Source organism: Ochotona curzoniae, unplaced genomic scaffold (assembly GCF_017591425.1).
Source record: "Ochotona curzoniae isolate NIBS_2020 unplaced genomic scaffold, NIBS_Ocur_1.0 scaffold_4701, whole genome shotgun sequence".
In the NCBI taxonomy this organism is placed as follows: Eukaryota; Metazoa; Chordata; class Mammalia; order Lagomorpha; family Ochotonidae; genus Ochotona; species Ochotona curzoniae.
In genome coordinates this window covers 20,719,666-20,863,067 of record NW_024467122.1, presented here as the reverse complement: position 1 = coordinate 20,863,067, position 143,402 = coordinate 20,719,666, and the positions used below count along the sequence as shown (strand labels likewise).

At 44.6% G+C, this 143,402-nt stretch overlaps 4 protein-coding genes and 1 pseudogene across 5 annotated transcripts in view; 3 read left to right on the top strand and 2 right to left on the bottom strand.

Annotated features, from left to right (window-relative positions):
* KLHDC1 (kelch domain containing 1) overlaps positions 1–15,468 on the top strand; it is a 40,297-nt gene extending 24,829 nt beyond the window's left edge. The window contains exons 9-13 of the mRNA XM_040969416.1: positions 2,781–2,893; positions 4,240–4,312; positions 8,206–8,290; positions 13,052–13,104; positions 14,818–15,468. Coding sequence (XP_040825350.1) covers positions 2,781–2,893; positions 4,240–4,312; positions 8,206–8,290; positions 13,052–13,104; positions 14,818–14,989 — 496 coding nt within the window. The 3' untranslated portion in view covers positions 14,990–15,468. The remainder of the gene's footprint in view (positions 1–2,780; positions 2,894–4,239; positions 4,313–8,205; positions 8,291–13,051; positions 13,105–14,817) is intronic.
* Positions 15,469–23,694: 8,226 nt separating this feature from the next.
* KLHDC2 (kelch domain containing 2) lies at positions 23,695–36,202 on the top strand. The gene is made up of 13 exons (XM_040969939.1): positions 23,695–24,137; positions 26,479–26,558; positions 27,704–27,821; positions 32,208–32,323; positions 32,572–32,653; positions 32,795–32,878; positions 33,349–33,429; positions 33,506–33,564; positions 33,934–34,043; positions 34,662–34,734; positions 35,510–35,597; positions 35,678–35,730; positions 35,892–36,202. Exons 1-13 carry the CDS (start codon positions 23,985–23,987, stop codon positions 36,013–36,015), a joined length of 1,221 nt encoding a protein of 406 aa, XP_040825873.1. The 5' UTR covers positions 23,695–23,984; the 3' UTR covers positions 36,016–36,202.
* Positions 36,203–36,854: 652 nt separating this feature from the next.
* NEMF (nuclear export mediator factor) lies at positions 36,855–89,068 on the bottom strand. Of its 2 annotated transcripts, XM_040969937.1 has the most exons (33): positions 88,924–89,068; positions 88,269–88,337; positions 88,013–88,115; positions 87,585–87,710; positions 80,103–80,251; positions 79,157–79,224; positions 74,967–75,053; positions 70,598–70,671; positions 68,021–68,091; positions 67,866–67,941; positions 67,457–67,519; positions 65,986–66,063; positions 65,696–65,904; positions 65,314–65,505; positions 63,622–63,685; positions 60,084–60,172; positions 57,853–57,956; positions 57,424–57,486; positions 52,336–52,448; positions 49,515–49,572; positions 48,987–49,045; positions 48,780–48,900; positions 47,204–47,477; positions 44,949–44,991; positions 44,768–44,817; positions 42,308–42,455; positions 39,911–39,988; positions 39,578–39,775; positions 38,733–38,765; positions 37,829–37,929; positions 37,688–37,731; positions 37,528–37,607; positions 36,855–37,327 (listed from the first exon to the last, which is right to left on the bottom strand). In XM_040969937.1, exons 1-33 carry the CDS (start codon positions 88,980–88,982, stop codon positions 37,250–37,252), a joined length of 3,222 nt encoding a protein of 1,073 aa, XP_040825871.1. In that variant the 5' UTR covers positions 88,983–89,068; the 3' UTR covers positions 36,855–37,249. The 2 variants fall into 2 exon arrangements, with proteins under 2 accessions (XP_040825871.1, XP_040825872.1); XM_040969938.1 differs by lacking the exon at positions 57,424–57,486.
* Positions 89,069–121,262: 32,194 nt separating this feature from the next.
* Positions 121,263–125,165, top strand: ARF6 (ADP ribosylation factor 6). Its single transcript, XM_040968779.1, has 2 exons — positions 121,263–121,395; positions 121,539–125,165. Exon 2 carries the CDS (start codon positions 121,933–121,935, stop codon positions 122,458–122,460), a length of 528 nt encoding a protein of 175 aa, XP_040824713.1. The 5' UTR covers positions 121,263–121,395; positions 121,539–121,932; the 3' UTR covers positions 122,461–125,165.
* Positions 125,166–129,935: 4,770 nt separating this feature from the next.
* On the bottom strand, positions 129,936–130,352 carry LOC121149053 (annotated as a pseudogene).
* Between the last annotated feature and the right edge of the window lie 13,050 nt (positions 130,353–143,402).

Here is a 143,402-nt window from a genome sequence, read left to right as displayed (position 1 = left end):
GCTGCCCAGTCTGGTACGGCTCACCTTGCCTTGGCATTCCGTATAGTACACTGGTTTTTGTCGCAACCGACCTGGCCCAACCCACACTCTGTTCTGCTATTCAGATTCGCCAGTGGGTGGTGTAAACTGGTTCAGCCTGAGCTGCCCCCAACCTATAATAAGTGTATGCCTGTGGGTATCTTTCTCTGGCCTGGTCTGAGTTGCTCCCTATCGTGGTTCTTGCACTCACCTGTAGGGACTGTGTCCAGACAGAGGAGTTTACCAAGCTCCTCCATCAGAACCTCTCCCTATGCCAGATCTTGTGCATACTGGTGGGTCCATGGGCCAGCCCTGCTAAGCCCACCTCCTGTCCTGGTAGGAACAGAGAGTGGTCTTTCCTTGCTGGCCTTCAGTCCATTCCAGTTCTTACTCCTGGATGTTTCAGCCCAGCCAAGGCTGGTCCATACCCAGACACTGCTGACACATGGCTCAGTAGGGGCAGAGACCTAGCCTAGTCCATCCTGTATCTACCCAGGTTCTCCAGAGCATAAGGTGGTGCTGGTGTCTAGCCTGGTTAGGAGTGCCCAGCCGCAGTCCACACTTGTGCCAAGGGAGATTGCAGCCATATCCAGACCAGAATGCAACCCACAGTCTGACTCATGCACTCACCAGGGGAACCCCAACCTAGCAAGGGTGTACTTTTTTTTTAGGATTTATTTATTTATTTATTTATTTATTGAAAAGGCAGATTTATTTATTGGAAAGTCTTGGGCAGTCCTTGACTGCATTCCCAGGCCACAAGCAGGGAGCTGGATGGGAAGCAGGGCCGCTGGGATTAAAACCAGCACCCATATGAGATCCCAGTGCTTTCATGGTGAGGACTTTAACTGTTACACTATAGTACCGGGCCCACAAGGGTATACTTTTACAGCTCCCCAACCAGGTCTCTTCCGGGACCTAGATTATGCAAGTGCCAGTGGTTACTCTGACCACGTTGGGTTATAACCCCTCATCTGTCTCAACCTTTGCCTTTGGTGCTGTGGCCTAGTATCCCTGGCTCATGCAGACCAGTCGGTGTAAGAGCCTAGTTCGGCATGTCCTGTGCTCTATCCTGATTTCTATCTTGTGAGTTGAAGTTTGTTCAGCCCTGTCCTGTCTGTCCCCTTCCAGTTGCAGCTCAGCCCACCCTACATCTTATTTTAGGATGCACATTCAGGTGCTACTGCCTTGACCTTCCCAGACTGTTGTGGGTTCCTTTACCCTTAAGTGATGGTAGGTTCCATGGTCACACCTAGCTCATCCCATCGCCATTCCATCTGGTGAGCTAACCAGCAGTACTTGTATTTCCACGGGGTTTGGTCCACACTTCCTCTACAGAATCTACCCCCTGGGCCCGGTGCAATAGGGTAGTGGTTAAGGTCCTCGCCTTAGGGTTCTAATCCTAGCAGCTCCACTTCCCATCCAGCTCCCTGCTTGTGACCTGGGAAAGCAGTCGAGAATGGCACAGAGCATTGGGCCCCTGCACTCGCATGGGAGACCCAGAAGGAAGTTTCTGGTTCCTGGCTCCTGGTTTCAGATTGGTGCAGCACCAGCCTTTGTGGTCACTTGTGGAGTGAATCATCAGACAGAAGATTGTCCTCTCTGTCTCTCCTCCTCTCTGTACATCTGCCTTTCCAAAAAAAAAAAAAAAAGTAATTCTTAAAAAAAAAAAAAAAAAAGAATTTACCCCCAGACCTGGTTTTCTTGTGTGCTGGTTGGTGTTTTTACCCTGCCTTGTGTGACTGTCCCCTGTTCTACCACTCAGTCAGGTACTGGCACCCAGCTCTTCCAGACAGGCCCCCAGCGGTAGCTTTTCTGTGGACTGGTGTGTGGCAGTCTGTGATGCTCTACACTAACAGCCCATCTCAGGATTCCCATGTGGGCTGGTGAATTTGTCTGGCCCAATGGCTCTTAGGGACTCTTTCCTCCAAACCACCGTGTCTCAGTCCTCACCCTTGCCAGAAAGTTCTGTGACTTTGTTGCTGGGAATCACTCAGAATTACTCTCTCATCTACACTCACACTGGCCTTATCCATGGATGTCCCTAGGCAGCAATTATATACCCTAAAAACCCTCAGAGCTTTCCACCAGGCAGCCATCAGGCAGAGCCTGTCACCCCTTGGTGCGCTGGCCACCCAAACCTAGGACTCGGTCACCACCTAGCAGCAGTGACTTTGGCCTGAGTCCCCAGCATTGAGTCAGCCTGGCTGGGACACCCTCCACAGCCACCGCACTGCAGGGGCTCCCTTTGCCCAATCCCATGCTGAACACTGCCCAAACTCTTCCGGTCGCCAGAAGATAGCTAGCATTTTCAAGGAAAGGTTCTACTTCAAAAAATTGTCCAGAGAAAAATAACAGCAAAACTGCAGCAAGACCCTTATCCTTGGGGAAAGTGCCTAGAAATACAAAGTCATTGTAAAACAGCAGTAATATTTGAAATCATAAACACAAGTGTACTGAAAAGCCAGAGAAGGCTGTTGCTTATGCAACAGAAATGAAGTGGCCGTTCCCCGAGGAGGTGTTTTCACTGTCATTCTGTGTTCTGGGACATGTTGGACTCTACGTCCCATGGAAACAAATTGTTTTCATTCATCCAAGAATTTGAGAATGTTTATTAAATGTTCATCAAGGTGGGATTTGTAAATTGAACTTGTGTTCAAAGCAGTGAGGGCAATTTCTTTCCATTATGAGCTCAGAGTATCTCTCACCTGTTGCTTGATTCACGTAGAACCTACATTTTAACTCTCTTCCCCTGACCACAGGATTTCTGCTAATGGAGAAAGCCCAAAACATCGGTCCTGGCACACCTTAACACCCATATCTGATGATAAGCTTTTTCTATTTGGTGGACTAAGCGCAGATAATATTCCATTAAGTAAGTCACTTGATTTTAGTCTGTTGTCATTATCTCACTGCTTTTTCTTAACTCTACCTCATACTTGTGGTGAAGAAGGCCTTCTTTTTTCCTATTGTATTTGTTTGCCTCTGCCCCCTCTAAGATGCTTGTGATAAAAATTATAAGGAGAGACGGACACCTCTGGCCTCGCATGTGCTTTGCTCTCCATGGCCTCCTGTTTCCCAGAGAGGGAGAGAGGAAGGGGGGGTCAGACCTGGGTGAACTGAAGCCACTGTCCATTCTCATATTCTGTGATTCTGGGGCCTCTGGAATTTTTATCTGGACAGTTATCCCATTGACTGGGATTGGAGTGAGGAGAGCGCCCTTCTCTGGAAGATTCTGGCAATGTAAAATGGGAAGGCCCCTGGCTTTCTTTGTTTCAAAATTATGTCAGGGAATATGCTTACCTGGAATTCAAACAAATAAAACCTCTTATCAGTGTGTATCTCAACAACTGTGTGTCTTGTCCTGGCAGTTTTCTTAAGTGACTGAATTGTGGCATCAGAGCTAAACAGATAACCAAGAACTTCCACCCCTTAGATGTGTTAAATGCGTTTTCGTAATGGAGGCACTTTCTATGGTTAGAAAAGCTTCCTTAAGAAGCATTGTGTATCATAGAATCTGGAAACAACTATTTGGATTTCAACAAAGCTTTACCGAGCGTGCGCAGTGCCTTCGCCAGGCTGCTGGCCACAGACAGGCTACGGAGATCCCTGAAGAAGCAGCAGGGTTCTGGGGGTGTCAGTTATTCCTGCAGATGATCATGCTCCCCTGGTTTGTGAGATTTTTTTTTTAAGTTAAAAGAGATTCTCTAAATAACCAAAACTCATATCTGTAAGTTTCATCAAGGATTATTAATGCCGTATCTTCATGAGGTCCAGTTCATTCCTTTTTGCTGGTTGTGATCACATCTGTGGTAACTTAGATGTCCTCACTCTTAGTTTCTTCCCTGAGGATTCAGTTTAAGATTTTACAGGAATACCAAGGAATTGTTTTTAGTTTTTTGACTGTAGTTAGGTTTAGAATGTCCGGTATTTTTTTCCCAGCAATGCTTGCTTACGTATGTGTGGGGAAGTTGATAGACTCTAGGAGTTAATTTAGAATGATTCAACACCAAGAATGAAACAAACTGAAGATTAAGAGTGCGTGTGGGAAAATCATGATAGTGTTTTCATCTGGAAATATGTGGGAGTTGATGCTTTTATAGAGGTTTATGGCAAAATATGCATGCACACAAGAGGTAGTCATTTGATTATAACCTTACCAACTTGGAAAATGCTTCAAATTATATTCCTAATCTCAGTTTCTGAACTGTCATCATGCAGGTGATGGTTGGATTTATAATAGCATAACAAATTGTTGGAAACAGCTTGTGTATTTACCTAAAACAAGACCCAGGTAAGTCTAGAAATTGACAGATAATGAAATAGTTAAGAGTTTTAAAGTATTAAGATACGCCTGTAAATGTATAGTATTTAACCATATTATAAACCATCAAGAAGTATAGCTTTCAAATGAGTTTGATGTCAATTCATCATTTTGATTTAATCTGACTGCTAGATATTATTCAATTTTTTTTTCGTATTTACATATTTGAAAATGTTCTTTTAGGTAAATGCATTATTTTGCTTGATAAATGTGCAAAAGCTAAGATAATTTAAAGTCTTTTATAATGTCTTTTAAAATATTAGGTTTTAATAAGTAGATAAGAATGAAGCTGACTTTAATAGTAATTTATAGTTTTTAAAAGTTACAAGTAATGAAAAAGGCATTAGATGGCATATTTTTATTGTTAACTGATAATATTTATTAATGTAAACTTTTTGAAAAAAAAGTGTTATAGTATTAAATTTGTGAAAACAGCATACTCATTAGATTTTAAAGAAAACTGTTAATACTGTAATTGTTATTTTTTGAAGTTTGACTAGTTAATGAAATTATCTTCATAGGAAATTTAGATTTTGTATATTATTATTATGACTAATAATACATTTTATTCTTTTTATGTCATGTATTTTAGAATTTTTTTTACTATAGATTACCCTAGTATAAAATCAATTTAATGATATATATTTTTGTTATTTATAATAGCAATCATAAATTTATAACAATTATAAATTATAATAACAAGTAATTTATTTGAGAAAGACCTGAAAATATTTATATTTTGTTATATTTACCTCCATGGATATGCAAAGTATTCATAAGAGTTTATCATAATTATATGCATGATTTATATATTTTTGTGTATAAAAATTGATTAAATGTGATATTTTAGCAATTTTTTTTGATATATGTATTTGTTTTTAATTTAAGCAGTTTTGTCTTAAGATCTAGGAGACCAAACTTCTAGTCCTTGCTCAGCTATTATGTAGCACGTTGGCTTTGAAAAGCCACTTAAAGAAATTTAGCATTCATGTCTTTGTGAAATAACCATGCTGGACTAGATAGTCTCTCAGATTCTACCAGGTTTTTTGTTTAGTTGAAATGAATGCATTAATTATAGAAACAAAATGTTTACCTTTTAAATGCTTCTGTTCTTTTTCAACCTGTAATAAGTAACTAGAGCAACACAACTATAATCAATAATATACCAGTTAGAAGTAGAGCTGTGTAAAGAAATTTTATTTGATTCAGCTGATGTGTGATGTCAATAATATGCTTTGTTAGAATGTTTAGGTGATAAGTTTAGAGCAGCTGTGAGAGGACATAAACTCAGACTGTAGAAAAACAGCAGGTTGCAAGCTAGCTGTCACCAAGACCAAGGCAGGGGAGGCTGTCCAGTATTCTTCGGTGACGAAACCAAGGCCAGAGTTTCCCTCAGGCAGATAAGACAGAGGCAGATCTATCTTCAGGTATGAGGTGAGGAGGAGAACAGGTGGGGTACAGTTGAGTGTAAGGAGAGCATAAATGTGTATTTACGTATTCTAATTTTTAATGAAAATTATGATTTGGTTAAGATCAAATGTGTTTAATGCAAAATTTCATGAGTCATTATTTGAAGTGTTAGCTGCACAATTCTCCTGTTAGAACCTGTCAGTATCTTGGGGCAGTCCCTCTTTGCAGTAGGCATGTGAAGATGTTGAACAGCCTCACTGGTTTCTTACCTACACACGAATGGCACCACCTGTTCTTGTGTCCACCAGACATTTCTGCAGACAGCATCAGGTGTCCCCTTGAGAATCATCCCTGACGGAGAACCACTGTTCCGCAGTAGCACTCTTTCCTCCAGGCCACCTCTTTGACACAACCAGGCTTATTTGGGGAAAAACACACACATCACATACCACACACCATACCACACACACACACACCTGTGCAGCCATATCTGATACCCGGTAGTTGGCAGGGATCCTGGTGGATGTGTCTGTCACAAGTTGGTAGATAAAGCCTTAAATACAGTCAGATCCCACTCAGACGGCCAAGGTTACATATCCCCTGCTCCCCAGGGAACTGTGCTGTTCTTTTCCATAAGGGTGTGCAGTGTATTCTACCCAATTTACCCAGTCTCCAGCCCCACCCCCACCACTAGTCTGGGTTCTCGCTGACAATTCAGATCAGTTTAGGTTCTAACATATGATTTGGAGAATTGGGCAGAGTATTTCACCAACACTATGTCTAATAACTCAGTTTTAATCTGAGTCCAAAGTGCATTTGTCATTGAATGTGTGCATGGGTGTCTGAGGAGAGTATTTAATAAATTGTGCATAATCCTAACTATTTGCATTTGTGGAACTTAAATGAACTAACTGTATTAAAAACAAGTTACATGAAATAAAATAAATGATCATGTGTAAATGTTGGGGCTTACTAAGAAAAGTAATCAAAGTGCTCATAGAGTAAAAGCAGTAACTGTGAAATTTCTGATGTATCCTCTGAAAGGGAGGAATTTCCATGTACATCTTTCTCAGAGTTAGAGCCTCTGGAAGTATTGAACATTGTAAAATTTCTCTTGGTAAATAAGGTGTAATTGGAGATAAATATTAGAACTATTAGAACATTTACCAAAGAACAGTGGATGCTCTATGCTACAAAAAGATGTAGATGTAATAATTATTGAATAAATTATGTTTATTATGTTTTGCTGAACTTTCTAGTTTTAGGGTACCTTGTGGGTACTCAAAAGGAGATATTTTTAAGGAGAAGCATAAAATTCGCATACTCAAGTGCCAGTAATGTGCTGGTAAATAGTTGAAAATCTCTCTCCAGGGAGAAATAAAAGCTGCAATGCATAGCTTTTGCCTGTTGGAGGCGTGACTCCCTCCAGCATCACCCATTTTGGGCGACTGAGGTGATCTCGCTGAACATGGAGCTAAAGCAGCCAATGAGCCGGTTCCAGCACACCACTGTGATAGTGTGAGACCTCCCAGTTGTCTTAGTTAGCCAGAAGACTATGAAACAAGAAAAGGAGTATGCAGAGTGGTTGGTCTCAAGCTGCAAGCTAAGAAAGTGTGAAATGGGTATATCCATGAGAAAGAGGACTAAACTGGGATGATATATCCTGGGATGAGGGTAGGCCTGATTTTAGGGCTTATTCTAAGATAATTATTCTCTAAGCCTTAATGAAAGGCAAATAAAAGTTTAGAGATGGATACAAGCTTTTCCCTTAAGAGATGCAAAGCTGAGTAGAGGTCTCATTTGGGAAGAGGTGAGAAATGAGGCTTGATAGGAAAAAGAACAGTTGATTATAGCTATCAAGCTGGGAAAAAATACTTGTTAATGGCATAGGCGGTTATTGAGCTGTAAATTTCCATGGTTAAATATAATATTTGAAAAATATTAGTAAGTAGTTCTATGTGATGGTGAAAGGGCAGTTAGAAACAGAAAAACTGGGGACATGTGGTGGAGTGCATCCAGGGCTGTGATCAGTGTGACAGCAGAAACGTGAAAGGAATGCCCAGCTGGATTTGCTGGGCTGTGGAGAACAGAAAGCAGGAAAAGCAGTGACAGTGGTAACCAGGCCAAAAGTAAGGAAGCTTGCAGAGGTGCTGGCTTCAGGATAAGTTGATCAGTTACTTTTTAATTCATAGGTAATATTATGAGTTAGAAGGCTTAGGAAATAGTTGGGGATAAAAAAGAATTGCTAGAGTCATCTTAATTGGGATGATATGATTTAGTGAACTCTGAAGGAATCTTTAAAATATCACCATTTGAGGATATGATAAAGGTTCAAGTTCAGTCATGCCTCTTTTGAAATGGATTGAATTGTAGAGTATACAGTTTAGAATCAGTTTGTATGTAATGAATCGTTCCTTCATTGACAGTATTTCACTTACAACTCTCAATCATAGGTTATGGCACACAGCCTGTTTGGGAAAAGAAAATGAAATAATGGTATTTGGTGGAAGCAAAGATGATTTACTTTCCTTGGACACAGTAAGAAAATCTAAGTATTTCCTTTGAGAAGCAATGTTCTTCAAATTAATGGCTATTGAACAAGAATGTTAATATTCTAGTTTTATAAAACATGAGAGGGCAGGAAATCTGTGCCATAGAGTGATTGATCTTCAGAGCAGGTGCCTTTTGTGAAACACATGAGGACACTGGGTTTACAAAACAGGATGGATCTTTAATTTCATTAGCCGCGTTGTTAAAAAGAATATCTTTTTAAAGAAATATGTAATTTATTTTATTTTTATTGGAAAGACATTCACAGAGAAGAGAGGCGAAGAGAAAGATCTTCCTTCCACTGTTTCACTCCCCAAGTGGCTGCAATAACCAGTGCTCAGCTGAGCCAAAGCCAGGAGCTAGAAGCTGCTTCTGCGTCTCCCACATGAGTCCAGGGTACCAATGCTTTGGGCAATCCACTGCTGTCTTCCCAGGCCACAAACAGGGAGCTGGATGGGAAGTGGAGCAGCCAGGACACTAACTGGTGCCTGTATGGAGTGCTGAACTGCAAAGTGGAGGATCAGCCAGTTGAGCCATCACATTGGCCCCAAAAAGAGTCTTTAATGGATGACTTCTTATTCTTTTTTTTCCTTTAAACTTCACCATAGTGTGGATATTGTAATTTTATTCAAGTGAGATATTTATATGTGGTATGCAATACATGTGAAGAAATATAATGTGTCTGTTAAGCACGTCAACAGTTATCTATGAAGTTTACAAACTAATTTAAGAACTAGATCACTGATTCTGTTGAAGCTATTTTTTCATTCCTTCTTAATATTATTCACTGTTTTCTCCCTGCAAAGACAAAATCATTTTGTTGAAATCATTAAAGTACAGTTTCAAATTGTTTTACTTGAAAGACAGGATTACAATGAGAGAGCGATGAGAGAAATCTTCCCTCTGCCAGTTCACTCCCAAAATGTACAAAACCAAGAGGAGTTTTCGTCCCGGGCTCCAAAGTAGGAGCTGGAGCCCAAAGACTTGAGCCATGCTTCACTGCTTTCCCAGGCCATATACAGGGAGCTGGATCAGAGTGCAGCAGCTGAACCATAAACCTGCACTTGTGGTACCATAGATCTGGTATCACAGTCGGTTGCTTTACCCGTTACCACACTATGCCGAACCCTTGAAGTGTTTTATTTCCTGCATCTGTTTGAGTTTAAAGCAGTGTAGCTTTAGGGGTAGTTATTAAGTCTGGTGGGTTTTTTTTTTAAGATTTTTTTTATTATTATTATTTTTTATTGGAAAGGCGGATATACAGAGAGGAGAGACAGAGAGGAAGATCTTCCATCTGATAATTCACTCCCCAAGTGAGCGCAACGGCCGATACTATGCCGATCCGAAGCCAGGAGCCTCTTTAGGGTCTCCCACGCGGGTGCAGGGTCCCAAAGCTTTGGGCCGACCTCGACTCTTTTCCCAGGCCACAGGCGGGGAGCTGGAAGGGAAGCGGGGCTGCTGGGGTTAGAACCAGTGCCCATATGGGATCCTGGGCGTGCAAGGCGAGGACCTTAACCACTGCGCCACCACGATGGGCCCAAGTCTGGTGGTTTTGATGCCTGTGTCAGGGTACTGGATTTCAGCATCCAGCTCTGGCTTTTGATTCCATCTTCTTGGTAGTGTAGACTCTGGGATGCAACAGTAATGGCTCAAGTCATTAAGCTTCCGCCACCCACGGGGGACTGCATTGAGTTTCTTCTTCCAGGTGCAACCATGGCAGGGTTTTGGAGATGGACTGTCAGTGGAAACGCTTGCTGTCTCTCTCTCTGAATGTCAGAAAGATCAAAGCAATGCACAGTAGCATTTGATGAATTTTGTTCTTCCACCCTTCGCAATTGTAGAAATTCAGGGTAGGGTGGCTGGACTCCTATTCCATACCCACTGGGACAGGAGTTCAGGGGTTATTATGGTCTACTAGGACATACAAGAGCAGAGAGCAGTGAACTGGCCAGGGCCTTCAATGTTGTGGCATGGTCGGCCCACCTGAGCTCAAATACAGAGTGCAACCCAGAGAATCCTGGCTGCCTGTCAGCTCTAGGTATAGTTTTGTCTTCAGAGCTTCTGTACAGAATGGAGAACTCTGAAATAAGTTTAAAAACACAGCTTTGGGCCTGGCACATAGCCTAGTGGCTAAAGTCCTTGCCTTGCATGCTCCAGGATCCCAAATGGGCACCAGTTTATATCCTGGCTGTTCCACTTCCCTTCCAGCTCCCTGCTTGTGACCTGGGGAAGCAGTCAAGGACAGCCCACGGCCTTGGAACGCTGCACCCATGTGGGAGACCTCAGAGAGCCTCCTGGTGCATAGCTTTGGATCAGCTTAGTTCCAGTCGTTGTGGCCACTTTGGGAGTAAGCCAGTGGATGGAAGATTTTTCTGTATCTCCTTCTCTGTGTATCTGCCTTTCCAGTAAAAGTAAATTAATTAAATATTTTTTTTAAAATGCTACTTGATAGTTTAAGTCATTGAGTTTCTGCTGCTCATGTAGGAGCCCAGGACTGCATTTCCAGCTCTTGGCTCCCTGGTCCTAACTCTTAACTCCCAGTTTCAGCCTTTGCTCCAGGCTTGGCCACTGTAGCTATTGTGGCCATTTGAAGAGAGAGAGTGCAAATGTGAGATTTCTGTTTTCCATCAATCTTTCTGTTCCTCTTCTTTCTAATTGTGCCTCTCAATACATTTTATTGATTTAAAAACAATATAGCAAATAAAGCCTTTGGCTAAGATGCCAACATCTCATGTGGATGTGGATTCAAGTCCCTGCTGCTCTGCTTCTGATCCAGCTCCCTCCTAACAGCCTGGGAAAGCAGCAGAGGACAGCCCAAGTGTTCAAGCCCCAGCTACCTGTATGGGAGGTCCTGGCTTCAGTTTGGCCCAGCTCTGGCCATTGGGCCATTTGGAGAATAAACCAATGAACAGAAGATCTGTATATTTTCCCTCTCTGTAACTCTGACTTCCAAATAAATAAATCTTAAAAAAAAAAAAAGAAGAATATTCAGCTATCCACCTACTGTATTCACTTTTAAATGAGAGACGTATCTGAAAAAGTCTTCCAGATGCTGATTTCTAAATTTTTTCTTTTTTTTTTTTCATTTTTCTAAAAGAGAAAAAGCAATCTTCTGTCTGGCGATTTAATCTTCAAATGCCTTCAATATCCAGGGCTGGCCCAGAGTTAAACCAGAAACCCAGAACTCAGTCCAGCTCTCTTAGGTGGGTTGAAGAGCCCCAGGTGCTTGAACCGTCACCTGTACACCCAGGAAGCTGGATCAGAAGCTGAGTAACTGGAGAAGCAACCAGGCCCTTTGAAATGGGATGCAAATGTCCCAGGTGACAACACAGCTACCTGCCCTCCTCAATGCCCAATGCTGATGCTTAAGAATTCTCACAGAATCCTGGTACCATTTGATAAAACAGAAATCGTAAAGGGAGGACTCTAAAATAACGGTCACTTGGAAGAAAACATCTGTTTACTTAACAAGAAACAATTGAACGTCATGACTCTTACCAGCTTTGCCCCATTATTTTTAGGGAAGACCATGATTTTGGCCTTTAAAATGGCAGTTATGTAGTCTTTAAAAAAAATAAGATGTGCTTATTTTTGTTGGAAAGGCAGATGTACAGAAAGAAGGAGAGACAGAGAAGAAAAGATTTTTCATCCACTGATTCACTCCCCAAATGGCTGCAATATTTAGAGCTGAGCTGATCTGAAGCCAGGAGCCAGGCGCTTGTTCTGGATCTCATGCAAGTGCAGGGTCGGAAAGCCTTGTGCCATCCTCCTCTGCTTCCCCAGGTCCTAAGTAGGGAGCTAGATTGGAAGTAGAGCAACTGTATCCTGGACACTGGTGTCCTATATGAGGCCTGGTTAGAGTCCCAGGTCTCCTGTTTCTGATCCAGTTCCCAGCTAATGTACTTAGGAAAACAAAGAAAAATGGTCCAAATACATGGGCCACCCACCTCAGTGGACTTCCAGGCTTCTGACTTTGGTTTGGTCCAGCTATGGCTATTGTGGCCATTTGGAGAATGAATCAATGGATAAAAACTATTTCTTTGTATCTTTCTCTCTCTAACCCTGCCTTTCAAATAAATTACTTTTTAATAAAAAAAAAAAAAAATAAGAAGGGGCCCGCCGTGATGGTGCAGTGGTTAAGGTCCTTGCCTTGCACGCCCGGGATCCCATATGGGCGCCAGTTCTAATCCTGGCAGCCCCACTTCCCTTCCAGCTCCCGCTTGTGGCCCGGGAAAGCAGTTGAGGACGGCCCAAAGCTTTGGGACCCTGCACCCGCGTGGGAGACCCGAAGAGGCTCCTGGCTTCGGATTGGCTCAGCTCCAGCCGTTGCGGCTGCCTAGGGAGTGAATCATCGGACTGAAGATCTTCCTCTCTGTCTCTCCTCTCTGTATATCAGCCTTTCCAATAAAAATAAAATAAATCTTTAAAAAAAAAATAAGAAGTGGAGCAGCTAGAACACGCTCTGACATCCGTGCATGATGTTGGCACTTAAAGTGGGAGAATTAGTCTGTTGTGCCTTAGAGCCCACCCCTCTGTAGCCTATTTTTTAGGTGAAACTTTGGTCATTGAATATTGGTAACCACATACCTAGGTGTCTACAAGTGCATGTTTGTGTGCACACACAAGTGTGTGTAACAGCTGGAGAGATTGCTGCTTAATAGAATTTATTTTGCATTTATAAAATAAACTATTGTTAATGCTCCATAATTTCTGGTACAAGTTTTGATAAGGTTTTTCTATGTTTAATAGGGTCACTGCAATGATTTATTGATTTTTCAAACACAGCCTTACTCACTGCTCAGGTAAGCACATTCAGTGGTTTTACATTTATAGCTAGGAATATTTGGCAGTTTCATCCTCATTTCGGGGAAGAATTATAGTATTTTTCAGATTGTTTATGGCTTGAGAAAAAATGTTTACATCTTTCTGGAGCACAATTAAATTTGTTGGTATTTAATTATATATCCATATCATTTTTAAAATTACACAATAGTGTCACACTTTTGTTTGTAAAATCACTTTTAGTTCATCTGGTAATGGAAACCATACTGTATGTGCTGAATTCGCAGTATTTTTTTCACATTTTAATTTTATGGAAATTACAAGGTGTCTAAATAATATGTGATATACTATACTTATGTGTGTAATACATGATATGCAAGAATTTTTTAACCCCAAAGCTGTTTCATCGCGTTGACACTATGAATTGCAGTGTCCTGGTTTCTACACTCTGCCCTAGAAGAGCATGCGCATACCCAGGGCTGTGTAAGCTTAGCACTTGTATTTGGGATACTTTGGCTTATTAGGTTTGTCGAGTTTGCCTAGCTTGTTGAGATTGCCATAATGGTTCTTCCTGTTGGATTCCCTCAGAGCCTTTTCTGTGCCATGGGAATTTCACTTACTCAATCCCAGCCTTTATGGCACTCTATTATTACTATTATTTTGCGAAACTGATAATCTCCTTGAATAGGATAGAACTTTCCTCTGTGATGGGTTTCCTGCTCTTAAGGCAGTAAGGTAGTGTGTGGTGCACGCTGAGAAAGAGCCTTTGACTCACTTAGCAAACAGTAACAGCAGAGGCCATCTTGGCCAACCTTCCCTTCATTGCACAGGTCCCACAGGAACTAGTGTGTCACCAGACTGCTGGAGTCAATTGGCAGCAGATGTAGGACTCAGAGCATTTGTTTGTACTGGTACACCTGTGAACATTTCAGCCCTCACTGTTTATTCAGAGTTGTCACAGGGCAGGGAGAAAAAGCCTCTGAGAAGGGTGGAGAAAAGTAGCTGTCTGCTGTGTGAGTGCCTGCCAGAATGATGACTAAAGTTAACACAGGAACATTAAATAAGCTGTTTTTAAAAATTGTTCCAGAGATGTGTCTGTATTAATTAAAGCATTTCCATTGAAATAGATGATTTTTGATAGTTTAGTTTCTTTTGGTTTTAGACCCATTTCAAAGAATCAGAGTGGAGTTGTATTTGGAAGATACCACCTCTTTGTGGAATCAGAGGGAACCACACCCCGTGACCCTCTGGGGCGGGAATGCTCTCCTGCTGGTCTGTGTTGCTGCTCTGTTCCTCTCTCTCATCTGTTCTGGTGGACATTCATTGTGTCCGACATGCAAACCCAGCACAGTCATCTAAGAAAGGCATATGGGACCAGCTTGTCACCTGGTGTAAAACTGGGTGGAAGATGTTTGAAGCAGGGGAGGAAAAAGTGACAATTCAGAGAGAAGGCTGAATGGATGCTGAGCTAACTCAAATGTAAAGAAGGTTGTATATTAGAATGGTCTGTTTTGCAGTTAAACTGGATCTTTCCCACTTAAAGAACATTATGTTTGGTAACTTGTATTTTCTGTTTCCATTGAATTCTGGTCAGATACAGTCTTTAAGCATTATCATGTACCATTAATGAAAACAATGCAAAGCAGAACTATTTCAATGTCCAATTTTTACAATTCTTTTAATTTTTAAATTTTTGTTCAAAAATTAATCATTCTGTTTTGTTTTATCTACAGGTCATGTCTTGACTGCATTGGTAAAAATGCTGTTGTTTTGAAAAGCCAGATATCTTTATTACCTCCTAAACTTCTGCAGCAGGTCCTCAAAAAAATAACATTTTGGACTGCTGTTAATCACCGAGAAGAAGAAAGAGTCCAAAAAGAAGAAACAGAAAATAAACATCAGTGAATCAGCAGTGGTTGAATGATTCAAGTCTTTCTGTGTTTAATATTTTTAAACAATTCAATCACATCCATTTGCTCTCCCCTCAACTGCACAGATCACAGTTTATTGAAAGGTTAAAATTTGAAACTAAAATGCTCTGTCGCCGTGATTGTGTGGCATGGGTTCGCTAGAAGATGTTAATGCAGATTAATTTACATTTATCAACCACTCTCCTTAACTTCTTCAGAAATATTCTTTGTGAAAGAACAGGCATCAATAACAGAATTAACTCAACCTGCGTTGTTTACTGGGTGCATCATTCAAGCCTGAGTCTAAGAGATTGCCCCAAGCACTTGGGCGCCGCACCAGTCCTAGCATAATGGCAGATGTAGATGTGAAAACTCTGCTCACTGACTTTGTGAATGGACGCGTTTTCTCAAGCTGATTCAAAATGACTTAAGCTTTTCACTTAATTCAGTTCTTAAATAACTTCTCATTAAATAATTAATGTGAAACAAACAAAACAAAAAAGAAATTAAAAAAATCCAAAAACCAAAAGAAAACAAAAATAAAATAATTAATGTACCTGTGTAGAAGTTACTGAAGAGGCAGACATAGGTGTGGTAAACCACTGGATGCCTGCCCTGGAAGTGGCTTCTCCAGCAAAGTGTTTTTCAGCCTCTCTGGGACTTGCCCTCCCCTTTGAACTGGGGAAGACATGTCTTCAATTATGTCTCCATCACCCCCGAGTTACCGGTTTGTCCAGTGTTTCCATGTAGGGGAGAGGTTTATGACCAGACAGCCTTTGAAATATGGAGAAGCAGTCTAACCATCAGTTTGGGAGACCTGTTTGCCCACATGCTGTGTCAGAAGGTAGTTTCTGAAGTGATCTTTATGTGAGTAATGTGGCCCTTAGGTTGGCCCTGGCTGTTCTGCAGCGTGGCTGCCCAGAGATGTGGAAGGGTTGACGTGCCCTTGGGTTTTCAGTGTTAACACCGACACAGCAACACAACACTGCACTTCATACTTCTCACAGTGGTACTTTGGCCACAACTAAGGCATTTTTCTTTGTTATTCTAGTCCTGCCCTTCCTTTGGATTAGTGATTGCAGTTAATTACTGAAATTCTCAGTGTATAAAGTTACTCTCCATGCTAGCACCATGAAAATTATCTCAGAGATCTATACTATTAAAAAATATATATTTATATACTGAAATATATATGTTATGAAATCAATAGTAGTTTATAGTATTTCAGCAAATTTTGGAGATATATATTTTATATATGTCCTGGATTTTGGATGTGTAAATCTATATATTGAGGCATTTTATGTTTATATTTTATTTATTGTACAAAGTATACAGATTTACTGCTTTCATAGTTTGTTGGTATGAATTAGTCATTACAGTTGATTGTGCAAAGTATTATATGTTTTCATTTTATCCTTATTTTTAGTCTTAATAATAGCTTTGGAGAAGAAATAGCACAAATAATATACATCTTGGAAGTAATCATTTTACTGTGAATGTCAGTATTAGCATTTCATATTAAGGTCAAACAGTGAAAGTTGATTGGATAACGAGAGATTACATTGAGTGGAATGAAAAGCTCAAAAAAAAAAAAAACCCAGAAGATTTAGGTGAGATTTATTTTTATTAATCTGTTTGAAAGGCAGAGAGATCTCCCATCCACCTGCTCCTTCCCAAGGGCCAACAAGCACTGGAGCTTGGCTGAGGTCAATGCCAGGAGCCCAGAACTCAGGCTCGATCTGCCGTGTGTGTGGCAGGGATCCGTCTCCTTGGGCCATCCTCTGCTGCCTTCCAGGGTGCACCTCAGCCAGAACCGACATCAGAGCTGGGACTGAGGGCAGACACCCAGTGTACAAGGAGGCCCAGCACAGGGCTCTTGACAGTGGGCTTCTCCAGCTTCTCAGAAGAGCGCTTCGGCTGTAGGTGGTTTATTTGCAACATTGAACACCAGATTAGCTGCCTCAAAAGATCTATTCTCATCTGGATATTAAGAAAATGAAATCTTAGGGTCAGCACAGTGGGCTTCAGACTAATCCTCCACCTGCAACACCAGCATCCTAAATGGGCACCAGTTTGAATCCCCGCTGCTCTACATTGATCCAACTCCCCACCTACTGCCTGGGAAAGCAGCAGAAGATGGCTCAACCTGGGGCCCCTGTATTAGGAGGATGTAGGGATTCTGGCAGCTGGCAAAGACAGGTTTGGAGTTCAAAGCCTAAGCAGAACTGATTCCTTGTTTCTCACTAGCTGGTGGTTATTCTCAGCTGTTTTGTTGTTGACTCCTTAGTGTTTAGGAGCCTTAGACAGGGACGGTCTTATGCCTGTGCCTCCAAAACCTCCCTTGCTTGGAGGGAGCTTGGGAAGATGATTCCATGAAGTTTGATGGTTCTTTTTTTTTTTTTTTAAGATTTATTTATTCATTGGAAAGCCAGATATACAGAGAGGAGGAGAGACAGAGAGGAAGATCTTCCGTCCAATGATTCACTCCCCAAGTGAGCACAACGGCCTATGCCATGCTGATCAGAAGCCAGGATCCGGGAACTTCTTCCGGGTATCCCACATGGGTGCAGGGTCTCAAAGCTTTGGGCCATCCTTGACTGCTTTCCCAGGCCACAAGCAGGGAGCTGGATGGGAAGTGGAGCTGCCAGGATTAGAACTGGCACCCATATGGGATCCCGGCACGTTCAAGGCAAGGACTTTAGCTGCTAGGCCACGCCACTGGGCCCTTGATGGTTCTTTACATCTAGCTCACGAAATGGGTATGCCATCTATTTCTCAAGGGAAAAGCATCTCCTGAGACCCTTCAGGTACAAGGAAGGATTATTTTAAGGAACTGCTATTTTTAATATGATATATAAAAGAGGAACACATCAAAATTAGTGTACAGTTTTTCAGTTATTGTTTGCAAAAAACAATATTTTAAGACTTATGTATTTTACAGGCCCAGCGCAGCAGCCTAGCAGTTAGTCCTCGCCCAGCCTGCATCGGGATCCCATATGGGCACCAGTTTTAATCCTAGAAACCCTGCTTCTAATCCAACAACCTGCTTGTGGCCTGGGAAAGCAGTCGAAGATGGCCCAAAGCCTTGGGTTCCTGCACCTGTGTGAGAGACCTGGGAGAGGCACCTGGCTTCGGATATAAACCAGTGCCCATATGGGATCCTGAAGCGTGGAAGGCAGGGATCTGGCCATTGAGTCATCATGCTGGTCTCTAGTGATTTCTTTAAAAAGATGTTTATGAGTGCTAGCACAATGGCCGGCCCCATAGCAGCTCTTTTCAACCTTACATCTTTTCCTTCCAAACAGAATCTGCTAGATCAATAGGAACTTACAGTTGGTTTATTTGGGTGCACACAGCTTTGACCTATGTGCATCTTTTTTTTTTCCCTAGTACATTTTTTCCATTTACTGTTTGGCAGCCCCTGCATTTCACACCACATTTCTCTTGTTTGCATACTTTTTATGGGAAAACTTGGATGTCATTCTTACCTGGCCTTTCTGTAGATAAGGGGACTTTTGCTTTGCCTGTGATTTGCTGATTTGAATACAGTATATCTTGGTGTAGTTTGGGCCCCCTGCTTGGGTCTGCAAGTTTTCTGGATTTGTGATTTGGTTTCTGAATTGGAGTCGGGGAAATGGTCGGGAATCATTACTCCAAATGTGTCTTCTGAGCCTTCCTCTCTTTTCTTGTCCTCCTCCCATTCGCATCCCAACTGCCGATTCAGTTTGTGTAGTTGTGCCATGTTTAGTGGCCCTTTGTGTGCGTTGGAGGGGATATGTTTGTTTAGGGTTCTTTTTTTTTCAAAGACTTATTTTTATTGGAAACTCAGATATACAGAGAGGAGGACGAGACAGAGAAAGATCTTCCGTCCATTGTGTAGCCACAATGGCTGGAGCCGAGCCAATCCAAAGACAGGAGTCAAGAGCTTCTTCCGGATCTCCAACATGGGTGCAGGGTTCTGAGCCTTGCGCTGACCTCAGCTGCTTCTCCAGGCCACAAGCAGGGAGCGGGATGGGAAGTGGGGCTGCCAGGATTAGTGCGTGCAAGGACCTTAGCCACTAGTCTCTCATGCCAAGCCCCAGGTGTTTTTGTTTGCTTTTTGGCTTTGGAAGTTTTGCTGTTGTAAACTCAGCAGTTCTTTACTCAGCTGTGTCCAGACCTCTGACAAACCCATCAAAGGCATTTTTCAGTGTTGTTACAGTGTTTTTGACCTCTCCACTTCTCCTAGCATTTGTTTTTATAGTTTCTAGCTACCTGTCTGTTCTTGAATGGTGTCTATCAGTTTGTTTTTAAATTCCCAACATCCCTGCGCTAGTAGAGTCTGTTTACAGTGCTTGCTCTTTGTTCAAATTGTTTGTCTTATAGCATGCCTTGTAGCTTTTTTTGGAGGGGATTTATTTTTATTTGAAAAGTAGATTTACAGAATGAGGAGACACAGTGAAATGGATCTTCCATTTGCTGGCTTACTCTTCAAATACCCTAAACAGCCAGAGCTGGGCCAATCTAGAGCCAAGAGATTCAGAACTCCCACATGGGTGCAGGGACCCAAAACTGAAGCTGTCCTGTGCTGCTTTCCTAAGCATAGCAGACAGCTGGATCAGAAATAGAGAAGCAGGCCCGACACAGTGGCCTAGTGGCTGATGTCCTTGCCTTGAACACACCAGGATCCCTGTGTGGGCACAGGTTCTAATCCCAGCAGCTCCACTTCCCATCCAGCTCCCTGCCTGCGACCTGGGAAAGCAGTTGAGAATAGCCCAAAGCTTTGGGATCCTGCACCCTTCTGGGAGACCTGGAGGAAGTTCCTGGCTCCTGGCTTTGGATAAATGCAGCTCTGGCTGTTGTAGTCACTTAGGGAGCAAATCGTCACATGGATGATCTTCCTCTCTATCTCTCCTCCTCTCTGTATATCTGACTTTCCAATAAAAATAAATAAATCTTAAAGGAAAAAAAGTAGAGAAGCCAGCACTTGAATTGCTATACATATAGGGTACTGGCACAACAAGTGGAGTATTAGGATACTAAGCCACTGTACCAGTTCTGCCTTGTAACTTTTTGTTGAAATCTGGACTGTGAACTGTGTGACTGGAGCTGTGTAAAAGAAACTGTGGTCCCCAGGTCTTCAGCTGTGTGGTGGAAAGGAGTTGAGGGAGAATTAGTATTCTGAAGTCCTGTGAGTTTTTATTTTGTTTTGTTTTTTGGTAAACTTGGAGTGTGAGTTCGCCATTGCATCTGAGGATCAGGATGGTGTCAGGGAGCTAGAATCGGCCATTTCTGTCTTACCAAGTAAATTAGGCTGTAATGAAATAATTTCTTCTGAGTGCAGGTCTTAGAACAGAATGTGCAGACTTATTTAAAAATGGTTGCTTTTTTCCTCCCCCTCTGTTTGAAGCATGAGGGAATTTTTTCTTGGTATTTTATGTGCAGACCTAGGCATGCTCCCAGAGCTGAAACTCACAGGTAGGGAAGCCCTCCCATGGCCAGAGTTCTTGGAGCTTTGAGGTTGAGACTTGACCACATTGAGCATGCTGCAGTTCATCCATTCCTGTGTAGGTTTCCCTGCCCCGTCCTGGTTTCCGGGGAAGTGTCTGCTGTGACAAGCAGTGATTCTCTCTCTGCATGTTGAGGTCAGGTGTTTTACTCTGTGACCTCTCTTCCCTGATACAAGAAGAGTTGTCAGGACCAGAGTTGCACAGCCAATGAAATTGCTGTCTATGATGCTGGCATCCCATGTGAACAAGTTCAAATGACTTCTCATCTAGTACCCTGCTCTGGCATGGGCGAAGGCCTCAGAGGATGGCCCAGGTTCTTGAGCCCCTATGCCCATGTGGGATCCAGATGGAGCTCCAGGCTCCTGGCTTTGACCTTGGCCAACCTGGGGTTTGGTGGCCATTTAGGAAGTGAACCGTAAAGGGAAGCAATTCTCTATGTGTGTGCGTCACTCTGCTTTTCAAATAAACCATTCAAAAAAAAGAACAGATGCTGATTTGTCATGCTTAGGAGAGGAGTGGGGGAGCAGCTTCCGAGCTCTCACATACTGGTCAGAAACTGGAAGTCTGACAAGTGATTTTGAGCTTGAAATTTTGTGCATGTATTTTGTGATAGAAATTTTTGTAGTATCATCAGTCATTGAATTTCAAGTGAATTATTCCTTCTGTTTTAAATGTTTGTTTATTTCCATCTATTTGAAAGGCACAGAGAGAGAGAGAGAAATTGATTTTTCATTGCACACTTCCAAGATGGCCCCAACAGCCAGGGCTAGACCAGCCCAAGGCCAGGAGCTTCCTCTGGGTCTCCCACCTGGATTGCAGGGGCCAAATACTGGGACCATCTTCCTCTGCTTTTCCAGGTGGATTATCTGTGAGCTGGATCAACAATAGAATAACTAGGACTTAAACCAGCACTTACATGGGATGCTGGTTAACAGACAGTGTCTTTACTTGCTACACCACAACGTTGCTTCCCCTTTATACTCTTAAGGAATACTAAAATCATCCACAAACTTTTGTTTAGGTGGATTTTTACCAGTTGATTTTAAGTATACTTGTATTATAAATTAACACTACTTTTTAAAAAAAATTAAAATTTTTATTGATGTATTGACAAAAATGACAGCAGGTTGTACAGTTACAGCCTTTTTTAATGAAAAATAACTGCATAATCAAAGGAAACTTGTACAGTAACATGTCTTTTTGGAAATCTTGAACATAGGAAACACTTAGATTCTCACATTTATTTCTGTATTCAGTGTATTGTCGAATGTTATCTTGACTTCTATGAAGAAAGCATGGCCTCACACAGATGCAGTCATTTTTTTGAATAACAACATTTCAGTGGAACTGTCCCTACGAAAGTGGTCCCGTAAGATTACGTTGCCTGGTAGTGCAGTAGCTGTCTTAGTTTATGTAAATGTGCTCAGTGAGGCTCATGCAATGACAGAAGTCATTTCTAAGAACATGGGTCCCTTGGGAACACATGACTGTACTTCACAGTCAGAAAAGGGTTGCCTGAGGGAATCTTTCACAAGTGTCTGGACATCCCTAGAGACAGGGACCACACTTCGATTCTTCCTGAAACACTGCGTGCATGATACAGTATAGATGTGTTATGGAGAATGCTTTTTGTTCTCACAGGTAGGAGGAAAGTGTGGTTTGATACATGGTTTGATACATTTGTTGAAGCTTTCAAACCAGAATGGGAGCTCCATTACAGGCCATCTGCTGAGACTGCAAAGATGAACGTGGCGCTTGTGTGTCGCCCGGCAGAGAGGATGGTCTTCCGAGTAACTCCGAGTAACCTCGTGCATAACACTATCTACCTCACGGGTCTCCACCTGGTCACTGAGAAACTACCAACCAAATTCGCTTTGTCTAGATGGAAAACACACGTATTTCTAAGACAAATTAGTTTTTCAGCGTGGAGCAAAGCCCTACTGAAGGTAAGGCTACTACAACCAGCAGCTGGTGACATGAGGGCTGTAAAATTAACTGACACACTCCGGAGAAGTCCCGAGGCAGCGCACAGTGGCTGGGAACCTAAAGGCATACGGGATCGGGGAAGGTGCCCTTAAGGTCTTGCCTACTTGGCTAAGACAGAGAAGGCTTTTAGACCTGCAGGAAGGCAGTTCCGAAGACTCCGGGGTAAACAGAGCCACATGTATTTGCAGAGAATGCGCCAGGGGCTGGCAGTAAGCAAGGCTGGTCAGGCAAGCTGGAGCCAGGGCCTGCCACTTCTCTGGTTCTGCCCGATGGTGAGAATTTTGGGCTCCACTTGAGAGCCTAGAACACCAGGATCGAGGCTTTAAAGTCAAATGACCTAACCCTAAGCTAGCTCTCCGCGAACATGGCAGGGTATAGCAGAAGGGCACCGGTCCTGCAGCGGGACAAGCTTAGGGCGCATCAGCGCGGGAGCACATCAGGGCTTCAAGGAATCCTCTGAAGCCGAGTTCAAGTAGGCTTCTGCTCTGAAAATTTTAGTGACGAAACTGTTGTGATGGCGGTTCACAGAATTCTCCAGCCTGAAATGGAGGAGATCGAGCAGGCTGTGCGCTGCTGCCTCGGAACAGCCCACGGGGCTCCAAGGCCACGTCTGCCCAATGGCACTGCTTAGGAGTTGAGCTTTTTCATGCTAGCAATTCCTAAGTGTCTTGGGTCTAAGAGGAATGTTTCATACAGCATTCGCCTGCGGCAACGCGGGCTTCTTTCTGAAACGGTTTTAAACCATTCTGCAAAGTGCGGGGCCTGCTGGGAGGGGACTCCTGGGAAAGCAGCCATGCCAGGGCTGAGGTCACTGGGAAGAGGCAGGGCGCCCGCCCTCGGGCCGCAGGACAACAGGATAATGGCTCGAAGATGATGAGGTCAGAGATTAACTAGTAATTTCAGCGCCTCTGTCCCTACGAGAAAGTTCCTCTAAGCAAACACTGAAAAATTCTGGAGCGGGATTTTTTTTTGCCAGAATCTGGCTAACTGTCAGCAATCCTGGTCGCTCCCGCCATGCGAAGAGGCACAGGGAGCGTGTGCAGCTCGTCCCGTCGCCCGGTCGGCCCGCGCTCCAGGTCCGGCCTCAGGAGCCGACGCCGGGAGGACACCGACCGCGCTTCCGGGGGGCCTCCGTGCTGCGTCAGCAGAACGGGCTCTACTTCCGGCCGCGGCGTAAACAAGGGCCCCGGGCAGCGGGAGGCGGGGCGCGCGGGCGGCGAGTGGGAGGCGGCCCCGCGGGCGACCTCTGCGCCCTGCTCCGGCTGACTGGGTCGCCGCCGCCCCCCGTCCGTGACCCTGCTGGCCCCTGGCGCGGTTCTGGCGACAGAGACGCCCCTGCGGCCACTGAGGAGGAGAGGCGCGAGCTGAGGCGGCAGGCCCGGCACGGCCGACCCTTTCGGCGCGGCCGCTTTCTCCCTGCATCGCCCCGCTGCGCCGTTTTTCTCCCCCGTTTTCTTTGTCTCTTTGCCCTTCTCGGCTGCGAGCATTCTCGGCGAACACAGCTACAGCCTCAAAATGGCTGATGGCAACGAGGATCCGCGGGCCGACGACCTGCCGGGGCCAGCCTACGAGGGCTACGAGTCCATGGAGCTCGCCTGTCCCGCGGAGCGCAGCGGCCACGTCGCCGTTAGCGACGGGCGCTACATGTTCGTCTGGGGCGGCTACAAGGTCAGTGGGTGGCCGTCGGGGCCCGGGGCGGTCCGGGGCAGGGCGTGGTGGGGCCGTCTGCCCGGGCTGCGGGGCCGTGGGCACGGCCACCTCGGGCGTGCAGGGCCGCTGGCCGCTGCGGGCTGTGGGTGTTGCGGCGGTGCAGGTCGCGGACCGTGTGGCCCTGGGGAGGGTGGAGGGCTGCGAGAGCGCCCGTAGACGCTCCAGCGGCACTTGCTGCGGCGGTTCGCTCCCGTCCGGCCCGGGGCCAGTCACCGGTGCCTGCGTGTGGCGGTGGCCGGCGTGCAGGGAGCCCCCCGGGGGTCGGTGGACTCCTCCTTCCCGCCCGTGTAACCGCCCCAGCTACACCTGTGCAGGGGCCGTTTGCCTTGTGGTTTCACTGAGAAGGGGTTCGAGTTTTTCTCAGAAGGAACCGCCGTTACGAAAGTGAACAGAAAAGTTCCCCCTTAGTAACCTAGAGAGTCCCCAGCAACAAAAACGCGACCGCAGGGGGCCGCCCTCCGACGCCCCAAAGGGGAAGGACTGTCTCCTCCCCGCCAGCCGGCAGCGCCTCCCCAAGTTCCCCCTCTCCACCCCCGGGCCACCGCGTGTAGAGTCTGCCCGTCCCGCTCCACGTTCTAGAATCGTCTCATGTCATTGCAGAAGGATTTTCTTCCCCTTAGGGTCTTAAAAACTGACCTCCCCAATTGCATGCAATCTAGCTCACTACACCTGTGCCTGGCTGAGCGCAGCTGATGTTGTTTGACCTAATGGACCCCCCCGCCCCCCAGGAATTTTTGCCATTTGTAGTTAATGATTGCAGTTGTCTTCCCCGGCCTCCAATCCAGAGGGTAGGGGTGTGGGACCGCGGCCAGGAAGGGGGCTCTAGTACTGCCTTTGGAGAACAGCAAGCCTGTTGGTCCGTCAGTCTGAAGCTGCTTGACTAGGAGTTGTGTTTGTCAAAAATCAGCAACACTGTGCTGGGAGCATGCAACTTAGCTTTGGCGGCCAGGAGTGTCACGGTGGAGGCTTTCTGATGAGGAGTTTGTGAGGGCTTGGATGCAGGGAGGCGCGATGATGGCGGGACCCTGCGGAGGCACAGGAAGCCCTGGAGATGGCGTGCAGGTAGAGCCCCTCACTGCCGGCGCGGCTGCCAGGCTTCCTTGCACGCGGAGTCACCCCCAGCGAGCCCCTGGAGCAGTGCTCAAGTGGAAACACAGGCACAGCTAGGGACTTCACCTCGGAAAACCTTCCTGCCTGTGCCACGGGCTGCCTCACAGATGGGCTGCTGAGGATTAAGCAAGTAATCCTGTTAGCACTCAGTCCCAGCATATGCCAGAGAAATGGCTGCGACTAGGGAATTTAAGATTTCACAGCCTGTCTGCAGGTCCATCCCTGGGCCTGTTAGAAAACGGGGCTAAAAGCGTTGTCTGGAAAGCTGGGACTGTGGGTCAGGCGGTTTCCTCAGGCAACTAGTCAGGACACAGGTTCTCCAGAAGGCACAGCAGGTGCACAGAGCTGCCTCAGATTGCCTGAGAGTTTTTAACGTCTTGTGTTCCTTCAAAACAAATTCTTTTTCAAGATTTGTTTTTATTGAAAAGGTTGATTTACAAAGAGAAGGAGAGACAGAAAGATCTTCTGTTTGTTGGTTTACTCCCCAAGTGGCCGCAGTGGCCAGATGGGATTAAACTGAAGCCAGGAGCCTCTTCTGGGTCTCTGATGTGGGTGCAGGGTCCCAAGGATTTGGGTCATCCTCTCCTGCTTTCCCAGGCCACAAGGAGGAAGCTGGATGGGAAGTGCAGCAGCCAGGACATAAACTAGCACCCACATGATGAGGATTTAGCCACTGAACCATTGTGCTGGGCCCTTATCAAAATTTTCAAAGTACAACTTGCTGTCTGCAGTAACCTTTTGCCTTGAGTGTGTGGAAGGGGTTGGGTGGAATTATGCACTTAATGTAGTCTAAGATATAATTAGCCTTTCCTAATTAGTATGTCAGGGAAGAATTGGTATTTTAAAGAGGTGCGGGGCCCAGCACAGTAGCCTAGCGGCTAAAGTCCTCACCTTGCATGTGCCAGGATCCCATATGGATGTGGGTTCTAATCCCAGAAGCCCCACCTTCCAAAAGACCCAAAGCCTTGGGACCCTAGATCCGCGTGGGAGACCCGGAAGAGGCTCCTGGCTCCTGGTCTCAGGTCAGTTCAGCTCCGGCCATAGCAGCCACTGGGGAGTGAATCAACAGACAGAAGATCTTTCTTTCTTTCTCTCCTCCTCTCAGTATATCAGACTTTTCAATAAAAGTAAAATAAATCTAAAAGGGTGTTACATATTGTTTTTATATATTTTTATATTTTTTACGTAGAGTAATCAAGTCAGAGGATTATATGACTTCTATCTGCCTAGAGAAGAATTATGGATCTACAACATGGAAACTGGAAGATGGTAACTATGGATATTATGAGGGGGATTAAAAAGTCAAAACCAGATTGTATTCATTGTAGTGAATAAAAATATTTTAAGAATACAATTGAGTGTGAGAGTACTTCAAATAATTCTTGGAAAGTGGAAATAAAACCTTGTATTTTTGGTATGAAAATTGAAATTCATGCTGCCTTTTTTGTAAGGCACATTTTCATGAAATTCTGAAATTAATATTTTGCAATTTGTTGTAGGTGCTAAACTTAGCTCCGCAGCTCTTCTTAGTTTAATAATGACTAGATACTTTTGTAAACTGAGAGAAGGATAAGGAAAATTCCACACCTGTCTTAAGAGGATTGTAGTTTGTTTGGATTTTTATCTGAAAAACATTTTTTTAATGATTTTTTTCGTTGGAAAGTTAGATTTATGGAGAGAAGGCAACAGATCTTCCATCTGCTGGTTCATTCCCCAAATAATTGCAATGGCCAGAACTGAGTCAGTCCAAAGCCAGGAACCAGGAGCCAGGAGCTTCTTCCAGGTCTCCTGTGTGGATGCGGGATCCGAAGGACCTGGGCATCCCCCACTTCTTTCCCAGGCCCTAAGCCTTGGGGAACTGGATGGGAAGGACTAAAGCAGTAGTTTTAGAGCTCATTGAAACAAAAATCTTTGAAGGCCAGCACATTGGTTCAACTAGCTAATCCTCATTTTTGTGCTTATTTCTACATTTTTATAAGACCAAAACAACATTTTCTTTATATAACAGGATAATTTGAAAGGCATCAAGAAGGTAAGTGTCTTCCGTTTGACAGGTCACTCCCCACAATGGCCAGGTCTGGACTAAGCTTTCAAATAAAAATAAATCTTTGTAAAAGAGTAAGCCCCGCCAAATTTCAAGTTAAGCAAAGATTAAGTGATACCGATTGGACAGCAAAACACATGGCCTGTTGACTGTACTGTTATAACCAATCTTGGGTGTCATAAATGTTTGGATTAGTATTAATTTGGAGTTTAAGAGCTGATGGAAAGTACTTAGGAGTACCTGATTCACAGGGAGCAAGTACTGCCTCAGATGTGGGTGGGTGCATATGAGAGCTCAGCTGTCAGCTCCTTTTTTTTTTTTTCATTTCTCCCATTTTAGGAAACTGATTTATATTTAATTCCTCCCTCAGGAAAAAAACCAACACTGAGGGTGACGTGCCTCCTTCGATGTCGGGCAGCTGTGCGGTGTGTGTGGACCGGGTGCTCTACTTGTTTGGAGGACACCATTCAAGAGGCAACACAAATAAGGTCAGTGTCTCCGAGGACCACAGGAAGGAGTACCATTTTACTTGTACTCTATTTAACAACCCACTTTTTTTTTTTTTTGTATTATATTTTTGACAATCTTTACATAGTTAATTTGGGTAAAAAGGTTCAAGGCCTAAAGAAAGTGGGTAAGACTATTTTTTCCATATTGTTTCCTTCATGTATCTGAGGCAAAGGGAGATATTGAGGGAGAAGCCACACCCAGTTTCCCACCCACCCCAAGTCACGGATGTGGGGCATGCTCTGAGATACTTACTCAGGTGGTTTTGATAGTTCACCAGTTATGAATCACTGCCAATCTCGCCACTCCAAACACGATGAGGTTGTTGAAGAATCCATTGATTGACATAGTCCATCCTAGCGTCTCCATTTGCCCAATCTTTCGCTGACAACATATAGCTGAAGTGGTTGATTGACTTGTTCTGTCCTCTGTCTTTCTTGGTTAGGGTTCTGAGTCTGCCATTTCGATTGGGGAGATCCCCAAAGAAACTTTGTCTGAGGTGTTCCCAGACCAGATTGTTGTATGTGCTAGCAAGCACAGGGCCTGGCACAGTCCATTGCCCTGATCAGCTGGTGGTTGCAATTGCTGGGTTGGTTCTGTTTTCAGCCCGACTTCCACTGGAACCAATGGGTGTTATATCCAGCCTGGTTCTGCCCAGCATATACTCAGCCCTCTCATAAACCAGTGGGAGCTGCAGCCTAGTCAGAGCGACCCACAATAACCCCCACCAGGCACGCCCCCTACCCTGGTTTGCCAATATGTGTAGCAGACTAGTCCAGCCTGTCCCACATCCCATTTGGCTCTTGTACATGTCAGTGGGTATTAAAGTTTAGTTCCATCTAACCAGCTCAACAATCAAGCCCTCACGGATATTGTTGAGTGCCTCTCTGTCTAGCCACCCCGGTCCCTGTCCTAGTTTTTCATGCCCTCCCGTGAGGGATGAGCCCACTATTTCCCTCATGGGTCTCTTACTCCCGGATTATACACTCTGAGGTGGTTCTGTGGTTTAACCTGACAGAATTAGTCCCCAGTGCCAGCTTCTGCCAGCTGATGCTGTGGCTAAGCCCAAACAACCCTCACCCACTCTAATTTTGTTTGCACCAGTAGGAATAATCAGCCCAGCCTGGCTTTTCCCTGATCTAGTCCATATGAGGTGCACAGGTGTGGTAGCCCTGCTTAGTCTGGTCTGCCCCCATCCCAGCTCATGCTGTCCAGTGGGAGTTGTTGTCCAGCAAGGGAACCACACCTTATTCCCCTGCCGGCTCTGCCCTGTCCCTTCCTGGTTCTCATGTGTGCTGGTTGGGTGCTGTGATCACATCCGGTATGGTAACCTCACCTTGGCATTCCGTATTGTGCACTTTTTGCTGCGACCGAACCTTGCTCGACCCACACTCTGTTCTGGTGCTCAGATTTGCCAGTGGATGATGTGAACTGATTCAGCCTGGTCTGCCCCCGACCCATGCCAAATGTATGCCAGTGGGAAACTTTTCATGGCCTCTTCTGGGCTGTTTCCTATCATGCTTCTTGTGCTTACCTGCAGGGTCTGTGTCCTGCCAGAGGAGTTGCCCAGGCTCCTCCATCAGAACCTCCCCAATGTCAGATTTTGCGCATACTAGTGGACAACCCACTTTTTTTTTTTCCAGCTGTCTCATGTCTATTTTAATTTTAGTATTTAGCAGTTCATAGCGTTGAAGCATGATTTTGCAGTACCTGGCTGTTTTTCAGGTAGTCTAACTCTATAACTTTGACAAATGTCAACAGTTTAGGTGAACAGTTTTAGGAGGGGTGTGCAGAGAAATCTTCAAAACCCTAGTGAGGAGTAACTAATCTTTGTGTCCCACCCAGTGAGTTATAAGTGCATCCTCACTGCCCATTTCCTGTTTCTAAGCTTTCCTTGTTGTTCTCTATCTATTCTAGGGTTTTTTTTTGTTTGTTTATTTGTTAGTTTGTTTTGGGGAGTTTTTGGTGCGATCCTGATGGTCATTACAAGAGAGGGTGGGGACCCAAAGTTGGAACCAGGCAAGAACCAGAGAAAGCTCCTCCCCCTAGTCCCGAAGGAAGTTTACTGTTTTGTTTCTGCGGACCGCTCAGTGCTCCTGATTGTTGTTCCGATGACCTTGGATCCTGCAAGGCAGGGTATGGGCTTCTTCCATCCCATGTGGGAGATCCAAATGGAGGTGGGTGACCTCAGAGTTCTCGGCCTCCAAAAACACTCCAATTCCCCATGGTCTCCTTGGCGGACAACCCACTTTCTAAAGTGTGCTTTGTTAGTCCATTTAGTAAACATTCAGTTGATTATGGCATGAATGTGCAATTTGTGTGTCTACCTGCCAGTCTGTTTTTGCCTAGGTTTTCTGTAACATCAGCTTTGTTGGTAGCCCATGTGCAGTGACTTCCGAGGTTTTTCTGTGTCCTTTTCAGGTGCTTGTTCTCTTAGGACCCCCGAGTGTTAGGAGAACACCAGTTTAAAGAGAGCTTTAGGAAGGGAAGACAAGTCGTAGTCATAGAAGGGTAAAAATGAGCAGAACACTCAGAGCCATAAAGAACAAGGATCACAAATTTTATATAGTGAAATTCCTAGAATATAGTCTCCTAAGACGCTGCTGTTCAGGTTTTGGCCATTTTTCCAAATAGGAAAATAGCATCACTACTTTTTTTTAGGCCAGGAAGAGAGAGCTGGATCAGTCAGCAAAGGTGTGTAAAATTGGTAGACTCCTGGCAGGTAATTTATTTGGCAACTAGGTAAACACTGTATATGCCAAGTACCTCACCTCATTGGAGACAGAGGAATGATACGGTCCATCCCTGCATCCAGGAACTTACACTGTTGAATGGACACATATAACATGTAATGACTGCAGTAGCATCTGATAAAGTTGCAGAGCCTGGCACACAGCACTTACTCAGTAAAAGGTATTGAATCTGAAGTGGCATTCTTGACGTTGTGTCTAGGAAGATGGGAGAATAGACAAGAAAAATGTTTCGCCGGAGCTGTTGCTTGCAATGTACAGTGAAATTGGAAGGGGTAGCCAGTAGGCAGAGATAAAAGCAAATATTTTATAGAAATGCGAAGTTGTTTTGTAGATAGAACACAGGTACAACATAAGGGCAAGAATGTTTAAAATTCTGCTGCTTAAAGTTCTAATGTTGTTCTGAGCTGAACTGAGATTCCTGCAAGAGGGGCTTGGGGTCAGGGGAACTCTGGACCTGCCTCTTCAGTTACAGCAAGCATGGTTCCACTTGGGATTTTCTATATTGCTTTTCTTCTTCTTCTTTTTTTTTTTTTTTAAGATTTATTTACTTTTATTACAAAGTCAGATATACAGAGAGGAAGATCTTCCATCCGATGGTTTACTCCCCAAGTGACCGCAGCGGCCCGTGCTGTGCCGATCCAAAGCCAGGAGCCAGGAACTTCCTCCAGGTCTCCCACACGGGTGCAGGGTCCCAAGGTTTTGGGCTGTCCTCGATTGCTTTCCCAGGCCACAAGCAGGGAGCTGGATGGGAAGCAAGGCTGCTGATATTAGAACCAGCGTCTATATGGGATCCCAGTGCAATCAAGGCGAGGACTTTTAACGGCTAGGCCACCGCACCGGGCCCTATATTGCTTTTTTACGTTGAGATTTTGCATATTATTTGAAGAAAGGATTCTCTGGTATAGGCCATAGTTTAGCCATTTATTTTTCAGACTCAAAAGGGGGAAAAAAAGCTTGAGGAATCCTGGGGAGGAAAAAGCTATGGTTTTAGGGGGATGATCACAGAATAGCTAATAATATATCTAGTAATATATCTAGTATTATATTAGTAATAGCTAGTAATATACCTAGTAGATAAGACTTAAAATGAGCCATTTCAATGTATTTGATGTGGATATAAACCATTTGAAGGACGGACTGATGTTTAAGCTTTTTAAGTATTTATTTTTAGCTCCTAGAATTAAGTACACACTGAAGATGTCTTTGCTAAACTGAATCTAAAAATGAGCCTGCTGGGCCGCATGCGGTAGCCTAACAGCTAGTCTTTGCCTTGCATGCACCAGGGTCTCATATGAGCACCGGTTCTAATCCTGGCAGTCCTGCTTCTCATTCAGCTCCCTGTTGTGGCCTGGGAGAGCAATTGAGGATGGCCCAAAGCCTTGGGACCCTGCGCATGCATAGGAGGCCCTGGGGAAACTCCTGTCTCCTGGCTTCAGATCAGCTCAGCTCAAGCCGTTGGGGCCACTTGGAGAGAATCCAGGCTGCAGCTTGCTGGGAGCCAACCAGTAGCATTGATATAGATAATATGCTTAGTGTTAAGTCACAGAGAGTTAAATACTTTAAAGCTGAATTTTTTTGACATCGCAAATTAACTGAAATCATTGCTTCTGACAGTTCTACATGTTGGATTCGAGGTGTACAGACAGAGTGTTACAGTGGGAACGGATTGATTGCGAAGGAATTCCTCCATCATCAAAGGACAAGCTTGGCGTCTGGGTTTACAAAAACAAGTGAGTTAGCAGCAGTGCAGGTTCAAGGGCTGATGCTGAAAATGGGTGACCATTGCAGGCGTTCTTAGCTTTAATCTAAATGTAGAACATCTTTCATTCAGCATTTGTGAAGATTAAGTGAATGAATACATGCAAGAATTTTATGTAGTACACGATATATAGAAGCATTTGGCATTAATTAAATAAGCATTTTCATATATCCATGTGCCATTTGAACTCTTTGGACACTATATATATTTTTTAAACAGGTTAATATTTTTTGGAGGGTATGGATATTTGCCTGAAGATAAAGTGTTGGGAACTTTTGAATTTGATGAAACATCTTTTTGGGTAAGTGAAGTTTTATGTTTGCATGTAGTTTCCACAGAATGCTGAAACACATTTTATGTTCATTAGTTTTTTTAAATTTTTTTTTCCCTTTTCATAGCAGATGGGTTTGCAAACTAACTTAGAAACTTCCATTTTCTGTAGAATGCAAGTCATCCAAGAGGATGGAATGATCATGTTCACATTTTAGACACTGAAACATTCACCTGGAGTCAGCCTATCACTACGGTGAGTTGTGGGCAAGTAATGTTTATTAAAGCAAGTAGACTTAAAGTGAAGTGGATTGAGGAGATGGTTTAAAATGGACCGTTATTTTCTGGAGACAGATGATCCTGCTCACTTAAGAAATTTAGAGCTCAGAAAAGTTTAAAGAATACAGAAACTTGGGATCTACTGTCAAGTAAATGATAGCAGCTGTTGCTTCTAATGCAACAACCTGGTACTAGATCAATGCTAGCATTCCTAAGATTAAAAACGGGAGCCACGCCATTAGCCAGCACATGAATGACACATTCAAAAACATTTTTAAACATTTCCAGTTTTATTAATCAGCTAAATTGCTGTTGCCAAAGGTCTGTACCTGGGCTTTAATAAAAAAAAAAGAAAAATTTCCATATTTTTACATACCACAGTATAAGAAGACTAGTGTTTCCCACCTTTAAAAGTCTAGTTCTAAAGTGGCGTTTATGATCTTACAGGGTAAAGCGCCTTCCCCTCGTGCAGCCCACGCCTGTGCTACAGTTGGGAACAAAGGCTTTGTGTTTGGTGGCAGATACCGAGTGAGTATATAAACAGCCACGTGGACTTGCTCCTGAGCTTATCAAGATGTTAACTACTTACATTTTCCTTTTCTAGGATGCTAGAATGAATGATCTTCATTATCTTAATCTTGATACATGGGAATGGAATGAATTGTAGGTATCACATTTATAAAGAAACTTTAAAAACTGCAAATTTCTCCCTGTATTCCTTATTATAGTTAATACTGGCTTAAATCTTCTTGAATTTTAAATAGTCATCAACACTAGGTTCTTAAGGAAGGGACTTTTTCATATTTCTAGTGTCTGCAAATATGTGCCTGGCACGCAGCATGTGCTCATTGCTTGCTGAAAGGAAAATGCCCGAAGATGACTGCCTTCAAATAAAGCATGTAGTTGGTATCAGTGAGGAGCCTTTATAAAGTTTGTTTTCATGATACAGTTTTCAAGAAAACTTGAGTGTTTATGTTACAAGCAATAACTGCTTTTAAATGTACTTATTGTGACTTGGCTGTTATTTTTCAGAATTCCACAAGGCATATGCCCAGTTGGCCGATCGTGGCATTCGCTAACACCAGTTTCTTCAGATCATCTTTTTCTCTTTGGTGGATTTACCACTGATAAACAGCCACTGAGTAAGTCCTTTCAGTAGATCCATGAAGAGCTGAAAACCAGCCTATTTCATATGCATGAGAGGGCAGTAGGGTTGGTTGGAAGGTAATTTTGCTGGACCAGGTCAGAGTCCTGCTGAAGGGTTTAAACATGCAGGGGCTTACCTGGTCAGCTGTAGAGGGAGGGCAGAAAATAGGCTTTTTTTCTTTAAAGATTTATTACTTGAGACAGATTTTATGGAGATGGAGAGGGTAAAACCTTCCATTCATTGATTCACCCCTCTAATGGTCCCACTGGCTAGAATTGAGCTGATCCAAAGCTGGGAGCCAGGAGCTCTTTCCAGGTCTCTTGCACGGGTGCAGGGTCTCAAGGACTTGGCCCATCCTCTGCTGCATTTTCCAGGTCATAAGCAGAGAACTCGAGTGGAAGTAGAACAGCCAGGACACAAAGTGGCACCCATACTGGATGACACCAGAACCAGAGGGTGGAAGATTGGCTTATTCTGCCACTGTGCCAGTCCCAGAAATTTTATTTTCTATCTACTCATGATTTTATTTACTACCATTTTTGCCTGTGCGTTTCAGATGACACTTATGTATACAGAATGATTGACTTTATAATTCTTCATTCACTTTAATCAGGTGACGCCTGGACTTACTGCATTAGTAAAAATGAATGGATACAGTTTAAGCATCCATATTCTGAAAAACCAAGGTATGAAGTATTTGAATGTAATTTTCAAATAAGGTCCATATATATGAGATTATTAAGAATTATTTATCTACATTCTTTATAAAATCTAACCATGCCAGTAATACATAATGTTTTTTTTAAAGATCACTTAGTTTTAATTCAACTAAGTACACTGAAGGCCAACTCATCAAGTTGATGTGTCCTTCCAAACACTGAGTCTTAAAAATACATGAAGCAAATGAACACCACAATCTGGCTCTTAACCTGGATGAGCTCCATTCATCTTAGTTTATTATTGTCAACACTAAAAACCTAGAAAGGGGAAAATTTTTAAACCATGAAGTATTGTGTTTGGGAAGGATTTAGAACACTCAAAAATGCTCCCCTACCCCCAGCAGCCTGTAACTCATAGTGTTATGACAACAGAGTTTACTTGGCGTGCACACACACGTCTATCTTTCCATGTAAGGACTATCATCTCCTTGGGGCCTTGAGCTTCTCTTAATTGTCCCAGGTAATTGCCACTGACCCTCATTTTGAAGAGGAAGGAAGAGGAAATACATACCTTGAGTCTCTGTAAAGTTTTTATTGCTAACCAAGAGCTAGAGAGAACTGCTAACCAAGAGCTAGAGAGAACGTTTAATTCAGAGGTAAAATAAATGGGTGGAGTAGACGGTGATGTTTTCTAGCTATTGTTACTTAAAACGGTTGTGATTTCATTAGCTCTACTCTGTAAGGTGAATGATCAAATAGGTGTTTGGGCGAGTGCAAACCCTGGTTTCTGTTTTCAATGCAGGTTATGGCACACAGCTTGTCCCAGCGATGAAGGAGAAGTAATTGTTTTTGGGGGGTGTGCCAACAATCTGCTTGTTCATCACCGAGCTGTAAGTATGGTACACATTATAGCACTGGTGAGACAGATTAAGCACTTGGTTTGTAACGTGTTCTTCAAACCTATTTTTAGGCGCACAGCAATGAAATACTTATATTCTCAGTTCAGCCAAAATCTCTTGTACGGTAAGTAATTTTTTTTTTACTAACCTAACAATTTTAAAAGTCTTAGTTTGTGGCTTGGGCAAGAATGAATCAAAAAAAAAGAGGTGTTACTTTACTGTTTGTAAGAACCTTCAATTGAAGGTTCTTTCAAAGTGTCTTTCTTTCCTCTTGTCTACTTTCAGGTTAAGCTTAGAAGCAGTCATTTGTTTCAAAGAAATGTTAGCCAGCTCATGGAACTGCCTTCCAAAACACTTACTTCACAGTGTGTATCAGAGGTTTGGTAGTAACAACACTTCTGGATCCTAAGGCCTCATGGATTATGCCCATCGTCACCTTGCATGGACAGCAATCCTGTAATGTCACAGAGTGACGCTGTATAATTATATGCATTGTTGTAGTTTGCAGCTTTTTGTTTTAAATGTGCATGTGAATGTACGAGAGAACCTATTTTTGTGTCTGAAGTTGAAAATAAATGAAATGTATTTAACACCAACAACTTTCCTATGTTACAGCAGGAAGTCCTTGTGATTTGTACCTCCAGAAAATGAGTATACCATTTTCTTCTTGGCAGTAACATCTCCGACTATGAAACAATCTTTCTGTAGATATTATCCTATCGAAATGATTAATAGCAAAAATAATGTATGTATAGCAAAATTAGCTCGCTTAATTCCCCCCCCCCCCATTTTAATGTTGGAAAATAAGCTAACTAGTACAAGACACTGGTGGGAGTAATAGCTGTTTTAGTACTTTGGCCTTAATGCTTTGGTATAGGGGCTGGGGCAAGTGGTCATACTGACCATAGGCAGGTGTTTTCCAGTCAATTGGAAGGTAAGTTTTGTAGCTTAAGATGGATGGAAATAACAACACTTTATCTCCTTTGTTAGGTGTGGTCACTGGCAATCCTCAAGTGCACTTCTGATATAGTATATACTTATAACGTTAGTAGCAATTAATAGAGATGGAAAGTAGTAAAAAATTGAAGTTACTAGGGAGAAATAAAGTGAGGATGTATATGAGACTTACACCAATTTCTTCTAGGTATTTCATAAGCTGAGTCATGAAAGTTATTAGTATTTTACATCTGATTAAATGTAATTCTTGACAAGTACAGGTGACTGGAAAAGAAAATTGATTCCAAGTCCTTTAGAGTTCTCAGGAGATAATCCTGAATGTGTAATTAGCCCATGAGTAATACAAGTATCTATTTCAGACATTAGACTACTGAAAAGGCAACAGATCAAATAATGAAGTCACTCCTCTGTTCAGTTTTACAACATGAAATGAATACTTAGTATTAACCTCATTTTCAGAAAATATGTAGTAACTACATAAATATACTTAGCATAACATAAACATGTGAGGAAATACTGTCAGACAGTGCTTCATCTATATAAAATTGGAAAAAAGTCCTTTTGACAAACGTAAGATAATGTTCAGTTCATTTTTAAGTGTGGACATCCTATTACATGGTATTTTCATCTTTAAACTTTGAACAAGTTGTAAAACTGGGTCTTCTCAAATACTTAGTTTATTTCACTTATTTCTTTTTTACATTCAGAAGATTGGGTGCAGACACCTTCACTTTACCAGGGATGTTTCTTGATAAATCAGTGTCCTTTAAAAACAAAACGAAACACAAAACAGCTGAGTATCTTCACACCCAGTATGGTCAGCCATATTTAACAGATACTTATCCTCTGCCATCAGAACAAAGGCACTAACTAGCTCAAATGATCTTGTGCTTAGAGATAACATTTTAGCATTTTCTACTAAAAAAAAGCCAAGTTAGACCAGTTCCCTTAAAGGAAATTTTACCTTTACACTGCGGAATAAATCTTTTTCTCTTGCTGTTGCTTCTTTGGAATGCATGAAATTATTCAGGGCTGTTTTTGCAGCTGTATATAGAAAATAAAGTAGTCTATTTCTGTTCACAGAAGTGTTTAGAAATTAACTCAGGAAAATAAAGTTAAAATACCTTTTCCCTTCTTCTGAACTCCAGGAGTAAGCTTCACTTTGTATCTTTAAAAAGGGAATGACATGTGTTAGTAGATAAACAAAACAATTCGTAAAAGTCACTGTGTGAACTGTGCTAATAAGTAAGCTAATGGTGACTTACTTATAGTTTGTCATGGTGGTGTAAGGAGCACAGATTGGAATGGCAAACAGCAGTATATCTTCAGGATGTGGCTGGCCGGTCAAAGAATCAAACAGATTTTCCTAAAAAGGGAAAATAGAAAAAATAATTTGTACTAGTCTTAAAGCAAACTCTGTATAGTTCTAAGCAGTTGAAAACCAATGTCTAAATATATCCTTTACTAATTAGCTTTGCTTGAATAGCAAGTAAAAAGAACAGTGGTTTCCTACCACCACCTATGGATGCAGTTAAGGAAAGTCTGTGTGTGAAGTTGCACAATACAATAAACTAAAATCATGTTTTGACGACACATTTAAGTCTACTGTATGGAAACTGGTCTGACACTTCAGTAGACTAACAGTTTCCTGGGAAGGTTTTTTTTTACCCACCAGTGTGTGCAGATGGGCAGAATACAAGGTCCCACTGGCATTCAGAGAGCAGATAACATTTGTAAAATGGATAACCTTCTATTACAAAGTGCTAACAGTATCAAGGTTGAGAAACTCTGGGCTTAAGAAATTCCAGGCTTCTTGTCATTTGTGCATAAAACTGCCCCTATTGTTTAACATGAATAAACAATAAAATGCTTCATGAATAATGGTAATTGTTTGCCATATGGCATTTGCTAAATGCTTTTCTTCTGTTAACCTCATTTTCAAAGCATCTCCCCTGGTATCTCAATGGGGATGACAAATGCTATGCTGTTCAGCTGAAGAAACTGAAATTCCAGAAATATTTGCACATTTGCACAGGTAGCAGAATTGGGATTCAAACCCAGGAAGCTTGCCTCCAGAGCTCCACAGCTTACTGTAAAAGTTTAAATCAGACTGGAAACTATGTTACAATGAGAGGACTGGTAATAGGAACCCCAACACAAATATCATACCTCATTTCCCTGTTGATCCAGATCTTGGTCTTCCTATGTGGAAAGAAGTTAGAAATTAAAATGAAATTCCATAGCACTGGATAAGAAGGTGGAGTCGTGTTGCCATTTCCTCCCAAGGAGGAAGGGGGCCAAGGGGTCTGGGTCATGTTCTGCAGCCCCACCTGCGGACAGGCTCTACCTGTTAGCACTAATCACTTCCTCACGACTTCACCTCTTAATACTGTTCTTACACAGTATTTCAGGTTCCAAAACCAGGGATTCCACAATTACATTAGCACTGAGGCTTCAGCACCTACCTATGAAAGAACATACAAATTTAATCCCACTAATGAGTATGTGTCGAGGATTTAGACTGGGAATGCCATACATGTTTGAGACAAAATTGGTGTTAGCATTACTAAATAACGCAATTCATTAAGAAAAACAGAATGTAATCCTAAACATTACTGCACTACATTGAACATATGATTATAACTTTAAGATGCTTTATAATTTTGTAAATCTTTAGTTGGCATCTTAAATCTCAAAATGTTTATAGTAATATCTAATTTTTCTTTGTATTCTATTGGTAAAACAACTGGGTGACTATGTTTAGGAAAATGTTTATTTCTCACTGGTTTTGTACCCAGACAAAACCAGCACTTTAACTGTAAAACCACTCTTTTTATATGCTTCTCCATAATTTAGTATTTTTGCAGGTTTATGCTTAGGTACTACAATTTGATCCTGCAGTTTGTATTTAAAAAAGGACATTTTTTGCCTCCTGAATAGCATTCGGCACCAGGCCCATGCTGGGAACCCTGGGATGGTTGGTCACCAGGATGAAGACAGCAGTGTTGCTGTACCTTGTCATCCTGCAGATCATCCACAGCTAGGTCCTGCACCTCGTGAGCGGCAACATCGATGGGCGGCTTCGCTTTCTGAATGCTGTCAGAAACCCTCTGTCCACCTCTGGGTTTCTGAGGCTGTTTCTTCACAGGTTCATCCTTTGTTTTTCCTTTTTTCCCCTTCTTCCCTTTTTCTTCTTTGTTTGAGCCTGCAGACTTTGATTTGCAGAACAAAAACCAGTTGTTATTACACTATTTTGGTTTATTTTTAAACAATGTCCTGAATACTTATTATGCTAGATAGGAGCTGGATGCCCACTGAAAAGCAAGATTCTTTTTGTTGTCACTTACCCCCAGCAATTTCATGATAAGTTCACGATCTTCTTCATCTTGGTCTTTGTACTTTTCCTTCATCTTTTTCATTTTACTCTGTAAAATCAAAGAGTCCAGTTAGAAAGTTCAGTAAAAAGGGACATTATAACATAGCACATTAAGCTTCTGCCTGTAAGTGCCAGCATCCCATACAGGTGCCAGTTTGAGACCTACTTCCTGCGCTTAATCCAGTTCCCCACTAATACACCTGGGAAAGTAGAAGACAACCGAAATGGGCTCCAAAACCCACAGCAGCGAGGATCCTGGCTTTTGCCTGGCCCAATCTCGGCTGCTGCAGCCACATGGGGAGTTAACCAGGGGATAAAGATCTTACCTTCTGTGTAACTCTGCCTTTCAAATTAATACCAGAGTTCAATAGAATAAGCAAGTATTTGTAAAACAAGCCGGAATTTAAAAACTGGCACTTTTTAAAAATGCTTATTGAAAAAACTGTGCAGAGGCACAGCATGCTGAGCACTCGATCCTGTGGGCAGTTCCTTACCTTTCTGCCCCACTTCCAACCTACCTATGGCCTGGGAAAGCAGAGAACAGCCCAAGACCTTGGGCCCATGTCCCTGTGGGAGACCAGGAGGAAGCTTCTGGATTCCAGCTTTGAATCAGCTCAGCTCTGCCTGCTATACTCACATGCAGAATAAACCCGTACACAGAAGACCTTCTCCAGCCTCTTTCCTCTGCAAAAACTGCTTCCAAATTAAAGCTTGCAAGTTTTCTACAAAGATGGATAAACTACACTCCTTATGTTGAGAAATTTATCTTCTAACAGAAGGATTAATGACTTTTTTTTTTAAAAAAAGGATTCGTTTATTTTTATTGCAAAGTCAGATATACAGAGAGGAGAGACAGAGAGGAAGATCTTCCATCCGATGATTCACTCCCCAAGCGACCGCAACGGCTAAAACTAAGCCAATCTGAGGCTGGGAGCCAGGAGTTTCTTCTGGGTCTACCACACGGGTGCAGGGTCCCAAAGCTTGGGCTGTACTCTACTGCTTCCCCAGGCCACAAGCAGGGAGCTGGATGGGAAGCAGGTCTGCCGGGATTAGAACCGGTGCCCATATGGGAATCTGGTGCATTCAAGGTGAGGACATTTAGCCACTAGGTTACTGTGCCAGGCCCTACATATTCTTATTTAATTCCATGTTTTAATAATTCGTAATTCAAAATTTATGAATTTATAATGTACTACTATATAATCGGGAAACTGCTCCTCATGACTCTATAACATCCTTGGCTATTCTTTGGAACTTATTCCAGAATTTTATCCTGTTAATTAAAATCTCAGGTGGATTTACATGTTCATATCAAAAACTTATATTTTTATTATACTGAAGTCTTCCATATGCATTTATTTGAATCTTACTGGGAAAAAGCATAAGAAAGTTTGACCATTATGAACTTAAATGATCATGAAACATCTTCATAAATAATAAAAGGAAACAATTTTTAAAAAGATACACTGACAAAAATCATAACCCTTTTCAGATTATGTTTAAAAATACATTCTATATCTACTTCCTCTTTGATCTTTAATGTAAGATCTCTAACCAAAAACATATTAATAACTGAACAAGAAAACTGAGTAAGCTAAATTCTCAGTAAAACTCAGCTCTCCCTTTTGGTACCTGAATGACTGGCAGAGGTCAGTCTCCTGTTCCATTCTACCTGAATTGAGAGCTGCCATGTAAATGACCTCAAAGGCCTAAGGAGCTTGTCACAGTGACCTCTCCATGTTTCCCAAACCTTGATTTGGTCAGTTCTCCCTCAAGGGAAGTCAGACAAGTCTTTCTATCTATATCTTCTGCTTGATGTAAACTTTTAGTTTTCTTTCTTTTTTTTTTTTTAAATATAAACTTTTAAAAATCAATTAGCTAGGCCTAGTGCAGTAAAAGATTTAATGTTTTGGGCCCGATGAGATAGGCTAGTGGCTAAAGTCATCATGTTGCATGTGCTGGTTCACTTCCCTTCCAGCTCCCTGCCTGTGGCCTGGGAAAGCAGTGGAGGACGGCCCAAAACCTTGTGACCCTGCAATTGTGTGGGAGACCTAAAAGGCTCCTGGCTTCGCACTGACTGAGCTCCAGCCGTCTGGCCCCTAGGGGAGTTAACCAGTGGACACAAGATATTTGTGTCTCTTCTTTCTGTTTATCTGCCTTTCCAATAAAATAAAAATTTATTAAATAATAAATTTATTAAGGAGCCAGTACTGTGGCACAGTGGATATCCCCATATTTCATGTCTTTGCTACTCCATTTGCAGCTCTGAGAAAAGCCACATAGAAATGACAACTGGGAAAACCCTAACGCTACACGATTTCATCAGTGACCCACGTGGCACTCGCTGTGCCAAACCATCCCTGATTACCTTCTGTCCCCGTTTCACTGGCTGTGCAGCTGCAGTGTTTCTGCTTGCATTTAGATGAGCCTCGGTGGGTGCAGCACCTTCTTTGTCTTTTCCCTCTGTCATTTCTGAATCTCCTGAGTCACTTGTAAATTTCTTCTTCTTCATTTCCCTAAATATAAATGAAATGCAAATGTCTAAGTTTTACAATTTCAAAATGTTATTGCCCTAAAAAAAGTGTTCTCGCAAGTGGTTTCTGCTTCACCTGATAATCACCAGGCCAGTTTTTACAGTACTTAAAGAGGCTGAAGCCATCAGAGCAAAAAGCCGAAAAACATTCATCACTCACAGCTTTCCCATGCCATTCAGCCAAGCCTACTCACCGTCCACTCGGCCACTGAACACCCTGGTGGACGGACACTGAACTGACAGCTTTTGGACCAAAATGGTCTTCGGTATATCTTGTACAATCAATGAAATATCCACGGATTGGTTATTTGTATAAGCAAACAGATATTAAGAAGGAAGAGGAAATTCTTCTCACTGTGATATTTTTCTGTTTGTTGCCTCTGGTCCAGGTCCCCGCCCCTCTCCTACTCACCCGTGCTTCTTCCAGCATGTTCGCCATCAACTGTTCTATCTGGACTTTTTCACAGTATTTTGTAATTATATCTGTCTCATACTCAAAGTCTTTCAAACCTATTATTCACATCACTTTTGGGATAAAATCTAAAACTCTTAGGTTGTCATTCCATTTTTGCTGTAAATTCACCTCTCCAATCTACCCAGCTTCCAAACACTAATTTCTTCTTGGAATGTTCCTCCTTAGATTTGCTTACCTAACTGCTAACACATCTTCAGAATTTTCAAGGGTTCTTCAAAATGTTCATGGAAAATAGAATTAAAAAGTAAGTTCACAGGGATTGGTAAGATGGCTCAACTGGATAATCCTCCTGCAAGCTCAGGGATCCCATATGGGCGCCAGTTCATGTCCTAGCTGCTCCACTTCCCAGCTAGCTCAATACTTGTAGCCTGGGAAAGCAGCAGAAAGCCCACAGCCTTGGAACTCTGCACTCACATGGGAGACCCAGAAGAAACTCCAGCTCCTGGCTTGGGAATGGCTGAGTTCCAGCCACTGCAGCCATGTGGGGAGTGAACCAGCAGATGGAAGATCTTTGTCTCTCGCTCTCTGAATCCATTTTTCCATTGAAAATAGTCTCTCTTGGGCCTGGCGCCGTGGCCTAGCAGCTGAAGTCCTCGCCTTGAACGCGCGAGGATCCCATATGGGTGCCAGTTCTAATCCCAGCAGTTCCAATTCCCATCCAGCTCCCTGCTTGTGGACAGGGAAAGCAGTGGAGGACGGCCCAAAGCTTTGGGACCCTGCTTGGGAGACCCGGAGGAGGTTCCTGGCTCTTGGCTTCTGATAGGCGCAGCACGGGCTGTTGCGTTCACTTGGGGAGTGAATCATCGGAGAGAAGATCCTCCTCTATTATCTGACTTTGTAATAAATAAAAATAAATCTTTAAAAAGAAAGAAAGAAAAATAGTCTCTCTTGTTTGTTTCAGTTAGTTCACTTTGGAGTGAAAATGTTTAAATCCCTGCACAATTTTTTTATAAATTCCCATGAAATTCTTGAAGATGTCTCATGCTTTGAACACATTTCTGAAATATCTTTAACTAATAGATTCATCATTTTTATACATTATTTCTATAGGTTTTACTGAGTGCTTTTCCAATTCAGGGTGCAAAGCTTCCTGAAGACATGTTAATGTTTGATACCCTTTTCCCTGCATTACTTTGCGCAGTGCCAAAAGAGTCAAATAATTCTCTGTGATTTTCTATGATTAGCTTTCCATAGCAACCAGGGCAGCTTCCTAGAGGGCTTTCCCTGTGCGCTCCTGGCGACCCTTCAGATACTGTCCCCTTGGGATCCTGCCTTCCTAATTGCTTCCTGAGACCTGGTTTTGAAAAAAATAAGCAAAATAATTAAGTATGATTTTATGTAAGACTTTCCTAACCAAAATTCAAGCTAAGAATGAGCAACAAGTAATGCAAAAATCCAAAGCAATCTCCAAATTTTTTTTAGCAATTCAGGAGAATTTGGGATTTTCAGATCATGAGAATGCTTGACTGGTAAAGACTATGATTTCAAAACCCCAAAAAACTCCTGAAATCTGAAACCCCTTTAAAGCCTTTTCAATAAGGAGTACTCACCCTGTATTTATATAATATCTTGTGTAAAAACTCATCCCAGACCTAGTCTATCAAAAACCCAGATCTCATTTTGTACATGTTCACACAGCAAGTTCTACCTCACTACCTGAGCTGTTTACTATCACAATTAGCATCTTTAAAACAGAAATCTGTATTAGAGATGAATATTACAAATTCGGCAAATATCAGTAGCAAAGTGATACATGATAACTCAGTTTAAAAAAAAAAAAAAAAGCAGGTTTTCAGTTAGATAACACAAATTATGTTTACCTTCTTTCCTTGGCTGACAAATGTCTCCGGCTCTGTAATTTACTGTCACTCTATTAAAATTAAAACAACAAAAACAAGCAAATACAAATAATAACATCACTATTAATATTCAAGCAGTAAAATCAATTATTCTATATGTAAAGAATATGATGTTCTTCATAAAACTCTCAAAGTAGTTTACCAAATTAGAAGATTCCTCTTTTGGAGTCAATTTCTGGAGGGACCTAGGTAAACAAACAAGAAAGAACTGGCTTGAAGAGATTAATTTATAAAACACCAAAATTGCCCTGTATCAGACTCTTCAAACAATGGCAATTCTACCAATTTTCAAATTTCACAAGTTAGGAAAAGACAAATTGTAATACTTTCCCCATTTTTGTACAATTAAATAAGTGGGGCCCAGTGCAGTGGCCTAGCAGCTGAAGTCCTCTCCTTAAACATGCCAGGATCCCATATAGGTGCCGGTTCTAATCCCAGCAGCTCCACTTCCCATCCAGCTCCCTGCTTGTGGACTGGGAAAGCAGTCAGTGAAGGCACAGAGCCTTGGGACCCCGCACCCGCTGGGAGACCTGGAAGAGCTTCTGGCTCCTGGCTTCAGATTGGCTCAGCTCCAGCCGTTGCAGCTGCTCAGGGAGTGAACCATGGGAAGGAAGATCTTCCCCTCTCTGACTCTCCTTCTCTCTGTATATCTGACTTTGCAATAAAAATGATAAATCTTTAAAAATAAATAAGGAAATAAGTGGTGTGGACTGAAAAGGTACTTTGCATCAGAGCCTGCCAGATTTTTCTGGAAGAAGCTTTGGGCTGTATCTCCTACTGCTTTCTCAGGCCACAAGCCGGGAGCCAGGTGGGAAGTGCAGCAGCACGGACACGCACTGGTGACCATATGGGATGCTGGTGCATGCAAGGCAATTATTTTAGCCACTAGGCTATTGCAGTGAGCCTTCTGGTAGGTGTTTTTTTTTTTTAAAGATTTATTTTTATTATTTTCTCATTGGAAAGGCGGATATACAGAGAGGAGAGACAGAGAGGAAGATCTTCAGTCCGATGATTCACTCCCCAAGTGAGCGCAACGGCCGATGCTATGCCAATCCAAAGCCAGGAGCCTCTTTAGGGTCTCCCACGCGGGTGCAGGGTCCCAAAGCTTTGGGCCGTCCTCGACTGCTTTCCCGGGCCACAGGCAGGGAGCTGGATGGGAAGCGGGGCTGCCGGGATTAGAACCAGCGCCCATATGGGATCCCGGGCGTGCAAGGCGAGGACCTTTAACCACTTGCGCCACCGCGCCGGGCCCCTGGTAGGTGTTTTATGCACAAAATCTTTACCAAAACTCCACAGTGGTAATACCATTCTTTTTTCACCAAGACAGTAAAGCTTAAATAGAGAATAACTTGCCTAAGAACACACCAGAACACTGAATTCTGATCTGATTTCAAAGTGGCTTTTTTTTTTGCTGTTATTTAAAATTTTCTTAATTTATATAAAATAGAGACAGAGACATAGAAATATCTTCCATCCACTGATGTATTCCCCAAAAATGGTCCAAAAAACCAGGGCTTAGTCAGGTTCAAAGCTGGGAGCTTTCTCTGCCCATGTAGGTGGCAGGGCCAAGGATTCCCAAGCCATCTTTAACTACTTCCCCAGATGTATCATATCAGCAGGGAGCTGATTCGGTAGTCAGGTAGCAGGACTTGAATCGGTCCCCATATGAGATGCTGATATTGCAGGTGACAGCTTTACTTGAAGGCCAGAACACTGGCCTGTAGGGCCTGGTACAATAGCGTAGTGGTTAAAATCCTCGCCTTGACATGCTGGGATCGCATATAGGCGCCAGTTCTAATCCTGGTGGCCCTACTTCCCATCCAGCTCCCTGCTTGTGGCCTGGGAGAGCAGTTGAAGATGGCCCAAAAGTTTGGGGACCCTGCACCCGTGTGGGAGACCTGGAAGAAGCTCTTGGCTCCTGGCTTCTGGCCTGGCGCAGCTCCAACTGTTGCAGCCACTTGGGGAGTGCATCATCGACGGAAGATCTTCCTCTCTGTCTCTCCTCCTCTCTGTATATCTGACTTTCCAATAAAAATAAATAAATCTTAAGCAAAAGAACACTGGTCCGTGATCAGTTTTTAATTTATCCCAAATAGTATGCTTTGAAACAATGGGTTTCTCACTTGGCGGTCAATAAGACTGAAGATGAAAACATCTTATTTTGTTTCATGGAATGACCTTTGCTATGTTATTAGCATTTCTAACCATATGCTTGCTTTTATTATGACCTAGTTTTTCCATTTACTGTATTTTTGCTACCTGGATGGGAATTGCTTTAGAATGAGACTCAATCACAATCAGAAAAGACAAAAGGTAAAATACTGAAGAACAGCTCTGAAGTCAGTCTTGCTGTTCTGTGAGTGCACTGGCCCCATCGTCCCCCCTGGTCTGAGTTACCTTTGGGACTGAAGGTGGGACAAGTCAATGGCAGTATCCGGATAGTACGGCATCTCCCCTTCCCCCTGCGCCTCCCCGGCAGGCGCTGGCTCTCTCACAGCCTCTTCACCCTCTGCCTCGCCTTCAGAGCTCTCCTCAATGCCTTCTTCATTCAGCTCATTACCACCGCTCTGAACAGCAACATCATCTTGGTCAAACTGAGTGCTGAACTCCACTTCTTCAGGACGTTCATGTAATTCCTCTTTATCTTCTTCACTGCTGGTGTCATCTCCGTCTGTGTAATTATCATGAAAAATTAGCATAGGACTAACAAATCCATGAATTTTTATGAAAACTTCATCAATAATATTCTACTAACTCCCTGTTTCCCTAAAAGATCACCAAATAACATGCCTAGTCATTACCAAAGTACTGTCACTTAAACAAAAGAATAATCTTGACCCAGTGCAGTAGTCTAGTGGCTAAAGTCTTTACCTTGCATGCGCTGGGATTTCATATGGGTGCTGGTTCTAATCCTGGTTGTTCTACTTCCCATACAGCTCCCGGTTCATGGCTTGGGAAAGCAGTTGAGGACAACTGGGGAACTTGGGAGCTTGTGCCCACATGGGGGACCCAAAGGAGGCTCCTAGCTCCTGGCTTCAGATCGGCTCAGCTCCAGCTATAGTGGCCAATTGGGGTGGGGGAGGGTCTTCTTCTCTGTCTTTCCTTCTTTCTGTGTATCTGCCTTTCCAATAAACACAAATAAATCTTTTAAAAATATCTTAGGTGTTTATTTTATTTACATTTGAAACTGTAATTATTTATTTAAGAGCAGGGGCAGATACAGATACAGGGGCTCACCCCTTAAAATGCACACACTGGCTACGCACCAAAGCCTGGAACTGTGAACTCACTGCAGCCCTCCCAGTGGGGAGCCCGGGCAAGCTGAGCTAACACTGTTGCCCAGCAGCAGCGCAGGAACTACAATGGAGAAGGCAAAACCAGGAACTCCAGTGTGGGACTTGGGCATCCTAATGGTGTCTTAACTGCTAGGCTCAACACCTACGCTGAAGAAGCATATTTAACACTTCCAAAAATAAAATTTCATAAAACTGACAGCAAACATTTTGATTTGATTTCTTAAAAAATTATTATGTACTTTTATTTGAAAGTCAGAATTACAGAGCAAAAGGAGACACACTGCTTTTCCCATCTACTGGTTCACTTCTGAAATGGCTACAATAGCCAGAACTGTACAGCTCCAAAACCAGGACCCCAAAGCCTCCTCTGGGTCTTCCGCATGGGTGCAGGGACCCAAGGACCTGACTCATCCTCTGCTGTTTCCCCAATTAGCACTGAGCCAGATGGGAAGTGGAGTCACTGGGACTTAAAACAGTGCCCACATGGGATGCTGGCACAATAGGTAGAGGCTCAACTTGCCAGGATACAATACTAACCCCTATTTGGTATGTTTCTGAAATTTCACTTAACCCAATAGATAAAATCTTAGTAAGGATTGAAAAACAAAATTAAATAAAAAACAACAAAAAATAAACAAAATCCATTAGAAACTACTGTATTAAAATCTGTAAACTACCTAGCTGTTCCATTTCTTCGGAGATGAGCTCACTTGAGCCTCCTGCCAGGGCTTCCGCGTCTTCATCCTGCATTCTGACTTTCCTCTCGCCACGATGTCTCCAAACACAAGACTCATCTACCTGTACAAATATTTTTTTTTTACTAATGGCATTTGGGAAAAACTAATGAAAATCATGAAGGGCTGACGGGGGCACCACAGAGGTACCTTAAAGAGGAAGCTAAATCCCATCATGAGATACGAAGGAGGAAGGAAGTTCTTTTTGCCTACAAAAGATAACACACATTGTTTTTAAAATCGGTTTTTTCTACCTTTTTTTTTGTTTGTAAAATATCTGACACCAAGAATCAAGTTTCTGTTAGTCTGTCATGGAGAACACGTCCCACTTACAGGCCTTGGGATCATAAGCAGAAGAGTCATATTTTAAAAATACAGATCCTTGCTTTCATCTTTGGGGGAACGGTCTAGTTGACCTTTTTTGAAAGGTCACGCTATACTTCTTCACGCTTATAACTAAACTGTGAAAGCACATCCTCATCAACAGAAACACAGCCCACAATGATGTAACAAATGCTAAATTTGCTGCATGAAGGCCAAGATTTCCTCATCAGAACAGACTTCCTGTGTGAGATCAGAAGAATGGGTTTCTGTACCGAGAAGATTTGTAAATAGCCCTCAAATTTGTCTGCATAATATACTAACAAGTCTAGGGCTGTTTTTCATATCAAACATTACCTCTTATCATGAAACTTCCTGTTGTCAAATATTCTCCGGTTGGCGCTGTTTTAGACACCTGAGGAACACAAAACACGCTCCTAAGAGAGGGAACACGCACAGGGCGGTAGAGCTGGGTTTCAGTTTTGCCTCCACTCCTGATTCTAACTTTTGGCAAATGTGTGCCCAGGAGGCAACAGGTGATGGATCAAGTAGTTGAGTCCCAGCCATGGAAATGGGAAACGCAAAAGGAGTTCCAGGCTCCTAGTCGCAGCTTACTACAGTCCAAGACACTGCAAGCACTGGAGAAGGAAACCAGCCCTCTCTCTCCGTGTTGCAAATAAATAAACTTTTAAAAATCAGAGATTTTTTCCACTAAAGAAGGTAAAACCATTCAAGAAGCAGTACCATGTCCTGAGAAGTTTATAATTCTGTAAAGACTCTGAAGACACAGATCTCCTTAATGACAGACCTTTGACAGTAACACAGAAGCACATGACAAGATTCACCACGTTAGCCATCTCCAAAGGTCACGGGATGAGCCAGAACCAGTCCATTTATTTCTTCCAATAAGAGATAAAATTAGGGCCCGGCGCGGTGGCGCAAGTGGTTAAGTCCTCGCCTTGCACGCCCGGGATCCCATATGGGCGCCGGTTCTAATCCCGGCAGCCCCGCTTCCCTTCCAGCTCCCTGCCTGTGGCCTGGGAAAGCAGTCGAGGACGGCCCAAGGCTTTGGGACCCTGCACCCGCATGGGAGACCCGGAAGAGGCTCCTGGCTTCGGATCGGCATAGTATCGACCCATTGCGCTCACTTGGGGAGTGAGTCATCGGACGGAAGATCTTCCTCTCTGTCTCTCCTCTCTGTATATCCGCCTTTCCAATGAAAAAATAATAAAAATAAATCTTTAAAAAAAAAAAAAGAGATAAAATTAGGCAAGTATAGAAAGTTTAACAGACATATCAGAAAGCTCTATTTACTGAAACTATATTTGTTAAATATAATCCTTTCTGAGATTATATTTTTTGGTAATAAAATAGCCTTTAATTTTAGGAAATAGCTAATTTTTTTTTAAAGATTTATTTATTTTCATTACAAAGTCAGATATACAGAGAGGAGGAGAGACAGAGAGAAAGATCTTCCGTCCGATGATTCACTCCCCAAGCGACTGCAACAGCTGAAACTGAGCCAATCCGAGGCCAGGAGCCAAGAGCTTCCTCTAGGTCTCCCACACGGGTGCAGGATACCAAAGCACTGGGCCGTCCTCAACTGCTTTCCCAGGCCACAAGCAGGGAGCTGGATGGGAAGTGGAGCTGCTGGGATTAGAACCAGCACCCATCTGAGATCCCGGCACGTTCAAGGCGAGGACTTTAGCCATCAGGCCATGCCACCAGGCCCAGAAACAATTAATTTTAAAATACACTCTACTTTGGTAAAATACAAAGGTATCTTAGTCCATTATTTCTAAAAATTTTATACACCTATGAAACTAATCAGTTATTTAAAGGATTAACAATATCAAATTCTCTTCATTAAAAAACTAAAGCCTCTTTTATTTAGTTCCTTACATGAACAGGTGCTATAATCTCCCATGTGTTACTACTTTCCTACAAATACTCCTATAAGGGCCAGTAATGCAGCACAGTAGGTAAAACTGCCAACTGCAACACCAGTTTCCATGCGGGGTGTGGCTCCACTTCCCATCCAGTCCCCTGCTACTGCACCTGGGAAATGCTTGAACCATCCTGCAGCAATGTACAGGAGGCCTAGAAGTTGTTCTTGGCTCCTGGCTTCTGCCTGGCGCAGCCTCAGCCTTTGTAGCCATTAGGGGAGTGAACCCTGGGGTGGACCTGTGCCTTTCAAATAACTAAAACTTAAAAACCACCAAAACACTACCAGATATAAAATGAAACCAGACTTAAGGGAAGATAAGGGAATTGAACTTTCACTATTGTGTAGTTGATCCAAGTAAAAGTTTCATTATCAATTTTAAATCTTTTCTAAAATTGTACTTAATTCTTGTTTCAGAGACACAGATGAAACTCTCACATTTCGGTTCACCTCCAGTACGTTTGACAGCTAGGTCTGGGACAAGTCACAGGCAGGAGCCAGAAACTCCAGGTATGTCACGTGGTCAGCAGAGAACAAACTGCTTGATCGTTACCATGTGATCTCCCATAGTGTCTATCAGCAGGAAGCTGGGAGTCGGAAGTGGAAGGCAGGCATTCTGATGCGGGACCAGGGTACCGCGATCAGCATCTCGGCCACCTCGCTGAATGTCCTCCACCCAACATACACAGAAATGAACAGCACCGTGAAGCCAAATACAGAATGAAGGATCAACAAGTAAGTGCCTCTGATAGTGTCAAAATTACTTTGTGAAACAAAATACACCAGCATAAAAACACAAAGAGCAATTAATAAAACCAAATGCACAAAAACACTTCTAGAGGATATACCTATTTTTCTGAAAAGGCCAAAGAGAATTCAGAAAGTTGCAACAAAGATGAACAGAAGGATGTTTTAGATCGGTCTGCGCGGCGTAACTGAGGACTACGCCGTGTATCTGCATGAGTCATTCTCTATTCGGGTCTCTGCTCAAGCAGAGCTTCCAGAAAGGCTTCCACTGACACTGTATTCGAACTGATACGCCCCATCACCCTGCTCTTTTTTATGTTTTAGAAAAAATTGTCAGAGCCTTCTATCACTTGAAACTGTGAACATACTTTTCATTACTACCAAAATTTAATTTCTCAATCCAGCTGTCTTTCCACCTGTACCTTCTAAATCCAGCACACAGCAGCTCTAAATAGATTTTAAAGAAAGGCCCACAGCCCTGATTACCTGATGATGGTACACCCACCAAGCGCTAGTGATCACTCGGGCATCCCAGGCGGCACTGTAGCAAAGTGCCATGGTGCCAGCCTCAGTCAAGGTCCTTGGAGGGATGGGTTCTCCTGGAATTACAATGTCAACATCAAGGTACAGATTTTCAGTAGGACAAAATATGAAAATCATATGCAGCATAACAGGTTCACTCATATCTTAAATAGTAATATGCCACTTTCACTTGAAAAGTACTTTCTTATAAAAATACATTTAACATGACAAACTTTATGCAAACCTATGTAAATAATTACCGCTCATTTGATTAAGAAAAGTACAATTCAGAAAAAATATATTTGGAGTTTCACAACTTCCAGAATAGATTGCCTAATATCAAATTCACATTAAAAACAAATGTGTTACACTTAGCTTTCAAATTTTTTTTTAAAAGATTTATTTTTATTATTTTTTTTATTGGAAAGGCGGATATACAGAGAGGAAAGACAGAGAGGAAGATCTTCTGTCCGATGATTCACTCCCCAAGTGAGCGCAACGGCCGATGCTATGCCGATCCGAAGCCAGGAGCCTCTTTAGGGTCTCCCACACGGGTGCAGGGTCCCAAAGCTTTGGACTGTCCTCCACTGCTTTCCCAGGCCACAGGCAGGGAGCTAGAAGGGAAGCGGGGCTGCCGGGATTAGAACCGGCGTCCATATGGGATCCTGAGCGTGCAAGGCGAGGACCTTAACCACTTGCGCCACCACGCTGGACCCCAAATATTTTTTAAAATGAGATATGATGGGCCCAGTGAGGTGGCCCAGTGGATAAAGTCCTAGCTTTGAACGTGCCGGGATCCCATATGGGCGCTTCCCATCCAGCTCCCTGCTTGTGGCCTGGGAAAGCAGTCAAGGACAGCCCAAGGCCTTGGGACCGTGCACCCACATGGGAGACCCAGAGGAGGCTCAGGGCTCTGAGCTTCAGATCAGCACAGCTCTGGCCACTGTAGCTGCTTGGGGAGTGAATCACGGATGGAAGATCTTCCTCTCTGTCTCTCCTCCTCTCTATACCTGACTTTAAAATGAAAATAAATAAATCTTAAAAAAAACAAAAAAAGATATATGATGCAGACATCCTAAAATTCACCCTTTTAAAGTGTGCAATGACTTTTAATCTGCTCATAAAGTAACCATTATTGTTATATACTGCCAGAACATTTTTTCAATATCCAAAAAAATAAAAAGCATCAGTAGTCACTCCCCATTTTCCTCTCTGTATCCAACCCCTAACACTCACTAACATATTTCCTGCCTCTAAGAATTCACCTGGCTTGGAAATTCTGTATAAATGGAACCATAAATAGGCTTCCTTATCTGCCTTCTTTAACTCAGGCAGAATAGAGAGAAGCACTCAATTTTTAAGTTTGAATACCTATTACTGTAGATACACAGAACTGTTTATTCATTAACTAATGGTACATCGTTCCTTTTCCCTGTCTTGGCTATTATAAATAATGCCTGCACAAAGATTTCAAAACACATTTTGTGTACACACAGGTCTTCAATTTTCTTACATATAAAAGTTAAAATGCTGGGTGTATAATTGTTAATTCATCGAGAAACTGACAAACCATTTTTTTAAAGATTTATTTTTATTATTATTGTTTTATTGGAAAGGCAGATATACAGAGAGGAGAGACAGAGAGGAAGATCTTCCGTCCGATGATTCACTCCCCAAGTGAGCATAACGGCCGATACTATGACGGTCCGAAGCCAGGAGCCTCTTTAGGGTCTCCCACGTGGGTGCAGGGTCCCAAAGCTTTGGGCCGTCCTCGACTGCTTCCCCAGGCCACAGGCAGGGAGCTGGAAGGGAAGTGGGGCTGCCGGGATAGAACCGGCGTCCAAATGGGATCCCGGGCATGCAAGGCGAGGACCTTAACCACTGCGCCACTGCGCCGGGCCCGACAAACCATTTTCTTAACAACAATATCATTTTCTATTCTCACCAGAAGTATAAGAGGGTTCTAATTTCTCCACATGTTCACCAACAATTATCATGATCTATTTTTCATTTTAAGCATTCTAGTGGGAAGACATAGAACTTCACTGCAGTCTGAAATTACACTTCTCTAGAAAACTGACAATGCTAAGCACCTTTTTATTTGTTTCATCTTGGCGAAATGTCCACTTGGAATCCTTTGCTTGTTTTTAACAGTGGTATTCTTTTACTGGTAAGTGTTATCTGGATACTGGTCCCTTATCAGACACATGCTTTGTAACCATTTTCTCCTATTCTGTGGGTTGCCTTACCAATTCAGCACTTTTTATTTTTAAATTTTTTAATTGGAAAGTCAGATATACAGAGAGGAGTAGAGACAGTGCGCCCTTTTTAATACAGGTTTTCCATTTTTAAGTACTATATCTATTTCTGTTTGGTTCCTTAGGATTTTCACATCTTAGGTAGTGAACAATTGCATTATCCAAGAATATTAAAATTTATACCTTATTTTCTTCTGTTTTATAGTTATATATATGGTTTTAAGATTTATTTATTATCATTGGATAGGCAGATTTATAGATTTTTGATCTGCTGGCTCACTTCCCAAGTGGCCTTAATGGCCAAAGCTGAGCTAATCCAAAATCAGATGCCAGGAGCTGCTTCTAGGTCTCCCATATGGGAGCAGGGTGCCAACGCTTTGAGCCATCTCTACGCCTTTCCCAGGCCACAAGCAGAGAGCTGGATGGGAAGTGGAGCAGCTGGGACAGGAACCAGTGCCCATATGGGATCCTATTGCATGAAGGATAAGGATTTAGCCACTGAGCTATCACACTGGGCCCAATAGTTAGATCTTGATGCATGCACTGTGCTGCAGTTGGTTAAACTGACGACTGAAGCCTACACTGCATGCCAGTGCAAGTCCTAGCTACTCCATTTCCAATGCATCTTCCTGCTGATACATCAAGTAAAGCAGCAGAAGTGCTTGGATCCTCTTTAATACGTGAGAGACTGGCCTAGCACAGTAGCCTAGTGCCTGAGGTCCTCGCCTTCCATGTGCTGGGATCCCTTACGGGTGCCAATTCTAATCCCAGCAGGCCCGCTTCCCATCCAGCTCCCTGCTTGTGGCCTGGGAAAGCAGTAGACGACGGCCCAAAGCCTTGGAACCCTGCACTCACGTGGGAGACCTGGAAGAGGCTCTGGGCTCCTGGCTGCAGATCCATGCAGCTCCGGCCATTGGGGCCACTTGGGGTGTGAATCAGTGGACGGAGGATCTTCCTCTCTGTTTCTCCTCCTCTTTGTATATTTGACTTTCCAATAAAAATAGATAAATCTTAGAAAAAAAAATGTGGGAGACCTAGAAGCAGCTCCAGGTCCCAGGCTTCATCAGGCCCAGTCCTGACTACCACAGGTATTTTGGGGGTATGAGCTAGAAGATCTTTCTCACTCCCTCATTCTTTCTCCCACCCATTCCCTTTCTGCCAATCTACCTTTCAAACAGGTAAATAAAACTTTTTAAAATCTAGGTCAATAAAGCATTTTAAGTTCAATTTTTGGGCTTGCTACTGTGGCATAGTGTTTCAAGCTGCAGCCTGCAATGCTAACATCCCCTATGGACACCAGTTCACATCTCTGCTGCTCTGTTTCTGATTCGGCCCCCTGATAATGTGCCTAGGAACACAGTGGAGGATGTCTAAGTTCCTTGGGTCCCCGCATCCACATGCGCGATGGCTGAAACTCCTGCCCCTGGCTTTACCTAGGCCTAGCCCTGGTTGCTGTGCCCATCTGGGGAGTAAGCCAGCAGATAGATGGAAGATTTCTCTGTTTCCTACTGTGCCTTTCAAATAAATAAAATGCATCTTGAAAAGAATAAAGGTAAATTTTTAAAATCGTAGACGCAAGAATGTCTAACTTCCTTCTTTTGCATGTGGATATCTAGTTCTTCCAAACATGACTTGAAAAGAATATTCTATGAAAAGATAAGCCACAAACTGGGTAAAAATACATGTAAAAGATACAGCAGGGACCCGGTGCGGTGGTGCAAGTGGTTAAAGGTCCTTGCCTTGCACTCCCGGGATCCCATATGGGCGCCGGTTCTAATCCCGGCAGCCCCGCTTCCCTTCCAGCTCCCTGCCTGTGGCCTGGGAAAGCAGTCGAGGACGGCCCAAAGCCTTGGGACCCTGCACCCGCGTGGGAGACCCAGAAGAGGCTCCTGGCTTCGGACTGGCATAGTATTGGCCCGTTGTGCTCACTTGGGGAGTGAATCATCGGACAGAAGATCTTCCTCTCTGTCTTTCCTCTCTGTATATCCGCCTTTCCAATGAAAAAATAATAAAAATAAATCTTTAAAAAAAAAAAAAAAAAAAGATACAGCAGGAAAAGGCCTGTTCTCCAAAATACATAAAGAACTCTGATAACACAACCAACATACATTAACACAGAGTCCTTACTGGGAAGACATACAGAGCACAAACATGTACAAAGATGTTCCATACTGTGTCATCAGGGGGTTGTACAATAAAACCCAAATGACAAAAGGAAGAAATTGTCACCAACTGATGGCAAAGATGTGGAGCAAAAGTAACTCTTTCGTTGTGATTGGAATGCAAAAGCATAAAACTACTTGGCAATTCAGGCTCTTGGCACAGACTCAAAGATCTTAATTTCTGATATTCACTCATGTTAATTGTAAACTTCTGTCCATATGAAAACCTACACAGGGTTGGCTGCAGCAGCCTCATCCGTAACTGCCAAAAACTGGAAGCGATCCAGATGCCACAAGGTTTCTAACATCACACCACTACGGTCAGAAAAAACCTCATGTGATTTCATTTATCCTGAATTTACTGAGTGGTTTTATAGACTATCATACAGTCTATCCTCCTCTCTGTAAATCTGTCTGACTTTCCAATAAAAATAAATAAATCTTAAAAAACAAAACAAAAAATAGGCTGCTGTTGAATGTATGCTTCGAGCAGCCACATCCTGTTAACAGACTGACCCTTTTATCACAACACTCTTTATCTCTATTTATGTAAACATATTTTAAAGGATTTTAGAGAAATTTAAAATATATTTTAAAGAAAGGAACCAAAATTCTGAAGAGAAATGTATTACCTGTTGGATTCTTAATCACACAACTGGTAGCTCCGTGCAGGTCAGCGTGTACATAAATGTCTCCTTAAAGACCAATAAGAAGTAAAACTTTTAGTTCTATTTATTCATGTGAAAAATGGCTACAAACATCAGCAATGAAAAGTTGACCTTTTAACAATGAGACCACAATTATTTTGGGGGGACTAATAATTTTTATTAATGCGCTAAAGGATCAAGATTCAATACTGAGTTAACTCGGCATCATCTGAGGATCACATACCTCCACAATTGAGAATCACATGTCAAACCACATACTCAACATCATAAACCATTACCTCCTTTTCCCTTAAATCAGTCAAATAGAAGAAGATGAAAATAAACTCCTAATATTAGTGAAATTGATCCAGTCAATAATTCTTTTTAATTCCTTAACATTTTAATCTCACCTACCTTGTGTCAAATATCTTTTCACAATTATTTCATTCTGTTGCTGATCTCGTCCACCTATGATCAGATAGTTCTCTGAGCTAATGAACCATAGAAATTTTTCAAACCTACCAAATTGAAAGAAAACAAAGTTAACACTTCTCCATTATAGCTGTCTGAATTCATATATTTTTAAAAATTAGAATAGGCAGCTACTGTGCCTCTATAGGCTTTTTTTTTTTTTTTTTAAGAAATTCACTTTAATATGTTTGAAAGACAGAGAGAGAGAGACACAAAGTTCAGTTGGGTATCATTATCAGCTGGTTAGCTCTAGCAACACCCACAAAAAGCTTGGAGTGGGCCAGGCCAGCCCAGCAGCACAATCCTGGGCTCTGAGTGGCAGAGACACAAGTACTCGAGCTGTCCCCTGATACCTCCAGGATCTGTACTAGCAATGTCGAGTAAGAAAGTAAGCCTGGGATTAGAAGCCAGGCACTACAACATGGGATGCAGGAATTCTGACAAAACTTTACATGTGAGCCAAACACTATTTTCTACATCTCTGCAGATACAGATAAGAAATTAAACAATACTTTTTAAAAAGGTTATCTCGGGCCCAGCAGCGGCGTGGTCTAAAGTCCTTGCCTTGAACACACCGGGATCCCATATGGGTTCCGGTTGTAGTCCCGGCAGCTCTGCTTCTAGTCCCGGCAGCTCCGCTTCCCATGCAGCTAGCTCCCTGCTTGTGGCCTGGGAAAGCAGTCGAGGACGCCCCAAAGCCTTGAGACCCTACACCTGTGTTGGAGACCTGGAGGAATTTCCTGTCTCCTGGCTCCAGATCAGCACAGCACCGGCCGTTGCACTCACTTGGGAAGTGAATTTCAGATGGAAGATCTTCCTCTCTGTCTCTCCTCCTCTCTGAATATCTGACTTTGTAATAAAAATAAATAAATCTTTAAATTAAAAAAAAAAAGTTTATCTCTGGGACCTGATGCCATGGTGCAATGGCTAAATCCTCACTATGCAAGCACTGGAATCCCATATGTATGCCGGTTCATGTTCTGGCTACTCCACTTCCCATTTAGCTCCCTGTTTGTGGCCTGGAAAAGCAGTAGAGGATGGCCCAAAGCCTTGGGACCCTGCTCCCATATGGAAGACCTGGAAGCAGCTCCTGGCTCCTGGCTTTGGATCAGTTCAGTTCTGGATGTTGTAGCCACTTGGCCACTTGGGGAGTGAACCAGAGCATAGAAGTTCTATTTCTCCTTCTCTCTATAAATCTGATCTGCCTTTCCAATAATAAACATTTAAAAAAAATTTTAATGTTATCTCAGGGCTGTTATAGTGGGTAAAGCTGCCATATACAGTGCCAGCATCCCATATGGGTGTCAGTTAAAGACCTGAATGCTTTATTTTCCATCCAGTTCCCTGCTATGTTCTGGGGAAAACAGCAGAACACAGCCCAAGCCCTTGAGCCATGCAACCACTTGGAATTGAAAAACTAGCTCCCAGTTCCTGGCCCTGGCTTGGCCCGCCTATGGCAACTTGGGGAGTGAAACAGTGGAAGGAAGATCTCTTTGCCTCTCCTATTTTCTCTCTTACCGCATATTGACAACCTCCTTACATTCAAGGAAACAATGTTATAGGAATCAAGAGCATAAACGGTCCAGCTTTCTTTCTGTGTGGACTGACAGGCTTTGGACCACTCATAAGAAAGTAAAGTTGTTTTACCACTGAATACTCAACTCCCAACCTGTAGTACCGCAGTTTGTCGACTGCGCTATTTATTGTGTTTTCTTCTGTCTTCCTCATGACCCTCTTTTTACATAGTTGTTTCCACCACCCTCTCCTATCCCAACTGCAAAGGGAGATGCACATGAACAACACAGAGATCTGTAGTCCATTGGCTCACCCCTGAATATGCATAGCAGTCAGGACCCTGAATTACAGGCAGATTCAAATCAGCTGACTGCTAATGTGCCTGGGAAAGCAGATGACCAAAGAGCTTGGGCCACTACCATTCTGTACCACCCCAAACTAGCCATTGTGGCCATTAGGGAGTGAACCAGCAGACAAAAGATCTGTGTCCTCTTTAAAATCAATCTTTAAAAACAACCAAAAAAAAAAAAAAAGTGAAGAATATCAGGGCTACTAAATTTTTCAAAAAGTTTTCAACACTGCTTCATTTTCTTAAAAACATGTATGTATAATTTTTATGAAAACAAAAACTAGATTTTAAAAAAAAGTAGAAGACTTACCAATATACTTTTCGTGCTTTCTGAATAGAGGTAACTGTTTGAACTTCTTTTAAGGTTTGCTTTGTTTTCTTTTCAGCTGATTTGAATGCCTATTCATAAGAAAAGAGTTTCAAAAATAAATGCAAATTTACTTAAATACTACCACAGTAAGTGGTGGGACAAAAGTAATTTTCAGAATATCACAAAATAGCACTACCCACACAAACACAAATTACTGAAATAATTTAACTCAAAGATTTAATGCATGTAAACATTTGCTCAGGATATACAAATCAAGAAACGCTTTGTGCATTCACCAGATACTGGGAGCCTATCATGTACCAGGTTCTGGGCTAAATGCCATGGATACAACAGTGAACAAGAAGGACAAAGCTCCTTTCCCCACTCCATGGGGTTCCGGGAGAAGACACAACTATTAAACATGTAATCCCTCAAATAAACATACGCTGAGTATGTGTAAGGATGCCGTGATAGATAGTATGATGAAGGAAAGGAATTTGGTCAAAACATCTTGGAGGAAAAGGAAATTAAGCTGAAGCTTTAAGGATGAACAGCTAAAGAACAAGAGCCTCTCATGAGCAGACAGATGAAAGCAGTGACCAGAGAGCATCATGTCAAGAACCGACACCAAGGACCACATCCATAACGTCACTCTAACAGATATCCAACTTCTTAATGTGGTACAGGTAATATTACAAGGATTGACACACAGCAGTGAACAAAACAGTGGTCCTACTTTCATACAATCTACATTCTAGAGTAAAGATAAACATTCAAGTAAATACATACTGGGTTGGGGCTGTTGACAAGAGATTGAGATATTTCATTAAGAGTGATAAAACAGGCTTTTTAAAAAAAGATTTATTTATTTTTATTGGAAAGCTGGATATACAGAGAGGAAGTGAAACAGAGAATAATATCTTCTGCCCACTGATTCACTCCCCAAGTAGCCACAATGGCCAGAGCCAAATTGATCTGAAGCCAGGGTGGGTGCAGGGTCCCAAGGCTTTGGGCTACCCTCAACTGCTTTCCCAGGCCACAAGCAGGGAGCTGGATGGGAAGTGGGGCTGCCAGGACACAAACTGGCACCCATATGGGATCCCGGTGTGTCGCTACCCAGCAGCGACACTAAAGTGACGAGGCACACTCTTGAGGGTCTGGGAAAAGCCGGAACCACAACCTGACCCTTCACTGCCAAAAGCGGCTGCGTTTAAACCTTTCTCTCCGCTGCCCCTTTCCCCACTGGCCTTAGCTTTCCTCCCAGCTTCTCCAGCCCTCTCTCTGCCACCCTTCTTCCTGTTCTTCTTCCCATACTTTATGTTGCATTTCTCCGTTCTTGTCCCCTTACTTAGGTCTTACTGCTTCTATACCGCTTTTGTATCCCTCTGCCCGCTTTTGTCCATTCTTGTACGCCTTAGCTTTTCTACCCGAAGATCTTAACACTTCTTCCCCTCTCTGCTGCCCCATTCTTCCCGTTCTGTCCGTCATTCTTTTCCCAGTCTTTATCCTCCTAGCCGTCAATCCGTACATAATTTCCTCTCCTCTCTCCCTGGCCCTCGTTTACCGGCTACTTTTATATTCTCCACCAATCACTTCTCCCTGTGGGTCCACTTGACGCTATATGATAGGCCAGTAGCAATGACATAATCGCAGCAAGGGCATTAGCCTATCCCTGTGACTTCCTGTTTACCTGCTGGTGAGACCAATTCTGCCTCCTGGCCGCCATCTTACAATGGCCTTTCCTATTCTGGGGAGTGGCTTTAGCACCCCACTACCCACACCTGTGCATTCAAGGCGAGGACCTTAGCCTCTAGGCTACTGCGCCAAGCCCAATCATGTGCATATTCTAACATACAAAAATAACTAACTTCACAACTAAAGTGTTTTCCCCTGGCGCCCAATGGAGATCCTGGCACTTGCAAAGTGAGAATGTAGCCACTGAACCATTGTGCTGGGCCCAAAGACGACTTTCCTAATAGTCTTTTCTAAGCAAACACATGAATAAAAGGAAATTCTGAGGCAAGCGCGTTTCATGCAGAAAGAACAGTGAAGGGGCAAAAGTGCCAGAACAGCAGCTCCCGTCAGTAGTTAAGGGATAGCAGAGCTCTCAGCAGAGCCAGGAAGGTCAGGAAGAATGACACAGATGAGCTGCTTAGAGAGCAAGCCAGGAAGGGAGGGGGCGGAGCCGACAGGGGGAATAAGGGAGGTTCCCTTGCTGGACAACAACTCCCACTGGACAGCATGAGCTGGGATGGGGGCAGACCAGACTAAGCAGGGCTACCACACCTGTGCACCTCATATGGACTAGATCAGGGAAAAACCAGACTAGGCTGATTATTCCTACTGGTGCAAACAAAATTAGAGTGGGTGAGGGTTGTTTGGGCTTAGCCACAGCATCAGCTGGCAGAAGCTGGCACTGGGGACTAATTCTGTCAGGTTAAACCACAGAACCACCTCAGAGTGTATAATCCGGGAGTAAGAGACCCATGAGGGAAATAGTGGGCTCATCCCTCTTGGGTTACCACTCCCACGGGAGGGCACGAAACACTAGGACAGGGACTGGGGTGGCTAGACAGAGAGGCACTCAACAATATCCGTGAGGGCTTGATTGTTGAGCTGGTTAGATGGGACTAAACTTTAATACCCACTGACATGTACAAGAGCAGAAGGCGATGTGGGACAGACTGGACTAGTCTGCTACACATACTGGCAAACAGGATAGGGGGCGGGCATGGTGGGGGTTATTGTGGGTCGCTCTGACTAGGCTGCAGCTCCCACTGGTTTATGAGAGGGCCGAGTATGTGCTGGGCAGAACCAGGCTGGATACAACACCCATTGGTTCCAGTGGAAGTCGGGCTGAAAACAGAACCAACCCAGCAATTGCAACCACCAGCTGATCAGGGCAATGGACTGTGCCAGGCCCTGTGCTTGCTAGCACATACAACAATCTGGTCTGGGAACACCTCAGACAAAGTTTCTTTGGGGATCTCCCCAATCGAAATGCTGGACTCAGAACCCTAACCAAGAAAGACAGAGGACAGAACAAGTCAATCAACCACTTCAGCTATATGTTGTCAGCGAAAGATTGGGCAAATGGAGACGCTAGGATGGACTATGTCAATCAATGGATTCTTCAACAACCTCATCGTGTTTGGAGTGGCGAGATTGGCAGTGATTCATAACTGGTGAACTATCAAAACCACCTGAGTAAGTACCTCAGAGCATGCCCCACATCCGTGACTTGGGGTGGGTGGGAAACTGGGTGTGGCTTCTCCCTCAATATCTCCCTTTGCCTCAGATACATGAAGGAAACAATATGGAAAAAACAGTCTTACCCACTTTCTTTAGGCCTTTATACCTTTTTACCCTAATTAACTATGTAAAGGATGTAAAAAAAAAAAGCAGGTATCTAAGATAACAAAAAATATATCAAATTAAACTTGAAAGAACTCTCTGAATTAGAAAATATCTCATAAGCTGAAATAACTAGACCTATTAAAGCGATGACAATAATATTTATTCTATGAAACATCAGTACCTTCTCAGCAGCTTCCACAGTCTTTTGTGTTTTCTTAGCAGCATATCTCTTGTGATCATAATACCTAAAAAGATTTTCAAATTATATTCCAATTCCAGCTAAAGTCTTTATTCATTACTTTTTACATTTATTCCTGCTTTTACAAATACGGCAATCATAAAAATAAAGCTGCATAATACACAAAATTAAACATAAGGTACCAAGGTGCGGTGCAGAATGTTAAGCCACCATCTGCAACGCCAGAATTCAAAGAAAGCCAGTTCAAGTTCCAGCTGTATCAATTCCGATTCAACTCCCTGCTAATGTGCCTGGGGAAGCAGCAGAAGATGGCTCAAGGGTTTGGCCCCTGCACTCACCTGGGATTTTTGTAGAAACCTCCTGCTTTTTTTTGTTTGTTTGTTTGTTTTAAGATTTATTTATTTATTGGAAAGTCAGATATACAGAGAGGAGAGACAGAAAGGAAGATCTTCCGTCCGATGATTCACTCCTCAAGTGAGCGCAATGGCCGATGCTATGCCGATCCGAAGCCAGGAGCCAGGAACTTCTTCTGGGTATCCCACACGGGTGCAGGATACCAAAGCTTTGGGCTGTCCTCGACTGCTTTCCCAGGCCACAAGCAGGGAGCTGGATGGGAAATGGAGCTGCTGGGATTAGAACCAGCGCCCATATGGGATCCTGGCGCGTTCAAGACAAGGACTTTAGCCGCTAGGCCATGCCGCCAGGCCTGAAACCTCCTGCTTTGGGCCTAGCCATTTGGGGATCAGCAGGGAATGGAAAATCTGTTTCTTCATCTCTATCTTTGTAACCCTACCTTTCATTCCTCCACCTACAGATGCCAGCATCCCATATCGGCATGGTTTGTATTCTGGCTGCTCTGCTTCTGCTACAGCACCCTGTTAGGGCCTGGGAAAGCAATAGAGAATGGCCCGAAGCCTTGGGTCTCTACATTCACATGGGAGACCAGGAGGAAGCGCCAAGCTCCTACCTTCAGATGAGCTCAGCTCTGGCCACTGCAGGCAACTGAGGAGTAAACCAGCGGCTGGAAGATCATTCTGTCTCTCCTCCCTATAAATCTCCTCTGCAGTAAAAATCTTTTTTAAAACTATTATTATTATTTCTTTTTATTGGAAAGGCAGATATACTGAGAGGAGGAGGAGAGACAGAGAGGAAGATTTTGCACCAGATGGTTCACTCCCCAAGCGGCCGCAACGGCCAGAGCTGAGCCAATCTGAAGCCAGGAGCCAGGAGCTCTTCCAGGTCTCCCACACAGGTGCAAAGTCCAAGGCTCTGTGCCTTCACTGACTGCTTTCCCAGGCTACAAGCAGGGAGATGGATAGGAAGCGGGGCTGCTGAGATTACAGCCGGTGGCCATATGGGATCCCAGTGCATTCAAGGCGAGGATTTTAACTGTTCAGCTATCACGCTGAGCCCTAAAAAATTATTTTTTTAAAAGTATTTTCACCAAAAATAAAGGTATATGAGGTAGTCTTCAAAAAGTTCATGAGAAACGATTATGTAAAAACAATTCATGAATTACAAAAAAATTTGCACGAAAATAAACTAACCCTTTACCCATTTTCCCATAAACATTATTGAGGCACCCTCACACAGGTGAAATAACCATGTCTCTTTAGTTAATATCCTAACTGATTTAACACAGGAACACCGCCTGAGACGTGCGCCCTGACTTACTTCTTGGCGTTGCCGTACGCGGACAGGCTGAGATCCACATCAACCAGCATGGGCTTGTTCTTCTGAGGCTTCTGCAGCTGTTTGTTCTTCTGCTTCTTCTTTTTTCCTTTTAGTGCTTCAGTCTCATTTTTCTCAGCAGCGACATCGCCATCAACATCATCATCTTCCTCCTCTGATAACAAGTATGGATTTCTATTAAAAATATTCAATAGTATTTCACTCACGTCAATGACTTCATTTCTTAATCATCAATTATTTTCCTCAATGAAATTACAAACGTTTTACAACACTTAAAAACAGCTTACGTGGAAGTTTTCCCTCTTATTTTGAGCATGTATTTCCAAATATAAAAAAGAATTGTGAAGGAATATGATGAACTGACCTTAGCAGCATTGTGACATGATTTGTTTGTAGTTTTAATTCTTTGATTGCACTTGCGACAGGGTCTCCCTGAGCTTGCGCTTCTTTCACAATTAACCCAATTTCCGTCCAGTCGATCTGGTTGGCTAACGCACTTCGAACCACCTGAATGGCTCTGTCGACTATCTGCAGGTTCATTTCAATGAGCTCTCCTTTCAGTTTGTCTATTTCCTTAGGGAGCAAGGAAATGTATTTACTATCACGCCACTTCACATTTTTTGAAAAAGCTTCAGAAAAATCTATATACAATACCTGAGCCTGCTGAAGAGCTTCTAATCTGTTTTCATGGTCTTTCCGGACATTATCCAATTTCTTCAATGCTTGTTTTTCCTTTTTTTAAGAAAGCAAATTTTTAAACAGATTTCTCCAACTGTATGGTCCTTCTCTCAAACCGCAAACCTCCCTCAAACCTCACTGCCCTGACCCCATCGCCGCCTATACCGGATGCAGCCTCATGACTGGCTAACTTCCCCGGAGTCCAAAATGCACCAAGCTCGAACACTGCTTCTGCCCCCTCCTCCCATTCCCTTCATCACACTGTTCGTAAGGTATGTCCCGACTGCCTGAGGCAGTATTTAAACTAGAAGAATTTAAGACATTTTGTTCTAGGGCACAAAGTTTGGGAAACTAAATTTTTCAAGTGTGCCAGCTATAAATAACTTTGTATTTCATTAATGTGTTTAAGTTATTCAGCATTATTTCCATTGTCTTGCAGAATACTTTACCCTTACTTTATAGATTAGTTATCCCTAAAATTAACAAGACAAAGGCTCACAGCAGTTATTTAACATTTATCATACATATCATACAAGATTATTAATTTGGGGACAGACTTCCTGGCAACAGTAATAGCATCGCCATTTGAGTACTTGAATGCTGGACGAAATGCTAAAGATTTGAATTACAGGAATGATGACTACTAACAGTATCCACTATGATTACCAAAACAAACCACTGCTATTTCAAGGCACAGAAAAACCCGGAGTTCAAGATCGATGCCCAGTGTCTGTTCATCAGCAAAAGTGCTGCTACCCTATGGTCATCATGTGGTTTACATATCCCTATGCTCTGAAGTTATGCTACTTATTTGAATTGCACTATTAAGTAATTTTTTATAAGTGAAGAGAAGGTACAAAGAATCACATAATTTGAAGTCCTCGCACCCACTTAACTTGAATTTTAGTGCACACATTTTAAGTTTTTATTAGCATTTTTAAGGAAACATATCGCCTTCTGTCAACAGTGACTGCTGCTAATCTGCAAAATTAGATGCTCTAAAAATACAAACATCCTTGAACAACACTGCTTAGAAAATTCTTCTTGTGCATTGTGTAATAGGGAATGGTATTACAGATCTAGTTTTCAGGTGTTCTAGAAAACACAATGTAACAATAAGTAAATAAATCTGGACAGAAACAATTTCTGTCACTTTTCTGGCCTGTTTGTAATATATTTAAAACTGTATTCCTCCAAAAGCAAAGTCTGAGACACTTTGGGTTGTTTTAATAGTCATATTAGAGTACAAATAAAGGCCTCATCTTTGCACTCTATTTCCCTTTTGGAGAGAGGGTCTGATTAATCAGCACAATACATGAGCACATACTTGCAACCTAAGCGTCAACCAGGAAGTCACAGCTCCCACCCTACTGCTCTAAGGCTGCACCTGCTTGCCAGAAAGCACCACCCACCCATCACAGCACTCCAAAACCAGCTGACTCCATACCTGTTGTAAGGCTTTTAAGTCAATTTTCTGACCTTCTATCTTGGAATAGAATTCATCCACGGCCTTATTAAAAACAGAAACAGAAACAACTAGCTGAAAACAAACAGCATGGTCTCTCCAACTCACAAACATGGAATCTGAGAGTCTATTTCAAAAATACCCAAAGAACTTGAACAGATCTCTATTTAGCTAAGTGTACTATGTAGCTACACAGTACCAAGAATCAAACCAAGTGTCACGTTTCTTCTGCATCTTGAAACGCTTGCTAACAAGTGCACCCCGACTGTGTATGTCCTTCGTGCCCAGAATAACAGCAACTACAAAGTCTAAGTCCAACTTCTCAAAGTTGTTATTAATAACTCACAGCATTGTTAATGAACTGATCAAAGAACAGAACTGGAAAACCCACCTTGTCAAAAGATTCAAATTCTATATATGGACACTGTGAATGCTGACAAAACAAGAAAGGATGAAATTCCTCATACCTGTAAAACACATTTATTATATCACATTCAAGAACATGAGCAAATTTCAAAACAAATTGACCCAAGCCTATATGCTTACGTGAGTATATCTTCACTTGGTTTATCTGTTTCCAGGCTTGGTTTTACTTCTCTTTTCTGAATGATGTAGCCCTACAAAAAATCAAACATTAAAATCACACTTCTGTTTATAATTACCAAAGAATTCCATTTATGACTGACAATCTTATTAACATGTTTAAAAATATGTATTTTTTGGGAACACAAAGTTACAGAGAGAATGAGAAAGAGAGAGAAAAACGTATCTTCCATTCTCCAAATGGCCACAACATCTAGGGCAGGACTAAGCCAAGTCAAAGCCAAGGACAAGAACCAAAAGCTTCATCTGGGTCTCTGAAATGGGTACGGGGCCCAAGTACTTGGGTCACCTTCCATTGCTTTTCTTAGAACATCAGCAGGAAACTGGATTGAAAGTGGAAGAGACAGAATTTGAACTAGCACCCATATGGGATGGCAGCACCACAGGTAATGGCTTAATGCTATGCCACAATGTTAGCCCCATATTACCTCATTTATAAAGTTAAACTTTTTAAAAAAGATCAGAGTTAGAGGGAGAGGAAGACAGACCTAGATCTTCCATCTACTCCCTCAACCGCCAGAGCCTGGCTAGCCCAAAGCCAGAAGCTTCTTTTGGGTCTCCCACATGGGCACAGAGATCCAAGGACTTGGACTAACTTCCACTGCTTTCCCAGATCCGTTAGCAGAGAGCTGAATCAAAAATGAAGCACCCAGTGCCTAAATGGGATACCAGCACCACAGGCAGAGGCTTAACCTACTACAACACAGTGCTGACCCTAAAGTTATACTCTGAACAGGGAAGAGAAGCACTCATAATGGAAGAAGTAATCTGAAAAATGTTTAACTATTAAAAAGCATAAGTTCCAAAGTTTTTACAAGTTTGGCAAATTAAAATATGCTTCTCAGAGCCAGTGTTGTGGGTTAAGCTGCCCCTTGCACCAACAGCATATATAAGCACCGATTCCTAAGCAGCTCACCACAGAGGATGGACCAAATACACAACTCCTTGCCACCCATGTAGCCAAAACAGATGGCAGTCCAGACTGTAGGTCTCAGCCCAGGCTTGGCCAATGCAGCTACTTGGGAGAGAACCAGTGGGTAGAAAATATCTATCTTTCTCTCTCCCACCCCCACAAAATAAATCTTTAAAAATTTTTAATTCAAGAAAACAAACACTTTTCTGTCTAAATTCAAGAACATTCCCAAATTATTTTAATTTTTATAGGATGTCAAATCTAACTTGAAAAACCAGTGTGATGGCTCAGTGACTAAATCTTTGCCTTGCATGTGCCAGGATTCCATATGGGTGCCACCTCACACCCTCGCTACTCCACTTCCTACTTTGCATTCCCTGCTTGAAGCCTGGGAAAGCAGTCGAGGATGGTCCAAACCCTTGAGACCCTGCATTCATGTGGGATAGCTGGAGGAGGCTTCTGGCTCCTGGCTTTGGATCGGCTCAGCTGTGGCTGTTACAGCCACTTGAGGAGCGACCCAGCAGAGGGAAGATCTTTCTCTCTGTCTCCTCTTCTCTCTATAAATCTGCCTTTCCAATAAATAAACTTTAAAAAAATCTCTAAATTGATATGTTACTTTCTATAAGAAATTAAGGACCATGGGAGCAAATTTTTAGTCTAGTGGCTAAGACCCCTGAATCCTGGGGCCAGTACTGTGTTGAAGTAGATAAAGTCACCTACCTAGGCGTCAGCTCCCCATACGGGCACTGGTTCAAGTGTTAGGTGCTCCACTTCTGATCCAACTGCCTGCTAATGCACCTCGGAAAGCAGTGGGAGATGACCCTGGTGCTCCAGCACTGCATCAACAATGTGGCAAATCCAGAATAAGCTCACGGTTCCTGGCATCAGATAGGACAGCACCAGCCACTGTGGCCATTTGGGGAATAACCCAGTGGATGGAAGATTTCTCTGTAAATTCTGCCTTTGAAATAAATATATCTTCCTTTTTAAAAAGATTATTTGTTTTTATTGCAAAGTCAGATATACAGAGAGGAGGAAAGGCAGAGAAGATCTTGTATCTAATGATCCACTCCCCAGGTAGCCACAATGGCCAGAACTGAAATGATCTGAAGCCAGGAGCCAGAAGCCTCCTCCAGGTCTCCTACATGGGTGCAAGATCCCAAGGCTTTGGGACTCGACTGACCTCCCTGGCCATAAGCAGAGAGCTGGATGGGAAGTGGGGCTGCTGGGATTAGAACTTGGCACCCATAGGGGATCCCGGCGCGTGCAAGCTGAGGACTTTAGTTGCTAGGCTACCTCACTGGGCACTTGCTGACTCCTTTTTGCTGCCAGTACAAACTCTGGGAGGCAACAAGGAGGGGAACCCACACTGGAGACTTGCAATGAGTTTCCGATCCCTGGCCCAACTCTAATCCTGCCACAGCTATTGCAGGCTTTCAGAGAGTGAACCAATGGATGGGAATCAGCCTTTTTGATAAATTTTTGAATTATTTTAAAAGGATCAGAAAAAAATTAAAACATTTACTGATTTTTTAATGAAACTTTAACTTCTAGAAAGGTAAATAAATAAAATCACAACAGCTTGTAGTAAGTATACGCAGTGTTACCTTTCCCCCGAAGTTGGATGTTGTCTTCATATACTCTTCTGCCTTTTGGAGACAAGCCAGTACTTTCTCAATATCTAACAAGGAAACAAAAAGGGGGAAAAAATGCTACAGTGCCATTTAAAATATGCAGAAAAGTATTTATGAAGTAACAAAGTATTCTAGAAAGATAGCTATTATTTTCAGTGTAGCAGGTACACAAATAAGGTCACACTTCAGCTGGTGTATTAGCACAGGGGCTCAACCATCTTTCCTTCCAGGATCTGACATGCACTTTGCTCATGAACTAAATTCTCACGCACAATCAGGTCTGCTTCTGGATTCTTCATTGGCTATTCCCTGCCGCCAAATCTACTATTTCAGTTACAACAGCTTCATAATACATTATAATCTGAGAAAAAGCTATATAGGTAGTAAGAAATCTACTCTCTGAAGTTTTCCTGAAGATTGCCACATGCTTTTGTTGCAGGTGTGGATCAAATTCACTCTACCATGGAGACTCTAGGGAGCAGTGGACATTTAGCCTAGAGATGAAGACCCCAGTTAGGATGCCTGTATGCTACATCTGAGTGTCAGGTTGGATTCCAGCTCCTGACTCCAGCTTTCATAACCGGGTCCTCCAGTCAGGGACTCATTTTCTGTTTCCTAGTTTCAGCCCCAGCACAGTCTCAGCCATTGCAGACACGTGAAGAGTAAATCAGCGCATGCAATGTTCATTTTCTCTTTCTTCCTCTTCCTTTCCCTCTCTGAATCTTTTAAAAATATATGTATTTATTTTTTATTGGAAAGTCAGATTTACAGAGAGAAGAAGAGACAGAAAGAAAGGTCTTCTATCCTCTGGTTCACTCCCTAAGTAGTCACAATGGCTGGAGTTGAACCAATCTGAGGCCAGGAGCCAGGAGCTTCTTCCACATCTCCAACATGGGTACAGGGTCCCAAGGCTTTGTGCCATCCTTGACCACTTTCCCAGGCCTCAAGCATGAGCTGAATGGGAAGCAGAGCAGCCAGGATACAAACTGGCACCCATATGGGATCCTAGCATGTGCACGGCAAGAATGTTAGCCACTCAGCTACCACACAAGACCCATAAATACACTTTTTAAAGCTTGTGGGAAACACATGAGTATCACTTAAAAATACTGCATGCAGGCCCCCTGCGGCGCAGTATGCTAAAACCCTGCCTGTGGTGCTGGTGTATCATATGGACACCGGTTTGTGCCCCTGCTGCTTCATTTCTGATTCAGATCTTGGTTTATGGCCCAGGAAAATGAAGGAGGATGACCAAAGTACTTGGGATCCTGCACCCAAGTGGAAGACCAAGAACATGCTCCTGGCCTTCCTTTTGTTGCAACAGCACCTAGGTGGCCCTAGGGGGCTTAGGGACTTGGGCTGGGGGCCAGCAGAGCAGAGCGGGCCTAGAAACTTCCCAACATGTTTGGGTCCCAAGCGGGTGGAGGGAAGGTAGGGTATGCTTAGGCTGGTACGCTGGCATGGTGTGCTGGGCTTATGGACTCATTAATATATGCCAGAGGACTAACCCTGGGGTACCAGGTGGGTGGGCAGGACTCCAGGTCAGCACACTACCCTGCCAGAAGACCAGGCTGGTGAACCCATGTGCTCGTGGGCACAGGGACTGTGGATTGATCAGAAATGGGGGATGACTGAGAGAGTATGTTACAGGTGAGGAATGACTTCTGGGGGACTTCTGCCAACAAGACTACTATACTTGCAAGTTAACAAAGGAGCAGAGGCCGAGTAGCTTGGAGGAGAGAAGCCGGAGGATCTGTCCAGGTCAGACTGCTGAACGCGCAAACGTGGGAGACCTGAGCTGGATTAGTAAGTACTGACCACCACTGACCCCCACCTACTGGCACACACTAAAGTTAAGGCTTGGGGCCTACCTAGGGGGTAGATCGCTGCTATGAGTGTTGGAGCTGAACCATGACACTAACCAGAGCTCAAAACAACCAGGTCTCGGGGCAGAACTGCAATATCTGCTGGTTTGCTCAAGAGCTGGTATGGGTGACAGGCTAAGCCAGGCATGACCATGGAACCACCTGACACTCATGGGAACTGGGGTTGGGAAGAGGCTGGATTGGTCCAGGCTACAGCATGGTGCATGCAAAAATTGGGTGTGGGGTGGGCTAGGCCACAACATCCACCAGAACACACAGAGATAGAGGGGCAGACTATGTTGGGTAAGAGCTGAGTACAAAATGGCACATGCAAGATCTGGGTCTGGGAGTGGGCCTGGTGGGCTCCTGAGAGTGAGCATGTAAACCAGCACTGGGTGTTGGTAAGGCTCAGCAAGGCTGATTCACATGTCAGCAAGCGTGTAGGCTGGGTCTGGGTGGGGGGAGCAGACCTGGCAGGTCTGGGCCAAATCTTAGCACCAAAACGTGCAGGAGCCAAGATGGAGTGTGGGCTATGCTAGGTTAGGTTATCACATGAAAGCCAGGAATGGGGGCAGTTCGAACAGGACTAGCCTGTAGCAATCACCAGCAAGACTTGGGACTGGGAGTGGACAGGAAAAGGCCAGGCTGCAGCATCCAGTGACAAAGACCAAGAGTAGAATGGGCTATGCCAGGCTGGGTCAGAACAACTACCAGCATGTGTAAGATCCAGATAGAAGCAGGCCTGGTCGGGGAGCTAAGGGGATGCCCCGGCTGGGTTGTGGTTCCCACTGGTGAGCACAAAAGCCAGAATGGGAGTGGTAAACTGGTCTGAACATGGCTGCAGTACACCTTGGCATGGGTGTGGACCGGGTCTGGGTTGTGCTAGACCCAGAACCTTCTGGTGCTTGCAAGAGCCAGGGTGGGTATAGGACAGGCTGGGCTATGTCTTAGCACCTGCTGAGCTCTCTGCAAGAGCTGGGCCTGGGGGTGGACCAGGTGTGGTTGGGCTGTAGTACTCAACAGTAAGAGCCAGAATGGGGGTAGACTGGTCAGTAATGGCCATTATATCTGCTAGGACAGGAGGTGAGCAAAGTCAGACTGGGATAATCACCCATTGCTGTGAGCAAGATCTGCCACTAGGGGGTGACCTCATAGAGGAACCAGGGGGAATCCCTGTCAGGACACAGACCCTGCACCTGGAAACTCCAAGATTCAAGGCTGGGAATGGGCCTAGTAGGGAAAGTGTTGGCACCTCTAATGGCTGTAGCTTTCACCAGTGAGCATAAGAACCAGGGCTGGGGGTAGACCTGGCTGGATAGGTGATTCACATGCAGCTGAGTCAAGAACCAAGACCGATCAGGCCAGGTTACAGTACCCACTTAGCATATAGTACCATAGCAGAGCAGGGATGGCAGAACAAATCAGACAACTCTCCCAGCTAAGCATTGAAATTATCTGGGTGAGTGGAGACTCTAGGGTACACTAGGTCAGCCAATGGACCTTGGAAGAGTTCCTTTCCTTGGATTAATGAAATTGGGCCAGTAGCGCAATGGATTAATGAAATCAACAGTGTCTCAGAACTATCAAACCCACGTGAGCAGAACCCTTGGAGCATGTACATCAGGGACCCTGGATTGACACTGGGTGGCTGTCCCCCATCCCCAGGTACTAATGTGGTTAGGATGCTGGGTGTGGCTTCTCTCCTTTCCCTCAATACAGGAAGAAAAGTAAAATGGAAACAAGTAATCTCATCCACTTTTCCCCTATTCCTCAACCCCACCTCCAAATTAGTGGGTCCACATGGGCATGCATTCTTCTCAATATGTAAACATCATCAAAAAGAAAAGAAAAAAATTAACTGGCAATTTGAAACACAAAATTTCTAACATTAAACTTATCCCTTAACCTTCATAAATTATACGTAACACTCAAGTATAGACATCAAGAATAATTTTTAAATTATTTTAAATTACACAAGAAAATCTGCAAATTAAAATCTGTCAAAGACAAAACTTTCTATTTTCCTTTTATTACTCTATACTTCATTGCAGTGTATTTAGCTTTTCTAGTTTGTAATAACAACTTGATTCATCATTTAGCCATATCACAGTACTGGAGCAATTAAAATGTATGGCCAACGCAATCTGTTGGCTCACCATAAGTTCTGAGTCACAGAGTTGATAATTCAACTGTTGGGACTTCAAGCATCCCAAGTTCAATAACCACTCTCAACTGGAAGGATGGAAAAGGAAAACACTTTAAAACTCAAAAGGTAACCACACAGATCAAGAGACGGAACCGTACTAGGACCGAAGCTTCAAAGTAGAGAAAGAAATCCAGAATAATCCATGTGTGCAAAATAAATAAAGTCAGATTTTTAAAACTTACACCTACTTAACTTACTATTGTCCTAAAAGTAATTTTCAGTTGTTAAAAAGGAAATTAATGAAAGTAACATTTGAACTATGCACACATACCTTTACTTTCTAGTTTTTCATCCACTTTGACATTGCCAGGGAAACCACTTTCCATTAGGCAGTGTTCGATGAGAGCAGGCCCATAGGCTGCAAAAGCAAAGGGTATTATTTATAATATTGTTTTTAAATTGTTTTAATGCCCATTGACACATATGAAAGCTGAATGGGATGTGGGACAGACAGGACCAGTCTGCTGTACATACTGGCAAACGCAGGAACTAAGGCAGGGGGCGGGCCTGGTTGGACCTATTACAGGTCACTCTTAACAAGGCTGCAGATCCCACTGGTTTGCGTGACGGCCGAGTGGGCAGTGGGCATAATCGGGTTAGGCTCCAACATTCACTGATTTGCATTCAAGACAGGGCAAGAGACAGAACTGACCCAGCAATTGCAACTACCAGTGTGTGCAACAGACTGTGCCAGGCCCTGTATTGGCAAGCACACACAAGAATCAAGTCTGGGATCACCTCAGATGAAGTTTCCTCCCAAATAAACCGCTGGACTCAGAACTCCAGCCATGAAGAGAAGTGCAGGTTCCATGATCTGACCATGGAGTGCATGTGTCATAGCTGAGCCTCTTCAGTGGTGCAGACGGAATAGTGGACAGCATATCCGGATACGCATGGAGGATATGGCAGTACATTGGAGTCTGCAGAGGGCACTTGGTACCATAACGGAGGACAGAACAAACTGATCAACTACCCCAGCCAAGTGTTGGCAGTGAAAAGCTGGACAAACGGAGACTCTAAGGTGGACTATATTAGCCAGTAGATTCTAGAGAGATTTCATCATGCTTGGAATGGTGAGACTGGCAGCAATTCAGAATAGTTGAACTATCGAAACCACTTGAGCAGGACCCTCAGAGCATGCCCCACATCAGGGACCTGCGATGGGTGGGAGACTGGGTGGGGCTTCTACCTTTATCTCTCCCCTTCTCCCAGATACAGGAAAAAAAAAAAAAAAGAGAATGTGGAAACAATGGTCTTATCTACTTTCCTATGGCCCTTGACCCTCAACTAAAGACCATCAAAATGAAATAATTTTATGAAAAAGAAAAAATTTATTTACTTTATTGGAAAGGCAGATTTACAGAGAAGGTGGAATAGAGATCTTTCATCCGAAGGTTCACTCCCCAAAAAACTGCAATGGCTGGAACTGAACCAATCAGAAGCTATGAACCAGGAACCTCGCCCTGGCCTCCATGCGGGCGCAGGGTGCTAAGGCTTTGGGCTATGTTCTGCTACTTTCCCAGGCCACAAGCAAGGAGCTGTATGGGAGTAGAGCAGCCGGGACAGGAACCGTTGCCCATATGGAATCCCAGCACGTGTGAGGCAAAGATTTAGTCAGCAAGCCATCATGTCAGGCCCTAATTTTAATATTTTCTTACAAAATATGACATAAAAAGTTCATACAGTATAAATTTATACCTCAATATAAATGGTTTCAGTAACAATAACCAATGAAAATCAGATTTACTTATTTTGAAATATTACTGGAAATGAAAATTCAAGTACTTATGGAAATCTGAGACTACAATAAACTTACAGAAATCAATGTAAGTTATCAGAAGTTCAATGGACATCAGCCACGTATAAAAAGGTTTTTAAACCATGACCACAAGGATTCACATGTAAAGCACAGCGTTTAGTTCAGCATTCAAAAAATGGCTACTGTAACACATTTTCCTAATAGAATAAAAGACAAAACCCATGTGCCATTTAAAAAGAGGCAGAAAAAACATTTGACCAAAGTCAATACTTCCACATAAGCACTATCAATGACCCAAAAAAGAAAAGAGCTTTCCTAGCCTGATAATGAGCACCTATAAAAAAGCTCACAACTTACATTTATACTTGGTGGTGAAAGAGTGAATGCTTTTCTACTAAAATCGTAAGACAAGATTATTCGGCCTCAGAATATTCTACACGTTTCTAGAATTAGAGCTGGCGTAACAACACACAACTAATTAGACATTTCATTTCAAAAGGAAGTAAAGCATCTATAATCATAGATGGTATGAGCCTGTAAGCTAAAAAAAAAAATTCTACGGAATCCAAATATTAAAAGTCTACCAGAAGGCCTGGCATGGTAGCCTAGTAGTTCAAGTTCTCACCACACACATGCCAGGATTCTACATGGTCACCGGTTCTAATCCCAGCACTTCCACTTCCCATCCAGCTCCCTGCTTGTGCCCTGGGAAAGCAGTGGAAGACAGCCCAAAGCTTGGGGACCCTGCACCTGTGTGGGAGACCCGGAAGAGGCTCCGGATTCCTGGCTTTAGATCAGCTCAACTGTGGCTGTTGTGATCATTTGGAGAGTGAATCTTCAGACAGAAGATCTTTGTCTCTCCTCTCTGTAAATCTACCTTTCCAATAAAAATATAAAAAAAAAAAAAATATGTATCTACCAGAATAAATGAATTAATCAGGTTTGGAAAATACAAGTCAAAATACATAAAAATTAACTGGGTTTCTGCTCAATGTGAAATTTAGGAAATTCCACTCATAAAAGCATCAAAAAGAATAAAATATTTGGAGACAAATCTAACAGAGAAAGTGTAAAATCTACACACTGGAGGGCCCGGCGCGGTGGCACAAGTGGTTAAAGGTCCTCGCCTTGCACGCCCGGGATCCCATATGGGCGCTGGTTCTAATCCCGGCAGCCCCGCTTCCCATCCAGCTCCCTGCCTGTGGCCTGGGGAAGCAGTCGAGGACGGCCCAAAGCTTTGGGAACCTGCACCCGCGTGGGAGACCCTCCTGGCTTCGGATCGGCATAGCATCGGCCGTTGCGCTCACTTGGGGAGTGAATCATCGGACGGAAGATCTTCCTCTCTGTCTCTCCTCTCTGTATATCTGCCTTTCCAATGAAAAAAAATAATAAAAAATAAATCTTTTAAAAAAAGAAAGCACACATTTTCAAAAAAAAAAAAAAAAAATCTACACACTGGAAACCATAAAACATAATGGAGAAAAATTAAAGTAACTGTAATAAATAAATTGATCTACAGATTCAACATAAGCCTTACCAAAATCTCAAAAGACTTTTCTTCCTAATTTGAAAGACACAGTTATAGACAGAGAAAAGGAGGGACAGACCAAAAGAGAGAGTTCTTCCATCTGTTGTTTCACTCCTCAAATGGCTGTAACAGCCAGAGTTGGGCAGGTCCAAAGCTGGGAACCAAGAGTCTCCTTCAGATCTCCTACATGAGTGCAGGAGTCCACGGACTTCAGCCATATTCTAGTGCTTTGCCAGACCATAAAGAGAACTGGATCAGAAATGGAACAGCCAGGACTTGAACCAGCATCCATATGAGATAACAGAGCCACAGGCAGAAGAGTAATCTATTATGCCACAGTGGCAGCCCCTGGGAGACATTTTATTAATGTATTTTAACTTTTAAGACGGAAAAAGTAACTTTCTTTTTTAATTTTTTTAAAGATTTTTCAATGGAAAGTCAGATATATAGAGAGGAGGAGAGGCAGAAAGGAAGATCTTCTGTCCAGTGGGTCACTCCCCAAGTGATCACAACAGCTGGAGTTGAGCCGATCCGAAGCCAGGAGCCCAATTCCTCTTTCAGGTCTCCCACACGGGTGCAGGGTCCCAAGGCTTTGGGCCATCCTCAACTGCTTTCCCAGGCCACAAGCAGGGAGCTGGATGGGAAGCGGGGCTTGGATTAGAACCGGTGCCCATATGGGATCCCGGTGCTTTCAAGAGGACTCCTCTAACCACCAGACCACCGGATCGGGTCATCACGCCAGGCCCAGGAAAAGGTAAGCAATGGAACCTGCCAGCCACTATGTCTGCCTCACATTAAATGGCCAAGCAACGACAGTCCTAAGTATAAGAGTCTAGTGGGACCATAAGAGTCTTGCAGATACTGCGATAACCTGAAATCCACTTTTTAAAAAAATCAAGGAAAATGGTTATTAAAATGAATATACATTTTGAAAAACACTGGCTTCTTACAGAATACCTAGCACTGCAATACTAACACACTATGTACTGTTTTTAAATAGAATCACAGTTCAAACTTCATGTGGTAAAGTAACTTTATCCTTAAAAACAAACTCTTATTTATTCAAAAGACCATTTTAAATTCCCCATTCTAATTTTCTGCCCAAATAAAAGATTTAAATATACTGCTGAAAAACCAGTATCTTGCAAACACTTCATTTCTCTGGTTTACTCACGAAGTAAAGGGTTGAGAACTCTCTTCAGTAGTTCGCCCTTTGGTGCACTGGTTATTACTTCAGTCAATCTGTGAAACAAAATGACACACCTCTTACAATCTCACTCAGCAAACCTTATGGCAATGTCATATGTTCCACTGCATTACATCATTTGATTTTTAACACTCTAACACATTAACAGAAATTAGTTCATTTTGTAGGTGAGAAAACAGGTGTCAGTTTAACAGATTATTAAACCATCAGGCTAAGACATAAACACAGGTTTTCAAAAACAGTCCACTTTTCCAACTATGCCAATAGCACTTGCCATCAACGTGGCCAGCCACATTGTGGAAAAAGTGATGCAAAATAAACTTTTATATGAAGGTTAAGCATACATGAATATTCTTGCCAAATCTTACCGCCTAAAAGGGCTCGGTTAGTTTAATAAGAACTCTTCAGGATGCTATGGGTCAACGTGTTGATAAGCAGGATTATCATCACCAGCAAATGTGTTAGACGTAAACCCCTGAGCCCCACTCCAGATGTAAGAATTAGCCAGGAGAGGCTAGAGTCTGTGTTGACCAGCCCCTCTGGTTGACCCTGATGCAAGCTCCATTTCCATTTCCATCAGCAGAGCCTTCAGAGTGAGGGGCACACCACAGCTACCACCTCATGCCCACCCCCATTTCCCTTAGGAAAACCAGAGCTTCTCCCATCCTTTGCGCTGTGCCCAAAATATCCACATGTCTAACACAAAACCACTAAGTGTCTTCACTTTACCCAAAGATCACAAACACCTGAAGTAACTCAAAAAGTTTAAAAAAACACCCATCTGCTATGCCCAAAGGCGGCTTAACTGTCTTCATTCACATTTGTATAGCTCAAGCAGTCTACATCTCTCACACTCCAACATATGATCTGCCTCACCTTTTGCTACAAGCAGATGCATTTACAAACATGTTACCTTTCCAAAGTAAGCAAAGGCTCAGCAGCTCTGGCATGATCCACTGGATAGCGCTCACGAACGGCAAACTTCACATCGTCGGAATCATCAGTTCTAAACCTTAGGATATTTAAAATTAGGTACTCAGAATCCGTAAGAATAATGTTCCCCTGTAAAAGAATACAATACAATTTAGCGCCTTCCCAAGTCATTCAAAAATGGAGAAAGATAATGTAGTCTCCTAACAAATGAATCGAGGTTACTAAACTAGCACACCAAGTCCCACCAAGGGCCTTGCAAGGCCAAGCACACTCTACAAAGTAAGATAAGCACATGTTGAAGACAGAGTCCAAGGCACAGTGAATCACGGCCTCAGAGTCCGTAGAACTTACTGGGAGAAGCACACTCACTGAACTCTGACACCCCCTCCACCTGTATGAGACATGTTTGTCAACACGTGGGTACCAATAGCACCAACAGATCGTCTACTTCAGAAGCCAGGCAAACAGCTATCATACTCTCCCCTGCAATCTGTCCTTTTGAAACAACAGCTATTTGGGAACAGCAGTAAAAACAATAATATCCTTTTCTTAAGCAATTTCACATTCAATAATGCAGCCTAATGAATTAACTCTGTGTAGTTCAAGAGGTAAACACTGGAAAGATATTCCGTGCTATTTATGTACAAAAAAATAGAAACAGCCTAAACGTAAAAAAGATCAATCAAAATCATGCTAGATCAATTTCATAGTAAAATGTTATTACTGGGCCCGGCGCCATAGCCTAGAAGCTAAAGTCTTCACCTTGAACGCACCAGGATCCCATACGGATGCCGATTCTAATTCCGGCAGCCCCACTTCCCATCCAGCTCCCTGCTTATGGCCTGGGAAAGCAGTCAAGGATATTGGGACCCTGCACCCGTGTGGGAGACCTGAAAGAAGCTCCTGGCTCTGAATTGACACAGCACCAGTCGTCACAGTCACTTGGGGATTGAATCATCAGATGGAAGATATTTCTGTTTCTCCTCCTCTATCTATATCTGATGTTGCCATAAAAATAAATATTTTTAAAAAAAACAACCCTTCCTTTTAAAAAAAATGTGGAAGTATACATTGACTGAAATATTGAAAAACATGTACATTTCAGTGGTTAATAACACTTTGGGAGGGAACCAGCAGATAACAGATGTGCTTGTGTGCCTGTCAAAGGAAATATACAAACAAAACCAAGCCTACGTGCAGTAGTCCCTCCACCAAGGCTGGGAGACCCTCGGCTCAAGAGCCAAATGTCTTAGTTCTGCGGGGCTGGGAATGGTAGGAAGGTGTCAGCTGCTCCTTCCTACCATTACAACAAGGATCTTTGTGACAACACAAGCAGTCTCTGTCTTGACTGCGGTGGTAGTCACTACAGAGTAAAATACACAGATCCATGTGCGTGCATCATACTGACATCAGTGCAATTACGTAACAATCAGGGGGATTAGAGTGTAGACCTCCCCACACCATCCTTACCATTTCTATGCAAATTGTGAATGGATCTATACTCATTTCAAAAATAAAGTTTAAAAAAAGGTTTTTAACTTCAGAGAAAGACAGTATGCATGGGCAAGAGGCAGAGAGCGTGCACACACACTCCCAGCCAGCAGTTCACTCCCCACATGCCTGCAAGAGCCTGACAGCAGCCAGGAGCTGGGGACTTCTCCAACGCTCCCACATGGACATTGTGCACAGCAAGGAGCTGGAGTCAGGAGTGAGCAGCAGGCTTCAAACTCAAACCTCTAACATGCAGTGTAGACACTAACCAAAGGACTGTTAAAAGATATCATGTAACTAGAAGAGAAAATTGGACCAGTGGGATGGCCTAATGGCTAAATCCTCACTTAGGATGCACCAGGATCCTATACGGGCACTGGTTCGTGTCCCAGATGCTCCACTTCCCCTCCAGCTCTCTGCTTGTGGCCTGGTAAAACAGGAGAGGACGGCACCAAGCCTTGGGACCCTGCACCTGCGTGGGAGACCTGGAAAAAGCTTCTGGCTCCTGGCTCTGGACAGACTTGGCTGCGCAACTGTACCCATCTGGGGAGTAAACCAGTGGATGGAAGATCTCTCTCTGTTACTCCTTCTGTGAATCTGCATTTCCAATAAAAATAAATCTTAAAAAAAAAAAAAAATTTGACCAACAAAGACCATATACAAAAATCAGTTCCAGGTGGCTGTTGTTTCTTGCAAGGGAGCGGAAGACGGCAAAAGCAATCAGTAACCAATAAAAGCAAAGAAACAAAAAAGGCACAAAGCAGTTCAGAGGAAGCGGAGGGCACACAGCAAGACTCTCTGCCCGGGTCCTATACCCTGGTCATCACAAAACAGTGTCCCCTAGCAGTAGGTTTCATCAAAGAATTGTTTGAAGAATTGTTTATGCTTAAGGCTTCAGCACCACTGGTACAATGATTTGCCAACTAGGCCTGCAAATCAGGAAACAGGAAAGCACAGAAAGCACTGATTTAGAAAAAAAATAATAATAATTGCTCACTGAATATGCCAAAAGAAACAAATTTCAATTTCTTACATGTATATCACAAAGAATTTTTGATAGTTTAAGGTTCAAACTATCCCCCCGCACACATATAGAGAAGTAAAGAAATTATGTTAATACTAGCAAAAACGTAAGAAGTTGATTCTATTATGATCTTAAAAGTCAAAATTAGTTGAAGTATGAGCCGTTTGAAACTAGTTCCACTACTCTGATGCAGGAATAATGCTATGAAATTTTAATTCCTTAACTTCTCCAAAATTTAGAGTTCTTATTCTTCCCAGCTAAAGCATAACAAGCACTATGCGAAAAGTCTAATGAAATAAACAGAATAGTTGCTAGGAGGCAATTCTCCATTTCTACATTGACCAAACAAAAGAGCTGTTTGAACAGTAACCACACAGTACAAGCATCAACCCCGAGGGAAGTACCACCTCCCCACCTCCCCCCACGGCCGCCCCAGGGCAGCACAAGATGGTAAAGCTCTCATGTGCTTCTCCCTGGACACATGTGCTTATACTTTCAGGGTCATGAGACACTCTGCAGGGAAAAGTGCAGAGATCATAGCAGCCTTTAAAAGAGAACATTCAGGCATAGTGCTGTAGCGCCCTGGGTAAAGATACCGCACACAGCACAGGTATCCTATACGGGTGCCAGTTCAAGGCCCAGCTACTCTACTTCTGATCCAGCACCCTGGTAACATGCCTGGGAAAGCAGCAGAGGAGGGCTCAAGCACTTGGACCTCTGCACCCACATGGGAGACCAAGAAGAAACTCCGTGCTTCATATCAGCCCAGTTCCAGCCTTGGCAGCCATGGGGGGAGGCAGAGGAGATGAAAGCGCTATCTCGATATGGCTGCGGCGTTGGGGCAAAAGCAGCCCCCTTACAGGGTGGTGGCTGTTGGGGGTGGCCCAGCCAGGCCAGACCCAATGCTGGGGACTCAGGCCAAAGTCACTGCTGAGAGTGGTGACCGAGTCCCAGGCTTTCTGCAGGCCCAAGAGATTTTTTTCCCTCGGGGTAAGTACACCATGAGGGAAACTTGGGAACTGGATTAAGGCCCTGGCTGCCAAGAAGTGACCAAGTCCTAGGATTTAGGCATCCAGGGTGCCTATCTGGTGCTAGGCTCTGCGTGCTGGCCGCCTGGTGGAGAGCTCTGGGGTATTTAGGATATGTAATTGCTGCCTAGGGACATCCATGGGTAAGGCCAGTGTGGAAGAGGGATGAATTCTGGGTGATTTCCAGCAACGAGGTCACGGAACTTTCTGCAAGGGTGGGGACTAAGACACAGTGGTTTGGAGGAAAGAGTCCCTAAGATCTATTTGGACCAGACTGATTTACCAGCCCACATGGGAATCCTGAGATAGGCTGTTAGCATAGAGCACCACTGACTGCCACATACCAGACTACACGAATGCTATGGATGGGGTCCTGTCTGGCAGGGCTAGGTACCAGTACCTGACCGAGTGGTAGACCAGAGTACGGTCACACTTGGCAGGGTCAAGACACTAACCAGCATGTGAGAGAAGCAAGTCCAGGGGTAGATTCTGTAGGGGATGTGTGGACCCAACCCTCTGGAAATACAAGTCCCACTGGCTAGCTTGCGAGCTGGAGTGGTGATCGGATGAGCTAGGTGTGACCATGGAACCTACCATCACTTAAGGGTAAAGGAACCCAGAACAGTCTGGGAAGGTCAAGGCAGTAGCACCTGAATGTACATCCTAAAATAAGATGTGGGGTGGGCTGAGCTGCAACTGGAAGGGGGCAGACAGGCAGGGCTGAACAAACTTCAACTCACAAGGTAGAAATCAGGATAGAGCACAGGACATGCCGAACTAGGCTCTTAAACCGACTGGTCTGCATGAGCCAGGGATACTAGGCCACAGCATCGAAGGCAAAGGTTGAGACAGGTGAGGGGCTAAGCCAACTGGGTCAGAGCAACCACTGGCACATGCATAATCTAGGTCTGGGAACAGACCCGGTTGGGGAACTGTAAAAGTACACCATTACTAGGTTGGGGTTCCCCTTGGTGAGTGCATGAGTCAGAGTGTGGGCTGCATTCTGGTCTGGATATGGCTGCAATCTCCCTTGGCACAAGTGTGGACTGCGGCTGGGCACACCTAACCAGGCTAGACACCAGCACCACCTGGTGCTCTGGAGAACCTGGGTAGATACAGGATGGACTAGGCTAGGTCTCTGCCCCTACTGAGCCATGTGTCAGCAGTGTCTGGGTATGGACGAGCCTTGGCTGGGCTGAAACATCCAACAGTAAGAACTGGAATGGATTGAAGGCCAGCAAGGAAAGGCCATTGTTCCAACCAGGACAGGAGGTGGAGTAAGTAGGGATGGCCCATGGACCCACCAGTATGCGCAAAATTTGGCATAGGGAGAGGTTCTGATGGAGGAGCTCGGCAAACTCCTCTGTCAGGACACAGTCCCTGCAAGTGAGCACAAGAACCACGATAGGGAGCAGCCCAGACCAGGCCAGAGAAAGATACCCACAGGCATACACTTATTATAGGTCGGGGGCAGCTCAGGCTGAACCAGTTTACATCACCCACTGGCGAATCCGAGCACCAGAATAGCACACGTGAGAACCAGGGAGGGAGGGCGCAAAGCCGGTAGGGGGAATGTGGGCTCCCCTGATGGACAACCACTCCCACTGGAGAGCTTGAGTTCAGATGTGGGCAGACCAGACCAGGCAGGACTACAACATCTGTGGGACTCATGTGAGGTAGATCATGGAAAAGCCAGGTTGGGTTGACTGTTCCTACTGGTGCAAACATAAATTAGAGTGGGTCAGGGTTGGATGAGCTTTGTCACATCAGCTGGCAGATGCTGTCACTGGAAGCTAAATCTGTCAGTTAAGCTCCAAAACCACCTGCAGAGTGCATAATCCAGGAGTGGGAGTTGGCCTACCAGGGAAATAATGGGCGCCTCCCTCTTGGGTTACCACTCCCACTGGAGAGCATGAAAACCAGGACAGGGGTAGAGGTGGCTAGACAGAAAGGCATCTGCCAGTATGTGTGTGGGCTGGATAGTAGGGCTGGTTGGGTTGAACCACACTTCAATGCCCATTGGCATGTACGAGAGCTAAATGCGATGTGGGACAAACTGAACAAGTCTGCAGTACACATTGGCAAGAATGGGAACCAGGGTAGGGGGCAGGCCTGGTGAGGGTTACGGGAAGTCACCCCAACTAGGCTGCAGCTCCCATTGGTTTGCATGAGGGCCGAGTATGAAGTGGGCAGGATTGGGCTGGAATGTTAACACCCAATGGTTCACGTGGAAGACAGGGCTGGAAACAGAACTGACACAGCAATAGTAACGACCAGCATGTGCATAAACTGATTGAGCAATGGACGGGGCCGAACCCTGTACTGGCAAGCACACATAAGAATCCGGTTTGGGATCACCTTAGAAAAAAGTTTCTTTGGAGATCCCTCCAACTGAACTATCGATCTCAAGACCCCAACCATGAAGAGACTATGTCAGCCAGTGGATTCTGAAGAGATTTCATCGTGCTTGGAACAGCGAAATTGGCAGCAATTCAGAACTGTTAAACTATCAAAACTGCTTGAGCAGGACCCTCGGAGCATGCCCCACACTGGGGACCTGGGATGGGTGGGAGGCTGGGTGGAGCTTCTCCCTTTGTTTCTCCCTGATCCAGTACAGGGGGAAAAATGATATCTGTGTGGAAACAATGGTCTTACTGACTTTCCTATAGCCCCTGATCCTATGTACCCTAATCAACTATGTTAAGATTATCAAAAAAAAAAAAGCACTCTCTCTAATTCTGCCATTCAAATAAATAAAATCTAAGAAAGAATAGAATATAAAAGAAGGGAAGGAGGGAGGAAAGGAAGGAAAAGAGAGAGAGAGGAAGGAAGGAAGGAAAGAGGGAAAGAACGAAGGAAGGAAGGAAAGAAGGATGGATCAATTGATCGAATTCTCCAGGGCTGGCTTTGTGGTACGGCAAATTACCACAGAACAGCTAGCTCCCTGCTCATGCACCTGGGAAGGCACTCATGATGACTTGAGTATCTGCACCTGTTACTCACATTTGAGACCCAGATGGAGACCCAGGACCTTGGCACCAGGCTGGCCCAACGCTGGCCACTGCAGCTAATTTAGAAGTGAATCTGTGAATTGAACATCTTGATCTCAATCTCGGTGATTCTAACTTGCTGTTAATGAACAACTTCTCCCTGTAACCCTGCCTTTCACACAAACAAATAAATCTTAAAAATACAAGAATTTGGGGCCTGGGACAGTAGTCTAGTGGCTAAAGTCCTCGCCTTGCACCTGCCAGGATCCCATGTAGGCACCAATTCTAATCCCAGCAGCCCCACTTCCCATCCAGCTCCCTGCTTGTGGCCTGGGAAAGCAGCTGAGGACGGCCCAAAGCCTTGAGGCCCTGCACCCGCGTAGGAGACCCGGAAGAGGCTTCCTCAGTCCTGGCTTCACATCGGTACAGCTCTAGCTGCCACAGTCACTTGGGGAGTGAACCAACAGATGGAATATCTTCTTCTCTGTCTCCTCCTCTCTATATATCTGACTTTCCAAATAAAATAAATATTGAAAGAAATAAAAGACTGCTTATCAAGAGACAGTAATGGCCAAGGATGGTGAGGATACAAATGGTCTTTCCCTCGAAACTGGCCAAAACCAAGGTGTTCAGTCCCCTAGCTGCCTCCCGTAGACGGGACCATGTGACTGTCTCCCAGTGTCAGGACGTTAGCATCAGGTAATCCCTGCAGTCCTCGCTCTACTTCAACATTCACGAAGCTACAAGGCCGAGGTCAGCTTCAACGCCGACCTTCAGACAAAATCAAGGCAATTACCAGAAAGTTATACTTCACTTCATTATTCTCTTAGAGTCTTCAACCCAGAAACAATGTTCCTAACTTTCTTTGAAGCAGCATTACACAACGGACTTAGTGAGTTCTTGACCTTCCCACTACAAATGTTACTTACCCTATCGTAGAGCTCAATGATCAAATGATAAGCAGCTTCATCACTTCCAAACTGAAAATCGACAATTCTATCCACACCCAGCTGTTTCGCGCTCACTAACCTCCGACTCTTCAAATGCTTTCGGCACTAGAACAGACGGAAAAGGCGCTTGTGTAGTGAAAGTTGGATCCTGAACCATGCTGTGTTGATTTATAAATACGCATTTTCATGACTGTCAGTAATCTTCTTTAAAAGGTTGTAACATAATGATTACAGATAATAAGGAAAGCACTTGAAACGACATGCTGACAGCTGTATTAATCCCACTGTGCCTGCACGACTCCCTCTTCCTCACAGTGCAAATGAAAACCAAACAGGGAATAAACTCGGGCGCTGGGGATCTCTCCAGCTCCAGGGCTTAACCTGAGCTTTGTCACTGAGGAGTTTACCTTCATAGAGAAACTGGACGGCATCATGTTTTTCGGCCACTCAAATTCAGTCGTGTGAATTCGTATGCCAGATTCAAGCAAAAGCGTGGCTTTACAGTCTGGTCTGTAGAAGAAGAAAAAAAACAACAACAAAAACGTATTTCTTTAAGACATTTGCCAGCGCTAAAGACTTCAAATGTTATATTACACACACACACACACACATCAATCATTTCACATTTAATGACGGAAAGTAAAACACGTAAAACCTTCTTACTTTTGAAGCCGGATAAGGTAGGTCTTATTATCCACATCATAAACATTGTTTACTCTCATCCCCAGCAAGCTGTAACGACACAGAAAACATGTAACTAACTGCACTCCAGGTCGAAAGGCCACAGCTACAGTCAACAACCAGCAGGGCGAAAGGCTATGACGTCAACCCAACGCAGGTGTACCGGGTCAGGAACAGCCCAGCTGCATCTCGCCCAAACGGGCCCCGGCTTTTTCTTTTTCTTCTTCTTTTCTTTTTTTCTTTTTTTTTTTTTTTGTGAAATATATCAAAAGCTAATCCAACTGATGCATTCCCCAGTGTAGAAAAACGTACAACCCAACCCCGCCCCACAGACACACACACACCCGGCAACAGGACCTAAAGCTCGCACGGCTGCACGAGCCGAGGACGCGGGGTCCGCTCGGATCCGCTCGATCCGGCCTTGACCCCCAGCTCCGTGGAGGCTCCGCGGCCACGGGCCACGCCGGCGGCTCGTGTTTCCCCTCGCGTGTCCGCGGCCGCCAGGGGCAGCTGGGCACCCTGCGGTCCCCGGGGGAAGACGCCACTCGCCCACGCGGGCCTGGCCCTGGGAGCGCAGCGGCCACGGCAGCGGGTCCGGCTCCCTCCACGGGCTCTCCCCCGACAGTCGGGGCCGCACCTGGCATTCAGCTCCGCGAGGACCGCGCAGAGGTCAATGGTGCTAAAGCGTGTCTTCATGGCGAGGGCAGGAGCTGGCAGCCACCGCAGAGCTCGTCACCGACTACCAGGGACTTGACGCCGCTAAGCTTCCGCGCAGGCGCACCGGACGGTCGTCTACGGCCGCCCGGAAGAGTCAAACTTCCTTGACGCGAAAGTCTGCGGCTCTGACCTGGAAAAAAAAAAAAAAAAGATCTCCTGATAAATAACCTCGGACCCGTTCCCGTTGTGTTCAAAACAGATCCAAGCTATTCTTTTGGATCTGGCTTCCAACCCTGACGCCCTCGGGCTGGTTCGGAGACCTCAAAATCTCACATCAGCCTCCACCCTGACCCTACTGGTCGAGGCCATCCACCCAGCAAGATCTACAACCGTTGCCCCAAGGATGCTTGGCAACCCCTATATATTCGAGTGCTTCGGTAGGGAATGGTGAAACAACAAGATGAGCCACGCGCTGGGGGAGGGGGTGGGACTGAGTGGCCACAACAGCTGAGGCTGAACCAATCTGAAGCCAGGAGCTTCTTCCAGGTCTCCCACGTGCATGCAGGGTCCCAAGGCTCTGAGCCATCCTCCAGTGCTTTCCCAGGCCATAAGCAGAGCACTGGGTAGGAAGTGTAGCAGCCAGGACACTAACTGGTGCCCATATGAGATCCTGGCACATGCAAGGGTAAGATCCCAGCCACTAGGCTATCGCACTGGGCACCACCAGAAAGTTTTCCAAAAAGTATGTATTTGAGAAGGGTAGGGGGGGCTGTCACGAGAGCTCAACTGGTTAATCCTCCGACTTCAAGCAGCAGCAACCCATATAGGTGCAGGTTCATGTCCTGGCTGCTCTACTTCCTGTTCAGTGCCCTGCTTATGGCCTGGGAAATGGAGGATGGGCCAAACACTTGGAACCCTGAACCTTTGTAGAAGACCCAGAAGAGGTTCCTGCTCCCGGCTTCAAATTGGCTCAGCTTTGGCCATTGTGACCTCTTGGGAGTGAATCAGCAAACGCAAGATCTTTCTGTCCCTCCTTCTTATGAAAGCTTGCTGGGTAACACAGTAAGGGATTCTAACTTGGCTCACTCAAGATATCCACCTGTTCAACGGCCAGAATGAAAGGAGTAGGGGACCCATATTTGGAGGCTCACTGTTCCTATTCTTACCCAAAACAAAGTACAACTTTTTATTTGTAATTCTTTTCACAAGGTAGGGAGACATATAAATGGGCATATATCACATCATTGGCTCACTCTCCAGACGCCTGCGACATCTAGGTTGGGCCAGGCTGCAGCCAGGAGCCCAGAGCGTCATCCAGTTCCCCCAGGTGCGTGCTAGAGGCAGAGGTTACCTGAACCATCGCCTGCCGCCTCCGAGGGAGCACATTCACATGAAGCTGGCATCCCAGTGGAAACAGGACGAGGACACAGACACTCCAGGCAGCGTCTTAGCCACTACCCCAAATGCCTGCCTCCAAATGAACTATCCACACTTTCCACTCGGCTCAGAGAGATGCTCCGTGCAGAGTCTGTGAGACAGTTTTACAACTGAGGCACAAATTCATCAGCTCAGGTTCACCGTCTTAATCATCTGCAAGTGCACAGCACAGCCACTTCTTTTTTTAATTATTTATTTACTTATTACATTGCATTATGTGACACAGTTTCATAGGCTCTGGGATTCCCCCAACCCCTCCCCGTGCCCTCCCCCCATGGTGGATTCCTCCACCTTGGTGCAGTATTACAGTTCAAATTAAGTTGAGATTCTTTCATTGCAAACATATACCAAGCACAGAGTCCAGCATCTTATTGTCCAGATAAATTCAACAGTTTCTTGGGGAGACCTTCCGACCAATTAGAAGCCCCAGCACAACATCAACAATTTATAACAATATGGAATTAACTGACACGGTATTGAGTAATCAATATGTCACAACAGCGCAAGTTCTTAACCACGTCCTGTGATGTGACTACTTCATTGACCCTTCAATTTTGGTTTATACACAGAACCGGCTGCTATACATCTTAAAGTGGCTATAGGGTACTTTTCAGCTGTCTCATGTCTGTTTTCATTTTAGTATTTAGCAGTTCATTCTGTTGATGAATAATTTTGCTGAACTTGGTAGATTTTAGGATAATCTAAACTGGCTTATAAATCTAACAAGGCCTTTGTCAACACTTGAGGTGCAGAACAGTTTTGGGAGGGGTGTGCAGAGAAATCTTCAGTACCCTAGCAAAGAAGAACTACTCTTTGTGTCCCACCTAGTGAGGTGTATGTGAATCCACACTGACTGTTTCCGAGACAGGAGTTTGCAAGGGGAGTCCCAGCATCCTGGAGGAGCTGCAGCTGTATGGTGGACTTCCTTGGGACCAGGATTTATGCTTGTAACTGCTGCCCTTGAGAGAGGGGAATCCTAAATGCCAAAGCAGAAATGAGATGTCAAGTCGGCAGGGTCCCAGCAGTGTATGCCACGGCCGGGCGTAGGGTGGGTGCAGAGGGCACCTGGAAAGCAGCTGTCAGAACCGTCTGATGGCGGGAGGCCACGCTGTCAGCTGTTGGGTCCTCGTGCTTTAGAAGGGAAGCCCATGGAAAAATCCCTGAAACACTCCCTTGTAGCTCTGTGTGCAGCAGCTTCCTGGGTCGGGTGAATAGAAGCCACTCAAAGTTGCAGCCCCTCAGCTGACTTCCAGAACCGAGCCGGTTTACAGACCCGGAAACCCGTGAAGGGCGAACAAAGCAGCACCTCTCCACCTTGGGCAAGGACTCTGGTACATGGCCAAAACTGTATCCCCTTCATCTTCCTCGTGGCCGACCCCAGGTAGACCAGTGCCCTTCTACCGAGGCAACTATACGTGAAGCAGAACAAAAGGGGCCACTTTCAGGGGCAGCAGGTTGCTGGCTCTGAACTGGCACTAGTTCCGGGACTGCAGGCCCTCGTCAGAGGGGGCACATCATCTGGGGACTTTCGGCTCAAATCTGCCTCACAGCTCTGTCCCATACATCTTGTGGCTGCTGCCCCAGCTGCAGGGTGCATGATGGGTACTGACAGAACACCCCCCCACCCACACACACACGCACACAGCCCAGGAAGCAAGGACCTGGTGGTGGGAAAGGCCAAAGCAGAGCCATTAGCACTGTTCTGTTTTCGTTTGTTTTTTTCTCCTGAACTTGTCAGCCTGAAGCCATGCCATGCTCCTGAAGGGATTGTGGAGCTGAGTGCTGCCAGGAAGGACTTGCAAGGTGCCCAGGTGGTGTCTGCCCCATGTGCCTCTCTTCCTTGCCCTGTGTGGCTGTGCACAACCCACAAAGGATCTCGGATACGGGCAGTGAATTGCAGCTGTGGCTGACGCAGTGGGCACAAACATATCTCCTGACACCTGTGGCACAACTGGGCATCTGACAAGGGCTTATTTCTCTGCTCCTGCTCGGAAAACTCACCAGACAGTCTGTTTTTCAGCTGGCAAATCCAACAGCACACCAGCACTGTCCCAACCCGGGGGCCTGTCACTTCTGTGGGAGGAGGTCCGAATTTATCTTGCAGGGCTCTCTATGGTCTCCCCGGCCCACAAGTTGTCACATAGATAAGACCATGGAGGACATTAAGTCGACTGCACACGAAGAATGACAGGCGACAGCTTCCCTGGACTTACCAGTGATAAGACTTCGTCCTGTGTCAAAGGCAGAGGAAAAGAAACATGACTACAGTTCTTTTTACCTCATTGGATATCCTTCTAGGGATCCAGGATGTGGAGTTTGTCAAGAGAGCCCTCTCGTGGGGAATGCGAGGTATTGCTCCGGCCCCTCCAACAGTCAAGGAAGAGGCAGGCCAGGGCCTGGGATTTTGGTGGCAACACAGTCAAGGTGTGTTGCTGCAATCCACTCACCGTGTGACATGAAAAGGTGTTGGCTTTGAGCGGGGCATAGATCAAAAGCGCTGCAATACTCCAGCCTCCCCTGCTAGCTGTGGCGCCGCTGTGTCCGTGCTACCCAGCAGATTCAATCAAATGACAGTGTTGTTTGGAGCCTGTGGGGATTTGTAATGCAGGTCCTTAGACTTCTGAAGCCGAGGGGTGGGATGCTGGGTAGGGCTTCTCCCTTTATCTCCCTCCTTACCCCAGATACACACACACAAATGTGGAAATAATGGTCTTACTCACTTTCCTGTAACCCTAGACCCTTTGTGCCCTAATCAACTATGTAAAGATTATCAATATAAAAAATAATAATAATAATTTTGAAGCCAAATCCTGCCATCCTGCTCAGAGAACTATTCTCCTTTGGAGAAAGTTCTGGCACACAACCTGGCCCCATCACAGGTGGAATGCTTTGCTATGGGCCTCCAAGTTACCACTGCATTCCTCAAGTTGTCCGGCAAGACCACCAGGCCATGAGGTTGAAGGATGCGCAGCCACAAATGAAAGTGGCATATGCTGGGGCCTGGCACAATGGCCTAGCAGCTAAAGTCCTTGCCTTGAACGCGCCGGGATCCCATAGGGGCGCCGGTTCTAATCCCGGCAGCCCCGCTTCCCATCCAGCTCCCTGCTTGTGGCCTGGGAAGGCAGTCGAGCACGGCCCAGAGCCTTGGGACCCTGCACCCGTGTGGGAGACCTGGAGGAAGTTCCTGGCTCCTGGATTTGGATCAGCTCAGCACCGGCTGTTGCAGTCACAAAACTAAAAACAAAACAAAACAAAACAAAATAAAAGCACACTGGCAAATGCAGGAGAAAGCTGGAGCAGAGGTCCAAAGTTGTCATAAAGTTATCTGATGTGGCTCAAGCGCCCATTATCCTGACTCTAGGCAACTTCTCTCCTGCAGTGTGTAGCTCGCCCTCATGCAGAGCTCCCTACGACCCTGACAGCGGAAGGGAAGGCCAGGGCCGGGCTGCAGACAGCTCTGTTCTGGGAAGGACCGTGAAGGACCGTGGCTGTGGGGCACTGCCAAGCAGTTCACCGGGCCATTCATTGTACTCAGAAGGAAAAAAACGACCCGACGTGCAATGATACTCTGACAAGTGGGGGTATCTGCCAGTCCGTCTGCCTGATGGAGAACCTGAACGTGATTGAACACTGGTGACAAGGAAGATTCGTGTGGACAAACCGCTACCAACATGACAATAATCGTGTCCCATGTGAATCATCACCAAAGGTGACCTCAACAGAATCAGGATGGAATAATGAAGTATGTAAGATGGCTAGACCCTTCTGCGGACATAGGGCAGCCCTCTTCCTCAGCCACCACGGTCCTCTCCCAAAGGGCTCACGAATAAAGTGGCTATTGTGGTGAGGACAAATGTTAGGCCCGAGTGCCTTGCAGTGCCTTGCAGTGCCTTGCAGTGCCTTGCAGACGGCACTGCTGAGCTCCTAACCTGCCAGCAACAGAGTTCCATACGGGGTCCTCCATGTGGCACCACTCCCTGGCATGACTGCCAGCTGCCAACTTGATTATGTCGGGCCATTGGTAGAGGTGTAGAGCCATGAGGGATACCAAGCTAGCATCAAGTGAGCGCGGCAGTTAGCCCACAAGCAAGCAGGGTATGGGTGTGGGTTTCTGAGAGGCAAGCAAACTACCCAGATTATTAGCTATAGATGAGTTGCTCAGTGTATAAACTCATTAAACTTTCACCACATGCGTGTCTTATGTAGAGATTATTATATATGACATGACCCATAATGTTAAAAAATTAAGCAACAATTTAAAAAAGAAGAGAAAGGATTTAAATAGAAGCAATAGAGATTTTGAATGGTCACACTTCGATGCTCTCCCGTGTCCCAGGTAGGATTTGCTGTCTGCCTACCTTTGAATTCAGGCTGGCTGGTGACTGCCTGGACTAATAAAGACAGCTGACAGATGTGTTATTGATCTGTCACCTTTAAGAACACAGGACGGCCCAGCACAATGGCTCAATTGGCTAAATCCTCACTTTGCAATTGCTGGAATCCCAGATGGGTGCCACTTTGTGTCTAGGCTGTTTTACTGCCCATCCAGCTCCCTGCTTGTGATCTGGGAAAACAGCAGAGGATGGCCCAAAGCCTTGGGGCCCTCACTTACGTGGGACATCTGGAAGAAGTTCCTGGCTTTGGATTGATTCAGCTTCAGTCTTTGAAGCTGCTGTGAAGTAAACCAGCAGATGGAAGATCTCACTCCCCATCTCTCGGTAAACACAAGGGATTGATTTAGCTGAGTTTCAGAGGCTGAATGTCCAGGATTGGGGGGTGCCATTGTTTTGGTCTCTGGTGATGGCCTGATGGCTACATCATAGCATGGCAGACAGCATCATAGCCAGAGAAGGTGTGAGAGGGAGAGTTCAGGTACATGGTGAGTCTGGGAGCAGGGGGCGGGGCCAGCCTTGCCCTTTTTGCACCTGCTGTGGTGGGATTCCCTGAGGGTACACTAATCCCATCCAAGGGCGGTACCTCCAGGGACCTCACAAGGCGTCTCATAGCTTCCACCACCTCAGTCCTGGGCATTGGGCTTATAGCACATGAATACACTTAAATCATGGAACGGCCAGTATCCAAAGCACAGACATACCCAAGCTTGTCTGTCCTCTCAGAAAGATCTTCTGTCTGATGATTCACTCCCCAAGTGAGCACAACGGCTGGTGCTGCGCTGATCTGAAGCCAGGAGCCAGGAACTTCCTCCAGGTCTCCCACACGGGTGCAGGGTCCCAAGGCTCTGTGCCGTGCTCGACTGCCTTCCCAGGCCACAAGCAGGGAGCTGGATGGGAAGTAGAGCTGCCGGGATTAGAATCAGCGCCCCTATGGAATCCTGGCATGTTCAAGGCTAGGACTTTAGCTGCTAGGCCATGCTGCCAGGCCCTGATCTTTTTTCTAAGCTTAATTTTTAAATCTACTTGAAAAGACAGAGAGTGAGCCAGGCTGACAACAAGAGCAAGGAACTCCATCCGGGTACCCCCCCCAACACAGGGGGCAGCAGCCAAGGACTGGAGCTACCACCTGCTGCCTTTCAGGTGGATGAGTGGAGAGCTGGGTTAGAAGTGCAGGTGCCAGGACTTGAGTTGGCACTCTGACATGGAATGTGACTGTTCCAAGTGATGGAGTTGCCTGCTCTGCCAGGACTCCCTCCTGGCCCCTAATTTATCATCTGAATGATTCTGGAGGTCATGGGTCATGACCCTAGTGGGTCAGCAGGGCTGCGCTCCTTCTAGGGGTGCTAGGGAATACGTCCTTTCCTAGGTCTTTCTGCTTCCAAGAAGCTCCCACGTTCTGCCACGGTGTCCCCACAACCCCTACCGGCTCCACCAGCAGCAGCATCTTCTCGGGGGCTGTGTGCTTTCCCAAGAACCCTGAGAACTACAAGTGCCCACGCGGCTCATGGCTCCATCACAGACCCAAACCATCTCATCCCATGTTTGAGTGGAGAGCCACCTCGGAGCTAAAAAAGAAAGAAAGAAAGAAAGAAAAAATCAAATCTTTTGTCTACCCCTCTCCACCCGGATTTGCAACCTCATTTTACGGAGAGTAAAGTGAGTCTGTGTTTAATGTAAGCGTCTCTTCCTACAGGTGATCAGCAGGAAGTAGATACGGTTCCGGGGCTTGATTAATCTCCATGGCCCCACAGGCGTGAGCTGATGAATTCCTCAGCCAGGCCTCCCACAACCTTCTAGACGCCAAGAGTCACTTGTGCTCCTGCTCGAGGAGGCTCCGCCGAGGGGTTGTTAACATGGAATTGGGGGGTCCCGTAACAGGGAGTTCAAGAGCCCGGCTCTGCGGTGCGGGACATGCTCTGAGCCCTCTAAGCTGCACCCTCCCGTGTTCCGAGTCTGCAGCCCTGGACTTTGGCCAATCTACGGTCACAGAGTCAAGTGAAGGGCAGGGCCACTGCTTGAGGCCACGCGGACCCTCCGCCATCACCGCGGCCTGTGGGCTCCTCTGCGGTGACTTTTGTTCCCTACAGGGCGGAATTGAGGAGAGCGCGGGTCCGTGGATCAGCCGGTCTACTTTCCTAACTTTATAGGCCGACAGCGGGGTCATGCAGGGAGCGGCCGGCCGAGCCGGTGCAGCCGGCGGAACTCACCGGCGAATTAAAAAAAAAAAAAAAAAAGCACACTCCATGGACTGCGCAGGCGCGGCGGCCATTTTCTCCCTCGGGTGGGTGAACGAGTGACCCCTGGCGGCGCCGCGGGCGATTAACAGCTTGTCTCCGAGACGGTTCAACGCCGCTCCAATAGGGGTCAGGAATGAGGCGGCCCCCAAGTCTCAGCATTCTGGCTCTAAGAGCAGTTTCAGCCCCTAACTAGAATATAAAATCAGAGAAACACATAGAATAATAGGCATTCTGTGATAAGGAGCGGTGATACCTCATTCGGTCTTAGTCTACACGTTAGTAAATTTCTGAATAGTCCAGCATATTCCGCCCTCATAAGGATTTCTGTCCGTTTTTGCTAAAGTTGAGTTTCTCAGCAAGCTTAAAAATTTTCAGGTGCGTGCGGAGAAGGCAAAAGAGACAGGGTCTCGCTATGTTGCCCAGGCTGGAGTGCAGTGGCTATTCACAGGCGCGATCCCACTACTGATCAGCACGGGAGTTTTGACCTGCTCCGTTTCCGACCTGGGCCGGTTCACCCCTCCTTAGGCAACCTGGTGGTCCCCCGCTCCCGGGAGGTCACCATATTGATGCCGAACTTAGTGCGGACACCCGATCGGCATAGCGCACTACAGCCCAGAACTCCTGGACTCAAGCGATCCTCCGGCCTCAGCCTCCCGAGTAGCTGGGACTACAGGCGCGCGCCACCGCGCCCGGCGGCAGCTGACGGCGCCCAGCGCCTACTAAACGTTCAGCCCGGTGACGTCACAGCGAGGGGCGGAGCCGCAGGGAGGCGGAGGCGGCGGCAATGCGCAGGCGTCGCCGCGGTCGGCTGGGAATGTTGCGTTCTGGTCTCGTGGACGTTGATCGGTGTCGGACAAAACGGGGAAAGCCCCGCAATCACTCGGTCCCTCATCCTTTTCTTAAGCAGGCCTTCAGTACGTGCCGCCTGTTTGGGGGCGTTTCCTGCCGACACCCCATTAGTCTGTACCCGCGTTGAGAAGGACGCCTCATTGCAGAGGCGGATCGCGGGCGCCTGGGGCGTGTTCGGGGGCCGTTCCTGCGCAGATCGTGCAGGCCTTTGGCTTTGGAACCTGGTGTCTTTGGGTTTTAGGGGATTTGAGGAGTCTTTCTGAGGGGGATAAGCATTTGTTAGGAAGGGCTAGTGGATAGGAGGAGGGGAGGAGTTTGCAGACAGAATGGATGTGCAGCGTCAAACTTTATCCCCGATGAGGCAGTCTGTCCCCAAAACTTTCCTACAAACGAGTTTAAAATTATTCCCCCTTAGCTTTTCCTTCCTGCCGATAATTCTGCTCCCTCATAGATAAAAGCCAAACCATCGGGCAACAAAATCTATCTCATCTCTCCCACCTTCCTCTTATATAACTTATACAGAATAATTCTGGGAGTCAGCACTGTGGTGAAGCAGTTATATGGATGCCGGTTCTAATCCCAGAAGCCCCGCTTCCTAACCAGCTCCCTGCCTGTGGCCCGGGAAAGCAGTCAAGGACGGCCCAAAGCCTTGGGACCCTGCACCCATGTGGGAGACCTGGAAGAGCTCCTGGCTCCTGGCTTCAGATTGGCTCAGTTCTGGCCATTGTGGTCACTTTGGGGAATGAAACCAGCGGGTGGAACGTCTTTCTCTGTGTCTCACCTCTCTACAAATCTGCAAATCCATAAAATACCTTGAAACAAAGAAGGAAGGAGCGAAAGAAAGGAATGAAGGGAAAAGGAAGGAAGAAAGAAGAGAAAGAAAGGAATGGAAAAAAGAAAGAGCAAAAAAGGAAGGAAGAAAACGATTGAGTCTCTGATCTGAAATACAAAGTGAAACTTCGCTGCCTGTCCTTCCCAGCAAACCTTCGCACAGCTGCATTGGTTGAAAGCACATCACGCACTCACCACACCCCCGCTCCAGCTTTCCATCTTCAGTTCTACAGCCCACCAAACCACCTGTGCATGGCCGGCCGCCTCCTGCCGTGGCCCTCTCTGACCCAGGTGACCACATTCTCACACTCCATCCCCAGTGTGGGTTGCTGGTGACCACCTCCTTCCTGAAGCTTCCCTCTCTATTTCCCGCCATCACTCTCCGATAGCCCCCTCCTCCGCCAGCTGACCTTCCCCACCCTGTCTGACGTCCCTGCTCACCAGGCTCACCTGACCTCCCGGCACAGCTGCAGAGGTAGACTTGCACCCTGCTTACTTGTGTCACCGTGGCATCAGCCCAAACTGCAAGTGGACCACACGCAGCCCAGCCAACCATCTTCTCACCTTCAGGGAAGGTACCCTTGATCGCAAGCCATGGGCACTGCATGCCGCGCAGAACATGAACTTCCCTGGAGGAACTGCTGGGAAGGGAACGAATGGGCACCATGTGAGTTGGCCCCAATGGCTGTTCTCTTAGCACACTGATCGGCTTTGGGCTGGTTACTAGAGGTCCAGCCTTAAGCTGCATTTCCGTTTCCCCGACAACCACAGGGGGATGTGACTGCTCCTATCACAGTGACGGCTGGTTTTGTGACAATGAACATGGGGTGATACTCTCACTCCAGGGCCCCCCAATCTGCCTCTTAAGTCCCAGAGGCCTTCGGGGACGTTCAACCAGAAGGACATGGCGTCAGGTCAGACTGAAGGTCTCCGCCTGCCCCGGAAAGCCTCGTGGACAAGCTGGCTTTGGGCACGGAACACGGTTAGTGCTAGACCGGGTCGCACGGCCCCCTGCTGGCCCTCGGAGAGGGGGCCCAGATGTAGCTGCTGGTCACAGAAAGAGGTGCACCCAGGGTCGGGCCCAACCGGGACGCCCTCGAAACAGCAAAGCCGGAACTTGGAGCGCGGCAGCAGAGCCAGGGCGGCCAGGGGAGGCAGTGCAGGCGCGGCTCACGAGGCAGGGAGGCGGGGCCTCAGGACGGAGGCGGGGCCACTTAGGGCGAAGGCGGAGCCACCGGGGAGGGAAAAGGCGGGGCCACCTGGGGGCGGGGCCACCGGGAAAGGCGGGGCCACTGAGGAGGTGGGGCCTCCAGGGAGGGGAAAGGCGGGACTACCGGTGGAGGGAGGGACCTCTGGGGAAGGGAAGGGCGGGGCTATTAAGGGAAGGGCGGGGCCTCGGGGTGGACGCAGAGGCGTGGTCTCTGGGAAGGGAGGGGAGGGGCCTCCAGGAAAGGAAGGGCGGGGCTTCGGGGAGGCAGAAGCGGCGTCTCCGGAGGGGAGGATCCTCGGAGGAAGAGGGCGGGGCCTCCAGAGGACCGGGAGCGGCTGAGCCGCCCACCGAAGAGGCCTGCGCTGTGGATGCGGGGAAAGGTGGGGCTTTTAGGGGAGGGGAGAGAGGCGAGGCCGCCAGCAGAGGACAGGCGGGACCGCCAGGGGGCGAGAGGAGCAATTTGCCCAGCGTGCCGTCGGTTGCTCTCGCGCTTCCTCTCCGGATTGGGTCCTCCCGGGAGGCCTCGCCCCCATCCCCTCCCCTGACCAGCTCCCGGGACGCCCTCCTCCTCCTGGGGTTCCCGGGCCGGCAGCATTTGCGTTCGAAACGCCTACTATTTGCATCTTTGTGGCAGACCCAGTTTCAGTTAGGTTTAGTAGAGGAGCAATGAATGAGCTAGGATTGCACTCTGCACGCAAACACTCCGCGCGCGGGATTGACAGAATTAATAGCATAATTCGTCGATTTAGACGCTTGTTTCTAGTGGCAGGTGTTGAACTCTTTGTAATCAGTTTGAACACTGCATACTTATCCAGCGTCACAGGAGTAGGCCCATACTTTTACATTCAGGGCTTCTCCTATTTGAATGTGCTGACAATAATGCCAAAATATTTTGAAATCTTAGAAGATAACAGAGCTGCTTCTTCACGTTGATCCAGATTTGGTGTGTAATAAATCATGGCCCCAAACCTCGGCTTCATTCGTCAAAATCTTAATTTAAAAAACCAGACCATACAATTGGTCGTCTCTTCACACGCATGTGGCAAACATCCCCTGCTGTAGTTAGTTCTGAAAATCATTAGAATGCTTCATTTGCCTTATTTATACTTGAGGGTCAGAGAGAGATCTAGTTTACCAGCAAGTACTGAAAATGTCAGATTGGGCTGGACTGGGAGGAACCCGATTACAGCCATCACTGCCAGGGTGTTCACGAGCAGAGCTGTGGGGTCAGGACCAAGTATCGACCTCAGGTACTCTGCTGTGGGAGGCCAGCTTGCGAACCCTAAAAGCACACCCAGAAGGCTTCCATTGAGGGGCGCCTCCTCTGTCTGTGGGCTGGTGGACTTAAATTGATGTCACATTTCCCATAATCATTGAAAAACGAATTGGCTTTGCAAGATTTTCTCTCCTGAAAGCTATCACAGTCAATAAGAGATTTTAACCCATGGTTAGGACACATTCTTTGATGTGTGAACAGCTTTCACTAAGGTGAAAGGGGATCAAAGTAGCTTTCTTTGGTAAAATTACTTATTTTACTCATGCAAGAAATAAAGATTGAGCATCTGCTATGTACTAAGTATACCAAAATGTCAGCTGTTAGTACGGGAGATAATAATTTTGAGAATGAAACTGTAAAGAGGGAAGTAGTTCATGTTGCAAGTAGTATAATCATATATAGGCTTATGTCCTTTCACCTTTTTCAGAAAAAGATTTATCTTTTTTTTTTTAACAACAGGTATTTTTAGAGATTTATTTATTTTATTGGAAAGGCAGATGTACAGAGAGGAAGATCTTCTGTCCAATGATTCACTCCCCAAGTGACTGCAACATCTGGGGCTGCACCAATCCTAAACCAGGATCCAGGAACTTCTTCCTGGTCTCCCACATCACACGGGTGCAGGGTCCCAAGGCTTTGGGCCGTCCTCGACTGCTTTTCCAGGCCACAAGCAGGGAGCTTGATGGGAAGTGGAGCTGCCGGGATTAGAACCAGTGTCCCTATGGGATCCTGGTGCATTCAAGGAGAGGACCTTAACCACTATGCTATCACGCCACGCCCAGATTTACCTTTTGAAAGGCAGAGTGAGAGAGAAAGAAAAAGAGTCAGAAAGAGGCACACAGAGAGCAAGAGAGCGAGTTTCCTTCCACTAGCTCACCTCTCAAATGGCTGCAACAGTAGGTCTGGGCCATGCCAAAGCCAGGAGGTAGGGAGCCTTCCTGATCTCTCAAATGCCTGTCAAGGGCCCACGTGCTTGAGTCGGCTACCCTCGGCTACCCTCCCAGAAGCATTAGCAGAGAGTTGGTGGGAGCTGAGCAGCTAGGCCTCAGGTCAGCACGGGCATACGGAATGCTGGTGTGGCCACAATACCCAAGGTCAAGTCATTGTTTCTGAGTAGAGCAAAGATTGGCTACATGTTTAATCTTGTGTGACTGATGGCCTGGGCTAATGACTAATACAAAAGTCCTAGGGCTTTTTTAGGTGGAGGTGAAGAAGGGAGTAATAAAGCCTTTCCCTACCCCTCCTTCTTGTGTCGCGAATGCATGAAGAATGTTGAGGCTGCGCATGACCCTGTGTGTGAATGACAACCTGCTTTCACTTCTTTTATTTTGGATGGGAAAGTTTGAAGATTTCCTATGTACTTCAGACAAAGTTTTAATATTACTTTACTGTGATTTTGCGAAGTAACAGTGGACTGTGTTACATTGTGGGTACTTGCTGGGGGATGCCTTTCAAAAACATAGCCATTCTAATGCACAGTGTTCATATCTTTCAATATATTGTGCTATACTCTGATTTCTGTGTATGCAATTGGATGACACAAAGGTATTCATCCTTTTCTTGGAGGTTTTTTTTAGGGCAAATGCACCCTAAAACAAGTCTTGTCTATACAAAGAATCCTGAAGGCACAGGCTGCTACGTGCTGTTCAAATGAAACCCCTCGCTGTCCAGTGACAAAGCTCGAATTCATATTGTGGTATAGTTCATTTCCAAAAATTGAGCATGGTCTGGGGTGTGGCAGGAAGTAAAGAAAAGCAAAACCCACCACACAGTCACTGTAACATTCTGTTTCAGGGTATGCTCTGTAGTTTATTGCATATTAAAAAAGGGTGTTGGTGTCATTAAGACCAATGCATACCAGTGTAGAGTTCTGATTCATTGTCTCAGGACTAAATAATGTTCATATACATTAATATAAAAATAATACAATAGAGAAGAATGATTTATCCCCTTTTGATCATTTCATAAGATTTATCAAAATAGTAAGTTCCCTTGGGGCAGGCATTTGGCCTAGCAGTTAACACACTTGATGGGGCATCTGTATCTCATAGCAGAATGCCTAGATTTGATGCTTGACCACAGTTCCTGACTCAAACTTTCCAGCAACACAGATTCTGGGAGGCAGCAGGTGATGGCTCAAATGGAAGGATTCCAACCTCCAGCCTCAACCTCAGCCCAGCCCCAGACATCTACGTCAGCGGAGGAGAGAACCAGCAGCTGAGTGCTCTTTCTCGCTCTCACTCCTTTGCACTCTCCTTAAAATAAAATAAATCGAAAATTTAAAAAATAATTAGATACTGAGTCCCTTTTTTCACTTGCTCATTCAACCAGCTCACTCTGCATCATTAGTCATTGGGGAAATGAAAACAGAACCACAACAAGACACCCCTTTATACGTGCTAACATTGCTATAACAACAATAGCAAAACAGAAAGTAACAAATGTTGGCAAGGATGTGGAGGAGTTAGAGCTGTCTGCACTGATGGTGGTTATATAAGATGGTACAGCTGCTAGGTAAAGTAGTTTCTCAAAAAGTTAAACACACAACTGATATATGATCCAGTCTAGATACAGCCCCTAACAAGTAAAAAACAGAGTCTAAAAGAAAACTTGAAAACTAATGTATATTACAGCATTGTTAACTATAGTCAAAAGGTACAAACAACCCAAATGTACATCAACAGATGAATGGGTAAACAAGATAACATGTTAGGGGATAAAAAAGAATGGAGTTCTGATACATGTTACAACTTGGATGAACTCTGAAAATACACAGGATGAATAAAGTGAGACACAAAAGGAAAAATACTGCATCACTCCATCCACTGCCTCTCAGGCTGTGTATTAGCAGAAAGCTGGAAAGAAGGGCCAACTTAGGACTTGACCTCAGCCACTCTGATACGGATGATGGAGTCCCAAGCAGTATCTCAACTACTGCATTAAATGCCCAATTTTCAGTCCTAAAATTTCCCTTTGGTTCTTTTTTTTATAGCTTCTGTATTGTGCTGAGACTTTTCATTTATTTGCCAAGACTTCATAGTTTTTTTCCAGTTGCTTCAGATGCATTAATAATTGCTTATTAAAACATTTTATGCTGGCTGCTGTAAAATCTTTGTCAGATATTTGAATATATATATTTTTCCTAACAATTGACAAGAATGGGTCAGATTAAAGCTGAGAGCCAGAAACTCAGTCTGGGTCTCCCTTGTGGGTGGCAGGAATCCAATGCCTGGAGCTGTCACCACTGTGTCTCGGGTCCACAGCAACAGCATGCTGGGGTCAGGAGCAGGGCCGGGTACTGAACCCTGGGCCTCTAAAGTGGCTCTCAGTTGCCAGGCCAGAGGCCTGCGCTGGTGTTGGCATTTATCAACTGCCTGTTTTCACTTAGTTTGTCATCTTGCTATGCTGAATGATTTTTGATAGTGACCTTGGTATTTCTGGTAATAAAAGACTGAAGATCTGATTGAACATCCTGTTTTAGCTGGCTTCCTTTAACACCTCTCCAACAGGAAAAGCAGAGTACCACCTGGTGGCTGCCAGGTGGACAGAGCGACAGAGAGGTGCGAGCTCTGGTGGAGATCATCCTGCCACAGTAAAGTGGTTATTTTTTGTTTGTTTTGAAAGGCAGAAGAGCAGAGAGAGAGAGAATATGTCATATTTTCTATTCTAGCTTCATTTCCCAAATGGCTATTCCAGGCAGCTTTGGGCCAGGCTGAAGCCAGGAGCCAGGAATTCTATCTGCATCTCCCACATGGAAGGAAAGGGGCCTAGCACCTGAGCCATCTTTCACTGCCTTCTCAGGCACACCAGCAGGAAGGGAAGTTAGAAGCAGAGCAGCAGGGACTTGAATAGGCAAACTGATATGGAAGTGGTCATTCCAAGTGGTGGCTCATCCTGCCACTACAGAACACAAGTCCCTCTACAAGTTTTCTGTCTTTTCAGGTTACTCCTTTCTTAGTGCTTTGGCTAGGCACACATTAATTAGAAATACATTAGTTGGGCCCAGCACGATAGCATAGTGGTTAAAGTCCTCGCCTTGCCTTGTACGCACCGGGATCCCATATGGTTGCTGGTTCTAATCCCGGTGGCCCTGCTTCCCATCCAGCTCCCTGCTTGTGGCCTGGGAAAGCAGTTGAGAACGGCCCAAAGCCTTGGGACCCTGCACCCACGTGGGAGACCGGGGAAGAGCTCCTGGCTCCTTGCTTTGGATTGACTCAGCTCCAGCCTTTACGGTCACTTGGGGATTGAATCATCAGATGGAAGATATTCCTCTCTGTCTCTCCTGTCTGTATATCCACCTTTCCAATAAAAACAAATCATAAAAAAACAAATACATTAATTAACCTGAAGAGCTGTATAAAGCAATTCAAGGATAAAAGGAATAAGTTTAGTGCTCTTTATACACTGAATGAGACTTATCAGTAGCCTACTTTTTTTTCACCTCTCTGATTCTAATGGTGGTTGATAACATAATAGTGACAGTAATATATATAGTCATTATATACTGACTTATGAATTAAGTGGAGTTACAGCATGTGTATAATTCTTTTGAAGGATTAAAATGTGTGTGAAACATTTATTTTGTTAAAATTATTTGCCTGCACACTACTTTCCCTTGACACACATCTTCTAAAGCTATAGAATTTGTTTATATATAACAGCAGCCTTCTGGGCTTGCTTTGACAAAAACAATGGTAATTTAACATCAAAATACAATGGCCTCATAAAACTGAAAGGTTAGTACACAGAACCCCTGGAAGGATCTAAAACAAGGGGAAACAGTCTGTTTCATTCTTAGTCTTCTTCACACAAAAGCTTTTTGCTTCCTAAAGACTAACTTCTCAAAGTCAGACAAGTTGTGACAAGGCACAGTCCACTGAGAAGACACAGGTTGTTACAGTCTTTCTGCAGATCTGACCCTAGCCAATTCTTCAGATCTGTAATGGCTAGCCAATTACAATGATAAGCCTACTTGTGGGCCAGTATGGCCAGAGATGTACTTCAAAAAACTAATAGAAAACAGAATTAAAAGATAAGTTTTCTGGTGCAAAATTTTTTTGAGGTCTATGTATAGTTTTTCCCTTCTCAAACTTTTCTAAGACTCCTTGTGTATGCTGAAGGATTGCATGGCAAAAAACAGGACAGTCAGGAATCTGCTCCTGTGTTCCTGTGGCTAGCAATAGCAGTTGTGTAAGATACTGTGTGTCACAGATTGGATTAACTTGTTCTACTCCTAGCATCTTAGCTCTACTGGTAAGGATTTATTCACATCCCAAAAACTGTTACAAAGCTCAGGTCCATCTTCTTAACTCTGTCACAGTTACCACTAAGGAAACAGGGAAGAGCAATTAAGCATCAGAAAGACTCAGTTTACAGTTGGAAATGAAACAGAACATTCACAAGTGCTTCAAAGGCCCTAGGACTCTTCTTCTCCAGCATTACTTTATTTAATTCGTAAAATTAGCATGCAAGGTAGCTGGGCTCCTTCCCATGCTGGGGACAGAGCAGCAGTTGTAGCCCTAATTCACCAGAAAGGGTCACAGCGCAACAGTCTCAGGTTTAAGAAAATACAATGTTACCCCTACAGCTACTCTTCTAAACTCAGGTTCATGTTACTGGACTGTTATTTATGGACATATAATCCAGTGTCTTTCTAAATCTTTCTTACATGAAATGGAAACAGGACTATAAATTGTGCTCAGTTAAACTGTTGTTAAATTGGTTATAGTGTAACATTTGCCCATGGTTTTATAGCCATTTCTGCACTCATAAATCTTGGTCATGGTGCTCGAAACTGCATCTTAGAATAGGAGCTATTGCAGATAATCATACTGAAGGGTTAAAGGTTTGGAAAAGTGTGAAAGGTACTTGTTTGTTCTTGGAATGTATACTATGCTTGACTGCAGAGGAAAGAATTTTTATAACAGCTGTGGAACAGAAAACTTCACATGAATGTACCTGGCTACGGTTTCCTAAGGGATTTGTTCTTTCTGACCCAAAGCTCGGTTTGCAACTGGGTTAAGAATATCAGCTAACAGCATCACAAAGCTCTGCTTTTCGATAGGATCCTTTCTTCTTTCCTCCCTCCTTTCATTTTTCTCGTTTCATTCTTTCTTTCCTTCCCTTTTCCCACTGTTTAGCACATTCATTTACTTATCCTCTGTCTTTAAAGCAGCATGGTGTGACATTCAAAGCTATTTTTTGCATCTACCTATTAAACCATAAAGAGTTCTTTATTTATGGGCTGACCAGCTTTTCCTGAGGTTCAGTAAACTATTTCCTCTGTGTTCTGTCTCATGGAAAGTTCTTCTACTTTGCTTTCCCTGCCAATTTAGCTAGGACAGGGGTTCCCTTGAGAGAAGCTAGACCTTTTGCCAGGAAGTTAGGAAGCAAAGCAGCTGAAGTGCAGAATACCACGTTTAAGGAGAGTGATACAGAGAGCATGACTATGGGAGAGCTGCTTAATCTCTTGGCATCACGTGAACTTTGTGTTGTGGCTTATTTGCCATGTCCTTCACTCAGCTCTAAGCAGAAACAGGCAAAAACGGAAGGCATACAGAGCAGAGGATAACCGAATAGGAAACTTCAAGCTGTAATCATGCCAAAGGCAGGAGAAGGATGTTACACTTCAGGTGTCGCCTCATTTCTCTGCCTGTGGCCCCCAGGCCCAGCACACGCCCAGCTGCTGCAGCATCTGTTCACACGTGCATTGCTGCTTTGTTGATTCATGACAAGGTTGGGGGTAGTCAGTCTTTCTGTTCTGAAGAAGCAAAACCCCGGGCATCAAAACTGTAAATTCTTTTTGTCAAACTGAGGCTGAAAGAATGATTTTGACCCAGCTGAAAAAAAAAACACTCTTCTGATCTTGAAAGTCAAATTTCAGAGACCATCATGCGCTTCTTCTTCGCGGGGGAGGTTATGGGTATTTCCAGGATGTGAAATAACACTTTTTCACCCCTGCAATTTTAGTGATTCAAATGAGTGATATGAAAAATGTATTCATTAGCTACAGTAATTTTAACAGATTGAAAATGATGATTATTCTAGCATCCTCCTTGTCTAACTTGATTTTCAAATGACTGTCTAATGGGAAAATTAATGTGCTCAGATGTCCAATTTGTACAAGGCCGTTAGATGATTTTATTTTGCATACTTCAAATTAAATTGTGTGCCATTCAGGGTTCTCAGTTACAATCAATAAAAATTGACTCACTAACTCAAGCAGAAAGTAATTTCATCAGAAGTAAATCAGGAGGATCTGAGCTCAGAGGACGGCTGTGGGGACAGGGAGGAGGCACAGGCACTGTAGGACCATGCCATGGAACAGCTGGAGTGGACATATGTGATTGATGCTTTCTCTACACTTGCTGCCTCTGGAATTTTCAGTCACTCTGGACGCTATTTCCAGCAACTCCTGAACCATGAGTCTCTCAGAATGTAGGCCTGGACATTGCTAAGTTAATTGGTTGAATACCTTTCAAATTCTGATTACTTAGGAGATAGGACAGGGAGCATCTGCCCAGCTCATCTTGCATTCTGCTTAATTTGAGGGAGCTCCAAAGGTGTTTGCATACTAGACAGTCAAAGCAGATAAGCATCCATGGACAAATATCAGTTTGGAAGCTCATGAGTTTGGGGGCCAGCACGGTGGCACAGTGGGTTAAGCTTCTGCCTATGACATCAACATTCCATATCAGAGCACTGGTTTGAATCCTGGTTGCTCCTCTTTCCGTTCAGCTTTCTGATAATGTGTCCAGAAAGGGAAAGTGGCCCAGGTGCTTCAGCCCCTGCTGTCCGTGCGGCTTTGCCGGCTCATATCTAGCTGTTGCAGCCACTTGGGGGAGTGAACCAGCTGATGGAGGATCCCTCTGTGTCTTGCCCTCTCTGTTTCACTCTACCTTTCAAATACACAAATCAATCTAAAAAGTTTCTGAGCTTGCTCATCTTGTGGTTGCCAAGCATCTGTCTTAGAGAAATTCTAAGAGTAACGAAATAACTTCAGCTATCTTTCTAGTGTACTTGGAAAATACCCTTTGAAAGAATTTTAGGAAAATTCATGCTTATATCTGACAGGTCTATAAAGCCATGATAGTTTATTCACTGGTTAAAGTATCACTGAGGCACACTGTGGGCCCGTGTGTTGTCCCAGCTGATGAATCCTTCACCTGCAAACTCCACATCCCATATAGTTACCAATTCGTGTCCCAGCTACTCCACTTCCCATTCATCTCCCTGCTTACGGCTCAGGGAAGCAGTAGAGGATGGCTTAAAGTCCTGGGACACTGTACCTGCGTGGGACCTGGAAGAAGCTGCTGGCTCCTCGGTCAGATTGGCTCAACTTTGGTGTTTGCAGCAATTTGCGGAATGACCCAGGGCATAGAACTTTCTCTCTCTCTCTTTTTCTCTCTCCTTCTTTCTGTAAACCTGTTTTCCCTTAAAATAAAAAAGATATACATATATCTTTAAAAAGCATTACTGAAGAGCACTGTGCAAAAATGTATGTGGGTGCATATATCTTAGAAATAAGTGATAGAATTCAGAACTCATAGCATGTTGAATAGGGATTAATTAGCTCAGTGACTATCAATCCTAGTTACACATTAGAATCACTTAAAGATTTTTAAAAAAATATTTATTTTTGGGGCACAGTATGATAGCATAGCAGCTAAAGTCCCCACCTTGAATGCGCCGGATTCCATATGGGTGCTGGTTCTAATCCTGGAGGTTCTGCTTCTCTTCCAGCTCCCTGCCTGTGGCCTGGGAAAGCAGCACAAGATGGCCCAAAGCCTTGGGACCCTGCACCCGTGTGGGAGACCTGGAAGAAGCTCTGGGCTCCTGGTTTTAGATTGGTTCAGCTCCAGCCATTGCAGTCATTTGGGAAGTAAACCATGGGACGGAGGATCTTCCTCTCTGTCTCTCCTTTACTATGTAAATCTGCCTTCCAATAAAAATAAAATAAATCTTCTCCCTTTGCTTTTCCCCTTATCCCAGATATAGAAAAAAAAAAAAAGATATTATTGTGGAAACAATGGTCATACCCACTTTCCTGTAACCCTTGACCCTTTGTGCCCTATCAAAATAAAAAAACATATTTAAAAAAAGAGAGATCTTTAATAATATGTAATAAATCTTAAAAAATATTTATTTTAGGGCCTGGCACAGTAGCCTAGGGGCTACAGTCCTCACCTTGAATAAGCTGGAATCCCATATGGGTGCTGGTTCGTGTCCGGGCAGTTCCACTTCCAATCTAGCTCCCTGCTTGTGGCCTGCTTGCGTCGAGGACAGCCCAAAGTCTTAGAACCCTGCATCTGATTGGGAGACCCAGAGGATGCTAGCGGTTTCCTGGCTTCGGATTAGCTCAGCTCTGGCCATTGCGGTCACTTGGGGAGTGGATCAACGGATGGATGAGCTTCTTCTCTGTTTCTCCTCCTCTCTGTAGATCTGACTTTCCAATAAAAATTTTAAAAATAAATATTTTTAAGATTTATTTTATTTTTATTGAAAAGTCAGATCAACAGAGAGGAAGAGACAAAGAAGAAGATTTTCTGTATGCTGGTTCTCTACCCAAATGGCCACAGTGGTAGGAACTGAGCAGATCTGGAGCCAGAAGCATGAAGTCAGGAGCCTCTTCCAGGTCTCCCACACAGGTGCAGGGTCCCAAGGCTTTGGGCTGTCCTTGACTGCTTTCCCAGGCCACAAGCAGGGAGCTGGATGGGAAGTGGAGCAGCTGGGCCTCAAACCATATGGGAATCCAGGTAGGCAAGGCAAGGATTTAGCTACAAGACTATCATGCCAGGCTCCACTCAAATATTAAAAAAAACCAAAAATCAAAAAACAAAAAACCTTCCATCCCAGATGCTGTGGCTTTAATTGTTCTGTAGTGTGGCCCAAACACTTTATTTTAATTAATTAATTAATTAATTAATCTTATAAATAATCTTACATAATTGATTAGGGTACATAGGATCAAGGAGTACAGGAAAGTGCATAAGACCGTTGCTTCCACATCAATATCATTATTTTTTCCCCTCGTATCTATCTGGGGTCAGGGGAGAAACCCCACCCAGCCTCCCACCCATCCTCCCACCCATCCCAGGTCCCTGACGTGAGGCATGGCTCTGAGGGTCCTGCTCAAGCAGTTTTGATAGTTTAACAGTTCTGAATTGCTGCCAATCTCACCAGTCCAATCATGATGAAATCTCTTCAGAATCCACCGGCTGACATAGTCTCTTCATGGTTGGGTTTCTGAGATGAGCAGTTCAGTTAGAGGGATCTCCAAAGAAACTTCATCTGAGGTGATCCCAGACCTGATTCTTGTGTGTGCTTGCTAGTACAGGGTCCGGCACCTTCTGTCGCCCCTTATGCACATGCTGGTCATTGCAATTGCTGGGTCAGTTCCCAAACACTTTAAACACTTAAAAGCTCACTGGGTTCTTTCAGACAGACTTGAAAACCATAGATCTAGTTGAGCTCCTGAGTTTACACATGAATACAATCTTCGGTGTGGTGGAAACAAGAACATAAGACTTGGACCAGAGCATCTGGATCTGTTCTGCACCATATGGGCCGTATGGAAGTTGTTTAATCTCTCCATGCCATAGCTTCTTCAGTTGTAAAGGTGAGTAATAGTTATGTATCACACAAAGAGATTCATTTCTGGCAGGAATCCAGAGGGTGAATGCCTTACCTAAGTTATGACTTGATAAAGCCAAGAAATGTTGAAGAGTAACTTAAAGATGTAATTTGGTTCTTTCCACTCATTTCTATTTCTGTACTTGGCCTTGCTTTCTCAATGTTTTTTGTCTAAGGCCATAACTTTTAAATAACTGGCTAAAATATCAACAATCACAAAAGATTTTATTTGTAGTTCTATCATTTCCATCTTTAATACTGCTAAAAAGCAGCTAAAAACTTCATACTAAGGTCTAACCAAAACATTTCTCAAGGCTTTGATTGGGATATCCAATGTACGAAAGATGCACATTCTATTAATTATAGAGGTGGCCAGACAGAAACAGAGAGTTACTATTAGCTGACCCCTTCCTCCAAATGCCTGCTTTCTCTAATCTAGACAGAGTTCGATTATGGGTTGCCTGGCCCAAGAATTCACAAAGACAACTGGGATGGAATGTTACTAAGCGTGTACATAGTTGGTCCATCCTCTCTGTGTGGTAAGACTTGCCCTTGGCTCTAAAGAATGTAAAAAAATATATGACCAGGCCGTACTGAATGAATTGTTTATAAGAGTCACAGGAATTCAAAAATAGCAATAAATAGTCTGTGTGTTATAGTGAAACATTCAATCTCATTAAAAAAAAAGTCTCCATTTTTCACTAATAGATATTTTTTTAATAATATTTAAGCCAGGGAGCCTGGTGGCGTGGCCTAGCAGCTAAAGTCCTCACCTTGAACACCCCAGGATCTCATATGGGCATTGGTTCTAATCTCAGCAGCTCCACTTCCCATCCAGCTCCCTGCTTGTGGCCTGGGAAAGCAGTCAAGGATGGCCCAAAGCCTTGGGACTCTGCACCTGTGTGGGAGACCTGGAAGAAGTTCCTGGATCCTGGCTTCGGATTGGCATAGCATTGGCCGTTGCGCTCACTTGGGGAGTGAATCATCGGATGGAAGATCTTTCTCACTGTCTCTCCTCTCTGTATATCTGAGTTTCCAATAAAAATAAATAAATCTTAAAAAAAAAAAAAAAGATTTAAGCCAGGAGAGCTTAGTGTTGAACAGATTAGAAATTATAAAATGATATTTTCAGGAAAGCCTGGCTTATAAGTAAGAGAAATCTCTTCATGTATAGGCCGGGACTTAAAAATTAGACACAGTGTTTCACAGTTAATTTTTAGAATTTTCAAATTGGTTAGTCCAGCGGCTCCACTTCCCATCCAGCTACCTGCTAATGGTCTGGGAAAGCAGTGGAAGACGGTGCAAGTTCTTACATCTATAAACTTACATGGGAGACTCTGATGGGCCTCCTGGCTTTCAGCTTTGGACCAACTCTGGTCATTGTGGCCATTTGGACAGAGAACCAGTGGATGGAAGATTTTCTTTCTCTCTCTCTTCCTCTGTCTATAACTGTAACTTTCAAATTAAAAAAAAAAAACTTTTACATTATTGTTTCTGGAAGAAATAAAGAAAATGAAATGTTTCATGTGTGGTTTGATGCAGTATTTGCCTAAATTGTTACGTTTTGCAGATATTTTGGTGTTACTAAAATTCATTTACATCTTCCCCTCCCTCCAAATCCTTTATTTTTTATTTTCTGAGCGGCACAGATGTAGAGAGCTCCTATCCACTGGCTCACTTCCCAAATGCGTCACACTGCCTGACCGGGCCGGGCACACAGGAGCTAGGAACCCCACTCAGGGCTCCTACGTGGGTGGCAGAGCCCAGTGAAGTGAGTCCATCACCTGCTACCTCCCAAGGTTTGCATTAGCAGGAACTTGCAGCAAGGAGCCGGAGCCAGGTGTAAAGTCCGGTCCTCCGTGATGGGCATGGCCATCTTGACAAGCAGGAGTAGCAGTCTTCCTTACTTTTTCACCCCCATCATGTATATGAACTTTCAAGTTTTCATTATTTGCATTTACTTTTCAGTTATTTTTTTTAACACTCTTTTATTGTTTTCATTGGAAAGTCAGATATACAGAGAGGAAGCTCTTACGGCCGTTGACTCACTCCCCAAGCGGCTACAATGGCAGGAGCTGAGCTAACTGGAAGCCAGAAGCCAGGAGCCTCTTCCGGGTCCTCCACTCAGGTGCAGAGTCCCAAGGTTTTGGCCTGAACTCCATTGCTTTTCCAGGCCACAATCAGGGAGCTGGATGGGAAGCGGGGCTGCTGGGATTAGAACCAGCACCCATATGGGACCCTAGCATGTGTAAAGCAAGGACTTTAGTTAGCCACTAGGCTATGGCACTGGGCCCTACTTTTCTGCTATTGTTACATTTTATGTTATTACTGAAATAATTCACTTATTAGATGGTGAAACACTCTATAATCCAATATTGTTAAGATTTGCCATACTATGTAAAAGCTCATTGATTAAACTATTCCTTTTAACCCATAGGTTGAAAGTAGCAGAACGTCCTTCAATGGTGCTGTTGAAGGCATTCGTTCATGCCAATCACGGTTAGCTACCTGACGGATGCATGCCGCCTTGTAGAACTGAGCACGCTGTGATGACAATAACGTCTCTCCTTTCTTGAAAGTTGCATTCTGGTGGAATACACATGGACAAACATGTAGTTATTCTTTTAAGTTATGTTCACTTTGGGAAGGAGAGAGACTGAAAGTGTGAATGAGAGAGAGAGAGAGAAAGAGAGAGAGGGAGAGAGAGATCTTCAAGCTGTTGATTCCTTCTCAAGTGCCCTCCTGAACTGGGGCTGGACCAGAATGTAGCTAGCAGTCCGGCAGTCAATTGGACTACCCCACACAGGTGCCAGGGATCCACTTGTCTGATCCCTGTCGCCTCCTAGGGTGTGCACGAGCAGGAAGCTGGCTTGGAAGTGGAGGAGCAGGGACTCTGAATCAGCTACTCCATTGTGGGGTGCAGACAACCCAAGCAATGTCTTCACTGTTGCATCCAACACCCACACAAGATTGACTTTTAATTTTATGTATCTTAAAATGTTTATTTTGGCTTAATTTGAAATGCAGAGGTCACACAAACACACACATGAGAGAAGGAGAGAGAGAGAGAAACTTCCATTTGCTGATTTACTCCCAAAATGTTCAGGAAGGGTTGAGGCCAGGAGTCCAGTACTCACTCTGGCCTTCTCATGCGGGTGATTGGTCTTAAGTACCTGAACTGCCACCTGCTGACACTCAGGGTGTAGGATAGCTGGAAACCTGAATGGAAGCAGAGGAGAAAGGACTTAAATCAGGCATTCCAATATGGGATGGAGGAATCCCAAGTGGTGTTTTTCTTTAATGGTTTATTTATTTTTATTGGGAAGGCAGATTTAGAGAGAGATAGAGAGAGAGAAAGATCTGTCTACTACTTCACTCCCCAAGTGGCTGCAATGGCTGGAGCTGAGCTGATCTGAAGCCAAGAGCCAGGAACTTCTTCCTGGTCTCCCATGTGGCTGCAGGGTCCCAAGGCTTTGGGCCATCCTCCACTGCTTTCCCAGGCCAGAAGCAAGGAGCTGGATGGGGAAGTGGAGCTGCTGGAATTAGAACCCACAGCCATATGTTACATGCAAAGCAAGCACTTTAGCTGCTAGGCTACTGCACCAGGCCCGAAACTTATTTTTTAAATATTTGTTTCTTTCCCATTTCTGTGTGTGTAAGAAAATGAGATCTTCCAATCACTGCATCACTTTCAAATGTTCATAAGAGTCAGGGCTTAGACGATCTGGGGCAAGGCACTTGGAAATCCACTGGGATCTCATGTGGCTTCTAGGGACCCAAGCATTTGAACTGCCACTGTTGTCTTCCAGCATGCACTAGCAGGAGACTGGATTGGAAACAGAATCAGTGGGACTCAAACTTGTCCTCTGATATGGTTTGCAGGTGTTCCAGGCAGTAGCTTAGCCTGCCCTGAGAAAGTTTTTTTTTTTTTTTTAAACTTTTTTAGCCCCAGGATAGTGACAGGGCCAGAAAGATACTAATGCTTCACTCTGCTTCAATTTCTAATTAAGTTCAGAAAAGAAAAGTCTGTGATGTTCTAAAATTAATTACAAAGGGCTGGGGGATGAAGGGGTGAGATAAGGGTGGCTAATCAATTAATGGCTAATGTAAGCTGACAGAAATACTGCTGATGTTTGTTGAAACCTCGACTTCACATCTCAGTGGACACCCAGGGCTTCCATGCTCTGTTTCCATATAAACTTTCTGGATTATTAACCCAGTAATGTTGAAGCAACAATCACTTTTCTATATACAATGTATTTATTCATTTATGTGAAAGGCTGAGCCTCACAGAGAGCAGGAGATAGGATGTCTTCTATTCACAGGCCCACTCCCTAACATGTTGCGACCACCATATCTGGGCCAGACTAAAGCCAGGAACCTGGAAACTTCATCCTGGTCTCCTGGGTGGCAAGGGTTAAAGTACTTTGGCTTTGTTTTGCTCCCTTCCCTACTGGTTCGCATGACCCAGGGATGAGAGCAGACTGAGCTGGGCCAGCTTGCAGCACCTACCAGTGAAAATTAGGACTGGGGGCCGGCTGGGCCAGGCCAGACTGCAGCAACTGAAGGCTAAGACCAAAATAGGGGAGGGGCTATGCCAAGTTGGGTCAGAGCAACCGCTGGTATGCATGAGATCTGTGGCTGGGATCAGGCCTGGTTGGGGAGCTAAGGGGATGCCCTGGCTGAGTTGTGGGTTCCATTGGTGAGTGCAGAGACCAGAGTGGGGCTACAGTCTGGTTTGGATATAGATGTAGTGTCCTTTGGCACGGGTGTGACTGGGTCTGGGGCATGCAAGACTGGGCTAGACTCTAGCACCCACTGGAGCTCATGAGAACCGGGATGGGTGTAGGATGGGCTGGGCTAGGTCTCTGTCCCTGGTGAGCCATGCATGAGCTATGTCTGGCTGGGCTGTAGCACCCAACAGTAAGAACTGGAATAGGAGAAAGCCAGTCTGGAAAGGCTACTGTTCCTGCTAGAATGGGAGGTGAACTAAATAGGGCTAGCCCAAGGACCCATCGGTGTGTGCAAGATCTGGTACTGGGAGAGGTTCTGATGGTGGAGCGTGGTAACTCCTCTGTCAGGACACAATCCCTGCAGGTGAGCGTAAAAACTATGATAGGGAGCAGCCCAGACCAGGCCAGGTTACGGTACCCACAGGCTTTGGTTCAGATCTGGGACAAGCCAGGATGGGCCAGTTTATATCATCTGCTGCCAAATTCAAGAGCCAGAATGGTGCGTGGATCATACCAGGTCGGGCTGCAATACCAGCCAGTCCACATTAGGACTGGAACTGAGGGCTGCCTGGGCTGGCTAGGCTCTAGTCCCCACCAGCGTGAGCTGGAACTAGGAGAGGGCCAGGCTGGGCCAGGTTACAGCACCCACTGGCAAATGCTAAGATGAGGTGGGCTATAGCAGACTGGGCTGCAGTGCTCAACCAGCACATGTGAGACCCAGGGAAGAGTGGACAAACCTGGTAGCATGGGCTGCAGGGAGCTCCCCTGCTGGGTCACTATTCCCACTGGTAAGCATGAGAGCTGGGATTTGAGACAGACCAGGCCAGGCAGGGCTACAACACCTGTTGGCCTGCATGTAAGCTGGATCAGGGACAAGCCATGTAGACTGTACCTACTAGTACATCCATAAGCCAGAGGGGTGAGGGTTGGTAGGGCTTTGCTGTAGCATCAGGTAGTACAGGGGGAAACCTCTCTTGAGCCAGACTGCAGTACCACGTGGAGTGCAAGATCCAGGAGTGGCAGTGAGCTCAGCAGGGAAACAGTGGGCACCTCTCTCTTGGGCTGCCACTCCACTGATGAGCATGAGAATCAGGCCTGGGACAGGCATGGCTAGACAGAGAGTGGCATCCGCCAGCATGTGTGTGGGCTGGATAGTGGGGCTCGTCGGGTCAATGCCATTGACATGTATAAGAGCTGAATGGAATGTGGGACAGATTGGACTAGTCTGCTGCACATACTGCCAAGCATGGGAACCAGGGGGCAAGCCTGGTGGAGGTTATTGCGGGTTGCTCTGACTAGGCTACAACTTCCACTGGTTTGTGCAGGGATTGAGTGTGCCGTGGGCAGGATCGGACTGAACTGCAACACCCATTAGTTTGCGTAGAAAACAGGGCTGGAGGGCCCAGCATGATAGCATAGTGGTTAAAGTCCTCACCTTGAACATGTCAGGATCCCATATGGGCGCCAGTTCTAATCCTGGCAGCTCCACTTCCCATCCAATCCCCCGCTTGTGGCCTGGGAAAGCAGTGGAGGACAGCCCAAATCCTTGGGACCCTGCACCCACGTGGGAGACCCGGAAAGAGGCTCCGGGCTCCTGGCTGTTGTGGCCACCTGGGGCATGAATCATTGGACGGAAGATCTTCCCCTCTGTCTCTTCTCTCTGTACATCTGCCTTTCCAATAAAAATAAATAAATCTTAAAAAAAAAAGAAGAAAAAAAAGAAAACAGGGCTGGAGGCAACTGACCCAGCAACTGCAACTAACATTGTGCACGAAGGACGAATTGGACAACAGACTATACTGGACCTTGTATTGGCATGCACACATAAGAATCAGGTCTGGATTCTTCCCAACTGAACTCTATGCTGCACTCAGAACTCTACGCTGGAGAAAATTGCAGGTTCCATGGTCTGACCTTGGAGTGCGTATGTCAGAGGTGGGCCTCCTCAGTGGCTTAGATGGAGCAGTGGACAGTATATCCAGGAACACATGGAGGATATGGCAGTACACTGGAGCCTGCAGAGGACACCTGGTACCATAACAGAGGATGGAGGCCAGAACAAATTGGTCAGCTACCCCAGCCCGGTGTTGGCAGTGAAAATCTGAGCAAATGGAGACTCTAAGGTGGACTATGTCAGCCAGTGGAGTCTGGAGAGATTTCATTGTGCTTGGGAGCGGCGAGATCAGCAGCAATACAGAATTGTTGAACTATCTAAACCACTTGAGCAGGACCCTCGGAGCCATGCCCCACATCAAGGACCCTGGGGTGGTTGGGAGGCTGGGGCTGGCTTCTCCCCTTAGCTCTCCCCTCCCCCCAAGATGCAGAAAAGAAAAAAAAGGTGGAAACAATGGTCTCACCACTTTCCTCTAGCCCTTGTCCCTCTGCACTCTAATCAAATATGTAAAAATTATCAAAATTAAAATTTATACAATTAAAAATGTTAATACTCAAAGCTATTTCTTTTTTTTTTAAGGTTTATTTACTTTTATTGGAAAGGCGGATATGCAGAGAGGAAGAGAGACAGAGAAGAAGATCTTTTATCCGATGATTCACTCCCCAAGTGGCCACAATGGTTGAAGCTGAGCCAATCTGAAGCCAGGAGCTCTTCTGGGTCTCCCACATGGGTGCAGGGTCCCAAGGCTTTGGGCTGTCCCCAACTGCTTTCTCAGGCCACAAGCAGTGAACTGGACGGGAAGCAGGGCCGTTGGGATTAGAACCAGCACCCATATGGGATCCCGGTGTGTACAAGGCAAGGACTTTAACCACTACGCTATCGCGCCAGGCCCTCAAAGCTATTTCATATGATTGCTGCTCATATCAAGATATTTTAAAGTACTTAGGACAATGTTTTGCTTAAGAAATACAAAACAATCCATTGCATTTTCTCTAGTGATAGCCTTTCATTTTACAGAGGAAGAAAGTTCATGAAGATGGAGACTTATGGACTCACAGCTATATGGAACGACTCTGCTCCCATCTTCTGACTAGAAATCCTTGTTTTTATTTTATTGCACCTCCAGGATTAGAACACCATTATATTAATAACTATTTCAAGCTTAATTTGCAAGGTTATTTTACCTGCCTATCATTATTGAATTTTCCTGCTTAAAGTCATGCATTTATTTTATTTTTAAACTGTAAAGGCTAGGCAGAGTTAGAAGAGACATCAACCCGCTGGTTCATACCCCAAATGGTGTCAACAGCAGGAGCTGAGGAAATTCGAAGCTGGAGGCCAGGACTTTTTTCTTGGTCTCCCATGTGGGTCCAAGGGTCCAAGTACTTGAGCCACCATTTGCTGCTTTCCTATGCCATAAGAGAACTGGATCTGAGTTAGAGTAGGCAAGACTAGACCTGGTGCCTAAATGAGATGCCAAGGCTGCAGGCGGAGGGTCAGCCAAGCACACCATGGTGCTGAAAACCTTTCAAAACATACATATTTCTAATTTATTTTCATTTTGCTTGCATAAGAACATACAGTGAAGCCAGCACCACAGTGCTCTCAGTAGTCTAGTGGAGGCTAGGAGCTGGCAACTCCATCCAGGCCTCCCACAGGAGCGGCATGGACACCAGTTCCAGTGTAAGCATCAGTGGGAAGTTCCCTCAGGACCTGGGACTGGACCCCCACACTTTCCCATGCAGCGTGGTGAGCCCACAAATATCTGAAGTCCAATCTTCCCTAAATGGTGAAATTAAAACATTATGAGTTGCTGTAACATCCTCATTTAAAAATAAATGTATTTTCTGGTTCCCCTCTCCCCCCAGATGTTGAAGCTTTCACCTTGTTTCAACCTTTAAGTCTGAGTAACCATTGGATACAAAAAGATTTCCTTCACCTTCCACAAACATTGTATTATTTAATCCTGAGGCAGGGTGGGGTAAGCAAGGTCCGTTTACACAGGCGATAAGGGAGCAAGGTGAGGCGCCCAGGTCTCAGCCATCAAAGCAGCCTTTCAGATACTGAACTCCACGCTAAGATAATACCAACAGTGGGTGGGTGAGGAGCCGCTACCAATCAAACTGAAAAGAACTGACAGTGGAGTAAGAAGTTTATCGCGTTCTAAAAATGTTGAACGCGTGGTGAGGCCGGAGATGCTCCTCAGAGTTAATTCTCAAGAAACGTGGGCTGATCCTGATGAAACACATGAGGGTTTCACGGCCAAGCCAAGCCCGGAAGAAGCGCGCCCCTGACTGGCGGATCTACGCCAAACGCGGGCCTCCCACGTGTCTGCCAGCAAGCACGGAACGCGAGCCCTCAGGAAGCGCAGGGGAGGCCGGAGAAAAGGTAAAGAAGAAAACATAACAAAAAAAGTGATCGAGGTTCCTTGGAGATCCAGCCCGCGCCAAGTGCAGGCGCGCTGGAACTTTTCCGGGTCTCAGGGCCGGCGCGAAGCTCGGAAAACCGGCCCGGAAGCGGCCCGGTGGGAGCGTTCGTCCGCCGGCCCCACCCAGTGGACACCCCATTTCCCCCAAACTCTCCGAGGATCCGCGCCCCTGGCTCAAGTGGCGGTGCAGGAAGGGGCCGCCAGAGCGCTGCGAGCACAGGCGGAGGACCGGGAAGCCACAGGTGGGCGCGCAGGGCGCATCGCTCGGGGCGCGCGGGCTCGCTCGAGCCCTCCGGGACGCCGTAGCCCCGCCCCCTCCGGCGCGTGGCGCCCGTGACGCTGGGCGCGCGGGGCCGCTCTCCTTCCAGAGGTCGCTCTTGTCCGAACGGTCGGCCTGCGCTGCGCCTGCGTAGTCGGGAGGGGAAGTGAGGCGGTTTCTTCGGCGCCTTTTCCGGCAGCGGCGGCGGCGGCAGAGCTGGGAAGGAGGAGGTGGAGGAAGGAGCGAACCCGCGCTCGGGGCGGCGGCTGGAGGTAACCCACCCTTCCCCGGCCTCCCCCGCTGCCCCGCGCGACCCCCGGGTCCGAGCCGGGCAGACGGGGTCGGGGCCCCGGCCTGCGCTCCTGCTCCGGGGCTCGGGCGGTAAACTCCCCTCTCCCCCTCTGTGTCTCCGCAGGCAGCGCGCTGAGTTCCCGCGAGGGATCCATGAGCTGACGGGGCGGCCCGGGTCGGTGGCGAGCCCGGTGTCGGCGGGCGCGGAGGACCGGGCTCGGCGGCGGCGCTCGCGCGGCGCCTGGCGGGGGGGAAGGGCAGTTCCGGGCCGGGCCGCGCCTCAGCAGGGCGGCGGCTCTTCCCCGGCGCAGGCTCAGGGCCCCGGCGGCCGGAGGAAGCAAGTTGTGCGGTCGGTGATGTCCGAGTGAGCGGCGCCCCCCTCGGAGGCGACACCCACGCAGGCCGCACGGGCGCCCTCGCGGCGGGGAAGGCTGCGTTTCGGTTCCGAGGCGGCGGCTGTGTTGGTTTGAGGGGACCCGGGACACCTGAATGCCCCCGGCCCCGGCTCTTACGACGCGATGGGGAAGGTGCTATCCAAAATCTTCGGGAACAAGGAAATGCGGATCCTCATGTTGGGCCTGGACGCGGCCGGCAAGACCACGATCCTGTATAAGTTGAAGCTGGGCCAGTCGGTGACCACCATTCCCACCGTGGGTTTCAACGTCGAGACGGTGACTTACAAAAACGTCAAGTTCAACGTCTGGGATGTGGGAGGCCAGGACAAGATCCGGCCGCTGTGGCGGCATTACTACACGGGGACCCAGGGTCTGATCTTCGTGGTGGACTGCGCCGACCGCGACCGCATCGACGAGGCCCGCCAGGAGCTGCATCGCATTATCAATGACCGGGAGATGAGGGACGCCATCATCCTCATCTTCGCCAACAAGCAGGACCTGCCCGATGCCATGAAACCCCACGAGATCCAGGAGAAACTGGGCCTGACCCGGATCCGGGACAGGAACTGGTATGTGCAGCCCTCGTGTGCCACCTCGGGGGACGGACTCTACGAGGGGCTCACATGGTTAACCTCTAACTACAAATCCTAAGGAGCGTTCTCCACCCTATTCCCCCGGAAGGAGAGAAATCAAAAACCCATTCATAGGATTATCGCCACCATCACCTCTTTCAATCGCCACTTTTCTCTTCTTTTGAATTTGAACTCGAGTTACTGTTCTATGGTTTAGGGAGGGGGGGTTGGGTTTTTTTTTTCCCCTTTTTTCTGCTTTGCGTTAGGATGCTCTGATCTGACGTTTGACATGCTCACAAAGTGCTAGATGCTCTTGTTGACTTCCAGCAAATGGGGTGGGGGAAATACAGCAGTTCTTGGTAAAATCCTTTATAATAATGGTTTGATTTTTTTTTAATTTCTAGAGAATCTTTTTCCCCCCCAAAATGTATGCTTTTTTTCCTTTTTGCCCAGTTTCCTTATCACTTGCTGTAGATGGCTTATTTTGCATTCATGCAGACTATGTTGCAAGTCTGTTTCATCTAGTAAACTGAAAATTATTGCTTAATCAAACTGCCGTTTGTCTTTTATATTTAAGACCCCCCACCCCCCGCCTTATGAATTCTAACTTAGTAATTTCAAATGTGACCTAAGACCAGTATACGTAAACTTAGCCCACAGTGGCAAATTATGAGTAATATCATTGTAATATGTTCCAGTTGCACATCACTATGTTAAACAGGTAATGTAACAACCTCTTTGAAATATCAGCTGTTAACTCCTAAAACATACATCATGCATGAGTAGGAATAAAAACCAGGTTCCTCATAACATAGCGAATTTACGCTGCATAAAATTATGAAAGTGTAACCTCCAAGTACATGGGGTTTTTGCACTGCAAAGTTTTCCTTTTTTTTTTAACATCAAAACCAGTCTTTTTTCCAGAAAATGGAGCAATAATGGTGTGTGCCACACACAGATATTTGTAGATATTTTAAGATACTTTTGGGCAAAACTGGAATACTTTTACCTTATTTCAAGTGTCTAAGACCAGTAGTATTAAAGTTACTGAAACATTGGTTTGTTCATTAATAAAGCATTTAATGATTCAAATTATGTGCACCTTTTACCTAGTTGGAAAAATACGCATTTTTGGTTTTACATTATTGCAACTAATTAAGCTGAAAATGTCATTTTTTTAATAGATGAGTGATCCACATCTCCATTAATTAGAACACTGGAAAAGATATTTTATAAAAAAGATATTTAATTTTCTTTGTGGGATTAACTCATGCAAATAGTAAGTCAGATAACCTGTTGGTTCAGTAGTACACTGTCTCCTTTAAGGCAATGGGATGAATGAATGTTGGATGTGTAGACTAAAGGGATGACAAAGGGGAAGTGGGCTGAAGAGAGAACCTACAGATGACTATGAATGTAAAGTTATTTTTCTTCAAGGGTAAGCAGTGTGCTCACTGGTGATTTCCAGATCCTAACAAAATTAATTGGTTAGCAGGTTAGGACCAGTAGCTATATTGAGACCACTATTATAGTAGTATGTTGAGCCAAATGTAAATGCTTGATATGGAATTGTGAAGCACCATCTGGTTCTTACATAGCCTTAAGGATTAATTTTAGCGATCCTCAAGGAATTAAACTTAGGGAATTTTAGAAATGTAGACTGCAAAGGCAGTATACAGGAAAAGGTGGACTGGTCTTTGTTTATGAGGGTGTTTGAAATCAAAATTGAGCGGGATATCATGGTATAGTTGGACAGTATTGGTCCTTCATGCTTTGGCCATATTGTATAATGGAGCTTTTACCAAAGATAATGTGACAAGTGTAAGGCTATTTTAAAAAATCAACCATTCAAAGTAAAACTTGACAGAGCATTTTACTTAACGCTGATTAGAGAAAGGTGCTATGTTGTAGGCTCCTACTGGTGCAAAGGGACTTTTGAGTTCAAGATGCAACTAAAGTATAAGGTTGTCAGTTTCACTTTAGTGAAAGTATCTAAAAATGAAGCTGAAACACTTCCTAAGATTTTGGTTGCTTTTTAAAATTCCCAAAGCTCCACCATAAATACAATTCTTAGTGTTTTAAATGATTACACTTAAGGTACATAAACATGGGTTATACAGATAAAAATGTTATAGTAACATCCAGAAACCAAACAAGCACAAAGGTATAAATGCCTAAACTGGAGGAAACTTGAAACCCTCATGTTAATTCTTAAATGTAGTATTTCTAACTTTTGACAGATTTGGTAGGCAGCCATTTTTTGTGTGTCTTAAAATAACTGGGGGCATAGTTAAAATTTTATACATCAAGTGATTGCTATTGAATGTTGCAGGTGAGATGTTATTTTTAGTTTATTTGAAATGTCTAAATGGATGGGAGGGAGGGGGGAAGCAAATACTGAAATCTGGAAGACTAAACCTTTTGGTAAGAAATTGTACATTTCACCTACATTTTCTTTAAGAATATAAAAGGTTTATAATTGGTGTAGTTAAATTGAACCCTAACTATTGGTGATTATGGAACAGGTAATTATAGCCTGCAGAAAAAGTTAATAATCTAAGAAGTTAAAAAAGAAAATCCTGACATTTTTGTTTAATTGCATCAATTTCTGTATTTATGTGAATTTATAAGCAGTAAGTTCTGAATGAGGTTAATCTTGTCTAATATAAATAATGAGTCTGTGATTTCCCCAAACTAAAAAGTACAGTATTTGGAATTGTGTTCTTTATGGTTGTAGTGTTGGTTAAGCACTAATATGCAGAAAATAAAGGAATTACATGCGCAGTTTCTCACGTTATGTTACTCATTTCAACTAGACAAGTGGGACATGTGTGTTGGGCCATGTTTTTCTGCAGAATATAGTAAAAAGTGACTAAATTTAGGCAGCCCCATTTATAAGAACAACAACAAAAAATAGATTTGGTTTAAGGAAGTTTGCCTACTCTTGAGTCTATAAAACAATTTGGTTTTATGATATTTTAGGACAAACAGTTGAAAATAACTTTTTAAATAAAAAGCAGAGTCCTACAACATCTTTGTTTTCCCGTTTACAACTTTAACATGCTTAGGACAAGATTTTATCTGTAAAGAATTGGTTTGTGGAATTGTCTTAACCTTTAAAAAGAGACTTTTGGGTTATAAAGTTTCATTTAGAGACCAGAGTTGCTTGTCTGGTAAGAAAGGCAGAATTGGGCCTGGTACAATGGCTCAGTGACTAAATCATTGTCTTGCAAGCACTGGGATCTCATCTGGCCCTGGTCCATGTTCCCAGATACTCTACTTCCCAACCAGCTCCTTGCTGTGGCCTAGGAAAGCAGTGGAGGACGGCCCAAAGCCTTGGGACCCTGCACCCGCCGTGGGAGACCTGGAGAGGCCCCTGGTTTCAGGTTGTTTCAGTTCTGTCCATTGCGGCCACTTGGGGACTGAACAGCGGATGGAAGATTGTCTCCTCTGTAAATCTGCCTTTCTAATAAAAATAAAATAAATCTTGGGGGAAAAAAATGGCAGAATTGCAGCATAATGGAACGTAAAAATCAAATGAAGCAGAATTTGTTGGATAAAATGGCTTTTAAGGACATTTTATAGAGATTTATTTTAAAGGCAACATGACCAAGAGACCTTCCATGTGATGGCTCATTCCCTAGATGGCTGCAACTGCCAAAGCCAGGAGCTGGGAAATTCATCTGGGTTTGCCTCTGGATGTCTGGGGCCCAAGCATGTGAGCTATCTCCCACTGTCTTCTCGGACACATTAGCAGGAAGATGGGTCAGAAACGGAGCAAGTGATTCAGTAGGGACTCCCAACTGGCATTCTGAAATGGGATGTTGGTGTTGCAAGTGACTTAATTCACTATACCACAATGGCCCCCGAGACACTTTTTTTGTAAGCATTTACTGTTAGCAATTTTTAAAAAAGATTTATTGTCATTGAAAAATCAGATATACTGAGAGGAGGAGAGAAAGAGAGGAAAAAATCTGTCTGCTGACTCACTCTCCAAGTGGCTACAAATGCTGGAGCTGAGCCGAACTGAAGCCAGGAGCTTCATCCGGGTCTCCCACATGAGTGCAGGATCCCAAGCAGTCTTCAACTGCTTCCCAGGTCACAAGCAGGAAGATGGATGAGCAGGTTGGCCGGTATTAGAACCAGTGCCCATGTGTGTGCAAAGTGAGGATTCTAGTCACTAGGCTGCCATGCTGGGCCCAGCAAATTTTGCAGCTGAGTTTTAGAATGTGTGACACCTAGTATGATTTAAGCCCCCATATTTAAAAAAAAGATTTATTTAATTATTTTATTGGAAAGGCAGATATACAAAGAGGAGGAGAGACAGAGAGGAAGATCTGTCCGATGATTCATTCCCCAAGTGGCCTCAACAGCCGGTGCTGTGCCGATCCGAAGCCAGGAGCCAGGAACTTCCTTCCGGGTCTCCCATGCAGGTACAAGGTCCCTGCAGGGAGCTGGATGGGAAGAGGAGCTGCTGGGATTGGAACCGGCGCCCATATGAGATCGCGGTGCATTCAAGGTGAGGACCTTAACCATTACACTTCCACACCGGGCCTAAAGCCCCCATATTTTTATTTATTACTGTGATTTATGAAGATAACACTTTTGTCAGTGACAATAGTAGAAACTACATTTCTTCATTAATGGATTTTTACCAGGATGGTGACAGAGGCTGCTAAATAACCTGTTTCCTTCATACCTTACTGAATACAAGAACTATAGTAAAGTGAATCTGTGTCATCTTACAGGTGAATTTTGAATATAATGTATTTCGAGGATAACAACAGCATCCAATTTTTTTTTGCTTAAATAGAAACTATAGGAAAGATTTCAATAATAGGCAGTTTTAAAAATAGCAATATTGGGAAAAGGGGAGGCAGTTAACTTCTCCCTGGCTTGCTAGACTTTATAAAGTTGCCAGACTGGTTGAACTGGCAAAGAACATATTAGTATTAAGAGAGATCAAAGACAGAACAGATCTCTAGAGGGTCTAAGAATTATAATAGAAATTTGTTACAAGAATAGCTAAAGTAATAGTAGACTTTTAACAGACTGAGAACTAACCCCTGTGGGATAGTAAGAAAACTGAACAACTTGAAGCAATTTTCCTCTTTCAAAATGTTGTGACTACTTGAATTTCCAAAGAATTTGTAAGTATTATCCTTGAACATCTTTGGCTTGAGTTGCTTCTCGGAGAGCATCTGTCTTAAGCACAGCATCTGTTTGATCAGTGTGAGGGCAGTGTTGCTGTTAGAGCCCACTGACAGGCCTGACAGTCTTGAGGTGGAGGGGAGGGCTCTGTCAAAACTCCTGAGGATCCACTGTCCACTGTATATACTGAGAAGGCCTCATTGAGAAGCTGACTTTTCCATAAAGGAAAGAAGAAACTATTAGTAGTTGATACCAGTTGCAATAAGGTGGTATGTAGGCATAGGCATGGTGTAAAGTTGGAACTGGGTAACTATGGCCAGAGGTAAACTATCTGTAGCTGGTTTGACAACGAGTATGCTAAGAATGGGCTTCGCTTTTCTAAAGGATATTTAAAAACTGTGGCAATTAGAACAATGAATGTGTGGTAGAGACGATATCTGATATGAAAAACCTAAAATACTTTCTATGTGGCACTTAAAAAAAAATGATGCCTCTGAGTCTAATGCTAACTTTTTACCACATTATCAAGAGAAGAGGAAATTCAGTAACTTAGAGTAAAAGCTTATTGTCACATGCATGAGTCTTGGGGCTGGTGTGATGCCCCAATGGCTAATCCTCTGTGTTCAGGTAGAAGGAACCCATTTGAATGCTGGTTCAAGTCCTGGTTGCTCCACTTCCCATTTAGCTCCCTGTTTATGGCCTGAGAAAGCAATGAAGGATGGACCAAAGCATTTAAGCATTTGGACCCCACACCCACATGGGAGACCTGGAAGAAGCGCTTGGCTCTTGGCTCTGGATCAGCTCAGCTTTAGCTATTGTGATCATATGGGGAGTGAACAAATAGGTCTTTTTTCTTTTTTAAGATTTATTTATTTAAAAAATAAATAGGAAAGGCAGATATATTTAGAGGAGGAGAGACAGAGAGGAAGATCTTCCGTCTGATGGTTCACTCCCCAAGTGAGCGCAATGGCTGTAGCTGAGCCAACCCGAAGCCAGGAGCCAGGAACTTTCTTCCGGGTATCCCACGTGGGTGCAGGGTCCCAAAGCTTTGAGCCATCCTCGACTGCTTTCCCAGGCCACAAGCAGGGAGCTGGATGGGAAGTGGGGCCACTGGGATTAGAACCGGCGCCCATATGGGATCCCAGCACGTGCAAGGTGAGGACTTTAACCACTATGCTATCGTGCTGGGCCCAAATAGAAGATCTTTGTCTTGCCTTCTTTTTTATTTCATTTTATTTTATTTTATTTTATTTTTTAAGATTTATTTTTATTGGAAAGGCAGATATACAGAGAGGAGGAGAGACAGGAAGATCTTCCGTCCGATGATTCACTCCCTAAGTGAGCGCAACGGCCGATGCTATGCCAATCCGAAGCCAGGAGACTCTTCTGGGTCTCCCACGCGGGTGCAGGGTCCCAAAGCTTTGGGCCGTCCTCGACTGCTTTCCTGGGCCACAGGCAGGGAGCAGGAAGGGAAGCGGGGCTGCCGGGATAGAACCGGCGCCCATATGGGATCCCGGGCATTCAAGGCGAGGACCTTAACCACTGTGCCACCGCGCCAGGCCCTGGCTTACCTTCTTTCTATAAATCTGCCTTTCCAGGCCTGATGTGGTAACCACACAGCTAAAAGTCCTCGCTTTGCACATGCCAGGATCCCATATGGGCGTCAGTTCTAATCCCGGTGGCTCTGCTTCCCATACAGCTTCCTGCTTGTGGCCTGGGAAAGCAGTTGAAGACAGACCAAAGCCTTGGGACCCTGCACCCATTTGGGAGACCCAGGAGAGGATCCTGGTTCCTGGCTTCCCAAGGAGTTGAGCCATGCTCCATTGCTTTCCCAGGCTAAAAGCAGGGATCTGGATTGGAAGTGGAGCAGTTGGGTCAAAAACTTATGTCCATGTGGGACTGTGGTGTCACAAACTTAACCAACTATGCCACAGTGTCGGCTCCAGATTTTTTTCCCCTTAATAAATTGAAATGCAGGAAAATTATAGTTTCTCATTACCCATTTTACCACTTTTAATTATTTTTTGGTGGATTCCTTATCATTTTTTAAAAGAAATCATTTTACTGGTCTTTGATATAAGTTAAATGTGCTTTTCTTTTAAAGTGTCTCTTTTTCCACATGACCTAGATTATTCTGGGATAGGTTCAGATAGTGGCTTTTATTCCCTGGTATTACTTTAATGAACTCCCAAGTCTAGTATTTTGTATTATGAAACTTACTAAGAAGAAATGTTATTGGCTTGAAAACTAATATTTTGTGTGCTATTTGATTTCTTCCCTGTTATTCTTTTAAGCAGTTTCAACTGAGTATAATAATACACTTCACGCGTGATTTTTTCTTGCTGAGAGACTGGCTATGTACTAATATGGTAGTGTAATAGGAACCTTTAACTTTTTTCTTTATGAGCCAAACGTTTATTTATTCATTTCTTGCATTTGAAGTATTCTTCAATGACATCTTTGGCTTGAGATTCTTGGCCATATCCTTAATAACTACACAACGGCAGCCAACCACTTTACCGGGTGTCTCCTCTCAGGCAGTTTTACAGAGGCCTACCCATTCCCCAAGTTTCTTGTTGTCGTCAGCTTTAATGAGGCTGATCTGGTGTTCTGCACACAGGGCCTCTACCAACTTGACATACATGGGCTCATCAGAGTTGGATGCTAGCACACAGAAGTGAGCTTGGCGCTTGTCTAAGGCTTTGGTGGCTTCACCGACGCCTCGCGCGAGGCCATCGTGGATGAGGCAGTCTTGAGCACCTCTTGCAGAGCAGTGTTCATGTGCACTACACTTCCAGCAGCAATGCCTTCCTCGGCCATGGTGGTGGGTTACAAGAGAAGCCGAATCTTGAACGCACTCAGGCGTCGCCTCCACGCAGCTCTGCAGTGGTGGCAATGGCAGCAGGAAAAAGGACGTTTTAAAAAATATATTTTTGGGCCCGGTGGCGTGGCGTAGCGGCTAAAGCCCTTGCCTTGAACGTGCCAGGATCCCATATGGACGCTGGTTCTAATCCCGGCAGCTCCACTTCCCATCCACTCCCTGCTTGTGGCCTGGGAAAGCAGTCGAGGACAGCCCAAAGCTTTGGGACCCTGCACCCGCGTGGGAGACCTGGAAGAAGCTCCTGGTTCCTGGCTTCGGATCGGCATAGCACCAGCCGTTGCGCTCACTTGGGGAGTGAATCATCTGACAGAAGATCTTCCTCTCGGTCTCTCCTCCTCTCAGTATATCTGACTTTCCAATAAAATAAAATAAATCTTTAAAAAATATATATATATATATATTTATTGGAAAGTCAGATATACAGAGAGGAGGAGAGAAAAAGAGGAAGATCTTCTGTCTGATGATTTTCTCTCCCAAGTGGCTGCAATGGCCCGGGCTGAGCTGATCCAAAGCCAGGAGCCCGGAGCCTCTTCCAGTTCTCCCATGCAGGTGCAAGGTCCCAAGGTTTTGGGCCAACCTCAACTGCCCTCCTAGGCCACAAGCAAGGAGCTGGATGGGAAGTGGGGCTGCCAGGATTAGAGCCAATGGCCATATGGAGTCCTGGCATGTGCAAAGTGAGGACTTAAGGCAGTAGGCTACCGCACTGGGCCCAGAACCTTGAACTTTTAAAGTGAAAGTAAACCAAATGTAACAAATTACAGAATTAAGTTTTATGGAATCTACTTATAAATGTGCTTTAAAACAATGAAGATAACTTTTATTTCATAGACATGTGAAGCCAATTATTCATGATTATAATAAAAGTCTATTACAATTAAGACCTCTAAATAAATAAATAAATCTTTTAAAAAAATGCTCTTAGGAGATGGAATTAGAAGTTTGGAAATGGAATTCATACATTTTTTTCACCATAATATACATTTTATATGAACTTTCTGAAGACTTTCCATGTGTACAGATTTCAAACGTTTAATTCCAATTCCCATGCATAATACAAAATATATTACATATGAAATTAAAAAATTTTAGTAGTGATTTTGTTTTAAATATTTTATTTATTTTTGTTGAAAAGTCAGATATACAGAGAGGAGGAGAGACAGAGAGGAGGATCCTCCATCCGATGCGTCACTCCCCAAGAGGCTGCTATAGCAGGTGCTGTGCTGATTTGAAGCCAGGAGCCAGGAGCTTCTTCGGGTCTCCCACATGACTGCAGGGTCCCAAGGCCTTGGGCTGTCTTCGACTGGTTTCCCAAGCTTCAAGCAGGGAGTTAGATGGGAAGCAGGACTACTAGGATTAGAACCAGCATGCATATGGGATCCTGGCATGTTCAAGGCGAGGACTTCAGCTGCTGGGCCACTGTGCCGGGCTCAGTAGTGACATTTTAAAGGAGAAGATGGGGTAGGTATATAGCACAGTGTCTTAAGTCACTGCTTGGGCCCCCAGATTCTGTATCAAGGTGGTTGGCTCAAGTCCTGGCTATTCCATTTACAATCCAGCTTTCCAGTTATGTTCATCCTGGAGTCAGTAGATGATGTTCAAGTACTTGGCTTCCTACCAATGACACAGGCCACCTGGATGTTGTTTCAGGCTCCTGGCTTTGGCCTGCTCCAGCCCTGGCAGATGTGGATATTTGGGGAGTGAATCAGTGGATGGAATCTCTTTCTGTATCTTTCAATTAAAAAAATAAGGAGGCAAACAATTTTAATATGTTCTATTTAATCCTATATACAAATACTATTTTAGAGTGTTACCCATGTAATAGTTGCTAATAAGGTACATTCAAACACAATTCAGACTAGATGCATTTTTTTTTAAAGATTTATTTATTATTGGAAAGATTTAGAGTGAAGGAGATACAGACAGAAAGATCTTCCGTCTGCTGGTTCACTCCCCAGGTGGCTGCCACAGCTGGAGCTGAGCCAATCAGAAGCCAGGAGCCAGGGGCTTCTTCTGGGTCTCCCATGCAGTGCAGGATTCCAAGGCCTTCGGCTGTCCTCAACTGCTTTCCCAGGCCACAAGCAGTGAGCTGGGTGGGAAGTGGAATAGCTGAGATGGAACCCGTGCCCATATGGGATCCTGTTGTGTGCAATGTGAGTATTTAACCCATTAGGTTATGATGCTGGGTCCACATTTCTTATTCTAAAAGTTTATCTTTATTAGAAAGGTAGATTTGTGGAGAGAACAGACTGAGAGAAAGATCTTCTGTCCAGTGGCTCAATCCCCAGATGGCCGCCATGACTGGTGCTCAGCTGATCTTAAACCAGTAGCCAGGAGGTTGTCCTAGGTGTCCAGGAGGTCTTCCATATGCGTGCAGGGTCCCAAAGATTTTGGCCATGATCTACTGCCTTCCTAGGCCATGAACAGGAAGCTGGATGGAAAGTGGAGCAGCCAAGTACGAACTGGTGCCCATATGGGATTACGGACGTGCAAGATGAGAATTTAGCCACCAGGCTACCACGCTGGACCCTGAATGGTAAATTTTCAAGGCCAGGGATGGGTTAACTCTGCCTGGTTTTATAAATTAAATTTATTGGAATACAGATACCACCATTAACTAGTGTATTCTCTGTGGCCACTCTGTACAGCATAAGTATTTGTGACAGACATCATGTGACTGAAAAAACCTAAAACATTTTAACAGGGCTGGCATTGTGCTATAGCATGCTAAGCCTCTGCCTCTGATGCCTGCATGGGCAAACTGCTTTGAGTTCCTATTAATCCAGCTCCCTGCTAATGTGCCTGGGAAAGGACTGGAGATAAGCCTCAAAGCTTGGGTCTCTACACCCACTTGGGTGACCTCAGTTAAGCTCTGGCTCTTGGCTTTGGACTGGCCTAGCTCTGGCCATTGTGGACATTTGGGAAGTGGACCAAAGCATGGAAGATTCTCTGTCCTTTAAGTTTTTTTTAAAGGTTTGCTTATTTCTATCTGAAAGGCAGATGTTAAAGACAGAGAAGATGAGACAGAAAGCGAAGTCCTCCATCAAAGGTAGTGGTTCACTATCCAAATGGCTGCAACAGCCAGAGATGAGCTGATCTGAGGCTGGGGCCAGGAGCTTTATTCCAATTTCCCATATGTATGCAGGGGCCCAAGGACTTAAGTCATCCTCTGCTGCTCTCTATAAACAGAGTTGGATTTGTATTGGAGCAGCTGGGACTCGAACCAGTGCCCATATGGCATCCCAGCACTGCAGGTGGAGGATCAGCATGCCAGAGCACTGCACGAACCACTCTTATTTTCTCAACTCTACTTTTTCAATAATAAATAAAAAAACAGATCTTTAAAGGAGTAAAACCCCACATTTTCAGCTTTCACAGAAAACTCTTGCCCTTACACGTTTACATCATGAATTAGTCCAAAGAAAAAAGCACTGAAGTGATTGTGTGTGTGTGCATACATACATATACATTACAATTCATTCATTTACTGAAAGCCTATTAGATTCTAAGTTTTATATTAGGCTCTATTAGCAGGAACATATATTTAATCTTAAAGAAATTCCATTGTAATGGGCAAGTAAAAATGTGCCTGCATGGCTGAGGGAGTCAGTTTAATTAAGGTCTCACAAAAACAGAAGCACAGAAAGGGGCATATATAGAATTAACACTGCAAGCTTACCAAGAAGCATTTATCAGCCATTTTGCAGCTGGAAAAAAATGTGCCTACAGATAATTAAATGACACGCTGAAGTAAAAAGCGCACCAAGTAAGGCTAGTGTGACACCGTGCTCTGAGTGAGGGATAGGAAAGCTTCAGAGGAAGAGTATATTTGAGGTGAGTTTTTTTTTTTTTTAAGATTTATTTTTACTTGGAAGAGTTAAAGACAGGCAGAGACAGCTCTTACATCTGTTGGTTCACTCAACAAATCAGCCAAGCTGATCTGAAGTTTATCCGAAGCCAGGAGCTTCTTCCAGGTCTCCCATGTGAAGTACAGGGTCCCAAGGCTTTGGGCCATCTTCCGTTGCTTTGCTAGGCCATAAGCAGGGAGCTGGATGGGGAAGTGGAGTAGCTGTATGGGATGCTGGAAGCACAGGTGGAGAATTAGCCTGTTTTGTTACTGCGCCAGCCCCTGAACTGAGTTTTAAAGAATGGAGGGGGTGGTTGTGAGGTGGGGATGTGGGGGTGGTAGGACAGTCCAGTGGCATCATAGGCTAAATCTCGGCAGTGCGGGTATTCCATATGGACACCGATTCATGTCCTGGCTGCTCCACTTCCAGTTCAACTCCCTGCTGTGGCCTGGGAAAGCACCAGAGGATGGCATAAATCCTTGCTTGGGTCTCTGCACCCAAGTGGGAGAGCCAGAGCAATCTCCTGGCTTTGGATCAGCCCAGCTTCTGCCATTGAAGCCATTTGGGCAATGATCAAGTGGATTGAAGATGTCTTTCTCTATATGCTTCTTTCTCTTGGTAAATCTGCCTTTCAAATAAAAAAATAAATCTTTGAAAAAAAATGAGGGGTTATTTAGTGAACAAGAGGTGGATGACATTCTAGGAAGTGGAAGCTATGAGCAAATTCCAGAAGGTATTAGTGTAACACTGTCAGGGATGGACTGCTAAGGTATAACACTCCGAGCGCAGGGTGGATTGCAGGGAGGTAGAAATGCAAAGTGAATCAAAGCTGGATCATGAAGTGCCCTTGGCTTTTTTTAGGAATTTGAAATTGTATCCTTTGGGCACTGGAAAAGCTCATGGGACTTTCAAATAGGATACCATATGAGCTTACCAACTAGTGGGTAAAGGAGAAGCAAAGGCAGAGCAGAAACCTTAGGTAGGACAACTGGGTACAGATCAGGTGAGAGATGTTCCCTAGCTAAAAAACAAATAGTTAACAAAGGAAATAGCCTCATTGGCTGGATGTCTGGTGAGGACAGAAGAAAGCAATGGCAGAGTGCTTTTGGGATAAAGGTCACATGGCAAGCGAGGCAGCAGAGGGAGAGCGGCTGGGTCTCAGTCTTCACAGCCATCTTAAGAGCATGGCTCCTGAGGGCATGCCCCCAAAGACTCAGAACCTCCCACCAGGCCTGCCTCCTCAACATTATCAGGTTGAGATCCCTCCCTCTTAGTACGATTAACTTCTGTTTGCTTGAGTTCTAGAGCCACAGCATGTTTTTTTTCTTTTAACTTAATTAATTTTGATAATCTTACATAATTGATTAAGGCACAAAGGGTCAAGGGCTGTGGGAAAGTGGGGGAGAACATTGTTTCTACACAAGTATTATCATTTTTTCCCCCTGTATCTGGGATCAAGGGAGAAAGCCACAGCATGTTCAAACCATAATATTCTTCACCTAGTCTCCTAAAGTTCCTGTGCTATCCACTACAGGCAATCATTCCATCTCCAGTAGTAGCCAGTGTCTGACTACCTTGCGGCCTATGCCTTAAAATTTTCCCTATAAACCAATTCCAGAAATTCCTTCATATCTTCAGGTACAGTTAAGGTAGTGACTTTCTCAGTACCAGTTTTGTATGTTCATCAGCTTTTTGTTACTATCATGGAATAGCCAACATGGTCCACCTCTGAGGACATGAAGTTTGTTTTGGCTCAGAGTTCTGGAGCTAAAGTCAAAGAAAGGTAGGTGATTTCATTGGTTAAGCAGCTGGTGAAGCCAGAAGATGGCAATGGCAGAGTGTTTGAATAGGAAGAATCAGAGAGAGAGGAAGCTAGCTCCTTCTCAGGCTTTGTAATCAACTCTATCATGAGTGCTTATGTCCAACCCATCTCCCAAACACCATAACTGGATAGTTTTCACCCTTTAGTACCATCAATTTACAGCTTTGGGGATTCTAATGTCTGTGTGTAGTTTGAGGTTGGGAACAAAATAATATCTAAACTGTAACAATAACCTTTGAAAAAAAGATTTCCAAGCCATTTGGAAATGTGTTGCATTCTATCTGGTTTTGGGATTCATAAGGTGCAATGCCATATTGAAAGTTCTAACTTAGAAGTCAGTATTTCCAAAACTCATTTTATTACAGAATTCTAGTTCTTTGGAAGCTACCTATAGCTATCCTATGAGATGAGAATTCCAAACCCTATTTTAGAGGCAAAAGTCAGATTTTGGAAAAATGAACGAGTTGGAGTGTTTGCTGATGAAGTTTACATATAAAGGATAAATACTGGAGAGAAAAGGAAAGGGAGAGATTATGCACTGACTTTGACAGTAAGTTTTACATGCCGATGGCCTGGATGTCCAGATGGAGACATTCCATAAGCAGGGCAGGAGTTCCTGAGGGATCCAAGGTACAGATGGAGGGTTATGAGCTGGCTTGTAAGTGGAGTTAGTTTGAATGCATATACATGACGGATGTTTCCGGGGCATGAGAAGAGTAAAACGCAATGGATGGGAACATTGGGGAATAACAATCTTTCAGGGGTGTGTAGAAGAGGGTGTTACCCGAGAAGACTGAGAAGAAATGGGAATAATGAAAAAACATTGATGATGTCATAGCCTATAGAAAGATGTGGAAGAATCAAGTTCAAATAGAATTCTTTAGAACTGACATTAGGGGCCCAGTACAGTAGCTTAGTGGCTGAAGTCCTCGCCTTGCACACTGCAGAATCCCATATGAGCACTGGTTCTAATCCTGGTTGTTCCACTTCCCATCCAGGTCCCTGCTTGTGGCCTGGGAAACCAGTGGAGGATGGCCCAAAGCCTTGGGGCTCTGCACCAGTGTGGGAGGCCTGAAAGAGGTTCCTGGCTTCAGATTAGTTCAACTCCAGCGAATGTGGCCACCAATGGATGGAAAATTTTTCTGTCTTTCCTTCTCTCTCTAAATCTGACTTTCCAGTAAAATAAATCTTAAAAAGGGGTGGTGGTGGTGGTAGGCCTGGTGTGGTAGCTTGGCAGCTAAAGGCTTCACCTTGAACACACTGGGATCCCATATGGGCACCATTTCCCATCTAGCTCCCCACTTGTGGCCTGGGAAAGCAGTCGAGGACGGCACAAAGCCTTGGGACCTCGCACCCACGTGGTAGATCTGGAGGAGGCTCCTGGCTTCTGGCTTCAGATTGGCACATCTCTGGTCGTTGCAGCCACTTGGGGAATGAGTCATTGGACGGAGGATCTTTCTCTTTGTCTTTCCTCCTCTCTGTATATCTGTATTTCCAATAAAAATAAATAAATCTCAAAAAAAAAAAACTGACATTAGGACATCATTGGGACTATTCTTGCTAAACAAGTTTAAGTGATATGGTAAGAAATTAGTTCATAGTGAAAAAACAGCTACTAATGAAAGCATTCTAGAAGGCTGATGTTAAAAGTAAGATGATATATGTGAATGTGATAGCAAGAGGGAAGTGTAAGGTGATATATGCTAAGAATGTGATAGCAAGAGGGAAGTATGTGTGAAAGTTTATGGAAATACTTTAATAATGGGGCCATTTAATTTTCAAAATACTGTTCACAAGTGGATATTCATCTTAGTGGTTAAAGACATTAGAGTTATAATCTGGCATAATGGCTCAGTGGCCATATCCTTGCCTTGCATATGTTAGGAGCCCAAATGGGCACTGGCTCATGTCTTAGCTGCTCCACTTCCTATCCAGAACCCTGCTTGTGGCCTAGGAAAACATAGAGGATGGCCCAAAGCCTTGGGAGACCCGGAAGAAGTTCGTGGCTTCAGATCAGCTCAGCTCTGGCCATTGCAGCCCCTTGGGAGTGAACCAGTGGCTGGAGGATCTTTGTCTTTCCTCTCTGTCAATCTACCTTTCCAGTAAAAATAAATCTTAAAAAAAAAAAAAAAGAGAGAATAGATTTAGAGCATGTGGACTTGATTCGCAGTCTGGCTCCTGATTTCAGCTTCCTGCTAATGCAGATTTTAGGATGCAGCAGTGATGGCCAATTAATTGGGATCCTGCAATCCACCTAGGAGACCTGAATTGAGTTCTGGCTTTGGAGGGCATATGGGAAGCAGGCAAATGGATCGAGTGTTCTGTCTCTGTTTTTCTCTCTCAGTAATAGTAATAAACTATTCAGGTAAGCACTGTAGGTACTAACGGTTGGGAAGAAGTATAGAATGAGGAACAGATGTTCTCCACTGTTTGATTCAAAGAAGTCAAGGTAAATTGGAAATAGAATTTGAAAATTTTTAAAATATTTGAATAATATTGACCTGAATTTTTTCCTACTTTCTTCTTCCTTCTCTTCCTTCCTTCTCCCTTTCTCCTTTTCCTCTCTCTCCACTTCTTGTCTTCCTTTTTTATTTTTTTCATTGTTGTTGCATAGTTAAGGGTTTCCTTTTGGAAATGCCTATGTTGCCCATTCCTAACTAATTGCAGTCCTGTTACAATAACAGATGTTACTGGTGCTGTCCCATCTCAAGAAAATAGAAAATAAGCTATGGGAAACTCAAGACTTGCCTAGTTAAACATTGAAGTTGGTTATAGAACTAGATTCACAATTTCTGTTTATTTGATTCTCAGATAACTGTGTCTTTGTATTCATCAAATAGCCATCAAGTAAAATTTAAAATTGTTGATATGTAGGTATCGTGCTGATTAATTTATATTTAGCTAAAATAAAGAGTTGCTAATCTACTGTGAAACCATGCTTGGATGGTCCAAAGCCTTGGGACCCTGAACCCATGTGGATACCTGAAAGAGGCTCCTGGCTCTTGGGTTTGGATCAGCTTAGCTCTGGCCATTGCAGCCACTTGGGGAGTGAATTAGCAGGTGGAAGATCTTTCTGTCTCTCCATCTGCTGTAAATGACTTTCCAATAAAAATAAATAAATATTTAAAATAAAAACATAATCCCCACAAGACACCAACCAAACAGTAAGTGTTATTTTCTATTTTTATGTGTAAGATATATAATGCTTAAAAACAGAAGTCGCTTCTCCATGGAACCACAACTAGGAACTGGCAAAGCCCACATTTGAGTCAAAATCTTGCTGACTGCACAGCAAAAACCTTTAGGAAGCAAGACTTAACAAAGTGCAGATACATTTACCCAGATGACTATGACATATAGTCATAGAGAGGATTTCCAAAGTTCACAAAAATACATTGTATGAAAAGACTATGCATGGGTTTTAAAATTTTCATACCAAAATTTATCTTTTAATTATATTTACCCATAAACTTTTGCAGCAGTCATGTGTGTATTTTAAAAAAATATTTATTTATCAGGGCCTGACATGGTAGCCTAGTGCTAAAGTCCGCGCCTTGAATGTGCTAGGATCCCATATGGGTGCTGGCTCTAATCCTGGCATCCCTGCTTCCCATCCAGCTCCCTGCTTCCCATCCAGCTCCCTGCTTGTGGTCTGGGAAAGCAGTCGAGGACGGCCCAAGGCCTTGGGACCCTGTACCTGCGTGGGAGACTCTGAAGAGGCTCATGGCTCCAGGCTTCAGATCAGCTCAGTTCTGACTGTTTTGGCTGCTTGGGGAGTGAACCACTGGACTCAAGATCGTTCCTCTCTGAATCTTCTCTATGTATATCTGAGTTTCCAATAAAAGTAAGTAAATTCTTAAAAAAAGTATTTGTTTTGGGCCTGGCATGGTAGCCTAGTGGATAAAGTCCTTGCCTTACATGCACTGGGATCCTATATGGGTGATAGTTCTAATCCTGGCAGCTCCACTTCCCTTCCAGCTCCCTGCTTGTGGCCTAGGAGGGCAGTAGAGGATGACTCAAAGCCTTGGGAACCTGAACCCAAATGGGAAACCTGGAAGAAGCTCCTTGCTTCTGGCTTTGGATCAGCTCAGCTCTGGCTGTTGCAGCCATTTTGGGGAGTGAATCAGTGGATGGAAGATCTTTCTCTCTTTTTCTCCTTCTCTCTGTGAGTCTGTCTTTCCAATAAAAAAAAATCTTTTTTTATAAGGCAGTAATTTTTTTCAATATTTAATTATCACAATGGCTGGAGCCAATATGAAGCTGGGTACCGGGAGCTGGACAGAAACTGGAGTAGCTATGATATAAATCAGCGCCCACATGTGATCCCAGCGCTTATAAGGCAAGGATTTAGCCACTAAGCTACTGGGCCAGGCCCTAGGTGTATAATTTTTAGAAGAATCAGACGTGGTGGCCATGATCCAGCATATCTGTCTGTCAGTACAATCTGGCCGGTGTTTGTGTTTGCTCCTGAAGACAACACATTCTGGAGGGGCTGGGGTCTGAGGGAGGTGCCTCCCTCCAGTGTCAAGGAGAGCTGGAAAGAGCGGGTGAGTTTGAATAACTTCCATTCTCCCTTATTTACCCACTAGCATGTGAGGGCTTGGTTGAAAAGAGGCTTTGGGATTGGGGAGGGGCACAGTGATGAAGAGGAAGATGGCCAATTCAGAGTGCTGCTGTCCTATCCTTCGTTGTTAAATAAGGTGGCATCATACTTACTCGAGCTACACCTGTATCTATAATGGGGGAGCTGTCTGCAAGCTGCTGTTGTCCAAAGGCAGCCTCAGTACTTCTGATGCCTGAACCCTTTGTAGCTTGTCTTGCTCCTACATTCTGCTCCTGTTGTGTGTTTGGCGAGGAGCCATAGGCATGTGTAGACGTGCCCTCTGACTTTACATTTGCTAAACTCATGAGCTTATGCCTAAGGCAATCAACATTCAAAAGGTAACACATTTAACAGGAATACAGGAAAGAAACAGTGGGAAGTCAGGGTGCAGAGTAGCAGCAAAATACATCGTTTTAACAAAATCATCTTTGTACCAGTGACAACTATTCATTTTCCAGAGGTAGAGAAAGTAAAATCCCTGCATTTTTAGAATAACTTTGAGAAAAATCTGTGTATCATGTATGAATGTGACCCACTGCTGTTTGAATTATACACAAAGGGACTTCAATTTTCAAAGTATATAAAAGCTTGTAAAAAGACTTGGTTTCTTTAAAACACTATGACATGGTAGAATAGGGAAGCCAGCTCTAGTATCAAAGGTTTATTTTCCCCTGTTCAGAATTAAAATAGGAAGGGGGAGGAGAAGAGCAGTCAGTGTTGGGGCCAGGGGGGTTGAATCATCTAAGGAAATGACTCATTGACTGTGAACCATAACTTTCCTTTTTCTGACTTTGTTGAACGCTTATTCAAAAGACATTTTTTACTTGCTACCAGTGAATGAGAGTACGACTTTTAGTTTCTAGAAGGCTTCTGATATTATCACTTGGATTAATTCAACACATAATTTGGAAAACAGGGATATAAAAGTTAGGGGGTATGTTTTTCAACCAACAGAATGTGGAGTGATTTGAAACTGTGGGGGACATGCCAGTCTTTGTGTATATACTTAGTGCCAGGTAACCAAGAGTAACTGTTCAACAACTTTTAAGACAAGTTTCTGAGGTCAATAACTGATGACTCATTTAAGGACTTTACAGGATAAACCTGGAATGCTGGTAGGTATTGACACATCTTCTATCTATTTAATACTCAAGCGATTTTTTTTTCCCTCTAGTCATGAGGAATGTCTTAGAAAATTTAAGTCTGTAACTGCCATGGATATGTTGCATTGTAGCTTATTATTTTTTTGCGTGTCCTAGATTTTTTGGTAAAGATTTCTTATTTATTTGAAAGGAAGAGTTATGTACACACACACACACACAGATTGAGAGATACTGATTGACTGACTGGTGATTTTGCACTTGTTTACTTTCTAAATCGCTGCAACAAAAGTCTGTCCAGATTGAAGTAAGGAGTTGGAACTCCATCCTGGTCTTCCCTGTGGTAGCAGAGGTCCAAATACTTGGACCATCTTCTGCTGCTTTCCCGGGAGCGTTAGCAGGGACTGGATCAGAAGTGGAGCAGCCTGGTCGTAAGTGGAACAGGCACTCACTCATAGTGGCTGCTGGAGTCACAGACTTCATCTTATCTTTTTTATTATTATTAATTACATTGCATTACGTGACACAGTTTCATAGGCTCTGGGATTCCCCCAACCCCTCCCTGTGCCCTCCCCTCATGGAGGATTCCTCCACCTTGGTGCAGTATTACAGTTCAAGTCCAATCATAATTCTTTCATTGCAAGCATATACCAAGCATAGAGTCCAGCATCTTATTGTCCAGATAAATTCAACTGTTTCTTGGGGAGACCACCTCTGGTCTGAAGGCAGAGCTGGCAGAATATTTTCCCGACCAATTAAAAGCAACAACATAACATCAACAGCAATTTACAACATTATGGAATTATTTGACATGGTATTGTGTAACCAATATGTTAAAAAAATGCAAGTTCTTGGGCCTGGCGCGGTGGCACAGTGGTTAAGGTCCTCACCTTGCATGCCCAGGATCCCATATGGGCGCTGGTTCTATCCCGGCAGCCCCGCTTCCCATCCAGCTCCCTGCTTGTGGCCCGGGAAAGCAGTCGAGGACGGCCCAAAGCTTTGGGACCCTGCACCTGTGTGGGAGACCCGGAAGAGGCTCCTGGCTTTGGATCGGCATAGTATCGGCCGTTGTGCTCACTTGGGGAGTGAATCATCGGACGGAAGATCTTCCTCTCTCTGTCTCTCCTCTCTGTATATCCGCCTTTCCAATAAAAAATAATAAAAATAAATCTTTAAAAAAAATGCAAGTTCTTAACCACATCCTGTGACTACTTCATTGACGTTTCAATTTTAGTTTATATACTATAAACCATACTGCTGCTATACATGTTAAAATGGCTATAGGGTACTATTCAGCTGTCTCATGTCTATTTTCATTTTAGTATTTAGCAGTTTATAGTGTTGAAGCATAATTTTGCTGAACTTGGCAGATTTTAGGACAGTCTAAACTGGCTTATAACTCTAACAAGAAATATGTCATCAGTTGAGGTGCAGAACAGCTTTAGGAAGGGTGTGCAGAGAAATCTTCAATACCTTAGTGAGGAATAACTAATCTTTGTGTCCTACCAAGTAAGGTATGTGTGAGTCCATGCTGACTGTTTCCTGTCTGGTTCTAAGCTTTCCTTGTTGTTCTCTATTTAAATTTTTGTTGTTGTTTTTTTTTTTTGGGGGGCCTCCAG

What these genes read in the sequence shown, in the direction of transcription:
- NEMF (XM_040969937.1), bottom strand. Translation starts at nt 88,982, where the DNA reads ATGAAGACACGCTTTAGCACCATTGACCTCTGCGCGGTCCTCGCGGAG. An exon ending in CATCCAACTTCGGGGGAAAG is followed by an intron (nt 68,092 to 70,597) that starts GTAACACTGCGT and finishes GATTTTTTGTAG; the next exon opens with GGCTACATCATTCAGAAAAG. An exon ending in AGTTCAGAAGAAGGGAAAAG is followed by an intron (nt 37,608 to 37,687) that starts GTATTTTAACTT and finishes TTCTATATACAG; the next exon opens with CTGCAAAAACAGCCCTGAAT.
- KLHDC2 (XM_040969939.1), top strand. Translation starts at nt 23,985, where the DNA reads ATGGCTGATGGCAACGAGGATCCGCGGGCCGACGACCTGCCGGGGCCA. An exon ending in AACATGGAAACTGGAAGATG is followed by an intron (nt 26,559 to 27,703) that starts GTAACTATGGAT and finishes TTCCTCCCTCAG; the next exon opens with GAAAAAAACCAACACTGAGG. An exon ending in ACATGGGAATGGAATGAATT is followed by an intron (nt 33,565 to 33,933) that starts GTAGGTATCACA and finishes GTTATTTTTCAG; the next exon opens with AATTCCACAAGGCATATGCC.
- ARF6 (XM_040968779.1), top strand. Translation starts at nt 121,933, where the DNA reads ATGGGGAAGGTGCTATCCAAAATCTTCGGGAACAAGGAAATGCGGATC.